Below are 144,179 nucleotides of genomic sequence, written 5' to 3' on the forward strand. Positions count from 1 at the left end.
TTTTTAGAAGACATTTGTGACCAGATTTGACTTGAGAGAGACCATCGCGCAAATTCCAGCTTTTCACCAGAGGAGAAAAACGTATTTTTTTATTCTATTTTCCAAAATGAGTTTAAAGGGACACTTCACCCTTTTTGCAAAAAAAATATATGTTAATGACGTTTAGAAGCTTTAGAACACTTCCCTGGGGGTCTTTATGTGTGTAATATGTGGTTTTAGATATTTTAGATTGTAGCAGTGAGCCTATAGTGTCTCTGATGTCATGGACACTGGTCTCACTACCTTCCTGGACTACAATTCCCATAATTAAGCTGTCTTACTGAGACAAAATGTAGTCCAGGAAGGAAGTGACCCCAGTGTCCATGACATCAGAGACACTGGGCTCACTGCTACAATCTAAAATATCTAAAACCACATATTACACACATAGGCCCTCATTTATCAATCGAGTGTAAAATCTGCCACGGATTCGAGTGCAGGTTTCGTAGTACACCCACGTCGCCACGGCATTTATAAAGTGATCGCAAACAGCTGATCCTTCCTTAATTTCGTCCTGACGTTAATAAATGTGACGGCTGAAATCTATCTGGCACGCCCTATGAAATCAAGCCTCGCCCTCGTTTTTGCGACATGAACAATCACAATACGACGGCTGGTAAGTTTGGTAACCAGGGTTACAGGAAAAAATAAGTTTCTCCCGTGCCTTGCTGCCCACACCCCCCTCTCGACACACACACACACACACACACACACACACACACACACACACACACACACACACACAAACAGACGCACACGCAACTTGCAACTTGTTGTATCTTAAATAAATAAACCTGCATGAATTAAATAAAGCTGTAGGTCTGTTTCTCCTCTCGCTTCGCTTCCCCCTTGCTGCCCGCCTCACCCCCCCCCCGCCCGCACGCTGACGCACATATCGCAATTTGCAAGCAACTGTCACTGTGTGTTGTTAGTTGTACAGTTATATTAAATTATTAAAGTATTTTTAATTTAATATACAACAAGATCTATTAGTGAACGAAAACCTGAACCTGTGAACCATGAATTAAATAACAAATAGGCGCGCGCGCGCGCGCACACACACACACTGACACACACACACACACACACACGCTGCTGTTTTGCATAGGTGCTGCTCCTCGATCCTGATCCTGTCCTGTCTGCCTGTCTGTCTGTCTGTCCGTGACACCGTGATCAACTGACCATGCACGTTCGACAGTCTATTTAGATTGCCTCACAGTCGCTAGTCGCTGCAGTGGATAGGCTGTCAACTCAACTCAACTGTCAATATATGAATGTGCAGCTAAAACCGTAGCCCATGTGGCTGGCACTGGAGGAGTGGTGGTGGTGGGCTGGCTGGGTAGCCTACATCTCCGATGCGGTTCCCACTTGCGCTGGCGGTACATTTGGCATTCGAGCGACGCGTCGGGTTTATTAAACGAGGAGGAGATTGCACATGTAACTCCAGAAAGACATCGGCCTACTGTATATTAGGCTACAGTATATAGGCTACCCATGCATGTTGGGACTCTCCGCAGCTGCAGGCAGCACTGCACTATAGGCTATACTTTCCAACGTCATGGAAATATTCCAGCACAGACAGCCCAAATCCTCGCATGTATGCGCTCATGCAAAACACTGTTTAAATGGCTTAAATCAAGTGCGATTTTAATTGTAAAGTTGGAAAGCTCCTATAAATTTAATATGACACAAAGACACATCTTGTAGGTCCATTCCTTTTTCTTTTTCTTTTTTACATGTAGCCCATATACATACAGTTTTATATTAACATTTTAGGAGTGAATACATATGTTTCGATGCCTTTGGCAGCCTCTCAGCTGGTCAAACAATGCTGCTCCGCCGTTCTGCGACAGAAAAACATGCGTACGCCAGCTGAGGAGCAAACGTGGAAATTGAACGTTGTCACGTTCAATTTCAAGCTTTGGCGGAAATGGTAAATGTCAAAAATGTCGGTAATTTCGGCGTGCACCCATATTTTGGCGTACGCACGGTTGATAAATGAGGGCCATAAAGACCCCCAGGAAAGTGTTCTAAAGCTCCTAAACGTCATTAACATATATTGTTTTGCAAAAAGGGTGAAGTGTCCCTTTAATAGCACAGGCAGACTCTTCACATACTAGAACTGGAGCATGTCTGAAATAAGTGTCAGAGCTGACATCGACATGTAAATATGAAATAAATGCTTAAACATGTAGCCATAGGTGTAACGTTGCAGACCACGGAAGTGAACCTTTCAAGCACGTTTTCTCAACTCGATGTTTTCCGCAAGACATTATACTCTATACAAGCCACATCTCCAAAACTGGTGGGTCAAACTGAACAACCAATATGTCAATTTGAAGCTATATGTTTCCCTGATTCCCTGAAAATTCTAAAGAATCCAATGGCAGTCCCTCAGTCACATTTATAGTCACATTTGTAAAATGTTGTCAGGTTGTCAGGTGAAAAGAAGCAGCTTGGACTCCTCATGCATAGAAGGAGGCATGAGGTCAGTCCGCTGCCCCCCCCCCAAAAATACACAAAAGCCCGGATTCATGGACAATACCATATGAAATTCCACCCGGGAGACCAATTGTGTCGGACTGTGGCAGCGAGACGTATCAGACAGCAGAGTTTATTGAATATTTCCTGAACCCACTGTCGATAAAACACCCCAGTTTTATAAAAGACACTTACGATTTTGTGGACAAAATTAAAGCTATTAAAGTAGGAAAGGAGGCCCTTCTATTTTCAATAGATATAGACAGCCTCTACACAAACATTGAAACAGAATCAGGACTCCAAGCAGTCAGGGAAGTCTTTAGTAAATACCCAGACACAAGTCGACCAGAGGAGGAAATACTCCAATTACTAGACTTAAATCTAACCCAGAATGATTTTTCCTTTAACAACAAATTCTATTTACAAATCAAAGGCACGGCCATGGGAAAGAGATTTGCACCATCTTATGCAAACATTTACATGAGCATATGGGAACAGACCGCACTAGAAAAATGCAGACTTAAACCGACACATTACTATAGATTTCTAGATGATATATTTGGAATATGGGAACATAGCCAAGAAGAATTCCAGGAATTTATTGATGTTTTAAATAGCCATCATAGATCCATAACGATAAAATATGTGACACACACAGAAAGGATTGACTTTCTTGATGTAACAATCTTCAAGGGCCCAAACTTTAACACAAATGGGAAACTAGACTTAAAAGTATTCTTTAAAGAAACAGACACTCACGCCCTATTACACAAAACGTCATTCCACCCGACACACTCCTACACAGGAATAGTCAAATCACAACTACTAAGATTCCATAGGATTTGCACGCAAAGAAGTGATTTCAAAATAGCTTGTAAAACTCTATTTAATGCCCTCAGACTAAGAGGATACACTAGGACCTTCCTCCGGAAAGCCCAAAAAACCTTCTTAGAAATAAAAGTGCGAGATACAGGCCCCAAATTGGCCCTGATAACCAGTTATTCAACACAGAGCACACTAGCCAACAACAGAATAAAAAGGAATTTTGAGAACCGAACAGACGATCTTCTAAAAGATTATAAAATTATATCGGCCTACAGAAAAAATAAAAACCTTAAAGATTATCTAGTACACAGCAAGCTAAAAGAAATCAACACACCAGCACGCCAGGGACCAGAATACTTCAAACCCAAACAATTAGTAAAAAATAGAACCACAAAACGCGTCTTGGAGATTAAACAACAAATAACAGCCAGAACCAGCAACTGCATTTATTTAATCACATGTGAAAAATGTGGTTTACAATATGTCGGAGAGACAGGTAAAACAATAGGTACTAGGCTGGGACGACACAGATACAATATTAACAATGCCAAAAAGACAACCACAAGATTGGTGCAACATTTTATGGCGCACGGCATTGGAGCTCTAAAATGCGCTGGACTTCAACACAATCCTAACTGGACAGTAGGACAAAGACGTTTTAATGAAAAACAGTGGATTAAGAACCTCAACACGGATTTTCCTCGAGGCTTAAACATGCCTAAAATTAGATCTTGAACACTAAAAAACTTAAACTCAGGATTAAACTGGAGAAATCTAAAAGTGATTGGATCAGACTTCCTTCGGATACATGGCGAATGCATTTATTCCTTGCATTGTGCCTACACATGTCGCGACCTGCGGTCGCGACATGTGTAGGCACAGTGCACTGAAATCTTTTAATTCCCCCCCCCAGGTTGGCAGAGGAAGTGTATAGCGCCCAGGATTACTTAGATAATTGGCACTGGGTGAAAAGAAAAACTGGGTTACAAAATCATGGGATATTTTTTTTTTTTTAATAAAAAGATCACAGCACGCCTGTATATCGTACCTGTAAATGGGCCCCAGCGTGTTGAAGTGTATCATAATCTACCCAGTGTACCTGTAAATGGGCCCCAGCATGTTGAAGTGTATCATAATCTACCCAGTGTACCTGTAAATGGGCCCCAGCATGTTGAAGTGTATCATAATCTACCCAGTGTACCTGTAAATGGGCCCCAGCATGTTGAAGTGTATCATATTCTACCCAGTGTACCTGTAAATGGGCCCCAGTGTGTTGAAGGTCCTCTCCATGTGCTTGTGGAGCGTGCGGAAGCGTCCCTCTCTCCAGAACCTCAGCAGGTTGACCCAGCCGCTCCTCCCCGTGTGGGGGATGTCCTCGAACCTCCGCACGCCGCCTCCCCCCCCTGCAGCATGCATGCACACAGACACAGACAGACATGAGTGCATGTGGGATTTTCCTCGTCTGACACGTTGACCCATTCTTCTGACCCGAGATCAGATTCATACGAGGTTTCCAACTGGGACACACACTGGTCTTGATTATAACGCGTTCTGACCTGAGATCAGATTCTAAAAAAAAATGTCAGTCGTTGTTTGATTTTTCAAAAAATAGCAGACCTATACAAGCTCGTAGCGTGCCACTCGGTGGCGCGCTATGAGCTTGTAGATCTGCTATTTTTCAATAGCTAAAGCATATCGTGATGCCAACATCAAAATGGGTTCCCGTTCAGAATGGGTTAATATTTCGACTGACTGTGAACCAGCGGGACCACCACCCTGACTTATATAATCAACCCTGGGGACCACTATTGGGTTGGGTGGGGATATGGGCTATAAGATTAGTGCTTTTGTAAGTTAAAGGACCACTTCACCACTTTTCAACCTATCTTCATATAATAGGTCCTCACTAATAATGATGATAAAATGGCACGATTTTTTTCTACTCAGTCCGTGTCTCATAGGAGGGCTGTGGGCAGTTTAGAAACCGTCTTCCAGTGACATCATCATTAGGCAGATTTTTTTAAAACAAGATTTTTTTTTTACAAAAATGTTTAGATTTTATCGTGAGAACGATGGCTTCCATTTTCGCGTTGCAACTTTTCAGGACTAGAAAGCCTGCAGTTTCTATTAGCTTGTATTCCCCATCGATGATGTCACTGGAAGACGGTTTCTGAACTGCCCACAGCCCTTCCTATGAGACACAGACCGAGTAGAAGAAAATGTGCGCAATTTTTTCATGATTATTTGTGAGGACCTATACTATATGGAGATAGGTTGAAAAGTGGTGAAGTGGTCCTTTAACACTTTCCATGTGTATACATATCCCATTGACTACTACTGGTAAAATGTCCTAATAATAATAATGACTCAACCAGACAATCCGGTGCACTTCCCCCTTTCTTGAGATTCTAACTCCCTTTTTCTGTTGAATTTCTTGAACTCTAACTTGTCAGTAAATGACTACATGGATGGACAGTCATCATAAGGTCACCAGGTCATTCAGTTCACGGTTTCTCAACTAGTGGACAGAACATTTAAAACAAATCAACAAATCCTACATTACTAAATCCATACATGGTCAGGGACCACATGCAATACCGCCACGGACCACCAGTGGTCCACGGACCACCTGTTGAAAACCCATGGTCTAATTAATACTATATATTTATGACAAAAAAAATGGTGGCTGGATGGTAACCGCAAGGTTGCCAGTTCGAACCCGGGCTCGCCCTGCAGAGTTAGTGTCGAAGTGCCCTTGAGCAAGACACTGAACGCCTCATTGATCCTGATGTGCTGGTTGGTGCCTTGCATGGTTTCCGGCCGCCATCGGTGTGTGAATGTGTGTGTGAATGGGTGAATGTAATGCACAATCTATGTAAAGGTGTGTGTATGGGTGAATGTAATGCACAATCTATGTAAAGGTGTGTGAATGGGTGAAGGTAATGCACAATCTATGTAAAGGTGTGTGAATGGGTGAATGTAATGCACAATGTAAAGGTGTGTGAATGGGTGAATGTAATGCACAATGTAAAGGTGTGTGAATGGGTGAATGTAATGCACAATCTATATGTAAAGGTGTGTGAATGGGCGAATGTAATGCACAATCTATGTAAAGGTGTGAATGGGTGAATGTAATGCACAATCTATGTAAAGGTGTGTGAATGGGTGAATGTAATCTATGTAAAGCACCTTGGATAAAGGCGCTATATAAATGCACCATTTACCATTTAAATGAAAAATAAGCTATGATGACTAAAACTATAAGATATAAATAATATATTGACAATGTTGTGAACAAATCAAAAACTAAAAAACTAGACTAAAATGTTAGGAAGGGACTAAAGTGGTTGTCCATCTGCTATTTTCAGCTAGTGTAAAATCAGCCATTATACGACTGCATCAAGGCCCCACCGAAATACATTTTAGTCGACTAAATCTGAAGTTGATTTAGTCTTACGATATTTAGCACGCAAATAAAACTAGACCCTAACACTTAAAAAAAACATTCCAGGTGACTAAAATAAAATGTGACCTAAACCTAAATGAAAACTATTCAAAAAGACTATATGAACTATACAAAGTCTATATATACAACTAAAGATTTGCTGTCAAAATCAACCACTGCCCTTGCATCATCATCACCTCCTCCTCTGCCCTGCTTCCTCTTCGTCGTCTTCCCCTCCTCCTCCTCCTCGGACTCCTTCTTCTTCTCCCCCGTGATTATCCTCTGGCGGTCGTCTCTCGTCGCGCCGACGACCACCGGCGTCTCTGCCACGCCGCCGCCACCACCACCACCACCACCACCACCGCCGCCGCACATGAGCCTCCGTGTAAAAGACGCCGTCCTCCTACCTCCTCCTCCTCCTGTCCCCCGCGGCAGAGAACACACACGGGACCGGCTCCACATGGCGCCTCCGAATGAATGAAACACACAGACAGACAGACAGACAGACGGGACGAGACGGACTAGTGTCTCTGTCCTCTCCACTCTGCAGGTTCCTACTGCCTCAGTCGGCCCCTCTCTCTCTCTCTCTCTCTCTCTCTCTCTCTTCGTCCTCCAGGCATCCAACATGATGCTGATAGTGGTTGAGTTATGGACGGAGGGCAAGAGTTCAAGAAAAAGACAACCAACACTGTCCAACGCACGCACGCACACAGAAACGCACACAAACGCAAACGCAAACACACACACACACACACACATGCACACGCCTGCTCAGGCGCAGACTTACTTTGAAGCCACAAATTGTACTACAAGGAATCAAATATAGCAGGAATGGATAATAATTCATGAACACCTAAAGTACAAATAGCACCTTCTCCCACGCACGCACGCCACACACACACACACACACACACACACACACACCAAGGCTCCCCGTGACAACTGAAATGTAGCAGGATTTGGCCCCGAGCGTGTGTATCGTGTGCGACTGTGTGCAGCTAATCTGGTCAAACCGCTGGAGCGTTATAGGTGTTCCACTTTGGACAATACCATATGAAATTCCACCCGGGGGACCAATTGTACATGTGTCTGACTGTGGCAGTGAGACTTATCAGACAGCAGAGTATATTGAATACTGTCAATAAGAAACCCCAGTTAAAGCTATTACAGTAAGAAAGGAGGCCTCTACACAAACATTGAGACAGAAGCAGCACTACAAGCAGTAAAAGAAGTGTTTAGTACTAAATACCCAGACACAAATCGACCATAGAGGAGGAATTACTCCAATTACTAGACTTAAATCTAACCCAGAATGATTTTTCCTTTAACAACAAGTTCTATTTACAAATCAAATGGGAAATTTGCACCATCTTATGCGAACATTTACATGAGCATATGGGAACAGACAGCGCTAGAAAAATGCAGACTAAAACCAACACATTATTATAGGTTCCTGGATGATATATTTGGGATATGGGAACATAGCAAAGAAGAATTCCAGGAATTCATTGATGTGTTAAATAGCCATCATAGATCCATAACGATAAAAGATGTGACACACACAGAAAGGATTGACTTTCTTGATGTAACAATCTTCAAGGGCCCAAACTCTAACACAAACGGGAAACTAGATTTAAACGTTTTCTTTAAAGAAACAGACACGCACGCCTTACTACACAAAACGTCATTCCACCCGGCACATTCCTACACAGGAATAGTCAAATCACAACTACTAAGATTCCATAGGATTTGCACGCAAAGAAGTGATTTCAAAATAGCTTGTAAAACGCTATTTAATGCCCTCAGACTAAGAGGATACACGAGGACATTCCTCCGGAAAGCTCACAATACCTTTTTAGAAGTAAGAGTGCAGGATCCAGGCCCCAAATTAGCCCTGATAACCAGTTATTCCACACAGAGCAGACTAGCCAACAACAGAATAAAAAGGAATTTTGAGAACCGAACGGATGATCTTCTAAAAGATTATAAAATTACATCGGCCTACAGAAAAAACAAAAATCTTAAAGACTATCTAGTACACAGCAAGCTAAAATAAATCAACACACCGGCACGCCAGGGACCAGAATACTTCAAACCCAAACAATTAGTCAAAAATAGAACTACAAAACGCGTGTTGGAGATTAAACAACATATAACAGCCAGAACCAGCAACTGCATTTATTTAATCACATGTGAAAAATGTGGTTTACAATTATGTCGGAGAAACGGGTAAAACAATAGCTACAAGGCTGGGACAACACAGATACAATATTAACAATGCAAAAAAGACAACCACAAGGTTGGTTCAACATTTCATGGCTCACGGCATTGAAGCCCTAAAAGGCGCTGGACTTTCAACACAATCCCAACTGGACAGTAGGACAAAGACGTTTTAATGAAAAACAGTGAACCTCAACACGGATTTTCCTGGAGGCTTAAACATGCCTAAAATCAGATCTTGAACACAACAGAACTTAAACTCAGGATTAAACTGGAGTAAATCTAAAAGTGATTGGATCAGACTTCCTTCGGATACATGGCGAATGCATTCATTCCTTGCATTGTGCCTACAACATGTGTAGGCACAATGCACTGAAGTCTTTCTGTGCCTGTGCCTGACATGCGTGGTCAAACAAGTGTTTTATTATACTATAAAATGTCGTCAGTCAGTCTGACATCATCAGAATAAACAACACTAATAATGGCAACGCAGCATGTACAGGACTAACACTACAGAGAGAAGTCTATACAGTATACAGCTACAGAGAGTGTTGTCCCTCCATTGCACAAATACAGTAGATAAGATATACGCTTTAATCTTTAATAATAGGACAGTTGATTCTCAGAGTGATAAACTAAAAACTGAGTCATGAGTCCTTGACAGCCCCTATACGTCGACGTCGTTGTACGACAAGTAAACGAAACAATCGTGTGTGTGTGTGTGTGTGTGTGTGTATGTATGTGTGTGTGTGCGCGCGTGCGTGCGTGCGTGTGTGTACGTCATGACTCAAGCATCCGTTGTCATTTCATAAACTGCAAAAGTATAGCTGTTTGCTTTGTAGTTTTAGCTCTTGTGCTGCTGCTCACGACCTGAGAGGAATTACAGTACATGGATGGAGAACGCTATATACATATAGATCTAAAAACCAGAGAGACTCCTCATTGGCCGCTGCGGTTCGTTGGAGCGACCTGGATCGCACGGGAGAGCAGAATGCACCGGAAGTGTGGAACACGGGAGGGCAGAATGCGCCGGAAGTGTGGAACATGGGGAGGGCAGAATGCGCCGGAAGTGTGGAACACGGGAGGGCAGAATGCACCGGAAGTGTGGAACACGGGAGGGCAGAATGCGCCGGAAGTGTGGAACACGGGAGGGCAGAATGCGCCGGAAGTGTGGAACACGGGGGGGCAGAATGCACCGGAAGTGTGGAACACGGGAGGGCAGAATGCACCGGAAGTGTGGAACACGGGGGGGCAGAATGCGCCGGAAGTGTGGAACACGGGAGGGCAGAATGCGCCGGAAGTGTGGAACACGGGAGGGCAGAATGCACCGGAAGTGTGGAAGCAGCCGAGCCTTTTAAGTTAACGCATTTGTGCATGTCCTCTCCGCCTCTGAATGGCCTATACCGGAATGTCTGCTCTGTTGTCACACACGCGGAAGCTTGCAAAAGAAAAGAAAAAGTCTGCACGCCGCTTTGAAAGCGCCCCAAAAAACGTTATTTATACCAAGACAAAAAAAACACAAAAAAAACCCAACGTTTCAGCCTCTGTGCAGGCCTTCGGTAGACCTATACGACGAGGAAGCTTGCCCTCCCTGTGAGATACAGACGCCCCCAGAGCCCGAAGGAGGCGTCTATACCATTCTAAAGCCAAATTCCAATACCCCAAAATCTCGGCCACTCCGCTCACTCACACTCAGTCAGCATGGCAAAACGATGGTACCGTCTTGTGGACTTCATACAACTTACATAGAGATTACATGAATTACTGAATACCGATCTGCTAATGAACAAAACCGCAAATGATTTACATTCGGCCACTGACATTATTATGTGATTGTCTACATACACGATTGTCACACATTTCAGCAGGTCACCAATGTCACTGTAACACCACCATGCTGGAGTGAGCTTGTGAGAGCGAGCGAGTGGCCGGGGATTTTGGGGTATTGGAATTTTGGCTTAAAATGTCTATGGAGAAACGGAGTGAGTGCTATAGTGTTTGTGTCACATGACTTTACAGGGGCCCACGGGGACGTGGGTGGTGGTGGGGGACGGGGCGGTGGGTGTCTTTTTGGCCGGGCCCGCCGCGCCATTAAAGCCGAGGTTCTGGAAGGCACTCAGCAGGCTGAAGGAGGCCTGGTCGTCCTTAGGCTGGGATTTGGGACGCACCAGTTTGGACAGCTCCGCGGGGAGGGACACCTTCGACTTCCCCCCCGCCGAACGCACGTGTTTCGCGTCCTTCCGGTTCTGAGAGGGACGGAGGGACGGAGAGAGAGAGAGAGTGACAGAGAGAGAGAGAGAGAGAGAGAGAGAGAGAGAGAGAGAGAGAGAGAGAGAAAGAGAGAGAAAGACAGGTGGGGAGAATTAAATAATTAAAGGACCACTTCACCGCTTTTCAACTTATCTAGGTCCTCACTAATGATATCATGATCGTGATAAAATGGCACAATGTTTTTTCTACTCAGTCTGTGTCTCATAGCAGGGCTGTGGGCAGTTCAGACAAACGCCCACCAGTGACATCATCGATGGGGGATCCAAGCTAATATAAACTGCAGGATTTCTAGTCCTGAAAAGTTGCAATGCGAAAATGGAAGCCATCGTTAATCTCACGCTAATAAAAATAAGAATAAATATTGTTAAAAATAAATCTGCCTAACGATGATGTCACTGGTGGACGGGTTTTTGAACTGCCCACAGCCCTCCTTGAGACACCGACTGAGTAGAAAAGAATGGTGCCATTTTATCATGATTATTAGTGACGACCTATTATATGAAGATTGAAAAGTTGAAAAGTGGTGAAGTGGTCCTTTAAGTAAATAAAATAAATAACTATATTACTATAATATATCCCATTCTGGGCAGGAACCCCTTTTGGTGTTATAACCCTTCTGGAAGGGAACCTCTCTTGGGGTTCTGTACAGTACATGTACAGTATTCAAAGAAATAAAATAAAACATTTGATGCTGGTATATAAATAGTTTTTCAGAAAACGTATAGGTCAGGATTTTCAAGGCATTTCTAGAATTGGCCCTCAGTCCAAAAATGGGCTATATTAAAGCAATAAGCCACGAGAAGGTGTGAGGTCACCGTGTATTTTAGAACGGCCGAGAGGCGTTGGGCGAGCCACCCCCCCCTCTCAGTCAGACAAAAAGGGGCATTACACAATCGCTGACACGGGTCACATTTAGCACATGCAGTGTTTTACTATACCCAGAGTGGTTTATATAGTGCAGCAGAATATGATCTGATTCTAGATCAGTGACCGGTATAGTATAAGGAGGAGTATGCAAGCATCAGATACTATACGCAGATGAGAGGAGGAGGAATAGGAGGAGGAAGAAGAGGAGGAGGAAGAGGTTGTGTCACACCTTGCCCAGCCGGTATTTGCTCCTGAAGTGACCTCTCATGGTGGCTCGCTCTGCGTTCCTTCTCGTGGTCGCGTCTCCTTCTTCTCCTCCCGACGTCCTGCTATCACAACAACAACAACAACAACGCGTCACAGTTATAGTTCATAATTATGGCGTGATGACGACGCACACACACACTGATCCATTTGGGCAAAGAAGAGGTATAGTGAATTTGATTGGTTTTTTTTATCTCCTTCCCATTTAACCCATTCTGACCCGAGATCAGATTCTATAACGCACATACGAATGGTGCGGTTCTTTAATGCATTTTGACCCGAGATCAGATTTAAAAAAAAAATGTCTTAAATCCTGACAGTTTAAAAAGAAATAGCAGATCTACAAGCTCATAGACGATCAGACTGAGTCAGTGACGGAGAGATGTCACATAGTACTCTTCTTCATAATATAATTCTCATTCATATAATCTTGACGTATTTGTACACCTCACTATAATGTTCATGATGCAATACCACCATTTCTTTCTACTCAGTCTGTATAATGTCTCATCATAGGAGGGCTCTGGGGCAGTTCAGAAACCCATCCACCACCAGTGACAGCATTGTTAGGCAGATTTTTTCATATAATTTACATATTTAGATGTATATTATCATGAGAACGATGCCTTCCGATTTTCACACTGCGACTTTTCAGGGAATAGAAAGCCTGCCGTTTGTTTCCATTAGGTTTGGATTCCCCCCCGTCGATGACGTCGTCGTCACCAGGCGGACGGGTTTCTGAACTATATATGAGACACAGACCGAGTAGGAAAAGAAATCTCCCTATGTTGCCCCCGTGACCCGACCACGGATAAGCGGTTGAAGATGAGGAAAATAAATGGTGGCATCTCATCATGAACATCAGTGAGGACGGACGAAATTATATGAAGATAGGTTGAAAAAAGTGTTCCTTGTGAATGATAGTGAATCAATGAATTGTTGTTCATAAGAGCGTTATCTATTCACGTCCACTTGCCTCTCCTTCCCCTGCAGGTCAGCCTGACGGGAATAGGACGCCCGGTAGGAAAAGGAACATGACGTGACTACAGGTTCTTTGCGGCGGTTAGACGGCCTCCTCCGAGCTGGACGGTCACGTCTGCTGGCTCCTCGCCTTTCACCTCCTCCTCCTCCTCCTCGACTCCTCCTGGCCCTAGTCCGTCTGACCAGCAGCTGTCCTCTCTCCTTCGCTCCGGCCACACAGCGGCCCAGCTTGCGCAGGATGGGAGCCCTCAAAGTTCTCTTCACGTACACGGAGTCCATGATGATGATGATGATGATGATCAAAACACATGCAGACTATAGCTCACTGTGCGGTCCGCTCCGCTCCGTTCCGGTCCGGTGGGCTGCATGCGCTGCCAAGGACAAGGACATTAACCCATTCTGACCTGAGATCAGATTCATATACGAGGTTTCCACTGGACACACATACTGGTCTGATTATAACCCATTCTGACCTGAGATCAGATTCTATAAAAATGTCAGTCGTTCATCGATTTTTCAAAAATAGCAGACCTATATACAAGCTCGTAGCGTGCCACTCGGTGGCGCGCTACGAGCTTGTAGATCTGCTGTTTTTTAATAGCTAAAGCATATAGCGTGATGCCAACACCAAAATGGGTTCCCGTTCAGAATGGGTTAAAACAGCCAGACACCCCCAGCCAGACAGAACGAGACAAGTCAAGGTTTCATAATGAAGTTTTTATAAGCTTCACACATGAAGAAAAGACATTAATTACCGACAAGATACAGTGGAGACAGAAGGGGGGGAAGAGAGAGAGAAGGAGAGAGAAAACAGAGAGTGAAGTCAAAAACAAATGTAAAGCCTGACATTCTAACCCATATATGTCAAACTCAACTGCGGGATGATATTTAATTAGTATTAGAACAGGCCCCTCTGGTGTACATTGCACGGACCGCCATAATACTACAAGTCCCACAATGCACTGCGAGTGCATTGTCACGTATATCGAGGGCCCGCAAGCGCAAGCATGTGCGTCTTCTCTTCACTATTGATCAGCGGTGAAAGTATATATCACTTGTCATGGTCAACTTTCAGCTATACCCCTCTCCCCCCCCCAAAAAATGTGTTGAAACATACAGTCCGGCCCCTCGACTTGTACCAATTTTTCTTTCTTTTTTGCCCATTGTGTATTTGAGTTTGACATCCCTGTATCTAACCCATGTCTCCCGCGTAGAATACAGAATCTTGACGGCCAGCTGCAGGTCTAGAAGTGCCCCAGCCAGGGGAGATATTATAGGCTTTTGGTAACCCATATTATGTCGCCCATGTGGGAAAGCCAACATCTTAAAGGACCACTTCACCACTTTTCAACCTATCTTCATATAATGAGTCCTCGCTAATAATCATGAAAAAAATGGCGCAATTTTTTTCTACTCTGTCTGTGTCTCATATTAGGGCTGTGGGCAGTTCAGAAACCGTCTTCCAGTGACATCATCGATGGGAAATACACGCTAATAAAAACTGCTGGCTTTCTAGTCCTGAAAAGTTGCAATGTGAAAATGGAAGCCATCGTTCTCACGATAATGAAAATCTAAACATTTTTGTAAAAACAATCTTGTTAAAAAAATAATCTGCCTAATGATGATGTCACTGGAAGACGGTTTCTGAACTGCCCACAGCCTTCCTATGAGACACAGACTGAGTAGAAAAAAATCGTGCCATTTTATCATGATTATTAGTGAGGACCTATTATATGAAGATAGGTTGAAAAGTGGTGAAGTGGTCCTTTAACACTATTCGAGAGGGGAATTGTTTTGTATGGAGAGCATTACTGGTATAGGTTGCTCAGGAAGGAGATAATGGTGTTCAGGCATACAATATAACCTCAGACTGAAGAGGTCTTTTGTCCCATCAGTCAACTTCGAGGCTTAACCCATTTTTTACTGAGATCAGATTCTAAAAATGTCTTCTATACAATCCTGACAGTTTTCCGAAAAAGCTATACGTTTCTATACGTCAGCGGTTCTTTGATTTTTCAAAAAAATAGCAGACCTATACAAGCTCGTAGTGCGCCACTCGGTGGCGCGCTACGAGCTTGTAGATCTGCTATTTTTCAATAGCTAAGCTAAAGCATAGCATATAATGCTAACACCGAAAGGGGTTCGCGCCCAGGCGGGCATGCAGGGCTATAGAGACTGAGCTGTGTGGACATTGCTGCACTTGCCTATACCTGTATATTATGTTTCCATGTATGTAATTGTATATTTTCTTTTCGGTTTTGTGTTATGTAAAATGTGTATATGTGTTGCATATTATACAAGGCCACTCGGTCGCAAGACGAATTTCAACTTGTCAATAAAGTACATCATAATTATATCTTTGGGGGTTATATACAAGACTCTTGTTACAAGAAGTTATCAGACAGAGAGGCTCTGTATAGCCATTACTGCATCCATCCTATATAGCCATTTATCATTCCATCTTACCAGGTGATGTCAATCAGTCAGATGAGGTTCGGCATGTATCTGTAGATCTAGTATTTATTCGATCAGTTGTGTGGAGTCTCTCTCTCTCTCTGTCTCGGCGTGTGTTGTGTTGCACGTCTGTCTGCGGTCATGGTGTGTTCCAACAGATTACCGCTTAACGAGCTTAATGAGGGACAATCTTGTTAGCGGTGGGTGATGGCAGGGAATGCGCTCGGCGCTGACTCACATGTGTGTGTGTGTGGAGGACTTAAAAGCACACATATATGTGCCGCCACGGTCCCAGTCGAGTGACTCACAGACACACAGACGCACGCGCATGCACGCACAGACAAGACTTGGTGTGTAAAAAGGAGGGGAACAAGTACAGACCCCGAACAATAAAGTACATACTTTAGGGCAGGGGTCATGGGCAACTTTGACAATGGAGGAGGCCACTCCAGAGGGCCACGTTGCAATTATAGCCTATATTATTATCGTAGCGAAAAATAGCCGATTTTGAGCTTGTAGATCGGCTATTTTTACTATATTCGAATTGGAATCCTGGAAATGTACATTTTTATGTCATTTCAAATGCCTTTAATTATACGTGTGTTGAGCATAGAGCTATACTAATTTAGACTGAAGTAATCAAAGCAGGTCATGTTTGCGTGTCGTAGAATTGTAAACAGCTGAAACCAATATTATAATCCGTATTCTGATATTAACCTGAGGGCCGCATTAAGTGAAGGTTGGGGCCGCATGTGGCCACCCCTGCTATAGTATGTATAGAAATACGTAATTAAAGCAGGGTCATGTTTGCATGTTTTGGAATTGCAACAGCTGAAATCAATAAGACGTCAGTATTACGATATTAACCTGTGGGCCGCATTAAAGGACAACTTTAGTTTTTTTCAACCAAGGTTCATGTTTTAGGTTGTTATTAGAGAAACTAAAAGATGAGTGTTCTTTTTTTTTCATTTGCTGCTTTCTTTCGTTTTAGGGATTTTAGCTGTTTTTGACAGGGGGGTGGGGGCATTCGAGCATGGGACTAAATATGTATTTCTTTACAACATTTTATAGCGATTTATTTTTTAATTATTTACTACTATAGTCCTAATAAACCCCTGGAAATTTCATCTGGCCACAAAACATCACGAGATCTACTGAATGTGTCAAACTGACATATTGAGCCTATGACACACAGTGTGGCTTCCCCCCAGTATTCACCTTCACATTCAGTAGATCCTGTGATTTATTTGTGGCCAGATGTAATTTCCTGGGTTTATTAGGGCTATAGTAAATAATAAAAAAAACAAATCTCCATAATATTTTGTAAAAAAACACATATTTAGCACCATGATCGAATGCCCCCGCCCCCCTGTACAAAACAGCTAAAATCCCTAAAACGAAAGAAAGCAGCACATGGAAAAAAAAGAACACTCATCTTTTACTTTCTCTAATAACAACCTAAAACATGAACCTTGGTTGAAAAAAACTAAAGTTGTCCTTTAAGTGAAGGTGGGGGGGGGCGCATTTGATGCCAATGTATGCTGAAGTGTACGTTGATTTCATAATGGATATACTGGCCTTTATAGACTGCAGGAGGAATGAAATATAATATTACGCACGCACGCACGCACACACACACACACACACACGCACGCGCACGGCTGGCAGACGATAAAGCGTTCAACCTTTACGTGCAGAGAGAACAACAAACAGAGGCGCAGCTGTTTGGTGAGAAGTGGATTAAATGCTAAGATTTGCTCTCGGCATTCAAATGCCATTTTTTATGCATCTCTTGCCAGAGATAACGTTGTGTAGCCACTGTACATTTTTAAACGTATATACCAACAAAACAAAACAAAAAATCACACATCAATAATGTTTCCAAATGGAGACCATGCGACTCGATCCTATAGTTTTCGGTGAGAAGTGAGTGGATTTAAATGAAGGGTTTTTTTACCCATTTAGACCTGACCGAAATTTAAAAAAATGTCTTCTAAATCATGACAGTTTTCTTCACCATGTTTCTGTGTCAGTCGTTCTCAAACATTTTCATGTCAAGGACCCCCAAAAATATGATGTAATTGGCCGCCGACCCCCCAATATGTTGTTCCAGGGACCCCCCCAGAAGCAGAGATTTGAGTTAAAAACGTTCAGCTCTGAAAGAATATTAATATTCAAAGATTTGCGCCACATTTTCACGATTTTTGAAAAATAGCAGACCTATAAAGCTCGTAGCGCGGCACTCGGTGCCACGCTATGAGCTTGTAGATCTATTTTTCCAATAGCTAAAGTACAACATAATGCTTAAAAACACCAAAAGGGGTTCCCGTACAGAATGGGTTAAATCGCAGATCCTAGATTTCAGAGTAAAGTGTGGTTTGGAATTGCATCATATCAGACTGAGAACACACTTTCTGTGTGCCAGCAGGGACGTGCGCGCACAGACAACCAAGGGTGCGTCAGCCCCTGTCCCTTTTACGCCGTCTGTAAAACAACTGCCCTCTCCAGACCACAGATGCAGCATTTACTGTACTACAGTAAAATAAATGCAACCACTCCTTTCAGTCCCGTGCAGCCATAATACCGGAAGGCAGCATTCAGGAGAATTCCTTTTTTCCCCTGATGTATATAATATACCATACAGAGGAGAAATGTGCACGCAGCAGACGAAGAGAAGTTCCAAGGTGTTTATTCAAACGGAGTACAGCATACAGCAACAACATTGCTTGCTGTAACATTGCATTGCAGCCACCTTTTAAACACTCCACATTTGGTCAAGGGGATCGACATGGTGCATATAATTAGTAGCAAAGTCCTTTGATCAACTCAGGCCAACACAGACCCCTAATTAACATACAACGGAATTAGGCTCCTAGCTACTCCTAAGGAGACCGACACCCCTCTGTAGCAGCTGCTCACCAAGAGGTCTACTGTATGTAAATTTACACAATTGACATAGGCCTTGCAACACTGTATAATTATGAGATCCAATATTCTTCATATTCCCCCCTTGATCATCACAGATGATCATCTAAAAATATGGAACCATAATTATCTTACACCCCCCTTGACCCTTAGCTTAGACAATACATTCAAGAAACCAAAAAATAACCGCATTACAGTACAGAATTCCCCCAACATGGTTTCAAACATCCATACGTATATGAATAATGGAAAAATGATTAGTACAGTTAACTGACATTAAACAATACATATGCCGCTTTCAGCTCCCTTTTACAAGAGCACTTTTTGATACGTAATAACCAACATGATTTACAAACTAAACTCTGCTGTCCAATGTTAAATACACAATGCCAGCTAAACCACTCTCGGATTTACGTCTGACCAACATCACACACTGGTGATCCAAGTAGATACACATTCCACGCCAGAGTCTAACAATAATAACACATATATCTCTTCATATCTTATAGGAAAATACCTCATTGACTCATAATTAGGCTATATGACTCAACTTATCTAATTATACGACAAACACATACCAACATGAGGCCTATTATAATTCATGCTGAAAACAAACTTGACGCACTATTTGTTAAACAGAGAGAAGAAAGTCCATCTTTTCTCTGTACGAACAAAGGAAACTTCTTCTCTGTATGCTGCTCATTCTAGTTTACCTCGAACTGTTCGCTTAGCTGCACGGACCAAAGTTCAAGAGTCTGCACTGCTGTTTTTTCGCTGTCCTCGTCATCATCATCCCTCTCCCCCCTCCCAACTCTGCCCACAACAGAGATGGGATGAAAAGAAAAGTAACACCGTCATCACAGACCCCTGTCTGTGAAGGCCCTCAGCTTGCAGGTCAGTCGGCCACTGCTGCTCCGCGCTGCGTCTCACCGATCCCCGCCCGCAATCGCTGTCCCCGCGCCGACGTGATGAAAGACCAAGGCCTCCGTGTGGCTGTCGCCGCTCCATCGACCTCACCGCAGCCCACCCGTGACACCCGTCCGGTGGCTCGTCATCGGTCCCCGTCGCACAACACTCCTCGCGGTGGTCGCCGTCATCATCCCCGCTGCGAATGGACAAGAGATCACGTCCGGGTCGGGTCCGCTGAAGCTTCTTCCGTCGCCGCTCACAAAAAACTCCCCTCCACCGAATTAGACGAAAAAAAAGCCGCTGGTACTGTTTCATCTGACGTGATAAACACACCAACACGACCGGTTTCTGGCACCATCTGATGTATATAATATACCATACAGAGGAGAAATGTGCACGCAGCAGACGAAGAGAAGTTCCAAGGTGTTTATTCAAACGGAGTACAGCATACAGCAACAACATAGACTCACGTCAGCCATGCAGAGTGCATGGCTCACGTCTCCCACAAGGCTCGCGCCTCGACTGACTGACTAAAATGATAGCATTGCAGCCACCTTTTAAACACTCCACATTTGGTCAAGGGGATCGACATGGTGCATATAATTAGTAGCAAAGTCCTTTGATCAACTCAGGCCAACACAGACCCCTAATTAACATACAACGGAATTAGGCTCCTAGCTACTCCTAAGGAGACCGACACCCCTCTGTAGCAGCTGCTCACCAAGAGGTCTACTGTATGTAAATTTACACAATTGACATAGGCCTTGCAACACTGTATAATTATGAGATCCAATATTCTTCACCCCCCCCCCAAAAGTCTCCTGAACTCGAACGCAGCATTTCGCGCTGAACAAATTTGTTTCTATAAATCCATCTCGTTATACACACCTGCATCTCCACTATAGCTAAAGAGTGCTGGGCTGAGCCGTGAAAATAGCAGATCTACAAGCTCTCAACCGACTCAACGTGTGACGCGACGAGCTTGTATAGATCTGCTATTTCCGCCTGTCAGCGCGTGCAACTTGAATGTTGCCCGAGATCGACATGCTTTGAAACGCTGAGATGAAACAGATCGGTGGTTTTTGCAGAAACAGATAATACAACGGCAATGGGGTTTTTTTTTTTACTTGTGTGGGGAGGGATAAAAAACATAATATACGAGCCTTGAAAAAAAAAAAAAAAAAAGTATTCTCTTCGATACAAGCCCAAAGTGCTTTTATTGGATGTGAATCATCTCTACGGTAGAAAACAAGTCATCACAAAGCATAATGAACACCGTCACAAGGTGTGTGTGTGTGTGTGTGTGTGTGTGTGTGTGTGTGTTATTTCACCACTTAAAGGATTCCAGCTGGATCAGTTTGTAGCACATGAAGGACGGACAATGACCCCCAACACACACACACACACACACACCCACTTGTGCACGAGCGCGCCCACACACACACAAACACACACACACACACACACACACACACTTTTGAGACCAGCCTGTGGTCTTCACAACATTGGAGGATTTAACTTAATTAGCATGACTCAGGACTACAGTTCACAGAGTTCAGACATGTGACCGCGCACACACGCACGCACGCAGTCACGCAGTCGCAGTCGCAGTCACACACACACACACACACACACACACACACGTGAATAATGAATTACCATTCATTTACATTATGAGACGCTGCATCTCAATGGGTTATACCCTCTGACCAAATTCTGACAGTCCAACACAGCTTGTACATTCAATGCTACACGTCAGACACACACACACACACACACACACACACACACACACACACACACACACACACACACACGAGCGGCCTTGTAACCAGGCTCAGCTGTACTCCATCAAATCAGACTCTCAAGGCAGCAATAATATTAGCTACGTTCTGTTAACCCATTCTGAACGGGAACCCATTTTGGTGCGGGCATCATGTTATGCTTTAGCTATTGAAAAATAGCAGATCTACAAGCTCATAGCGCGCCACCGAGTGGCGCGCTACGAGCTTGTAGGTCTGCTATTTTTGAAAAATCGACAACAACGACTGACATTTTTAGAATCTGATCTCAGGTCAGAATTGGTTAATCAGACCAGTGTGTGTCCCGTGGAAACCTCGTATGAATCTGATCTCAGGTCAGAATGGGTTAAGACAAGCAACTGCATACCATGCCGTACAGTACGTGTGTGCAGAGGTGGACGGAATACTCGAGCCCATGTACTCGAGTATACAGACACATACTCTCCTGGTCAAATATTATACTACACTACAAGTACAACTAAGTAATAGCTCAGACAAAAATCATACTCAAGTAAAATAGTAATAGCTTTTAAAATATACTTAAAGTATTCAAAAGTACACGCTTTTAGAGAAATACTTACAGAACAAGTATAAAAAGTACATTTCTTTCTTTCATTTTTATATCAAATTGCTGTAATGTTTCCACAATTAATGTATAGGACCTTGTAGCTCTTTGTTCCAGAGACGAAAATATATATAAGCAAAGATTTGAGTTAAAACCACACCCGTGTGAACTGAGTGGTGCAACTCCCCCCTCTCTCCTCTCCTCTCTCTCTCTCATTAGCAGGAAACAGTGCAGCTGTTCTCTCTCTCTCTCTCCCCGTTTCTGGCACAACAGCGCCCCCTACTGGGACTCGTAGTCATACTGGTGCTCATAGTCACACAGGTAGGTTAACGTCACATAGGTGAAACACGGACATTGCTGCTCCTTGGGAGTGGTTGCACCACTCAAAAACGTTCTCTCTGAAATAATATTATACGCGAAAGCTCACGCTATATGAGCTTGTAGATCTGCTATTTTTCCAATAGCTATAAAGTTTAAAATAATGGGTTAATAAAGACACCAGCCATCCAGCAAATATACCCCGTTCTCAACTATACTGCCTTCCAAAAAAATCGCTACCAGAGCATCAAATGTCGTACCACCACTACACCACCACCCGTCTCAGTAACAGTCTCTTCCCCCAGGCTGCTGAACAGCTGACCTTGAACTGTATATATTGCACTTTTTTTGTATTTTGTGTTATTTCCTTTTGCACTGATAGCTGTGTTTGTTTTTGTCCCGTTTACACTGGTGTGTAGAAGACAGAGAGTGCTCGAAGCTAAAAATAATTCCATTCCATTCATACCCGAACCTGCACTGAGGTGCTCGCTTAGTAGAACACTAAGAGGAAAACAAATAAATAAATAAAAAGTACTCCGTACTTCTCACAGCCTTCCTAGAAATGCACTCACAAGTACAAGTTAAATGATATGTACAGATCCTCAGAATTCCTCAAAGTACATTATTCGCTCCGTTACTGTCCACCACTGCGTGTGTGTGTGTGTGTACGTGCATGTGTTTGTGTGAGTGTGCGCGTGAGTGCGTTTGTGTGAGTGCGTGCATGCATGTGTTTGTGCGAGTGTGCGCCCGTGTGTTTGTGTGAGGGTGTTGCGTGTTTGTGTGAGTGTGCGTGCGTGCGTGTGTTTGTGTGCGTGCGTGCGTGTTTGTGTGAGTGTGTTGTGTGTCCGTGTTTGTGTGAGTGCGTGTGTTTGTGTGAGTGTGTGCGTGTTTGTGTAAGTGTGTGTGCGTGTGTTTGTGTGAGTGTGTGTGTTTGTGTGAGTGTGTGCGTGTTTGTGTAAGTGTGTGCGTGCGTGTGTTTGTGTGAGTGCGTGTGTGAGTGTGTGCGTGTTTGTGTGTTTGTGTGAGTGTGTGTGTGTGTGTGTGTTTGTGTGAGTGTGTGTGTGAGTGTGTGCGTGTTTGTGTGTGTGTGTGTGTGCGTGCGTGCGTGCGTGCGTGCGTGTGTGTGTGCGTGTTTGTGTGAGTGTGTGCGTGTGTTTGTGTGAGTGCGTGTGTGTTTGTGTGAGTGTGTGCGTGAGTGTGTGTGTTTGTGTTAGTGCGTGTGTGTTTGTGTGAGTGCGTGCGTGTGTTTGTGTGAGTGCACGTGTGCGTACAGACCATTCTCCGGATACTAGCCTAGCGTATAGCGTCTCATGTGGAATACATAGCCAGCCCCCCCCCCTTCTCCCCCCCATCAAGTCAATTATCAAAATGTCATCGGCCGGTCCTCCAGTCCTGATAGGCCGACGGGGAGGGACGGAGGAGGGGCAAGAAGAAGGGATGCTTGAGCGCGGAGGAGAGGGAGATGCGATTGGTGGGCTCGTACTGCAGCATGGCCTCCAGCAGGTCCAGGAACTGGACGTGTTCCGCTCCGCTGGCCAGCAGGTGGCTCTGACGCATGGAAACACACAGTGATTGGTTGGTTGGTTGGTTGATTGATTGAGTGATTGATTGAGTGAGTGATTGATTGATTGATTGCAGAAAAAGCCCTCCTATAATACAGGTTTAATGTTGACTACAGAGGACTTGGACAATGCACGTGTAGCTCCCCCTGGTGGAGCAACTGTGCACATCTAGAAAAGTGACTGACTTCACTAGACAGTATTTTGGGTACCATATTCTCTCTCTCTCTCTCTCTCTCTCGCTCTCTCTCTAATGACATGTCTCACCCTCAGAGGTTTACATTAATGACCTGTCTCACCCTCAGAGGTTTACATTAATGACATGTCTCACCCTCAGAGGTTTACATTAATGACCTGTCTCACCCTCAGATGTTTACATTAATGACATGTCTCACCCTCAGAGGTTTACATTAATGACCCGTCTCACCCTCAGAGGTTTACATTAATGACCCGTCTCACCCTCAGAGGTTTACATTAATGGCCCGTCTCACCCTCAGAGGTTTACATTAATGACCCGTCTCACCCTCAGAGGTTTACATTAATGACATGTCTCACCCTCAGAGGTTTACATTAATGACCCGTCTCACCCTCAGAGATTTACATTAATGACCTGTCTCCCCCTCAGAGGTTTACATTAATGAGCTGTCTCACCCTCAGAGGTTTACATTAATGACACGTCTCACCCTCAGAGGTTTACATTAACCCCCTTGCCTAATTTTGATATTAACACTTGCCGCCATTGCCGTAGCCCTTCGGCAATTGTTGTTTTATAGTGCATTTGATCGATCGAGCCATAATGCTACTTACGTTAGCCGGTTAGCTAGCTGTGTTGTTAGCACAGCATTGGATCGTTCATCTTAGATCGTCGTCACCATAAGAATCCATTCTATCCGTTTCTTTCAATCGCCTGTATCTCCTATTCCTTGTCCCAGATGGCATTTTTGGTCAAAACAGCGTTTCTTTGATGGCACGAGCCGACGTTGTGGAGGGCTAAAGTGTACCGGCATGATCCAATCATGTAAACAAAGGTTGTCATGGCAACGTAAAACTGGCAGGAATAAGCCAACTTCCTGTTGAGGCAAAATGTGGCTTTTCAAAATAAAAGCTCAAATTAAAAAAATGCTGGCGTGAATTAGGTCCTAATTTCTCAATAAATGGTGGCAGTATAAGAGTTAATGACCTGTCTCACCCTCAGAGGTTTACATTAATGACCCGTCTCACCCTCAGAGGTTTACATTAATGACCCGTCTCACCCTCAGAGGTTTACATTAATGACCCGTCTCACCACCAGAGGTTTACATTAATGACCTGTCTCACCCTCAGAGGTTTACATTAATGACCTGTTTTACCCTCAGAGGTTTACATTAATGACCTGTCTCACCCTCAGAGGTTTACATTAATGACATGTCTCACCCTCAGAGGTTTACATTAATGACCTGTCTCACCCTCAGAGGTTTACATTAATGGCCCGTCTCACCCTCAGAGGTTTACATGAATGTGTCTCACCCTCAGAGGTTTACATTAATGACATTTCTCACCCTCAGATGTTTACATTAATGACCTGTCTCACCCTCATATGTTTACATTAATGACCCGTCTCACCCTCCGATGTTTACATTAATGACCCGTCTCACCCGCAGAGGTTTACATTAATGACCTGTCTCACCCTCAGAGGTTTACATTAATGACCTGTCTCACCCTCAGAGGTTTACATTAATGACCCGTCTCACCCCCAGAGGTTTACATTAATGACCTGTCTCACCCTCAGAGGTTTACATTAATGACCCGTCTCACCCTCAGAGGTTTACATTAATGACCTGTCTCACCCTCAGAGGTTTACATTAATGACCCGTCTCACCCTCAGATGTTTACAATAATGACCTGTCTCACCCTCAGAGGTTTACATTATTGACCCGTCTCACCCTCAGAGGTTTACATTAATGACCTGTCTCACCCTCAGAGGTTTACATTAATGACCCGTCTCACCCTCAGAGGTTTACAATAATGACCTGTCTCACCCTCAGAGGTTTACATTAATGACCCATCTCACCCTCAGAGGTTTACATTAATGACCCGTCTCACCCTCAGAGGTTTACATTAATGACCTGTCTCACCCTCAGAGGTTTACATTAATGACCCGTCTCACCCTCAGAGGTTTACATCTGTCCATGCCGTTGCGTCCAGGTCTATAGTTGTCCCTCCAGTTCAGACCTCCATGACGGACGTAGCCCAGCTTCCTGGACGGACAGACAGACGGACAGACAAGCGTACAGGTCACATCATGTCTGCTTCCCTGTGTGTGTGTGTGTGTGTGTGTGTGTGACTGTGTTATCATAGTTATCGAAAACTAACAAAATAACGAAAACTAAAATTGAAAACATTTTAGTTAACTGGACTGAATCAAAAAACTAAAAAAGTAAAACGCTAAAATTGTGCTTACAAAAACAAAAACAAAATTATAGACAAAATGCCCTTCTTTTTAGTTTTTCTCGTTACCAAAAGAAAACTAAAACTACACTAAAACTAATAAAAACTAAATTAAATACAAATTAAAAACTAATACAAACTAGCAAACCCGCTCTAAAAACAAATTAAAACTCACTCAATTAGAAAAGAAGAAACTTTTCTTTTCTAATTGAATCCATATTGTAATCTTGGTGTTTGTGTGCGTGTACGCACACGCACACACACACACACACACACACACACACGTGTTATTACCTGCTGGTGTGTAGCATCTTGGGAGGTAGTGGACCTAGAATCTTCTCCATCATGCCCAGGTGTTCTCTGTTGTCATGAGTCTAAAAACACAGCATGGACCAATCAGTAATCAGATGCTCTCGGTTGTCATGAGTCTAAAAACACAGCAGGGACCAATCAGTAATCAGATGCTCTCGGTTGTCACGAGTCTAAAACACAGCATGAACCAATCAGCGCACACAGAGACGGTATGGACCAAACAACTGAACACACACAGGCAGGTATATATGGACCAATCAACACACAGCATGAACCAAACACACACAGAGGCAGTGCAGGCACACTTTAGCACCACGAAGATGCCGAAAGGTCGCGAGCGGCAGTCGTCTCTTCCTGGTTTTTTTAGACGGCTGGTGGTTGGAAAATTAAGCTCCACCCACACGGGGCAAGCTTTTCCAGGAATCTGGCCGACGCTGCATTCTGCCACATGGGTGGAGCTTCAATTTCCATCCACCAGCCGTCTAAAAAAAACCCCAGGAAAAGACGTCTGCCAGGAGGCTTTTTGCCGTGCCTTGACGCCCAAGTGTGCTTACACCCAAACTGCATCCACACACAGTCGCATCACAAAGATGCCAAATGCCGCTCGCGGCAGGAGTCTCTTCCTGGTTTTTAGACAGCTGGTGGATGGGAATGTGGCTGCAACTTGTTACCAGTTACCTGTTAAGAGTGTGTTTGTAGGCAGTATAAGAGCAGTTTATAAACAGTATAAGAACAGTTACCTGGTAGTGTGTTTATAAACAGTATAAGAACAGTTACCTGGTAGTGTTTATAAACAGTATAAGAACAGTTACCTGGTAGTGTGTTTATAAACAGTATAAGAACAGTTACCTGGTAGTGTTTATAAACAGTATAAGAACAGTTACCTGGTAGTGTTTATAAACAGTATAAGAACAGTTACCTGGTAGTGTTTATAAACAGTATAAGAACAGTTACCTGGTAGTGTTTATAAGCAGTATAAGAACAGTTACCTGGTAGTGTGTTTATAAACAGTATAAGAACAGTTACCTGGTAGTGTTTATAAACAGTATAAGAACAGTTACCTGGTAGTGTGTTTATAAACAGTATAAGAACAGTTACCTGGTAGAGTGTGTTTATAAACAGTATAAGAACAGTTACCTGGTAGAGTGTGTTTATAAACATTATAAGAACAGTTACCTGGTAGAGTGTGTTTATAAACAGTATTAGAACAGTTACCTGGTAGAGTGTGTTAATAAACAGTATAAGAACAGTTACCTGGTAGTGTTTATAAGCAGTATAAGAACAGTTACCTAGAGTGTTTATAAACAGTATAAGAACAGTTACCTGGTAGTGTTTATAAACAGTATAAGAACAGTTACCTAGAGTGTTTATAAACAGTATAAGAACAGTTACCTGGTAGTGTTTACTAGAACGAAGAACGACTGACATTTTTAGAATCTGATCTCAGGTCAGAATGGGTTAATAAGACCAGTGTGTGTCCAGTGGAAACCTCGTATGAATCTGATCTCAGGTCAGAATGGGATAAGAGCAGTTACCTGGTAGAGTGTGCATCCCTGGTAGTATTCAAACAGGACACAGCCTATACTCCAGACATCACACTGATGACTCCAACCCAGCTCTGTGCACACACACACACACACACACACACGCACACACACACACACACACACACACACACACACACAGAGGACTTCAACCCGGCTCTTGCACACGCAGAATACATTAACACACTGCATGTGTGTGGGTGTGCGTGCGTATACACACTGTTACAGCATTATACAACGGAGGTGTTTACACACAGATCACGCCCAGGACTCATTTTAGCTGCAGTACCCAGTATGACCTCTGGGGCGCGGTAGTGCCGCGTGGAGACCACGGCAGAGTGGTGCTCCTGGTCGAAGGTGGCGCTCCCGAAATCCACCAACTGCACCGTGCTGTCCCTCACCCTCCTCTCATGTCGCTTCTGATGGGAGGAGGGGGGAGGAGAGGAGAGGAGAGGAGAGGAGGGGAGGGGAGAGGAGAGGAGAGGAGAGGAGAGGAGAGGAGAGGAGAGGAGAGGAGAGGAGAGGAGAGGAGAGGAGGAGAGGAGAGCCATGGTTTGATTTGTGCAAAGGAAAGCAGTGGGGTACACATAGTCTTAAGAACTTAAAGCTGCTATAAGCAATAATGTGTCAACATTTTAATGACCTTTTCTGTTTTTTGGTACAATTTTTTTTTCTGCATTCAAAGATTTTCCTAGAAGCTTTGTCATTGGTCGATTTGCCCGTCTCCTTCCTGATTGGTTAGTCATTGCGACAAGGTTTTTTTTTTTCTTTTTTCGACCAATGACAAGGCTTCATAGGAACATCTTATTGAATGCAGATTGTGGCCCCTATAGATGTGTGTCACAGAGACACATTTATTTTGGGAGCGTTCTACCCAATGCTGGCTGTCTGAATACAAACAAAAAAAGTCCTTACAATTTTGACATATTATTGTTTATAGCAGCTTTAATGTACACTTCTGACAAGTGAAAATAGTTCACAAGCTCACAACATGCCCGCAGCTCAATCATAAATCATTTAAATCATCTATTCTAAATCACGGCTGATAATTCAGGGATCTGTATAACTTTAATTAAAGCAACAGCGGGGCTTTTTGCAAATGTCACTCGTAATGTATACAGATGTATAGAATGATACCTGTGAGAGGTTGTACACCGTGTCGTAGTCTGAGCTGACGAACAACACGTTCTCCGGCTTCAGGTCTGTGTGAGTCAACTTGTTATCGTGAAGAACTGGGGAGAGAGAGAGAGAGAGAGAGAGAGAGAGAGAGAGAACACATACTGTATATGAATATCGTAGCAGATCTTGTGAGCTTGTTAGATGTGCTACTTTCACTATACCTTTGTGCTACATTCTCGAGTCTTGTATGGTGGAGTAGTAGGGCATAGAGATGATTTTGTACTATAAATACAATAAACTGAAACCGGAGTGACCTCATTGGTCGCTGCAGGCCGATGGAGCGACCTCATTGGGTCGCTGCAGTCCGATGGAGCGACCATAGTCTCCAACGGGAGGCGGAAGTCAAGCGAGGTGCGGAAGGAACGCTGCCACTCAAGTGACTATACTGGCCAATCACAGCACGTCTTTTCCGGGACTAACCCGTTTTACATGAATTGCCTCTGATTGGCCTACCGAACGTCCCCCTCTGTTACCTATACCCTTTGCTTCTGCAAATAGCTTGTAGATCTGGTATTTTTCAATAGCTAAAGTATAACATAATGCTTAACCCATTTTGGGGCTGGAACCCTTTTTTGGTGTTTTAAGCATTCTGTTATGCTTTAGCTATTGAAAAACAGCAGAAGCTCGTAGCCGAGCTTGTAGGTCTGCTATTTTTGAAAAGTCGTGAAAATGTGGCGCAAATCATTTGAATATATTCTTTCAGAGCGAACGTTTTTTTAAGTCAAATCTTTGTTGATGGGCCAGTTACATATACTTTTTGGGGTCTTTGACATGAAATATTATAGCACCACTGATACACAGAAACATGAGGTATTTCAGAAAACTGTCAGGATTTAGAAGACATTTGTAGAACCGTTCTCAGGTCTAAATGGGATAAAACACCAAAAGGTGCGTCTGATGTGATGGAGTTAAAATTAACCCATTCTGAACGGGATCCCATTTTTGTGTTAGCATCACGTTATGCTTTAGCTATTGAAAAATAGCAGATCTAAAAGCTCATAGCGCACCACCGAGTGGCGCGCTACGAGCTTGCAGGTCTGCTATTTTTGAAAAATCGAAAGAAACGACTGACATTTTTTTAGAATCTGATCTCAGGTCAGAATGGGTTAAATAATCAGACCAGTGTGTGTCCCAGTGGGAACCTCGTATGAATCTGATCTCAGGTCAGAACGGGTTAATATACTCACAGCTGACGGCGTCACAGATCTGGTGGGCCATGTGTCTGATGTGATGGAGGGGGTACGGCACGAAGCCGTTGCTCTTCAGGAAGTCGAACGTGCTGAGGGAGAGCAGCTCGAATACGATGCACACGTGACCCGAGTAGTTGAACCAGCACAGCATCTGAACACAGTGACTGACGGGAGAGGAGAGGACTAGTTAAACCATCTGAACACAGTGACTGACGGGAGAGGAGAGGACTAGTTAAACCATCTGAACACAGTGACTGACGGGAGAGGAGACGACTAGTTAAACCATCTGAACACAGTGACTGACGGGAGAGGAGAGACTAGTTAAACCATCTGAACACAGTGACTGACGGGGGAGGAGAGACTAGTTAAACCATCTGAACACAGTGACTGACGGGAGAGGAGAGACTAGTTAAACCATCTGAACACAGTGACTGACGGGAGAGGAGAGACTAGTTAAACCATCTGAACACAGTGACTGACGGGGGAGGAGAGACTAGTTAAACCATCTGAACACAGTGACTGCCAGGGGAGAGGAGAGACTAGTTAAACATCTGAACACAGTGACTGACGGGAGAGGAGAGACTAGTTAAACCATCTGAACACAGTGACTGACGGGAGAGGAGAGGACTAGTTAAACCATCTGAACACAGTGACTGACGGGAGAGGAGAGGACTAGTTAAACCATCTGAACACAGTGACTAACGGGAGAGGAGAGGACTAGTTAAACCATCTGAACACAGTGACTAACGGGAGAGGAGAGGACTAGTTAAACCATCTGAACACAGTGACTGACGGGAGAGGAGAGGACTAGTTAAACCATCTGAACACAGTGACTGACGGGAGAGGAGAGACTAGTTAAACCATCTGAACACAGTGACTGACGGGAGAGGAGAGGACTAGTTAAACCATCTGAACACAGTGACTGACTGACAGACTGGAGATACTAGTTAAACCATCTGAACACAGTGACTGACGGGAGAGGAGAGGACTAGTTAAACCATCTGAACCAAGTGACTGACGGGAGAGGAGAGGACTAGTTAAACCATCTGAACACAGTGACTGACAGGAGAGGAGAGGACTAGTTAAACCATCTGAACACAGTGACTGACTGACAGACAGGAGATACTATAGTTAAACCATCTGAACACAGTGACTGACAGGAGAGGAGAGACTAGTTAAACCATCTGAACACAGTGACTGACGGGAGAGGAGAGGACTAGTTAAACCATCTGAACACAGTGACTGACAGGGGAGGAGAGACTAGTTAAACCATCTGAACACAGTGACTGACGGGAGAGGAGAGGACTAGTTAAACCATCTGAACACAGTGACTGACGGGAGAGGAGAGGACTAGTTAAACCATCTGAACACAGTGACTGACAGGGGAGGAGAGACTAGTTAAACCATCTGAACACAGTGACTGACTGACAGACAGGAGATACTAGTTAAACCATCTGAACACAGTGACTGACTGACTGACAGACAGGAGAGGACTAGTTAAACCATCTGAACACAGTGACTGACGGGAGAGGAGATACTAGTTAAACCATCTGAACACAGTGACTGACGGGAGAGGAGAGACTAGTTAAACCATCTGAACACAGTGACTGACGGGAGAGGAGAGACTAGTTAAACCATCTGAACACAGTGACTGACGGGAGAGGAGAGGACTAGTTAAACCATCTGAACACAGTGACTGACGGGAGAGGAGAGGACTAGTTAAACCATCTGAACACAGTGACTGACTGACTGACAGACAGGAGATACTAGTTAAACCATCTGAACACAGTGACTGACAGACAGGAGAGACTATAGTTAAACCATCTGAACACAGTGACTGACAGGGGAGGAGAGGACTAGTTAAACCATCTGAACACAGTGACTGACAGGGGAGGAGAGGACTAGTTAAACCATCTGAACACAGTGACTGACTGACTGACAGACAGGAGATACTAGTTAAACCATCTGAACACAGTGACTGACGGGAGAGGAGAGGACTAGTTAAACCATCTGAACACAGTGACTGACTGACTGACAGACAGGAGATACTAGTTAAACCATCTGAACACAGTGACTGACAGACAGGAGAGACTATAGTTAAACCATCTGAACACAGTGACTGACGGGAGAGGAGAGGACTAGTTAAACCATCTGAACACAGTGACTGACGGGAAAGGAGAGGACTAGTTAAACCATCTGAACACAGTGACTGACTGACTGACAGACAGGAGATACTAGTTAAACCATCTGAACACAGTGACTGACTGACAGACAGCAGATACTAGTTAAACCATCTGAACACAGTGACTGACAGGAGAGGAGAGACTAGTTAAACCATCTGAACACAGTGACTGACGGGAGAAGAGAGGACTAGTTAAACCATCTGAACACAGTGACTGACGGGAGAGGAGAGACTAGTTAAACCATCTGAACACAGTGACTGACGGGAGAGGAGAGGACTAGTTAAACCATCTGAACACAGTGACTGACGGGAGAGGAGAGACTAGTTAAACCATCTGAACACAGTGACTGACGGGAGAGGAGAGGACTGGTTAAACCATCTGAACACAGTGACTGACGGGAGAGGAGAGACTAGTTAAACCATCTGAACACAGTGACTGACAGGAGAGGAGAGACTAGTTAAACCATCTGAACACAGTGACTGACGGGAGAGGAGAGGACTAGTTAAACCATCTGAACACAGTGACTGACAGGAGAGGAGAGGACTAGTTAAACCATCTGAACACAGTGACTGACGGGAGAGGAGAGACTAGTTAAACCATCTGAACACAGTGACTGACAGGGGAGGAGAGACTAGTTAAACCATCTGAACACAGTGACTGACTGACAGACAGGAGATACTAGTTAAACCATCTGAACACAGTGACTGACAGGAGAGGAGAGGACTAGTTAAACCATCTGAACACAGTGACTGACAGGGGAGGAGAGGACTAGTTAAACCATCTGAACACAGTGACTGACAGGAGAGGAGAGGACTAGTTAAACCATCTGAACACAGTGACTGACGGGAGAGGAGAGGACTAGTTAAACCATCTGAACACAGTGACTGACGGGAGAGGAGAGACTAGTTAAACCATCTGAACACAGTGACTGACTGACAGACAGACAGACAGGAGATACTAGTTAAACCATCTGAACACAGTGACTGACAGGATAGGAGAGACTAGTTAAACCATCTGAACACAGTGACTGACGGGAGAGGAGAGACTAGTTAAACCATCTGAACACAGTGACTGACAGGATAGGAGAGGACTAGTTAAACCATCTGAACACATGGTGACTGACTGACAGACAGGAGATACTAGTTAAACCATTTGAACACAGTGACTGACGGGAGAGGAGAGGACTAGTTAAACCATCTGAACACAGTGACTGACGGGAGAGGAGAGGACTAGTTAAACCATCTGAACACAGTGACTGACGGGAGAGGAGAGACTAGTTAAACCATCTGAACACAGTGACTGACGGGAGAGGAGAGGACTAGTTAAACCATCTGAACACAGTGACTGACGGGAGAGGAGAGGACTAGTTAAACCATCTGAACACAGTGACTGACAGGGGAGGAGAGGACTAGTTAAACCATCTGAACACAGTGACTGACAGACAGGAGATACTAGTTAAACCATCTGAACACAGTGACTGACGGGGGAGGAGAGACTAGTTAAACCATCTGAACACAGTGACTGACGGGAGAGGAGAGGACTAGTTAAACCATCTGAACACAGTGAATGACGGGAGAGGAGAGGACTAGTTAAACCATCTGAACACAGTGACTGACGGGAGAGGAGAGACTAGTTAAACCATCTGAACACAGTGACTGACAGACAGGAGATACTAGTTAAACCATCTGAACACAGTGACTGACGGGGGAGGAGAGACTAGTTAAACCATCTGAACACAGTGACTGACGGGAGAGGAGAGACTAGTTAAACCATCTGAACACAGTGACTGACGGGGGAGGAGAGACTAGTTAAACCATCTGAACACAGTGACTGACAGGGGAGGAGAGACTAGTTAAACCATCTGAACACAGTGACTGACGGGAGAGGAGAGGACTAGTTACACCATCTGAACACAGTGACTGACGGGAGAGGAGAGACTAGTTAAACCATCTGAACACAGTGACTGACGGGAGAGGAGAGGACTAGTTAAACCATCTGAACACAGTGACTGACTGACAGACAGGAGATACTAGTTAAACCATCTGAACACAGTGACTGACGGGAGAGGAGAGACTAGTTAAACCATCTGAACACAGTGACTGACAGGAGAGGAGAGACTAGTTAAACCATCTGAACACAGTGACTGACTGACAGACAGGAGATACTAGTTAAACCATCTGAACACAGTGACTGACTGACAGACAGGAGATACTAGTTAAACCATCTGAACACAGTGACTGACGGGAGAGGAGAGGACTAGTTAAACCATCTGAACACAGTGACTGACTGACAGACAGGAGATACTAGTTAAACCATCTGAACACAGTGACTGACGGGAGAGGAGAGGACTAGTTAAACCATCTGAACACAGTGACTGACGGGAGAGGAGAGACTAGTTAAACCAACACAGTGACTGACAGGGGAGGAGAGACTAGTTAAACCATCTGGAGAGGACTATAGTTAAACCATCTGAACACAGTGACTGATAGGAGAGGACTACATAGTTACACCGTCTGAACACAGAGACAGACAGACAGACAGACAGACAGACAGACAGACAGACAGACAGACAGACAGACAGACAGACAGACAGACAGACAGACAGACAGACAGACAGACAGACAATTTAGGCATTTACAAGACAGTGACAGACAGACAGAAAGACAGACAGACGGGAGAGGACTAGTTGAACCATCTGAACACAGTGACTGAAAGACGGGAGAGGAGTAGTTAAACCATCACAACATCTGGTTATTAAAGTTTATTACAGTTAACTAAAACTGGGTTTACAAAACGAACTAAAACTAAACTATAGAAATTATAGACAAAATGCCCGTAGTTTTATGTAATTATATTAAGCTTAAACATGCTTACTGTTCCAAAAATATCAAAAGTTACAATAGGAGGCAGGGCGTTTAGGTCCCAGGCACCGCAGCTGTGGAACCTTCTCCCGGCTTCGGTCCGTGGGGCTGACACGCTCTGCACATTCAAGACTAGGTTGAAAACCTTTCTCTACGACAAAGCCTATGGCCAGACTTGTCTCCGGGTCTAGCTGGATACCATGGTCGTACATTGTTGTGTGGGTTTGTCTCCCAGCAGTACTTGTAATATACACTATATAGGCTCCAGTAAGGCCTGCCACTAATCCAGCATCCGGGGAATCTCTCCCCGGAGTCTCTTTTCGTCCTCCCCGTCGCAGTTCTGTGGACCTCTAATATTAACCCCCAACTGACCGCCGAGTGTGACCGTGGATCAGGCCTCTTCATGGAGCCCACCAGAAGTGTGACCTGGACCCGGCCTCACAGAGCTCGACCTGGACCAGATGTGGACCAGACCCCTCCACGGAGCCCACCTGTCTATTCTCTGTCTTTTCTCTCTGTCTATCTCTCTCTCTCTCCCTCTATCCCCCCCCCCCCCCCCCCCCCCAACACGGTCGAGGCGGATGGCCGCCCACCCTAGAGTCGGGTTCTGCCTGACGTTCCTTCCTAAAGGGGAGTTTTTCGTTACCATTGTCGCAATGTTGCTTGCTCTGGGTGGATCTTTGTTGGTTGTAAAGTGTCTTGAGACAACTTGTTGTGATTTGACACTATAATAAAATTGAATTGAATTGAAGCTTAATCTGTAACTGAATATATATATATATATATATTTTCTTTTAAATGCTATCTTTTCTTTTGTTTTTATTACACAATACTTATTTTGGCACCTTTCAGGTAAGTCAGGTGCAGGATTCAAAAGGGCCAAAAAAAAAAGAGACTCTCACTTTCCCTTAAAAACAATAGCTGATCTTACAAGGCTAATTGCACATTGTTTTAAATTATATACTACTTGTAAAGTAGCCTGGCTAATAAGACTAACATCACACAACACAGGCAGGCAAATTGTTTTTTGCCAACGGCTGATTCGGTCTGGCTTATTAGCCAGGCTATACTTGTAAGGGTAAAGAATATACCCTCACAAAAAACATGCAGTAATCCTGGTCTCTAAACTGCCTCCCCCCTGGCCAGCCCGGTGGCACCCGATGGAGGGGAAAAGGAACTGTTCCTTCCACCCGCTATACGTCCGGGCGGGGGAAACTCCCCCCCCCGTCACGTGAAAAGCAGCGTGGACTCCTCATGCATAGAAGGAAGCATGAGGTTGTCAGGGGAAGTGTAGGCGGCTAGACGCCCAGGATTACATTAGAAAATTGACACTGACTGGGTAAAAAAAAAAAAAAAGGAAATGCAAAATCCTGGGACAAAAATTATAGCAGATCTACAAGCTCTCCTGCCCCCGACAGACAGCGACTATAACATTCCGTGTGGGTTTTGTTAGGGGGAGAAACTCACTGCTGCTTCAGAGGGTCGCACTCTCTGATCTTCTCCAGGACTTTGATCTCCAGCTTGGCCGCTTCTCGGAACTTCTCCTGGCTCTTGATGACCTTCACCGCGGCCTGAGGTCCTCCTCTGCAAAGCACACAACAACCCCACTATAGCGTTAGAACTTAACCCATTCTGACCTGAGATCAGATTCTAAAAATGTCTTCTATACATCCTGACAAGTTTTCCATTCTGACCCGAGATCAGATTCTAAAAAATGTCTTCTATACATCCTGACAAGTTTTCCATTCTGACCCGAGATCAGATTCTAAAAATGTTTTCTACATCCTGACAAGTTTTCCATTCTGACCCGAGATCAGATTCTAAAAAAAAATGTCTTCTACGTCAAGTCGCTCTTCGATTTTTCGAAAAATAGCAGACCTACAAGCTCATAGCGCGCCACTCGGTGGCGCGCTATGAGCTTGTAGATCTGCTATTTTTTTCAATAGCTAAAGCATAACGTAATGCAAACACCCAAAATGGGTTCCCCGCACAAAATGGGTTAACAGTAGCCAATACTGTAACAGTAGTAATCACCACCAGGGACGTGCAGGGGCACACACACACACACACACACAGGGGCCTGAGAAAGGTGTTAAGTGTGCTTTAGGGAGATAACGGGGCGGCGGCGGCGGGGGGTCACATTTCATGGCGGTGATTAGTGAGGGCGATGCAGGTGGCGGTGTCGGGTGTTGGCCAACGGAAAGCCGGTTCAAAGATATTCCGCCCCACCATGTGGAGCCTCTTGTTGTGTTTGCATTGCCTTCATGGCTATAACCGACATTCCCAAATAATAGCACTTAGGAGGACAGAGGGGTGAAACGAGGGAGGGGTTATTATTGGCTAAATTATAGACCCCCTGGGAGACTGTGGACTGTGCGAGTATATTGGGTTTAAGTACGATATAAACGATATACGAGGTTAAAGTCCCAAACTAAATCTTGAACGGCGCTGAGTTTTATATAGCCATAACTCAATTTACGAGTAACGAGTTATACACGGCACTTGAAAGGACCTAGTGTGCAGAGAGACGAAATGTTTTTTATAAATCGTCACGGAGTCTGTATACGTCACTGCTATAGTGTGTGTCTGTGTCTTTGCCCTTGTGTGCGTGCGTGTGTGTGTGTGTGTGTGTGTGTGTGTGTGTGTACTGCAGGGGTGCCCCACCCTTTTCGGACTTGAGAACTATACTTTCAAAATGACCAGCTCCGCAAGATCTACCCACCACCATTGCTGAACATTTTAAATAGTTTAAATATGTACCTGAGGGTGCTTTAAGAAACAGCTGCGCTGGCATTACATATAAGACAAATTGGTATAGGGTTTATTTTGCTATACCGATGTTTGTGCACAGCAACACTCTTGAAAACAAAATATTGCATCGTGGATTTGAGCTCGACAAGCCCTTTTTTTATGTCAATCAATCAAGTCACGTTTAATTCAAGTGGCAGTTTTAAACATTGTGTTATAATTTAGCTATTGAAAAATAGCAGATCTACAAGCTCATGCTATATACAGTATATATATAATATATATATATACACACACACACACACACACACACACACACACACACAGGTATATAAAGCCAATGTCGCTATGCATTCAGCGACTAGACTGTCTGTCTGCCTTCCTTCCTCCCTCTTTTGGGGGGGTACTGGGTACCCCAAAATTACAGTGAAATTAGAACAAAATACGACAATTTATTTTTCGGCCGGCGCAGCAAAAATGCCCAGGGGGGGGCCCTGAAATGTTGTCTAGCCCAGGGGCCCTTAATGGGAGGATAAATCCGGCCCTGGGCGATACGATACGATACGATACGATTCAATGATTTAAAATCGATAAAATAAACTGTTTAGCAAATACATTAAATATGTGTGAAACTTGTGGGCAGTGCATGTGTTTTAAGGGAAAGATTTATTATGGATATAAATAAATTAAGCACAGTGATTCTCTGGCAAAAGGGATGGACATTGTACTTGAACACATTATGGACAAACCCACGCCTTGGCATGAACACAGAGAGAATACACACATTTTCCGATAGACCAATTGTATAGATATTGAATGGAAAAGTAATCAAACCCGTCTTTTTCCTTTTTCTTCTAAAAATTTGCTAAATACAATGCACAAGTAGTTTAATTATGATTCAAATTGATTATTTAGACATTGCAAACCGATTCGACACCGATCATTTCCATTGCAAAACGACACGACACAGAGTCAAGCGACACGATACTTGCGGTTTACATATCGATACACTCAGATTTTTAAGCGGTGCGACCACTTCCTTAAGTGACTATGTGTGTGTGTGGGTGTGTGGGTGGCTGGGTGGGTGTGTGGGTGGCTGGGTGGGTGGGTCTGAGCACGAAACCAGCATGGTTGTAACTCTGTCGTTTCTCAACCGTTTCGGACGCGGGGCGGCTCGCCGGAATCGGGCCGGGGCACCCTGGGTGCGTTCCTGTGGGTCTGGAACACCCCCCCCCCCCCGGGGGACCCCCACACGGGGTTCCACCACTTACTTCACACGGGTGTGATTTTGTGATTAAAATCGATATTTCGATACGGTTACCATTTCGTTACACCCCTAGTATAGTTAGTGTATGTGATAACCCATTCTGAACGGGAACCCCTTTTGGTGTCGGCATCATGTTATGCTTTAGCTATTGAAAAATAGCAGATCTACAAGCTCATAGCGCGCCACCGAGTGGCGCGCTACGAGCTTGTAGGTCTGCTATTTTTTTTAAATCGAAGAACGACTGACATTTTTAGAATCTGATCTCAGGTCAGAATGGGTTAATCAGACCAGTGTGTGTGTCCAGTGGAAACCTCGTACGAATCTGATCTCAGGTCAGAATGGGTTAAGAGTACAGTATGCATTCACCTGCCATGGTCCACACACTGCAGCACCTTCCCGAAGGTCCCCTCCCCCAACGTGTTGACCACCTCATCTGAAAACACAACGTCATCATCGTACAGACGTACACGCCACTATAATACACACTGGAAAACATTACATTAACACTCTACACGTCCCATGTTGGGGACATCAAATCCTTTCTGTGTTTTAAGCATCATGTTATGCTTTAGCTGTCGAAAAATTTGTAGATCTACAAGAACTTGTGGGTCTGCTATTTTAGAAAAAATCGTGAAGATCTTTGAATATATATATTCTTTCAGAGTGAACATTTTTAACTCAAATCTTTGCTTCTGGGAGGGGGGGGGGGTCCCTGGAACAACATATTTTCTGATGTGGGTCGGCGGCCAATTACATATATTTTGACATGTGACCTTTGACCTACATGTGTCCTGCAGGAGGTCTCCGGTCTTGTAGAGGAGGTGGCCGTCCTCGCTGTCTCTGCTCCGTCGTCCCCGCCTGTGGCTCCGCTGGGGTCAGAGGTCACAGTTAAAAAGGGTACATATGGGGGAGGGGGAAGAAAAAATACAAGTAAGTTAAATATACACATTACATTTAGTGTCCCTATTCTGGGGGGGGGCGTTTAGCGAAAATATGGGGCGGCTCAGGGGTAGAGTGACCGGATGGGGAACCGCAAGGTCGCCAGTTTGAACCATAGACTGTAAAAAAATATGGACAAAGCGTTCTCCGGGTCTAACATGAACGTAAAATGAAGCCTGTCAGTCCTTGTATTGTAAGTCGCCATCTTTCTAGATCCGTTTTGGCCCAGCTGGCCCATTGGCTGGCCCAGACAACGAGGCGGGACTTCCCCCCCCCCTTCTTCTCTGTTGGTTTTTATTTTGACTCGAGTGGGTGGGGGGATCCCGTTCATAGACTGTAACGGTAGCCACGCCCCTCAGAACATACGCGACTTCATGGTCATTTTTTTAAATAAATGGGACCATCATTTTCCAAAAATAATTTTATGACATTAGAAATGAGACTTTAAACTAGTGACTGGAAGCAGAAAGTATTCATGACCATGTTTATTAAGGTAATACAGTCTAGGTGAAGTTGGGCCCAAATACATGGACTTCTATGGGGCTATGGGTTTTTCTGGGTCCAATGACAGCGCCACAACAGGTCATTATATGAACTTTCAGGAAATCCCGATTTCCTCGGTGGCTTCACAAAATATCTGTCTGACTCCCCCCCCCTGGTTTGAACCCAGAGTTATAGTGTCGAAGTGTCCTCGAGCAAGACTCTGAACCCCGATTGCTCTCGATGTGCTGGTTGGTGGGTGCCTTGCATGGTTTCCTCATGCGGTAATCGGTGTATGAATGTGTTAGGTGTGAATGGGTGTGTGAATGGGTTGAATGTAATGCACAATCTCTGTAAAGAGCCAATTGGATAAATTTGGCGCTATATAAATGCACCATTTCTTATATTTATACATATATATTATATAACCGATCTTGTAGATCGGCTTTTTTTTCCAAAATTTGGCATAGCCGAGTCACGCGCTACCCGGGTGTGAGCGATCTCTTTCTGAATGAATAAAAGCAAACTAAAAGCAATCAGCAGGGAGAGCCATGGGGAGATAAGTCGTAAAAGTCATTATCGGCAGGAAATTGGTAAAGGATTTGTAATTAATTAATCGAACACTAGAAAAAGTGCCCTTCTGGGCACAGGTCTCCACCAGGAGGATAGGAGTGTGTGTGGTGTTTGGCAAAATGTTTAAGAGTAATATCATGTTGTGTGTGTGTGTGTGTGTGTGTGTGTGTGTGTACAGTATGTGTGTGTGTGTGTGTGAGAGAGACATCGCTTGGCCTGTTGTAGCGCCACCATGAGGCTGATTTGAAAACTGTCAAGTGGCATTTCTTCCTCAGCCTCGTGGGAATATGCATGCACAGTTTCACCGCAATCGGACGCTGCGTCGAGGAGTTGTGGCAATTTGTACAAAACGGGTACAAAGCGGGCTACTCCTGAAAGGTTTAGAAGCCAATCGTAGGCAATGAAGGTGGATTATGAGAAATCAAACAAACCCGTCTTGATCACATGACCATGTGTACCGATTTGCGTGAAATTGGGATAAAATCTGAAGGAGTAATAATAGCAAAATGTGTTTTACATATGTCGGCCTCCCGGTGGCGCTATAAAGAGCAAAAATGTCAGGCAAAATTTGACCTGGGAAGCAATTATTTTCATTTAAAATTTCTGTAAATAATGAATCAAAAATGTATATCCGTCAGAAATTCCCAGCAGTTTGGTGTGCATAGACAGACGGACGGACAGACGGGAGTTTCCAGACGTATACACAAACAGATGCCGACGATGAAACCACCCCGTTGTCTTCATATACAAAGAATGCAAAGAACAGAGTTATAGTGTGCCCTCTGGGCAGACTGTCCTTGTCAAGTACGTACGTAAGCCTTGCAGAGCTATGAGGCCCACAGGGCAGCTAGGAGACCATCACCCCCTACATACACACCCCTGGACATGTAAGCACACCCTGACCCTGCAGTGTTGTTTTTGGCATAGTTTGGAATAGTTTATTTAGTTTTCTCGACTAAATCTATACAGTCGATTTAGTCGAACACAATGTATGTTGGTGGGCTTTGATGCCGTGGTAATGACCGTCGTTTTTTTTTTCACTTTTCGCTGAAAAAGCCGATCTACAAGCCCGCGACGCGTTGTGAGCTTGTAGATCGTCTATATGTTCAGCATGCAGCCAATTGTAAAAATTACTTATACTGGATCTCTTGTCCACTATAGTCCCTTCATAACATTCTTGTCTATAGTTTTTATTTGTTGACGAAATTGTCAGTATATTTAGTCTTATAGTTTTAGTCATCATAGTTTGTTTTTATTTAGTTCATTTAGTTTTAATCAGTCAAAAAGGTAGTCGACGGACATTTCTCGTCGACGAAATCAACACTGGTATCCTGACGCTATATTATAGCATGTCTTGGGGGACTTCCCCGCAATCCAACCCTTGACGCCGAGTGCCGAGCGGTCCATTTCTCAGAGTCTTTGGTGTATACATGACCCCGCGGCCGCGGGGATCTAACCTCCCGACCTCCCCAGTCCCAGGGGCGGGGCGGGCGGACACTCTATATAACCACAAGGCCACTGAGCTGTGTTACTTGTCAAGTGCACCCCCCCCCCCCCCCACCCCCCCATTAACCCTGGCATCGTTGGGCTTGGAGGTTAAAGGTGAAAATGTTTACGTTCGAGAGAGACTCTCTAAAGTGAGTGGATCAAGTTCACAGACTCTGGTTGGGGCGGCGGGTAGCCTACTAGTAGAGAGACCTTTTGAAGTTGGAACGGGACTCGGATGGCCGCCGCTGGTGAACGTTTCACAAGTCGACGAGAACCTGTCTCTCATCGGCCCATACAGATCTACAGCTGTGTGTGTGTGCAGTGTGTGTGTGTGTGTGTGTGTGTGTGTGTGTGCGTGAGTGTGCGTGGCTGTGTCAGTCTGTTCCCATCAGCTGTCAGCCTGGTATTAATATCACACACCCAACAGTGCTGAACAAGCGACTTCTACATGTGAGGAGGTGTGTGTGTGTGTGTGTGTGTGTGAGAGTGTGTGTGTGCGCACGCGTGCATGCATGGTTGGAGAGAACACAGCACATTGGGAGCAGCATGAAGTAAGTCGAAACTAGAGCATCGTGCACACATACACACACACACACACACACACATACACACGCAGTGTGGGGTTGTTGTTGATACTTCAGGACAGAATGCAGGAATAATGCTAATATAATATAGTTTGTGTGTACATGAGAAGAGATTGATTGAGCTACAATTATGATTATGTATTGTGCATTATGCATTATCACTAGTGTTATTTTTTTGTATCATTACCGTTGTCGTAAGTTAGTGGAATTAGTATAGCTATTCCACTACCACTGTGAAAGGCATGACGTATATAACACACATTTCACATGCCATGGTGAATTATTTGGATCCATGTTTTACGCGGTCTAGTCCCATGAAAAAAAAAAAAACCACAATTCAGATTATTAAGAGGTCGTGGCTGGTTCCACTTAAGTTAATCATCATCGTACAACAAACGGTAACAGATATCTCCCATCTATACAAGCTCACAACGCCATGCATTGGAATGTCGTGTTTTTGCGATCAGTTTTATTTTTTGCGCTTTTTTTGTGTCGTTTCTCCAAAACATATGGGGTGTTTTCATTTACTGGCATATAATGACATGATGGACTATGCAATGCATACTGTTGGTTGTATTCATTGTGTATATATATATATATCACCCATTCTTGAGATAAGGGACAAAACTTTTTTCAAACTGGATTTTTTTTTTTTTTAAGATACATTCAAATCAAATAGATGTATTTGTAGACACAGGTCTCAACTACCAATCTTGAGAAGGAACAGGTTTTTCGCATAACATTTCTTTCTAAAATGGGACATTTATGCACTTAATACCTGATTCATGTCAACTCCGTCAGACACACTAAAATCCCTTTTAATTGAATTTTATCATTTCAACAATAATATAAAGTCCTCAGTTATCTTATAATGGCTTTCAGTAATCAAGTTAAGTAATACAAATCTTTTAATATTATTTTGTTCCAATATCACACTATTATGAAATATCCAATTTCTCAAAACCGTCATTTCAACCTTTATTTTCAATATTATAACATGAAAACCATGTAAAAAAAAAAAAAAAACATCATTACGTATCATTTCAGTTGGTGTTTCAATACATAAGCACAAAAGATTTGACAGCAAATTTTCTATTTCTTTGGAAATTAACAAAAACATCACGGGACGAACGTCTGACGGAGTTGACGAACATCTGACGGAGTTGACAAGTTTAACTGATTTAGGTTCTAGACCACCTAGGATCGTGATTCTGGTGACTAATCCCACATTTTCAAGGATGAGGACTATTTAGATTTGCCCTGTGAACACGGCAGCCATTTTTCAAAATGGCCGCCAACTTTCTGTTATTTCCCAATAACTCCAGTTCTACACCACCTAGGATCTTGATTCTGGTGACTAATCATACATTTTCAAGGATGTGGGATACATTGGTACTATTTAGATTTGTCCTGTGACCATGGTAGACATTTTTCAAAATGGCCGCCAACTTTCTGTTATTTCCCAATAACTCAAGTTCTACACCACCTAGGATCTTGATTCTGGTGACTAATCATACATTTTCAAGGGTGAGGAATACAGTTGTACTATTTAGATTTATCCTGTGACCATGGATGGTAGACATTTTCAAAAATGGTGGACCTGCTATTATTTTACCAATTTACTCAGGGAATATTATCAGAATAATAAAAAATCTGTGAATACATTTCTTACCAATAATTTTCTTCACCAATGTTTGTAAAGGTGTCTACTAACATATCCCACATTGGTTTCTATTTGACCACCCTAGGGGCATGTTTGACAGCTGCTGAAAGTTGGGTACCATCAACAACCAATATAAGGCTAAATGTTCTAAATTTCATTATGCTTTAACTAGCATGTGGCATGTCAAACTAGGGGCTTTTCATGATTCTGGATCCATTCCAAGCATTAGTTTTGCACAAAAAACACTACGTTGGCTAAAAACGGCCATAGCCATCATCACAGATGTGATGAGGTCAGCACATGTCGGCACATTTGGGCAAGTGGCTATGGCCAAACTAGGGGGTCTATGGCCAAACTAGGGGTCAAACTCCTTGGGCTAAATTTGGTGAGGTGAACAGTGAGCAGTGAACAGTGAGCGAAAGACTGAAGACAGAAGATTTGGCTTCAGGACCATCAGGCAGGATGTGCAGACACTGAAGGCATCAGTGTCTTTCTCTGTGTCCCCAGCATGTCAACCAAAGCAATGTTACCAAATCAAAGGAGCCTTCACCTCATGTCACCTGGGGCTGGGTGAGCAATCGTATTCTGTATCTAAACTCACAACTAAATACAGACACTTGGCCAGACTGCCGTTTGAAAGGGTCAAACCCCTCATCCTGATTGGGGAAGACCACCCCACCTAATCACACCAACCGAACAAGTGAGGTTGGGGCCTCCAGGTGGGCCAGCAGCCATCTGCACAAGACTGGGCTGGACCCTGCAGGAAAGCAATCTCCAGCCAAGACAATGTAAGTTGACTATAACAGAGCCCCAGAACACAGAGCTCAGGAGAAGGATGGAGAAACACTGGCAGGAGGCCACCAAGATACAATGCCCCAGAGACCCAGAGTGTGCCACCACTGGCAGTAAGGAGATCAACTGCTGCAGCAAAGATGTCATGAAAGGCAAGTCTCCACCAAAAAAAACCCTGAACCTAATCGGGGTGTCAAGAGACCAAAGTTTCTCCCCCACAGTTCCCTGCAGTGGCCAGTGAAGTCAAACTGTGCATCTGTACCTGAAAGGGGCAAGTCAAAGGCCAGAAAGCCCACCTCCTTTTAATGTCCTGTCAGTAGAAACTCAACCTGCACCTGAAATAAGCCCTTACCTCTCCCAGAGAAAGTTCATCCTTGAAAATGTAATGATTAGTCGCCAAAATCAAGATCCTAGGTGGTCTAAAACTTGAGTTATTGTAAAATAACAGCAGGTGGCGGCCATTTTGAAAAAAAAAAAGGCTGCTATGGTCACAGGACAAATCTAAATATTACCAATGTACCCCACATCCTTGAAAATGTATGATTAGTCACCAGAATCAAGATCCTAGGTGGTGTAGAACTTGAGTTATTGTAAAATAACAGCAGGTGGCGGCCATTTTGAAAAATGGCTGCCATGGTCACAGGGAAAGTCTAAATTGTACCACTGTATCCCTCATCCTTGAAAATGAGGTCTTAGTCACCAGAATCAAGATCCTAGGTGGTGTAGAACTTGAGTTATTGTAAAATAACATCAGGTGGCGGCTCTTTTGTAATATGGCTGCCATGGTCACCACGAGACAAATCTGTGATGGCCCCATAGCCAAAAATGTTCCTTAAGGCATGCTCTAACTGTGTGCCAAATTAGAATACTGCCCATTATTCAAAAACAATAATTTTATTGTTTTAGGAACACTTTTGTCAACTCCGTCAGATACACGTCAACTCCGTCAGACACAAAATCTGACGGAGTTGACGTCTGACGGAGTTGACAAAATGGCATTTGTTTTCATCTTAACCCTCTTTAGTACAATGTAGCCATTTTGTTTTTGCTTAATTTTGTTAGCTAAACCTAACCCCTAAACTAAAATAATAAACATTATTTTGGAATTCTTAACAAAGATCATAAAAATGTCCTGACGGAGTTGACATGTAAAAGCTGTGACCACATTGTTATCAACATTGTTTGTTTAAAATATCAAACAATTGAATGCTTGTCAGACCAGGTACTCCACTGTTGCAACAAATATAAATGGGACTTGGAAAAGGAGTCTTCAGGCTAAATCTGTCGACAATATTTTCTGATTAATTTAAGACTTTTAAAAAAACCTGACGGAGTTGACGGAGACGTGGGACGAACATTTGATATGAGATATTTAATAGAAAATATAAATTAAAATTAACTGTGTATATTATTTGCTATGTTGTTGACAATGTACTTTAATTTAGTATGTATATTTATGTGATTGTGACAGTATTAGACACTTTTTTGGCAGTTTGAAATTGTGGCCACTTGCTGGGGACAGGCTAAATACAGGCCTTTTTGGGTACAGGGCCTGCTTTTAACTAATTCAGATGGAATATGAAAACAATTATAATGAAATTAAGGGCATAATAATACACAACTGTATTACACTTAACTTTGCAAGTGCTTTTATTTTTATGAATTAATTTCTTTTTTACATAAAATAAGGCTCTTATGTGTGGGACATGTTTTTTCCACTTTTGTCCCTCATCTCAAGAATGAGTGATATATATATATATAAACCTTGAAGTAAAGTTGTGATACTGTGATAGTAGCAAGTAGTACGCAGCACTGTTAGTATCGGCATTAGGCATGTTGTTATTATTTGAAGATACTCACTGACAGGCAGAGGCACAGACCGTCCAGGAAACTCTTCAGCACCGAAGACAACTTCGTCTTCCCCATAACGGAGAGAGACAGACCGACGGAGAGGGACAGAGACGCACACAGGCAGACGGACAGCGACAAGAGAGAGACGCAGAGACAGGAGGAGGACTCGGGGATCGACAGACGGACGGACGGACGGACGGACGGGCACAGGGACAGTACAGAGACTATATAACCGAGATGTAGAGAGAGATGAGACAGACTCTGAGACAAGACAAGAGAGGAGACAGTCACACACAAAGAGAGACAGACACAGGAAGAGAGAGGGAGAGAGAGTCGGTGATGGAGAGAAGAGGTGGAATGTGTAGGAAGCGACAGCGGGTAGAAGAGGTGAAGAAAGGACACAGAGAGCTAGAGAGGACAGTTGTGAGAAAAACAGACAAACAAGACGGAGAGGCAGACAGACAGAAAGAGAGACGAGGGGGAAAGTATCAGAGACACAGAGGACAGAAATAAGAGGAGAGAGGAGTGGAGATGGAAGGAGAGGAGGTTACAGTAGGAGAGAGAGAGAGACGGTATTAAGACAGATACTATTAATAAGTTGTTGGTCAGGACCTCCGGGGACTGAGAGAGATAATGAAGGGAACAGGAGAGAAAGATGAAGAGAGGAGACGGTAAATACGTTATCTCCTGCCCCCTGCTGGTGGTGGTCTTTTTTTCCTGTAAGGCAAGCCATCTTCTCTCTCGAGTCTTCACACATTTATATTTATACATCACCTTTAAGGAGTACTTGGATTTCAAGAGGCCTGAAAGTAAAGACTATGCAGGATCTTGTTAGCTGTGGTGGTGCGGTGGCCGGTGGTGGTCTCTTAACCCATTTAGACCCCGAAAGAAAAATGGCTTCTAAAATCCTGACAGTTTTCTGAAAAACCCATGTTTCTAACAGTATGTCAGTACCCTCAAAAATATATGTAATTGGTCGCCGACCCCCCCCCCAATCTGAAAATATGTTGTTCCAGCAACTCCCCCCAGAAGCAAAAAGATCTGACTTAAAACGTTTGCTCGTGAAAAAGAATATTATATTCAAAAGATCTGCACCACATTTTCAAGACTTTTCAAAAAAAATAGCAGACCTATACAGCTTGTATAGGTCTGCCATTTCCCCCCCCCCAATAGCTAAAGTATAACATGACGCTACAATAAACACCAAAAGGGGGTTCCTCCCCCGTTCCGAATGGGTTAATTCCTCGTCTCTCCCTCCCTTCCCTCTGATCCGTCTCGGTGGTTATGTTTCGAAGGCCCGCCGTGCGATGCCAAGGACCTCTCCTCTGCTATGTTGGGGGAAAAAAAAAGTGTGCCAGTCGGTTAAGGTTTCATGACGAGTTGGAAGGGAAAGCGACGTCCCGTCCGATCACGTTGTCACAGACAAGACAGCCAGCCAGCACACCGGATCGGAAGATTGATCTGGGATTGCCGAGCCACACACACACACACACACACACACACACACACGTGTGGACACATTGGGGCACATATATACACTCAATCCTCTCTGGAATCTATGGAATTTTTTTTAGGGAGTTTTGTTTTGTCATGCAATACTGTAGTACTTTGTGTGACTGCACTGCATGCTGACCCTTTACTGGGTTGGGGGTGCCGACGTGTTCTCCGATGCACACAACCTTTTCCCTGCACTTGACAGTGAGGGATCTCAGCAGGAGAGAGTTAAGCAATATATTATACACGAGAGGGTGTGGCTTTAACGTGACTATATTGCCACGACAGGGATGCGTTCAGGAACGAAGTAGTTCCGCAAGCACTGAAGTGGCAATAATCACGTTGAAACACACCCTCAAGTGTAATGTTGCAATTCTACAACAGTTACCCTTAAAACTAACAGATGTAGTCACTACGACCACAAATGTCCCAATAAACTAGCTAGCCTAGCCAACGAGTTTGCTAGCGCTCTGGGAAAACAGAGAAGCTGAATTATTTGTTTTTGATCAGGCGGTGAACGGTGTTGGTTTGATCCACGGCTAGAAGCTGTTTCAACCAATCGGATTGCTTCCTCGAAACGACCCGTTGTATAGAATAACGCTTTCGGGGGGCGGAAGATGCTACTCCTCTACAATTCACAATTTAGGCATTTAGCAGACGCTCTTAATCCAGAGCGACTTACATTAAGCAAGAACAAAAAAAGCATGGGAATACATCACGTAAAAACATTTATCATGAAACATGCGTAAGCTAAGAAAGTAACAGTGGAATATCTATATAATGAAACTATACATATAAACTATACATATATAGTTCCGCACCCCGCTGAAAAGGCTAACCGTGTACGGCATTCTGCCTCTGCGGCCCTGACAGCTTCGAAATAAACTCCCATTATTGCAGCCTCTATGGATGGTGTTAAGGCACAGCTCCGGTTTGCCTTATTCACTGCTATTTGCGCTATTACTTTGATGTTTTATGCTTTTGCTTTAGGTTTGTGTTATTTATTACTATACTGTAGGCGTCGTTAATATACGACCCTCGTCACGCAACTGCAAACACGACCAATTGTGTTTGTCGGAACAAAAAAAAAACATATTGACGTCGTTTTGAAACTGGTCATACAATCTGGCCCAATTAAATATAGCGTTCAGCGGTAGAAGGTTTCGGGACATCCACTTTGTGGACATCATGAAGTCAATTCCCCAAAAAGATCATAGTTGGTTCAAGCTTAACTAATTAAACCCTATACTTTTGTTTTTAACTCCTTTTTTCCCCTCTCCCTCAACACCAAATCTCTTCACACTTGGTTGAGCTTGTAGATCTGCTATTCTTGGCGAATATCCCCCCCCCCCCCCCCCCCCCAGAATAGTGGCGCTAGGGTTCAAGTGGCTAAAATAATGTACCATCTGCAAGAAAGTGGTAACGTAATATTCCGTGTGCGTGTAAAGATAGGCTACCCTCCCCAATGGCAGAATATAGATGGAGGAATTCTAAAATAAGCAGATGTGCAGTTTTTCTTTACCTCAGCATTTAAAGGAGAATTCCATGCTAGAAGGCTTTCTTACGTTTATTTGTAGTCGGTTTGTTACGTCTCCACCAAAGAGGTCCAGGTGTGATTTTGTTCAAAAGTGGATTATTCGCTATTTCCCCCAATATAAGCCCTCAAATGGGGCGTTGGGTTTTTGTGCTAATTTGCTTATTTCCATCGAAATAAGTAGTACAGTGTGCCGCTAAGAAAAATATTTTTGAGCAAATAAGCAAATTAGCACAACACCCCAATGCCCCATTCAATTCATTGAGAGCTTATATTAGGGGAAATGGCCAATAATGCGCTTTTGCACAAAACAACACCTGGACCTCTTTGGTGGGGACGTAACGACTACAAATAAAAGAAAGTAAGAAAGCCTTCTAGCATGGAATTCTCCTTTAAGAGCTTCATCGAAATCTAGACCAGGACTTTTTCTACCAGGTGATCAGATTGGGCTAATGAGGTTGATCACAATCAATCATGCATTATTGATTAGTCAGAACTTATACCGTTATAATTCATATTCAATTATCGACTTTGCTATGCTTGTATCATTCGAAATTAGCAGCCTATAATAAGACAAAGATCACAGTCGTGTGAAGTCCGCGGATAAACAGGCTAAATTAATCAACTGCACTGTAAATTGAGCATGCAGAAGTGTCATTTCAGAAAGAAATAATAAACTTATAGCCATAGCAGCTCCTCCATTTCTAAAAAATAGCGAGAAGATATATAGTGGATCTACAAGCTCTCTTGTAGAAACCATTTTGTTTAGGTGGGCGAAAAGAGAAATGTTTGCGGATTGAAGCACAAGTCACGAGCGTGTAGATCTGCCGTTTTTTCGGCTGATGTTCCCAGAAAACATGGATGCTGGGGGGGGGGGGGGGGGGGGGGGGGTTCAAGTGGTTATTGAGGATCATGGGGAGGAAGGTAGCCTCGGAAACCCAGACGTTTTTATTTCCAGGGAGAGAGAAAAAAAGTCTCTCCACTTCAATTCGGCATAGAGTAGCGCAAACGTCGATCACACTCTGCTGATTTCTGATCGTCTGCACCTTTGTTAAATTGACGCACACTCTCGCTCTCTCTGTCGATCCAACTAATTAGTCTCATGTCGCACAGCTGCGTTTAGATTCTCCCGGCGGATCCTGCCATAGAAAGCATAGGTGGACCCCAGGCTAGGAGGAAGGAGACAGTGTGCCAGGCGTAGGGCTGGTCTTTTGGCTAAATAAATACCAAGAAAACGGAGTCAACCCGGCTACAAGTATAACAGCTCCCGGTCCATCCACCACTAAATGACACGCAACAGGAGACGTCGACGAAAGAAAGAAAGACAATGACATACAGATACCTGGGCTTATGCGGTCAACTCCCCCAAAGCGTTAAAAAGGACATTAAAGTGAGGTAAAGCTATATGCAAGTGTGTGGAAGATGCAGCTGCAGGCCAGATTTATATGGAAGGGTTTCGGAGAGGACTGGGTCCAAGGACGACCCTAGTATACGGAGAGCGTAACGTAACATGAATTACATCAGTTTAAAGGTCCGCTGCGCTTTCGGACAGGGATATCGGAACGAATTTCGGAATTTTTCGAAAAACGCACCAGTCTGCAAAGGACCTAAATCTGAAAAAATGCAGTAGTGTGCAAACTCCTTTAGCGATATTTTGTGTGAGACGGTTAAAGCTCAATAATGATAGTAATCATCGTTATCGTGTTTGATTCAGGGAGGAAAACACGGGCGTAGTAGTAAAATTACATTTTTAATAACAATAAATGAACAAACAAAAAGGAATTGAGGCAGAACAACACATAACAAAGTTCCTTTGAAATTAGACTATAACCGAAGAAAAGAAGAAAAAAAAAAAGGCCTTAGTATGTTTTTTTTTACTAACAGAGTTAGTATCAAAGCATAGACACGCTGGGATAACATCTTGGTGAACAGAACGGTGGCCCGTTAACGGGAGGACATACTGTATAGGCTCAAATTGGACTGACTGGAGAGAAGATGAACAGTACGTTTTTTAACTACTACGGGCGACAGTCAGACAAATTTTTCGGAAGTGCATTATTTGTCAATTTGGTCGATAGCAGGCGATGAGTCGGAAAAGTGGGCGGGGGAACGTCGGCCGAAAAGATAAACATAATTAATCTTTTGGGGGCGATTAAGCGACACTTCGCCGTGGGTCTCTAAGGTCTCGATCTGTTAAAACATAGGGTGAGACTCTCAGCCATACCTGTGGCCCTCAACTACCACGGGGGCCCCCCCAGGGGGAACATGTGGCCCTCAACTACCTGCTTTCCTTCCTTTAACCCATTCTGACCCGAGATCAGATTCATACGAGGTTTCCACTGGACACACACACACTGGTCTGATTATAACCCATTCTGACCTGAGATCAGATTCTAAAAAAATGTCAAGTCGTTCTTCGATTTTTCAAAAAAATAGCAGATCTACAAGCTCGTAGCGCGACCACTCGGTGGCGCGCTACGACCTTGTAGATCTGCTATTTTTCAATAGCTAAGGCATAACATGATGCCAACACCAAAAATGGGTTCCCGTTCAGAATGGGTTAACATTTTGATACATCATAATATGTTTCCTACCCTAAATAGAAAGTTTCATATATACACATACAAATACAAAATAAACTAAAAAAAGATACCAGATAGACAAAGACGGCATTGAGAGACATAAAACAAAACAAAAAAAACTTCACAAATATCCAATTGCGCAGAACCTCTCGACAGTGAAGTGGTTAAATTCATGGTCCCAGTGGGTCAAGAAATATTTCATATTCCAAACCTCCCTAACGGACCACTGCCTCGTACGGACCACAGTAACAATGCTGAGAGAGAGGGAGGGGAGAGAGAGAGAGAGATTTCCTTGCTTCGGTTATATAGCCAGCTGATAACCTTCCCACGTTTCCTCTACCACCACGTGCGGGTCATTGTCTACAGTCCGATTAGCGACGTGGCGCGACTATAATATTTCAGCCTCCATAACTAGCCATCTGCATGTGTTGTGAATGCAGATAAATGGTCAGAGAGGAGCTAGACAAGAGGAGAGAGAGAGAGAGAGAGAGAGAGAGTCTAGTAGTGCCTTTGGTTACAGAAGTCGTCCTCTACATTCCGTGGATCCACAGCAGCAGAGAAGCTCTTTGCCCTCCACGCTGCCAACCTCGTAGTTATAATCCCACGTCAGCTCTGTGCCTGCTCGGATTCGCCTGGAGACGCACGCGCGCACACGCACGCACACACACACACACACACACACACACACACACACACACACACACACACACACACACACACACACACACACACACACACACACACACACACACACACACAGAGTTAAATGCACGTAAAAACACTGAGATCAATGGATTGTATTAATACTAAAATTTAATCACACGCATTATCTTTTCCTGTCGACATAGTTTAGTTTTTGTCGACGGGCATTTTTTCGTCATAGTTTTAATTGACGAAATCAACACTGGTGCACTGGTTTCCCAAACCTTTTCATGTCAAGGACCCCCGAATTGACACTAATTAGCTGATGCAAGGGACCCCCATTAATAAGAGAACTTTTTTACGCCTCTAGCAGTGATTCTCAACCCGTTTTATCGTCAAGGAGCCCCCCAGTTTGACATGCATTAGTCTACGGAACCCCATTTAATGACATTTCTATCTGCCCATAAGGCTCCATTTGGTTCCAAACTATCATTTAGCTGGGGACCCCCTGGAACTGCCTCAATGACCCCTGGGGGGGGGGTCCCACAGTGTAGCAGTGTGAGGACAGACTGACAAGAGGGCACCGTTTCGACCGGAACCCTGCCCCCGATATGATTCAACAGCATGTTACCCCGTTAGCTGTAATTCAATTATTGTCACGGATAACGAACGGTGAGAACAGCTGGGGGGGAAGTTAATCAGTGGAAGATGATGTAACTCACTTGCTGGCGAAGAACGCGACCCAGGGGAAACGCAGGTCATGGGTGTCCACGAACACGTTCTGGACAAACAGGTTGGGACTGCAGCTATGCTGCAATGAGAGAGCGAGAGAGACAAGATGGAGGCACGGACAGGACAGAGATGAAGAGGAGAGACGGAGAGATAGAGAGAAGAGAGGTGGGAGGAAGAGGAGATTTGGAGAGAGAGAGAGAGACCGTGATGAATATAAAAGTTAACGTCTCCAAATGTGATGAAATGGCAACCGGCGTTGAGCTGAATATGAAAATCATCTCTTTCAAGTGGAAACCTCATAGGTCCAGAGAAGTGAAGTGGCCCTTTGACCCATTTTGGACTGCGGTCGATTAAAAAGGTTCTGAAAAACCTATGTTTCTATGTCAGTGGTGCTTAACCTTTAACCAAATACCTTAACCTGTATTTGGGCCGAGGACCCGCCATCTGAAAATGTGTTGTTCCAGGGACCCCCCCCCAGAAGCAAAGATTTGAGCTAAAAATGCTCTGAAATAATATATATTCAAAGATTTGCGCCACATTTTCACGATTTTTCAAAAAAAGATAGCAGACCTACAAGCTCGTAGCACGGCCCCGAATGCTTGTAGATCTGCAACATTTCCAACAGCTAAAGCATAACATAATGCTTAAAACACCAAAAGGGGGGCTGGGCCGTGGCTCAGCGGTCCTAGGCACCTTGGCTGCTATTAATCCAGTCTGGCAGTGTGCCGCGGGTTCGACTCCCGATCCCGACGGCCTTTACTGCATGTCACCCCCCCCCCTCCTCCCCATCTCTCTCCCCATTTTCCATTTTCCTAGTGTCTATCCCTCCATAAAAAATATGAAATAAAGGTGAAAGCCTTTATTTTATAAAACATAAAAAAATTATAATGTAATAATATAATTATAAAACATTTAATTTTAAAACATCAAAAAAACACCAAAAGGGGTTCTCACCCCAAAATGGGTTAAATTCACAAAGAAACACAAAAAGATAAAAAAATATGGAGATAAGAGGTTTCCGCCAGACAGGCAGCTGTGGCGACAGTATATATAACCCTTTTTGGTGGGCGGAAACCTCTTAACTCCATATTTTTTTTTAATATATATATATTATATATATAAAGTTGAACCAACGTTGAGGTATCGGCCCAGGTTGCCCTCCAGCTTGGCGTCGATGATGTAACAGGACTCCTCGCCGTCGAAGAACTGCCGGGTGTTCCTGGGGCCGTCGGGGCCCCCTCCTCCGGTCTGACCCTGAGCTGCGGCGGCGGCCTTGGCGGCCGCAGAGCCCCCGGGGACCCCCCCGGGGACCCCGGACTTCACCAGCACGCCGTGGCTCTTCAGGGCGAAGCCTCGCGTGGACTTGACCGCCACCTGCTTCTTGTTGGCCACTGATTGGGGGAGAGAGAGAGAGAGAGAGAGGGAGGGAAGGTTAGAATTGTTTTTTTTATGGCAGCACATTTTAGTTTTTAAGTCATTTTGCGTGTCTTAAGTACCAGGTCTTATTACTTAACTTAAGACCTGGAGGCGTGGGTCAATGCTCTTTGGCCACTCGGAATAGTCAAATGGCATTGATCGCACCTCCAGGTCTTAACCCATTTTGGGGCGGGGAACCCCTTTTGGTGTTAGCATTAGGTCATGCTTTAGCTATTGAAAAATAGCAGATCTACAAGCTCATAGCGCGCCACCGAGTGGCGCGCTACGAGCTTGTAGGTCTGCTATTTTTGAAAAATCGATGAACTGTCATTTTCAAAAAGACATTTTTTTAGAATCTGATCTCAGGTCAGAATGGGTTAAGTTAAGTAATAAGACCTGGTACTTAAGACACGCAAAATACAGCCCCCATAGTCTCTTGAATGGCTTTAATTTAGTTTTTGTCACGTTTTAGTCACCTGGAATGTCCTGGTGTTATAGTCTAGTTTTAGTCGACAAAAATATCATTAGATTTTAGTCGACTAAATCTACAGATGATTTAGTCGACTAAAATTTATTTCTTGTCAGGCCTCGATGCCGTCGCAATGGCTGATTTTACACTTGCTGAAAATAGCAGATCTACAAGCTAGGTCGGCTAGGTCGACTATGCAACCCTTGTGTGAAATGACTCGTACTGGATTTCTTGTCCCTTCCTAACATTTTAGTCTAGTTTTTATTCGCAGACTTCACCGCTATACCTGCTTCTTATTGGTCACTGATGGGGAGGGAGGGAAGGTTAGAATAGTTTATTTTGAATATAATATATTTTTCTAATTCAGTTTTAATTCGTCTTTAGAAGGGATTTGCTAGTTTTTATTAGTTTATATTTTTTTTGGTGAAAATGCTAATGTCAAGTGCAGGATTGAGTAGTACTAAAAACGTAACAAAAGATCACATTTAAAAACGTATTCAGTGACATATGAACCACCAACCATCCACAAACAATTGTAAAAAATAAAAAGTTAGTTTTGTAAACCCACTATATAGTTATTGTTTTATTATAACCAAAGGTTAAATAAATAGTTTAATATAGCAATATAAAAAAGCTGGTCGTCATCAAATGTGACTCTTCTTGATACAGAGACAGTCGTGGCGACAAGACTAACTGTTATTTATATATATTTTTTTATCCAAAATGAGTAAACAGACTCTTCACATACTAACTAGAGCATGTATAAAATAGGTGTCAGAGCTGAAATCGCCATGTAAATATAAAATAAATGCTTAAACATGTAGCTAGGTGTAACGTTAAGAGTCCACAGAAGTGAACCTTTCAAGTCCCGTTTTCTCAACTCGCCGTTTCTCTGCAAGACATTATACTCTATAAGCCATATCTCCCAAACTGGTGGGTCAAACTGAACAACCAATATGTCAATTTGAAGCTATGATTCCCTGTTTCACATTCAGACATTTAAAAACAATCGGGAGCGATTCTCGGGCATAAATTATCGCCTAGTGTGAGTGTATAAAAGATCCAATCGTAATCCCTCCCATCTGCTCGGGGGGCCGCTCACAGCGCGATCGGCCCGATTATTCTGTAGTGTGTGGTGCTATCAGATTTCAGATTGAAAAAAAAAAAGAAATCGGCTTGTGTGTGTAAGGGCACCTTTAGTTAGCCTCAGTCAGAAACGGTCACATATATGCAGCCCCCCAGACCCTTCCTCACCGTGGGAGGGCTTGTTGTGTTTAGGAGGAAGAGGAACGTCTGATCCAGAGCTGATGGTCTGAACATCATCGCTGTCCGATAGCGTCATCACTTCCTGTTTCTTCACCAACTCACTGCTGCACACGCACACACACACACACACACACACACACAGTTCATTACCCACATTAAAGCTTCAATCTGTAACTTTTATATCCTAAGCGGCATTCGAACGCAGCGTTCCGCCAGCATCTCGACATGTTTGAGCAAAGGATAAATTATTGAGCTTTGACTTTGGTGCAGTAGCACTTGTCAACCAGTAGGTGTCCCCCTAGACCAGGGGATAAACGTAAAACCACTGCATGTGTGCTGTATTAGTAACATACTTGAACTCTGGCATCCCTAGTTTGTTTGGGAAGATCTTCAAATTATTATTATTATTATTATTGCATTTTCTTTACATATTAAAAAATAGCGGCGTGCTCAACAAACTCATAACATTCCTTTAAAAGAAGCCCATATGTTGTTCCAGGGATCCCCCCCCCCCCCCAGAAGCAAAGTGAGTTAAAAACGTTCACTCTGAAAGAATATATATTCAAAGATTTGCGACACATTTTCACGATTAAAAAAAAATAGCTATTTTTCAATAGCTAAAGTATAAGATAATACTTAAAACACCAAAAGGGGTTCCCGCCCAAAATGGGCACAATAAAGTGATTTGGAATCTAGATTCAGTCTGAAATATGCGTTACGTTCTTCTTGTGGACGGCAACAATCAAATAAATCAATAGATTGAAGGGAATACAGTACACATCACATTATTTATAACATGAGTCAAACATACCTCTTGTCTTCTCCACCCTCCTGGAACGCATAAAAGAAGAGGATCAATTATTATTTTATTATTCATAGTCTTTTGAATAAAATGTCATTTGTTTTCAGTAATTTGTTCGTCATCTGAAATGTGTTAAGTGTTGGTCTAGTTTTAGTCAACTAAATGTCATGAGATATTGTCGAGAAAAAAATACATTTTAGAGGGACTTGATGGCCGGGTCGCAACGGTTGATTTTACACTTTGTTGCATGCTGAAAATAGCAGATCTACAAGCTAGATCTGACCTACATAATGTCAGTGTCTGTTTGTTTATGAGCAGACTTCAACTGAGTAGGCCACATAAATCTCAATGCATATCGCCCCAGGCAGATTAAGTCTGGCCCCTCTCAGTGCATATCGCCCCAGGCAGATTAAGTCTGTTCCCCAATCAATGCATATCGCCCCAGGCAGATTAAGTCTGTTCCCCAATCAATGCATATCGCCCCAGGCAGATTGAGTCTGGCCCCTCTCAATTGTGGGGGGACTTCACGGCCGAAGTGGTGACGAGACAACGAGATCTCGTCTTGAACAAGACTACAACCAACCCAGTATGCAAACATGGGGCGGGAGAAAAAAAAAAAAATTGCTGAGAGGGACCGGACTAATATCGCACGCAGTGATATCAGTATCGCTAAGCGAGGCCAAGTGTGCATTGGAATTTGGGCTGAAGACAAACGGGAAGGACTGAGAGAGAGTCGTCACCTTCTTCAGACCCTGGCTGGTCAGCCATGAGGCCACTTTGCTCTTCCCAGTCTCCTCTGGCACCACGGGGGGCTTCCGGTCGTCGGGACCCCCTGTCGACGGCGGTCCCTCTTTACTGTCCTGGCTGCCTGTTGAGGACCGACCGACAGAGACACCGTCACCATCACCGGCTTTTTTTTCTCTCCATCAAACGATTCTTTTTTTTTTTTTTCTCATGGAAACACTGGACTGGAATGTACAAATTATTCTACATTCCAGGGTAAATGCTGCATTTTTTTTAAATATATATAGAGCTTTTAACCAAGGTGCTTTATTGTCTTAGAGTATATATACAATAGAGAAGACACCCACGTTCTCCTCCCGTCCACTTGCATTGAGTTGCTCAGAAGCGCATGAGGCGAATCCACTCCTCCTTCCGGTTTAGGAACAGTGTGCATTCTGGATGGATTGTCCTCAAACACATGAACGCGCGACGACCGGCAGAGTGGACGGAGCCTAGTGCGCGTTCATGTGTTTGAGGACCAGACCTTACCAAACTGCAATACCTTCTTCGGCCACTATGTCCATTGCGCTTCAGGATTTCCTCTGGGTGTCTTCTCTATTGTATAATAACTCTATGTTTATTGTGCATTACATTCACCCATTTGGACACACCGATGGCGGAGGAAACCATGCAAGGCACCGACCTGCACATCGGGAGCAATTAGGGCAATGGTTCCCAAAGTGGGGTCCGGGGACCCCCAGGGGGTCCTTGGGGGAGTTCCAGGGGGTACCCAGCTAAATGACAGTTAGGAACCAAATCGACCCTTGTTGGCCTGTGACTCTGAGAGCGCACAAATGTACACTCTCAGAGTTAAATTAACATTGATTTTACAATCGAGCGCGATTTTACAATCAAGCTCATAGCGAGCGCGCCACTCGGTGGCGTGCTATGGGCTTGTAGGTCTGCTACTTTTCAAAGTATAACGTAACGATTAAAACACCAAATGGGTACATTTCTTCTTCTTCTGACTATCACAGTGTTAACCTTTTGTGCTCCCGTTTGTGTCCGCAGACGTTATTTGAGAGCATTTATTATTTGATAATCCTTCAAAAACACAGCGTCGGGCAATGGAGGCCGTGTCTTATCACCGATGTATCTGCCACATAAAATCGGTTATCGGCCGATATCGCCGATTCGGAAACATTCATTTCTTGTATTGGAAACGTATTTGTTTCTCTGGCACAAAAGGGGGGTAATACAAACAACAACAAAAAACTAAATAAACCATGTCATTGTAGGAGCCAAAACTGACCGTAAGCACATTTTGAGTGATTTACAATATTACTGCATTTTTGTTTATTATTATTGTGTTTTATCAAGGTGATAGTGTTAATATTATTATTATCAGTAGTTGCATTTTGGTATTGTGGTTGTTTACTAATATTAGGTATAGTTTATTGCAATACTTTATTGTACATTTCTAAATATACTGTGTTATTTTGAGCGATATAACAGGTACTGCGCATGTGAGATTGTCCAGTGACGTCAGATAAAAGAGAAAGTAAGTTCAGAGTTGAGCTGATACAACAGTGGAACGACACAGTTTTTTTACCGTGAACTTTGTAACCGTAAATTAAGTAAACTTTGCAACCGTAAACTAGCAAAGGAATCGTGTTTTTATAATTTTTCTTTGATGTTCTTAAAGGAGAATTCCATGCTAGAATGCTTTCTTATCTTTCTTTGTACTTGTTACGTCCCCATTAAAGAGGTCCAGGTGTTTTTTTGTGCAAAAACTCCTTATTGGCTATTTTCCCTACCATAAGCCCTCAATGAATTGCATTGCATTGAAGAATTGAATGGGGATATGGGGTGTTATGCTAGTTCGCTTATTTCCATTGAAAGAAGTAGTAAAGTGTGCCGCTTGGGATATTATTTACATTATGAAGAGAGGATATATACAAAGAAATTATAATTTTGAGCGATGGAAATAAGCGAATTAGCACAACACCCCATAGCCCCATTCAATTCAATGCAATTAATTTAGGGCTTATGGTAGGGGAAATAGCCAATAAGGAGCTTTTTCTCAAAATAACACCTGGACCTCTTTGGTGGGGACGTAACAACTACAAAGAAAGGTAAGAAAGCCTTTTAGTATGGAATTCTCCTTTAAGCCAGTTCATTATTTTCAAGTGGACCCTTTTTGAGAGAAGCTCAGGAGGGATCCCGTTTGTGGATGGAAATAAATAAGCACACGAGGACGGCGATCTCCGGCCATTCATTGGATCTCGTGAGGTTTCATAACAATAAGAAGTGGAGAATTAAGTCAATGTTATACGAGTCAATACAAAAAGGTTCTGCTGGATATTACTGTGACTTAGTGAAAAATGGCCATTGTAGTCATTTATACCCTTTGCCTGTCTGCGCGTGGTGTAACTCCTCCACACGGAGCTGGAGTTGAAGTAGTTGTCCTTGTTCAGGCCGAAGGTGTGGTCCGAGCCGTCGCTCTCCTCGTCGCTCTTGGAGTCCTTGTCGTCCTCGTCGTTGCTGTCCTTCGAAGAGTCGCCTGGAGGACAGACAGACGAGAGGACAGACGGACGAGAGGACGGGAGGGACAGACACACCAGAGGACAGGAGGGAGGGACACACACAGATTAGACACACCAAAGGACCGACATGCCGGAAACCAACGGTCACACATGCGCTGCTCTCCCGTGCTTGCGGGTTAACCGATTCTGACCTGAGATCAAGATTCTAAAAAAAAATGTCTTCCACTATGTCAGTCGTTCTTCGATTTAAAAAAAAATAGCAGACCTACAAGCTCGTAGCGCGCCGCTATGAGCTTGTATATCTGCTATTTTTCAATAGCTAAAGCATGACATAATGCTGACACCAAAATGGGTTAAAGGACAACTTTAGTTTTTTTTTTTCAACCACGGTTCATGTTTTAGGTTGTTATTAGAGAAAGTAAAAGATGAGTTAATTTTTTTTTTCATTTGCTGCTTTCTTTCGTTTTAGGGATTTTAGCTGTTTTTGACAGGGGGGGCTATTTACTATAGTCCTACTAGACCCCAAGAAATTACATCTGGCCACAAAAGTTCACAGGATCTACTGAATATGAAGGTATAGCCTATACAGGGGGGGAAGCCACACTGTAACAGGCTCAATATGTCAGTTTGACACATTCAGTAGATCTTGTGATCTTTTGTGGCCAGATGTAATTTCCTGGGATCTAGTAGGACTATAGTAAATAATAAAAAAATAAAATCACTTTTTGTAACACTTTTGTAACATTTTGTAAAGAAATACATATTCAGCCCCATGCTCGAATGCCCCCCTGTCAAAAACAGCTAAAATCCCTAAAACAAAAGAAAGCAGCACATGAAAAAAAATCTTTTACTTTCTCTAATAACAACCTAAAACATGAACCGTGGTTGAAAAAAAACTAAAGTTGTCCTTTTAACCCATTTTAGGTCGGGAACCCCCTTTTGGTGTTAGCATTACATTATGCTTTAGCCATTGAAAAATAGCAGATCTACAAGCTCTCGGTGGCGCGCTACGAGCTTGTAGGTCTGCTATTTTTTTGAAAAATCGAAGAACGACTGACATAGAAACATAGCTTTTTCAGACAACTGTCAGGAAGTAGAAGACTTTTTTTGGAATCTGATCTCGGGTCAGAATGGAAAACTGTCAGGATGTAGAAGACATTTTTAGAATCTGATCTCAGGTCAGAATGGGTTACGGTCAGGTAGGTTGTCGGTGTAACGACGGTCGGCCCAATAGTATGTCCTAAACCACGGGGTTTTCAACTGATTGTGAACCAGGGACCACCACCCTGACTTCGAATCAACCTGGGGACCACTATTGTGTTGGGTGGGGAACTGGGGATATGGGCTAAGATCAGTGCTTTTGTAAGTGAACACTTGCTATGCATGCCATGTGTATACATATCCCACTGTTTCTCAACCGTTGACTACTACTGGTAAAATGTCCTAATAATAATAATGACTCAACCAGACAATCCGGTGCACTTCCCCCTTCTTGAGATTCTAACTCCCTTTTTCTGTTGAATTCCTTGAACTTGGAACTTCGCAGTGAATGACTACCGTACATGGATGGACTCATCACAGGTCACTAGTTGACGGTTTCTCAACTAGTGGAAAGAACATTTAAAACAAATCCTATACATTACTAAATGCATGGTCAGGGACCACATGCAATACCTCCATGGACCACCAGTGGTCCACAACGGACCACCTGTTGAAAACCCATGTCCTAAACTAAAGCCTGTGCCGCCGCCGCTCCCTCACCTTTGCCCTTGCCGTCCCTCTTCCCTTGCGGCCGCGCGCCGGCGTTGTTGCCGCCGCCGCCGGACGGCTGGATCTTCATGCGGGACATGTCCACGCCGCTGCCCTCGCTGTCGGAGCAGTGCGCCTCGCTCTCGTAGCCCTCCTTGAAGTTCTCCACGCTCTCGATGTGGTCCAGGTTGGCAAAGTACTCGTCGCCCATCTCCAGGCCCTCCTTGTCGGCGAAGTCGTCCGTCAGGATCTTGCCTGGAGAGAGAGAGAGAGAGAGGGAGGGAGGGAGGGAGGGAGGGAGGGAGGGAGGGGGGAGAGAGACAGAGAGAGAGAGAGAACGGAAGGGAGAGAGAGGGAGAATTTAGATCACTGGTTCCCAATTTTTGGGAGAGGAGATTTGGCACCCCTTGCACAAACATGCGAGTCACCGTTTGACTGTTCTTGTACAGTAAACAGTCAAAAAAGGAAATCACGTGGTCACTGAAAAAACAGCTCCCATCGCAGAGGATCTTTTCATCATGCGATTATCTCCGCATGATTACACCTGCCTAACCTGGTACAGCAGCTTATCTAAAAAATACCAAAAACTAAACTAATGAGGGTATAGTCCTTTATCTCTCCCCAAGAACCCACATTGGCACTTAACCATTTTAGAGAATTAAATTGGCTCCCAGTGGAAGGCAGAATACAACGGAGACTCATTATGGTCTATAACATTTTAAAAGAACAATGCCCAAAATATTATATATAAAAAGGTTACTGATTGTGTTAACCAGTTCCATAGTTTGAACACAAGGGCTATAGTGTAGCTGATCTTAAACCACCAAACCTGAGACATAGGGTAGGTAGAAGCTCATTTAAATATACAGGGGTGGAGGGTGAAGGGACATTCAATTTGCCCAGTCAGAAAAAGTGGCTGATGGGCAAGTTAGTATAGTGCTGTATTTATCCATTTATATCAATTTATTGTCTTTTGTTTATTGATCTATGATGGCCGGTTGTAAATGTCATTAGCATTGTAATGTTAGTACACATGTTCTTCTTATCACATGCTGTACTGTAACTATTTATTTGGATCACAATGGAAATGAGTCCTCAGACTTTTTTGTGCAATCCTGAATATTCTGTACTGCTCTCCTATGAATTGTAAATCAAAATCAAAAATCCCGCTCCGTATAATGAATTACTCTTCTTGGTCTGCCATTATGGCAGCGTGTGTGCAGTGTGTGTCCGTAGTACCGGCGTAGATGCAGATGTAGGAGCCCTTGGCGGCGTCGTCCAGACAGCGGATGCCCCAGCCCTTGTTCTGGGTCTTGAACAGCTGCAGGCGCACCTGCAGGCCGTGCTGAACGAGGCGGTTGGTGCACATGGCCGCGCAGCACTTGCACCGCTTGTTGCACTCGTAGATGCTGGTTGGGGGGGGAGGGAGGGGGGGGGAGAGAGAGATAGAGGGAGAGAGGGAGAGAGAGGGAGAGACATAATTGATTTAAAGCTTTTGTTATTAGCCTTTATACTGAACCCATTCTGACCTGAGATCAGATTCTACATCCTGACAGTTTTCTGAAAAAAGCTATGTTTCTATGTCAGTCAAAAATAGCAGACCTACAAGCTCGTATAGCGCGCCACTCGGTGGCATAACGTAGTGCTAACACCAAAAGGGGTTCCCTCCCAAAATGGCTTTTGTTATTAGCCTTTATATTTAATGACCTTTTTTTCTCCATTTTTTGGTATTCAGACAGCCAGCAATGGGTATAACGCTCCCAAAGGCTCTGTGACACATCTATAGGGGCCACAATCTGCATTCAAAGATGTTCCTAGAAGCTTTGTCATTGGTATAAAAAAAAAGAAAAAACCTGGTCGCAATGACTAACCAATCAGGAAGCAGACGGGCAAATCAACCAACGACAAAAGCTTCTAGGAACATCTTTGAATGCAGATTGCGGCGCCCTATATGGTGTCACAGAGACTATACATTTTGTTGGGAGCGTTCGACCCATTGCTGGCTGTCTGAATACCAAAGAAAATAAAATAAAAAGGTAATTAAAATGTTATAACATATTATTGCCTATAGCAGCTTTAAATCGCTCAATGGTCAAGCAGCTCCATCAACCCTGTGTCGTTTAAACTTTACTGTAATGTTTCACCTCTAGTAACCCCACTGAGGAACCGTGTGTGTGTGTGTGTGTGTGTGTGTGTGTGTGCGCATCTCACCCAGTAGGAAGACACTCCTCCAGCCATTTGTGTGTGTGTGTGAGTGTGTGAGAGAGAGAGAGAGAGAGTGTGCGCGTCTCACCCAGTAGGAAGACACTCCTCCAGCCTTTTTTGTGTGTGTGTGTGTGTGTGTGTGTGTGTGTGTGTGTGAGAGAGAGAGAGAGAGAGAGAGTGTGTGTGTGCGTCTCACCCAGTAGGAAGACACTCCTCCAGCCTTTTTTGTGTGTGTGTGTGTGAGTGTGTGAGAGAGAGAGAGAGAGAGTGTGTGTGTGTGTCTCACCCAGTAGGAAGACACTCCTCCAGCCTTTTTTGTGTGTGTGTGTGTGTGTGTGTGTGTGTGTGTGTGTGTGAGAGAGAGAGAGAGAGGCTGTGTGTGCGTCTCACCCAGTAGGAAGACACTCCTCCAGCCATTTGTGTGAGTGTGTGTGAGTGTGTGAGAGAGAGAGAGAGAGAGGCTGTGTGTGCGTCTCACCCAGTAGGAAGACACTCCTCCAGCCTTTTTTGTGTGTAACCTGCGCTGTAGTTGGTCTGAGCGCCCGGGGTGCACGCCGTCGCCTGCAGCGTCAGCTGGTGACACAAACACTTGGTCCTGCACACACACACACACACACACACACACACACACACACACACACACACAATGCACGAGCATGACTAAATGATAAAGAAAGAAAAGGCAGGTGCGCTTCCTCTGGAATCTGCCCTTTGGTTGAGGCAGTGGGTGCTCAGCTTTGAAAATAACTTAAAGGAGGACTCCATGCTAGAAGGCTTTCTTTACCTTTATTTGTAGTCGTTACGTTCCCACCAAAGAGGTCCAGGTGTTGTTTTGTGCAAAAGTGCATTATTGGCTATTTCCCCTAATATAAGCTCTCAATGGGGGTTGGGTTTTTGTGCTAATTCGCTTATTTCCATCGAAATAAGTAGTAAAGTGCCCCGCTTGGGATACTATTTACACTATTACACTATTTGAGCGTTGAGCAATGGAAATTAGCAAATTAGCACAACACCCGTGACCCCATAGCCCCCATTCAATTCAATGCAATTAATTGAGGGCTTATGGTAAGGGAGCCAATAATGCGCTTTTGCACAAAATAACACCTGGACCTCATTGGTGGGAACGTAACGACTACAAATAAAGGTAAGAAAGCCGTCTAGCATGAAATGCTCCTTTAAACTCATAAACCAACTACCGGTAAATAGAAAAAAAGTCCAAAAATAAAAGATGCAAGACTGGCTCAGAATGCAATGCCTCATGTTCATTTGAGAACGCCGAGGCGTTTCGGCAGAGCCTTCTTCAGAGCACACAGAGAAATTGCGTCTGAGTCAGCATTGCATCTTTTATTTTGGAGTGCCGCTTTTTGCATTTAGTTGGTTCATCAGAACTAAATGATGTCACATATTAAACTAAAAAGAATACATTCCATGGATGCACCTGGGACGTGTCATCGGGGTTTCGGGTCTACAAACATCATACCCCTCACTCAGTCGACCCAGCCGGGGTTGATCAAGTCCCGACTTACGTCCCAGTAGCTACCCTCAATCAGTGGAAAAACCAGGGCCACACAATATGTTGGAACTACTCCAGAACTACTCTGCCGGGGCTGGGAGGTACGCTTCTGGCGCATGGAAGGACTATAGGCTCTGTGGGTTGACTCCTGTCCGGGCCCCTCCTACGTCTCACCAGGTCCACTCCTGCTCTCACCAGGCCCAGGGCCTGTGCGTTGCACCAGAGTCCCCAGCACCAGACACTTCATTCAGGAGTGGTGGGCATATGGGTTCCGCAGACTCCACCCGAGCGAGAAGGTGGTGCTCCGCTTGCTGCTCGAATGGCCCTCCTGAAGGCCTCACCGAGGGCTGTTGGGCTTCCTCCTCACGGAGGACACAGGCTGGGGCGCCGCCAAACCCATACTGCTCACCCGGGTGCCGTCTACATTCCCGGCTGTCACCCGTCTCTCCGGTGGTCACCAGACTATACCCGGTTGTCTATTCCTATGAGTCACTATAAAACGAAGAACTAAAAAAGAAAAAAAAGACAGTGAACCGAGGCAGACTTACTTGTCTATGCAGCCGTCGGTACAGTCACATCCAACCAGGAAGTCTGCACTGGTGTTTATATGCACTCCTTTCTCTGGAATACGCTCCTTACCTGGAGGAGGAGGAGGAGACCAAGAGTACAAGGTTACGGATCATTCATTGATGCATGTGTGTGTGTGTGTGTGTGTGTGTGTGTGTGTGTGTGTGTGTGTGTGTGTGTGTGTGTTTTCCTCGTGTTTGTGTGTGTGCGTTTTAGGGCTTTAAGCAACTAGTCGACTAGTTAAATAGTCGACTAGTAAATACACTAGTCGACCTTTAACGTTGGTACTAGTTGATAAGAAAGAAAATTATCATTTTTATTTTATTTTGTAGGCCTCAAGATCAGGTAGATTATAGTCAGGGCTGCACACAACTTTTTTTGGTCTAGTACTCAGAGGAGCACCTGGAGGAGTTTTCTTGGTGCTCCTAAAATGCGGCGACCCGTCTCGCCGGATGGATAAAAGAGGGATGAATGACTTATAGCAAAACGATATTTATTGGATGAGTGGGGAGTCAATGGAGGGTATTGATGAGTGGGGAGTCAATGGAGGGTATTGATGAGTGGGGAGTCAATGGAGGGTATTGATGAGTGGGGAGTCAATGGAGGGTATTGATGAGTGGGGAGTCAATGGAGGGTATTGATGAGTGGGGAGTCAATGGAGGGTATTGATGAGTGGGGAGTCAATGGAGGGTATTGATGAGTGGGGAGTCAATGGAGGGTATTGCAACGCTAGATTTAGCCCTAGAATGGCTCTTGTTGTACAGTACGTGCAAGACATGCTGCGATTGGCCAGTAGCCACTTTGAGTGGCAGTCGGGTTGAAAATGCTTTCGCCCAACAGAATTTACTAGTATTCTGGTCATAATAATCATTCTAGGCGGCCCCCAGCTGTTGGTACGCAGAAGCGCTTCCCCGGCGCTTGGTTGACAGCGCATTTTGAATTTTGACGACGCATGCGCGCTGGCGCACGGCTTATGTGCAGCCCTGGTTATAGTTATAGTCACCAATGTACACACAGTTTTTATTATTTTTTTTTTTTACATAATAGGTAGTTAAACAACTGGTCAACGAGTAAAAAATGACTAGAAGTGAATGCCCTAGTGTGTGTGTGTGTGTGTGTGTCTCACTGTAGACGACGCTGGGCGGCGGCGTCTGGTCGATCTCGTTGACACAGCTGAGGGGGATGTCCTCGTTGCCCTCGGTGATGTCGGAGATGTAGTAGAAGGGCCGCTGGGGCTGGAAGGGCCGGTCCACCAGCACGTAGGGGTCCAGGCAGAACATCTCCAGGAAGAGGAAGTCGCAGCGCGACTGGAACAGGTACTTCTGGATCTCCGACATGTTCCGCAGGCAGAGGCCGCACGGGGCCTTGTAGATGACGTGGAACGACATCTTCCAGAGAGAGAGAGAGGGAGGGCGAGAGAGAGAGAGAGAGACGTTCAGTTGGGTTCAAGCCCGTGGGTCGGACGGAGAAAAAAAAGTACTTGACCCATTTAGAACTGTGAGGACGATTCTACAAATCCGGAGAATTCCTAAAAAAAAAAAAACCTATGTCTGTGGTTCTTCATGTACAGCTCGTATAGCGTGGCATCTAGCAGATATACAATCTCACAACATCTGCTATTTTCAGCATTCAACCAAAGTGTAAAATATGTCATTACAACGACACCAAGGCCTGTCAGAACACATTTTAGCCGACTAAATCAACCGTAGATTTAGTCGACTAAAAATCGTATGACATTTAGTCGACTAAAACTAGACTAAACACTAGAACATTCCAGGTGACTAAAACCAATTGAAAACTATTCAAGAGACTATGACTAAAACTAAAATGGCGGTCCTCCTACCTTGCGGTTGACCTTGCGCCGGCCCGTCATGCGCCTGAAGTCGTACAGCAGGGGCTTCAGCAGCGGGTTGCAGCCCCGGTGGGCGTCGGCGCGCGCCGGCCGCACGCGGTTCAGGCAGCCCGCGTTGCAGCCGTGCGCCATGTAGAAGATGCGGTCGGTGGGCGCGCGGTACGTCTTGTGCTGGGGCATGATGGCCTGGGGCACGGCGGCGGGGGGAGGAGGAGGAGGAGGGGGGGCGAGGAGCACCATGGGAGTGGGGGGAGGAGGGGGCGGCGGGGGCGGGAGGAGCTGGGGCGGAGGCGCCACCACGATGTATCTCGTGGTGGTGGTGGCGGTGGCGGAGGAGAGGCCGATGGAGGGCGACGGAGAACCCAGCGAAGACACGGCGGAACTCGGAGGTCTACGGAGAGGGTTGAGAGAGAGAGAGAGAGAGAGAGAGAGAGAGAAAGGGTTTCATTTAGTTCCGTTTGGTTCCGGGCAGAGAGCAGGTTGACCCGACTGAATCGTATTGCTTAGTTATATATATAACCAGTAAGACGCGCAAACGCGGGAAGCGAACGCAGCTCGTACATATTTGTTTTTTTTTTAAGATTTATATAAGGAGTCCCCAAAGCAGCTCCATAAATGGGCACAAGTTGGACCACGCCGTCACACTCATGTCACCATGACTCAGCCATAACCATATAAGGAGTCCCCAGAGCAGCTCCATATATGGGCACAAAAGCGTGACACACAGACACACGGACGGACACACAGACATGATCTGCTAGGTCTCATAGTAAGTGCTCACTGCGTTCGCAACAAAAACCACACTCGTGTGAAGTGAGGGGCGCTTTTGCTTTTGTGAGGCTCAGAGTGCGTCCACTAAGGAAAGTAGGCTTTCTAATGACACGACCCGCCTTTGTTTTGGTGAGTAGAAAAACATTATTTTTATTTAAGAGGAGAGGCTGGTCTGATTCCGATTTGAGATTTAAAACGAAAGTCCCATAGCCTTATACTGAAGCAGTAGAAGGCTATGGACCAGAGCTAGTGCTTTGCATGGTTTCCGCTGCCATCCGTGTATGAATGTGTGTGTGTGTGTGTGTGTGTGCGTGTGTGTGAATGGGTGAATGTAATGCACAATCTATGTAAAGCGCCTTGGATAAATGCAAGCGCTATATAAATGCACCATTTACTTCCGTGGCGCGATGGCGCGTTGCACAAAATATATGGTGCTCATCGGTCCAGCGGACCGCACGATTAGATGGTGAATTACACAAAGAAAGACATGCGTACTCTAGCCTGGGCACCATTCCATTTAGGGTATATGATCCTGTCGGGGAGCGGATGACATCGTCACGTCATGTCGTAGTATCGTTTTGTAGTCGACAGGCAGGAACAACGGGGCGGCAACTTCCTTTTCCCCTCAAAGCGATTTTTCTCAATAAAAGCTACGAGAGCTTTTATTGAGAAAAATTGCCTGTCGACTACACAAAACGACACTACAACATGAAAAATAGCAGATCTACAAGCTCGTAGCGCGCCACCGAGAGGCGCGCTACGAGCTTGTAGGTCTGCGATTTTTGAAAAATCGAATAACGACTGACATTTTTAGAATCTGATCTCAGGTCAGAATGGGTTAATCAGACCAGTGTGTGTCCAGTGGAAACCTCGTATGAATCTGATCTCAGGTCAGAATGGGTTTACAATACAAAACGACAACGACGGTCAAATGAACAGAAATAATGACCTGCTGATCGTGGGACTGGTGCTCATCTGCAGCATTTTGGACGCGTGAGTTCCTCCGATCCCCGGAATGAACGGAGACGTGCTCTTCTTCGCCATCTGGTGTTTGTTGCTGTAACTTGAAACACAGACACACACACACACACGCGTTATATGGTTTTCTTGTTTGTAAACGTTTCATCTTAAACGTTCCCCTGGTGTCCTTGAGCAAGTACACTGAAGTATACGAGTGTAGGATTGGGAACCGAAGGAATTGGAGGAACAAGGTTCCACCATTGAAGAAACGAGGAAGTGATTCCATCACATCCTTAAATGAACTGCTGAGACAATTACAATAGCAGTGGTTTGGGCTAAATCGGACAAATCACTAGCTAAGAGTCTTTAGAAGCGTTCATATTTTAGATGCGTAGGTCATGGGGAAGAGCTATTGAGCCTCTAAACACAGTCGCTTTATTTATGCAGCGCGGTTTGAAATGGAAAACTCTTTTAAACCCATTTTGGGGGCGGAATCTCCTTTTGGTGTTAGCATTTATGCTATGCTTTAGCTATTGAAAAATAGCAGATCTACAAGCTCATAGCGCGCCACCGAGTGGCGCGCTACGAGCTTGTAGGTCTGCTGTTTTTTTTTTAAATCGAAGAACGACTGACATGGAAACATGGCTTTTTCAGAAAGCTGTCAGGATGTGTAGAAGACATTTTTTTGAATCTGATCTCAGGTCAGAATGGGTTAACACTTACTCAAATCGTGGGGGTGCCAGGGCGGTTGGGTATGGGGGTGGCAGGGCGAGGGAGGGCGGGGTGGCGAGGAGGGAGGGCGGCGATGCGACGGGCGTCAGTTGAGGACCTTTGGAGGGCGACGCTAGTACGGGACCCTCGCTGGTGTACTGGACCACGGGACCTTTACTCCTCATACCTCCTACAGAGAGAGAGAGAGAGAGAGAGAGAGAGAGAGAGAGAGGGGCAATGAGGAATGTAAAATAAAAAGTGGGTTCAAATCATGTGTCGTTTTTGGCAGACCATTTAGATTTTTAGTTTTAGTCACCCGGAATGTTTTAGTGCGAGTCCAGTTTCAGTGGACTAAATATCATAAGATTTTACTCGACTAAATCTACAGTCGATTTAGTCGACTAAAAGGTATTTTGCCCGGGCCTTGATGATGCCCGACTGATTTTATACACTTGCAGAAAATAGCCGATCTACAAGCTCACTCACAACGCTCACAAAGCTCATCGGGGTCCATTTCAGACCCGGTTTCCGACATTGCGGATCCGGAGCCGGTTCCATCGTTTTTCTTTTTTTAATTAACGGTTCCCCCCCCCCCCAAACGGTTCTCATCGGTCGTCATTTAGCTCCGCTGTGTCTGTGCATGCAAAGCGAGCAGAGCCTGGGGTGACGTCACACCCCACCTACATGGGTGAGTGGGGGGGTCCACTGTTCTGTGCATTCAGCGACCGCCGCGGAGCGAGAGGGACTGGGACAGTATTGTCGAAAGCTAGCTTTGATGTCGCTAGAAAGATGTATTTTTTTGGCGCTGCTCTGCGGCGACATGAGCATAAGGGCTGTTAATGGTGTTAATTTAGAACGCCAATGACTCGACGTCTTTCTCTATGATATTTGTCAGATATATTAATCACGTTAACTATAGAGCCAAATCAATTTGTCTGCACTTATTTTTTTTACAACTTATACGCAACTCAACTGCTTTTGATGTGGCTCTAAATTAATCGCGTGGCTGTTGCGTTTAGGTGCATATATAGCTCCATAGATTGATTACTTTAGAAACAGTTTGCAGAAAAAAAGCACAGGAACGTAGCCTACAGTTCAATACAAGGTCTGCTAAGAGGATTTTATATGGCTCGTTTCCATTAGGGTAAGGGGTCCTTCATATTAAATTAATCTGAACATTAAAGACAACATATACATATGTCAGAAAAAAACAATATTAGGATCCGTTAAGGGTACCGTTGGGAACCGTAACCGTTAAAGAGGGATCCGGAACCGTTAAAATCGTAACGAAGGTAGTCGAAGGTAGTCCCACACGTTTAGTGATTTTCAGTGCATGTGAATGACTGCTTAGTCATTGTGTAAATTGCAACATTGTTTGCCAGGTGAAACATTGTGGAACTGTATATTTTGCCACTGAATGCCGCATTTCCAATATTACTGAAACATTACTTAACCCATTTAGACCCGAGGACGATTCTACAAATGTCTTCTAAAGTTTGTAGAAGTTTTCTGAAAAACCCTATGTTTCTATGTCAGTGGTTCTCAAACCATTTCATGTCAAGGACCCCCAAAATTATATGTATTTGGCCGCCGACCCCCCCCCCCCTGTCTCAACATATGTAGTTCCAGGGACCCCCCCAGAAGCAAAGAGTTGAGTTAAAAACGTCCACTCTGAAAGAATATAGATTCAAAGATTTGCACCACATTTTCACGATAAAAAGATAATAAATCGCACCCGTGTGAACTGAGTGGTGCAGCTCTTTTTTTCCCACCCAAGCGTAACCGAACATAAAATGCCTTGGAAATCTTTTTCACTAGTCGCTCCCTAATATTTTAGTCTAGTTTATATTTGTTTGACGAAATTGTCAATATATTTAGTCTTAGTCATCAAAGTTTTGTTTTTATTTCGTTTTCGGCAGTGAAAAAAGGTAGTTGACGGACAGTTTTGGTCATAGTTTTAACCCATTCTGGGCAGGAACCCCTTTTGGTGTTTTAAGCATTGTGTAATACTTTAGCTATTGAAAAATAGCAGATCTACTAGCTATTGAAAAATAGCAGATCTACAAGCTCATAGCGCAGCACTCGACGTCTGCCATTTTTGAAAAATCGTGAAAATGTGCCTCAAATCTTTGAATATACAGTATATTCTTTCAGAGCGAACATCCATCTTCAACCGCTTATCCGTAGTCGGGTCGCGGGGGCAACAGCTCCACCAGAGAGCTCCAGACTTCCCCTCTCCAGAGCAACATTAATAACTTCCTCCTGGGGGATTCCGAGACGTTCCAAGGCATCGTTCCCTCCAACTGCACCTTGGTCTGCCCCGGGGGTCTCCTCCCAGTGGGACGTGCATCGAGGACCTCATAGGGAAACGCTCGAGAGGCATCCTAACCAGATGCCCCGAACCAACCTAAGCTGGCTCCTTTCCAGGCGAAGGAGCAGCGGCTCTACTCCGAGTCTCTCCCGCGTGACTGAACTTCACACCCTTCTCACCCAGAGCGAACATCTTTTTTTACTCAAATCTTTGCTTCTGGGAGGTCCCTGGAACATCATATTTTCAGATGGGGGGGTCAGCGGCCTAATACATATATAATTTGTGGGGGTCCTTGACATGAAATATTGAGAACCACCGATATAGAAAACACGAGGTTTTTCCAGAAAATGTTTCATGATTTAGAAGACATCTTCTTAATGGGTTAACCCATTTTGGGGGCGGGAACCCGTTTTGGTGTTAGCATTACGTTATGCTTTAGCTATTGAAAAATAGCAGATCTACAAGCTCATAGCGCGCCACCAAGTGGCGCGCTACGAGCTTATAGGTCTGCTATTTTTGAAAAATGGAAAACGTCTGACATAGAAACATAGCTTTTTCAGAAAACTGTCAGGATGTAGAAGACATTCTTAGAATCTGATCTCGGGTCGGAATGGGTTAATCGACAAAATCAGCACTGGTGTGTGTGTGCGTGCGTGCGTGCGTGCGTAATTGCGGTATATTACCCATGGTATTTGGCCTGGTTCTCATCAGCGCCCCGGCGAGTTTCTTCTCCTGCGTGCTGGCCGAGTTGGTCTTCAGGTTGTACATGGGCTCCAGTCTGGTGGAGCCTCGGTAGATCCACTCGCTCCTCTTGTCGTCCTATAAGAGTAACAAAGAAAACAGGAAGAAGCCGCTCCGTTTTAGCGTCGGAGCATTGTGACGTTCCCTGTGTGCCCAACGAACGAGCATGAGCAGCCTGATGTAGCAAAATCTGAGCTGAAGGTCTTGCATTTTTTATCTTTTTTGGGGGGAATTTCCGCAGTAGCGAGCGGTGGAGAAAGTAATCATTATTGTGACCAGATTTGACTCAGAGCCTGCCATCGCGCAAATTCCAGATTTTCACCAGAGGAGATTTTTTTTTCTCTTTTTCTCAAAATTAGTCACTTACTAGAGCACGGCTGAAATAAGTGTCAGAGCTGAAATCGATGTAAATATGAAATAAGTGCTTAAACATGTAGCTAGGTGTAATGTTAGAGTCCACAGAAGTGAACCTCGTTTCTCTGCAAGACATTACTCTATAGAGCGTCGCAGTCCCGCCCCCTTGAGAGACCCGGAAAATAAATCCCCGTTCATTTTCCTCAGACTTTTCAGAAAGTATTTCTTTAAAGGGATTGTGACATTTAAAACACATTTTTGTAGATATCTTGTGTTCTTTGGCTTTTCTTGACATCAATTTCACCAAAAAAAAACCAAATTTGAACATTCAGTGTATTCTCCGCTGTCTGGACTTTTGTGAATAATTATGCAAATATGACTCGTGGCTTGGACGGCGGAGGCCTACGTAATGTAACGCTAAACCCCGCCCCCTCTCCTCTGCTCCCTGTCTACCAATTCTACTACCCGCCCCCCTCCTCCTCATCCCCGCCCCTCTCCTCCACCTGCTCTCCTCTCTTCTTCCTCATTCTGTCCGCGACTTTGTTTCAGTATAATAATAATAATAATGGCTTCTAGAGAAAAAGCAATCTGCTCCGTTGTCGGCTGTGTCAATCAACACAAGTCCTTGCACTTTCCACCAACTGGCCTAGATGAAGATTCATGCTCTAGGTGGATGCATTTTATTTTTGACGGTAACGTTCCAACCAAGTTGTCAAAGAAGGGACTCTTGGTGTGCGCACATCATTTCACCCCAGAAAGTTTTTCAAATCTCGGACAAGTTCAGAGTGGATTTGCAACCAAACTTTTTATGAACCCAGGAGCAATACCAAGCATTCGTGTCCCAATCCCAAATATAAGTATTTATACTGCAATGATTTGTGTTAAATTGTTGTGCAGTACTATTTGAGTGGACTCACAATAAAAAATCAATCGCCTGCAGCACTCCGAAATGCTTCATGGTAGCCTACTTTTAATTTATAGTCAATCACTGCCACTACCCGCATTAGCTGTGTGTTTGACTATTATTAATCTTTGATTCGTGGCGTGCACCAGCTGTTGTAGATTGCATGTGCTCATTATTGTTCTTGTAATGCAATACAGTGGAATAGCAACGCGCAGCCAACGCTCGTGTGATATAATCCACGTTAAAAGTATGGCGAATAATGATAGGCTATAGTCATTGAGTATGATATCGATGACGATGACATTACACAAGTTTATGTCGACGTGGTCGTGGGGTGAGATATTGCAGGAGTTTCATAGGCGCGTTCGGAAATAGCGCACTAAGCCCACTGGCACTGTGCAATGCAAACTAATAGGCGAGTGCGCTCCGGTGCGGTATTTCCAAACGTGCCTTATTTGTTTACCAACTGTTGCTCGTACGATGACGTTGAATAGAGAATACATGTTACAAAGGGAGTCTACCAACGCGCCTCAAGCCTAAAACGGCTGATCCGGTGCTTCACAGGTGCAGGGACATCAAAGTTGCAAAAGGAGAGGAGACTGGAGCAACACGGACATTTAGAGCCTTTTACGTTTCGACCTTGCGGACGGTCTTCATCAGAGTGGACTCTGATGAAGACCGCAAGGTCGAAACGTTAGTCGTTTTGTATACTCAGCACCTTAATAAAAGGCTCTAAATGTCCGTGTTGCTCCAGTCTCCTCTCCTTTTGCAGCAGAGAATACATGTTGTTGTCCATCCCCTCAGTACATACATGCAGTGATAGTCTTATTATAAATAACATTTTATATAAACTATAAACAAATAGTTATAAAAGGAGAAGAAGTTGCGTGCGTTGGCACTGGCAGCGTTGCTATGGCTGAGATGCTGTGAACTTGTAAAGGAAAAAAAAAAGAACAGTCCCTTTCTCTGAGGGGGGCGGAGAGGTATGGAGGGCTTGAGGGGTGGGGGGGGGGGCGGAGCTGGGTAGTGATTGACAGGAAAGGGGGAATTACCGACATCTACAGGCTAAAATAATGTATTTTTCTATGCCTTCTCAGGATGCATATTACATACACACAAAAACTCCTGGCAAGAAATACTGGAGTGTTCAAAAAAAGTTCAAACTTTTTAGACACGTTTGAAGGACCATAGCCAAGACTTTTAATGTTGTTAAAATTATGTTAAAAATAATGTCATAATACCTTTAAAGACGTTTACGCCGCGAACAAAGCCAACTCGGATCGTGACGAATCATGACAATAAACACAATGTTTTGGGCCAAACAAATAATTAGAAAGTAGGAAAAAAAACGGCAGGTTACAACACTTTTTTTGTGGTTTTTCTTCTTATAAATTATTTGATTGGCCCAAAACATTGTGTTCATTGTCATGATTTGTCACGATCCGAGTTGGCTTTGTCCGCGGCGTAACAGTCTTTAAATAAATACTTTAGGAAAAGCCTGTGGAGAAAATGAATGGAGAATCATTTCCTGGGCCACTCGTTGTTCTGAAAGGGGGAGGGACTGCGACGCTCTATAGAGCATTGCAGTCCCGCCCCCTTGAGAGACCCGGAAAATAAATCCCTGTCCATTTTCCTCAGACTTTTCAGAAAGTATTTCTTTAAAGACGTTTACGCCGCGGACAAAGCCAACTCTTGTCGTGACAAATCATGACAATAAACACTAGGCATGTAACGATATATCGTATATCGATATATATCAATATTAATCCTGACGATATGAATCGATTCATTGAAATAAAAAAAAATCGAGGGGGGCTAGTGTGTTCTCTCTTTTGGAGAGAAATGATAGTCACTTTCAGCAGTAGAGCACTGTAGAGGGGAGCTGTGCGTGTCTGCGAATGTAGTTAAATAAAGAATCTCAGGGGGGGAAGATAAATTATATAAAATAAAATGTAAATTTTCTTTTAAATATATATCTTTTTTAATATCGTGAAAAATCATATCGTGAACCTCACATCGTGATACAAATCGTATCGTGAGTGAATCGTTACATGTCTAATAAACACAAGAAGAATTAGAAAGTAGAAGTAGAAGAAAGTACTCATTATGCAACAATGTCTCGCTTCACAAGTTTTCAAATGGATACAAATCTTTTGAAATAGCAGATCTACAATAAAGCTTCAAATGAATAGTATGGTAGTTTAGTATTAATAATCAAACATATAACAACAAAGTAACTAGTACTAAAGGTTTTCAAAATTATTCTAACTTGGAAGTACAATATTATAGAAGTAAAAGTATTGAAAATACTATAATAAATCTTCTAAATCCTGACAGTTCTCTGAAAAAAGCTATGTTTCTGTGTCAGTGGTTCTTCGATTTTTCAAAAAATAGCAGACCTACAAGCTCGTAGCGCGCCACTCAGTGGCACACTATGAGCTTGTAGATCTGCTATTTTTCAATAGCTAAAGCATAACATAATGCCAACACCAAAAGGGGTTCCCACCCAAAATGGCTTAAGTGCAGTACTTGTGTACATGCACTTAGTTATTTGACACTACTGTAAGTAAGCAAGCTTCGGAAGCAGTGGTTCCCCAGCCCAGACACCAGACAGAGGATCATATTATCTCCTCGTGTGGTAACATGAGGTAGATTGATGTACTGTACACCATGTACAACCCCTGTTGGACATGACGTTGGTGCGTTGGGGGGAACCCAATCTGACCAGAGATCAGATTCATACAAGGTTTCATACTGGTGACACACACTGGTCTGATTAACCCATTCTGACCCGAGATCAGATTCTAAAAAAATGTCACGTCGTTCTTCGATTTTTCAAAAATAGCAGACCTACAAGCTCGTAGCGCGCCACTCGGTGGCGCGCTATGAGCTTGTAGATCTGCTATTTTTCAATAGCTAAAGTCAAGACTATAGTATTAGACACAGTAGTCCTTGATGGTGGCGGTGACTTCACCGTTATGCCGATTTTTACCGAAAAGAGCGAATCTGGCGATGCCATTTCCGGTTAAAACGGATCACGACATCCGGCTATAGCTTTCTGCACTGTGTCACACAGTGATCTGTCCCCGATGATATGTGATCATCGTTTATTTTAATATAATCCAAGTCAAATTAAGCTCTAGTCAAGCCCCCTGAATATCGCATATTATGCAGCTATAGCACATAAAGACTGCGCACGCGTGCCTTGCGTGCGAGAGCGTGCGAGGATTTCGGACGGTTTTAGGTAGATTACGTCGGCCGTTAGCCAAACTAGCCAAAAGTTGCTACATTAATGTGGGACGTCCTCGCGACCGGTGCCCATGTGTTGGTTCCCACAATACTAACTTGCTGGTTGGAAGCTCCTGGATGTCTTTGGCAGTGTCTCATTCTCCTGGATGCCATTTTCTGGCTCACCCTGGGCATTTATCATCATACAGATTGCAAATTGGAATAATTGATTAAATCGATTTATTGTTGTTAATATGGATTTATAGTACTAATCGATTTTCATTTTTGGACACTTTTAACACATCCCTATAATACTTGGTTACTTTCCACCACTGGTTTTTAGTTGCAAAGAATTAACCCATTCTGACCCGAGATCAGATTCATACGAGGTTTCCACTGGACACACACTGGGTCTGATTAACCCATTCTGACCTGAGATCAGATTCTAAAAATGTCAGTCACTCTTCGATTTTTCAAAAATAGCAGACCTACAAGCTCGTAGCGCGCCACTCGGTGGCGCGCTATGAGCTTGTAGATCTGCTATTTTTTCAATAGCTAAAGCATAACATGATGCTAACACCAAAAGGGGTTCCCGGCCTAAATGGGTTAAGCAAGAAAAATAATCTCAAGACTGAGAATGTAATGATGTTTTTAGGGCCGACCAGCTGAAGAAAACATGACATTTCTGAGACCTGTCATGTTTCAGGAAGATGCTCAAAAACGTGTATTCTATTGCTAGTTTTATCGCTTTAAATTCCGTTTCATCTTAAAATAAGTAATGACCGCTTCACCCTTTTTTTCCCCCCGAAAAATCCATGTTTCTATGTCAGTCGTTCCTCAAACTATTTCAAGTCAAGGACCCCCCAAAATGTATGTATTTGGCCGCCCACCACATTCTGAAAATATCTTGTCCCCCCCTCCCCCCCCCAGAAGCAAAGATTTGAGTTAAAAACGTTCGCTTTGAAAGAATATATATATATATATTCAAAGATTTGAGTTAAAAACGTTCGCTTTGAAAGAATATATATATATATATTCAAAGATTTGAGTTAAAAACGTTCGCTTTGAAAGAATATATATATATATATTCAAAGATTTGAGTTAAAAACGTTCGCTTTGAAAGAATATATATATATATATATATATATTCAAAGATTTGAGTTAAAAACGTTCGCTTCAAAAGAATATATATTCAAAGATTTGCGGCACACTTTCACGATTTTTTCAAAAAAGTAGCAGACCTACAAGCTCGTAGCGTAGCGTGGCACTACGAGCTTGTAGATCTGCTCTTTTTTCAATAGCTAAAGCATAACATAATGCTTATATATGAACACCAAAAAAGGGGTTCCCGCGACAAAAGAAAAATGGAGAAGATGGCCCAGGAGGACCGTGATGTCTGGAGAGCTCTTTTTTTTGTAATATATTTTTTATCCCACGATTTTGTAACCCATTTTTCACCCCTGTGCCAATCATCTACTGTGATCCTGGGCTCTACACACCCTCCGCCAACCTGGGGAGAGCAACGGACTTAACTCATGCTCCCTTCATGCCTGAGTGTCCAAGTTGCTCCTTTACACCTGACAAGAGAGAGCTCTTGATCATGGCCTATATGCCCAAAGTTGAGCTATAAGTGTAAGTAAGTAAGTAAGCCCCAAAAAGTGGTTATAAATCCATGTAGTGGAGGGAGAAAAGAAAAACCCGGCCAGGCCAGGGCCTACCCCGTACCAGGAATAGGATCTTGACCAGGCTGCCGTCCACCTCCTCCACCTTGCTCCGCCACCAGGTGCCCTCCCACTCCGTCTTGATGATCTGGCCCACTTTGAGCAGCACCATGGGGCGGCTGGGGTACGCCGTGATGTACTCCTGGATGAAGTCCCTGCACGGGGCGTCCTCGATGTCCTCCCACGTCTTCTTCACTGGGGGGGAGACACACACACACACAGACGGAGGGAGGGGGGGGGGACAGAGAGAGAGAGAGAGAGAGAGAGAGAGAGAGAGAGAGGGGATGGAGGCAGAGGGAGATGGAGAGGCAGAGAGAGACAGAGAGAGAGAGAGAGAGAGAGAGAGAGAGAGGATGGAGGCAGAGGGAGATGAAGAGGCAGAGAGTGGGAGGCAGAGAGAGAGATGGAGGGAGAGAGAGAGAGAAGAGAGGACAGAGAGAGAGAGAGAGAGAGAGAGAGAGAGAGAGAGGATGGAGGCAGAGGGAGATGGAGAGGCAGAGAGTGGGAGGCAGAGCGAGAGAGACAGAGAGAGATGGAGGAGGGAGAGAGAGAGAGAGAGAGAGAGAGAGAGAGGATGGAGGCAGAGGGAGATGGAGAGGCAGAGAGTGGGAGGCAGAGAGAGAGAGAGAGAGAGAGAGAGGGGGGGGGGGGCAGATGGTATGGGGAGACAGAGAAAACATTCAGAGATAAGGTTTATTTTCCCCCAATAGATTAAGCCATTTAGGCCTGACCTCGAAATTAAAAAGAAAAATCTTCTAAAATCCTCCAGTTTTCTGAAATAAATATTTTCACGATTTTTCAAAAACAGCAGACCTACAAGCTATATGAGCTTGTAGATCTGCTATTTTTCAATAGCTAAATTATAACAATGTTTAAAACACCAAAAGGGGTTCCCGCCCCCAACTCCTCTTTCCGTTGTTCAGATTGACATGGAATTTAATCAATATTTTTTTAATCGCTCGATCAACTCCTGGACAACGACCTCTCCGATGAGACGCTCAACGCCCCGGGGCCATCAGACGTGATCAAAAACAGGAAGAATGTGTTATAAACGTATATATAGGCTACGGTGGTGGCCTCCTTTTTTGCTCGATCCGATCGGCTGTCTGGCAACGTCGGCGAGCAACGTGACATTTGAACCTTCGGCGCGTAGAAGTGCCTGGAGCGTGTCATGGAGAAAGGAGTGCATGGTCGAAAAACATTGGCTTTGCGTGTGTGCGCGTGTATGTGTGTGTGTGCGCGTGCACCGTGCACACTTACATGGTTTGCAGACTGGGTAGAGTTCGGGGAGAGTCACGTAGGATGCATAACCATCGTCAAAGAAGATCAGGAACCTGAAACACACACGTTGAGTCTGTGAATTCAGTTGCGCTTCATATATATATATATACAGTATATACATGTTTATATAATGGTATATTGTATACGTTAAAGTAATATCAAGAAACAGAACTTGTAATCCTGGGCTCTAACACTCCCTCCGCCAACCTCATGCTTCCTTCAATGAATGAGCGTCCAAAGCCGCTTCTTTTCACCCGACAGAGGGGAGCGTTTCCCCGGTTGGACGTAGCGCGTATAAGAAGGGAAACGTTATCCCAACCAGTTCCTTTTCCCCTTCCATCAGGCGCCCCAGTGCTGGCCAGGCAGTTTAGAGACCAGGATTACTGCATGTTTTTTTACGTACCCTCTGGGACACGGGGAGAACATGCAAACTCCACACAACAGAAATGCCCCTTTCGCCAACCCCGCCTTAAAAAAAAAAAAAGGTATGGGCACTGATGACCAGTGTTGTTTTTGGCAGCAAATTTCTATTTTGGTTTAGTCAGTCTTTGGACTGAAACTTTAGTTTTTGTCATATTTTAGTCACCTGGAATGTCTTAGTGTTAATCTACCGGTAGTTTTAGTCGACTAAACGTCATAACGTCATAGAAGATAGTCGGCTAAATCTACAGTTGATTTAGTCGACTAAAATGTATTTTGCGGGCCTTGATGCCGTCGTAATTAGTGTTTTTTACACTTGCTGAAAATAGCCGATCTACAAGCTCACAACGCTTCGCGCTGCAGGCTTGTAGATCGGCTATTTTCAACCAAAGTGTAAAATGACTTATACTGGAACTCTTGTCCACTAGTTCCTTCCTAAACATTTTAGTCTAGTTTTTATTCGTCGACGAAATTGTCGGCATATTTAGTCTTAGTTGTAGTCATCGTAGCTTCATTTTCATTTAGTTGCCATTCGTTTTCGTCAGTGGAAAAAAGGTAGTCGACAAAACATTTTTCGTCTTAAGTTTTAGTCGACGAAAACAACAACACTGCTGATGACGCAAGGAGGAGAGAACGCCCCCCCCCCCCCCCCCCCCGGGCGGGGAATCGAACCACAGGAACCTCCTAGCTGTGTGAGGTCGACAGCGTCAACAGCCGTACACAGCTCGACTCCTCCTTCCTCTCACCTCATGCGGTTCTTGTTGTTGGGTATCTCGGCCACTATGCCGGCATAGAGCCACACCTGCACCCCGTCCTTGTACTTGGCCACCACCCGGGCGCCCACGTACAGGCTCTCCAGGGTGGGGTGGTAGTCGTACGCCACGTGGTTGCCCGACAGCAGGCTCTTCCCCTTGTTGTCGAACTTCACCTTGTACTTGTCGATGCCGCCGCCTGGAAGGACAGGCAAGTGGAATTGGACCTTGTACTTAAAGATCCCCCCTCCTATACAGAAGAGGCAATAAGGGGGATTTTGTTGCGTGACTCGTTCCAACAACAACAACAACAACGGCAAATTTAAGGTACCTTGAACAACAAAAAACATGAATCATTTTGAGTAACCATTTAAGCCCCGGATATGATTTTTTTTTTTTGCCATGGCGCTAAAAATAGACGAATATCTACGAGCTCACAGTGTGTCACTTGTTCGCACGTGTCACTTCTTAGCAGCGCTGTGAGCTTGTAGATCTGCCATTTTGTTCTTGTTTTTTTAAATCTTGAAAATGTGTGCAGATTTTGAGAATATGTACTGTATATATAAATATGCCAAATATACAATACAAATTTAGGGGTGCTTGACGTGAAAAAGTTTGAGCAAGACATTTCTTTAAAAAAAAATCGGCCTCAGGTCTTTAAAGGGACACTTCACCCTTTTTATATATGTTATATGTATGACGTTTAGAAGCTTTAGATCACTTTCCTGGGGGTATTTATGTGTGTAATATGTGGTTTTAGATATTTTAGATCGTAGCAGTGAGCCTGTTGTCTCTGATGTCATGGACATTGGTCTCTTTACCTTCCTGGACTACAATTCCCATAATTCTTTGGTGCACTGCGCTCCTCCTTGTGGATAGGGGGGAGAGCTGTCTTACTGAGACAACATGTAGTCCAGGAAGGAAGTGAGCCCAGTGTCCATGACATCAGAGACAACAGGCTCACTGCTACAATCTAAAATATCTAAAACCACATATTACACACATAAAGACCCCCAGGAAAGTGTTCTAAAGCTTCTAAACGTCATTAACATATATATATCTTTTTGCAAAAAGGGTGAAGTGTCCCTTTAATTCATAAAGATTTTTTTTAAGAAGTTTGCCGAAACCAAAATGTTATCTTTTGGGTTGTCTCGGGGCTGAAAAGGCTTGGGGGGGAGGGGGGGGGGACCGGTGGTGGCCCCCCCTTCCGATCTTTGCTTCTGCGTACCGTGAGGGTGAATGGAGACCACCGTTCCTCTGTGCCACGTCTTGGTCCGCTTTTTGCCCAGGATGGTCATGTTCACCGTCATCTCGTCCTCCCTGGGGGCGCTGGTGGGCTGCAGGGGGGAGGGCACCGTGGGCTGGGTCTGAAACACCGCCGGGCCGGAGGAGAGCCCTGCGAGACACACACACACACACACACCAGTGGTGTTTTTGGCAGCGAGATTTTGATTTTGTTTTTAAGTCATAGGTAGGCATGTGATGATAAATCGTATATAGATATATATATATATATATATCGATATTAAAGGTAGAGTAAGTGATTTCACTCAAAAAACCTTAGGTTTCGTTTTTTGGCTGTGGGACCTAAGCCTTCGTCCAATCAGGATAGAGAGTCAAAAACGAAACCTAAGGTTTTTTGACCCCCAGGGGTTAACTGGGTACAGGGAGGAACTCCTTATATGCTCAGCACACTCTATAGTAGAGAGGATTATCACAACAAAACAAAAAAATAAGTGATATTTGAATTAAGTGAAATCACTTACTCTACCTTTAATCCCGACGATATGAATAAATTCATTGAAAGGGGGGGCTAGTGTGTGATGTGAAATGTGAGCTTTAGTCATATTCCATCATATTCAAGTGCTTTTAGAGAGAAATGATAGTGACTTTCAGTAGTAGAGCACTGTAGAAGGGGAGCTGTGTGTGTGTGTCTGTGACTGTGCCCAGGTGATGATGATGGTCGTTGATGCTCATCAAGGAAGGCAATTATGTTTCTGCACTGTCAAAAGTAATGCTATACTTCTTTTGCAATGTAGTTAAAAATAAAATCTCAGGGGGGGGGGGGGTTGCTGGTGTTTCTTTAGACGAGAATGGTGTTATCAGGAGGTGAAACCACCTCCCCAGAGTGGAAATCTTTGAGAACGCCGTTTTATCCCTTCTCCGTGTAAACAGGCAAAACTGTGAATCCGCAAAACCTATGACATCATGGCTCACGTTGGCTCACAGCGCATATGTTTATTTCATAATTAGTAGCTTAATGATTAAAAATGTTATCGTCTTTTTTATGTCCAATGTATAGTTCATGAATAAAGTTAACATAACTATAATTAAAAAGGCATCTGCAAAGCATATGGAATGAAATAGAAATGGTACTTTTCAGGATTCCAATTAAAAATAGCAAAACAATTCAGGATTTCAATTCAAATATAGCTAAATTAGCCGATCTACAAGCTCAAAACGCGCCGCAGATCGGCTAATTTCGCTACGACAGTAATACGCAACGTGGCCCTCTCCATCGTCAAAGTTGCCCACCCCCGTTTTACTTTTAACCCATTAAAATTTAAAAACGCGAAAGCATCCGTGTCATTTTCGATTTTAGATATATATATATTTAAATAAAATGTGTGCGTGGTTGGCTATTCAAAAAAAGCAGACTCTGAAGCCCTCCCGATGTACAGGTTGGTGCCTCCACCATCGTGTGAATGTTATGCACGATCCATGCAAAAATCGCCTTGGATAAAAAGGCGCTATATAAATGTACCATTACCATACAACTCTTAGAATATATATATTTTTAAAGCAAATATTTGTAATTCAAATCTTTGCTTCTGGGGGTCCTTGGTAAAAAAAAGAAGAATCTGTTGATATGCAGGTCTGCGGCCAAATGCATATAATGTCTTTGACATGAAAAGGTTTGAGCACGACTGATTTTACATTACTTTTTTCAGAAAGAAATATTGAGAAGACATTTTCAGAGTCTTAATGTGTAGGTGTTATGTGTATGTGTATGTGTATGACTGTATGTGTATGTTTATGTGTATGCGAGTGCGTGCGTGCGTGCGTGCTAACCTGCGTTTGGGTGTGTGGCCGATCTGATCATCATGGAAGCAGGAGGACACATGTTGGACATCTGGACCAACTTCTGGACCTGCTCTGACGTCTTCTGAAGAGCTGAAGACGCCTCCTTAAACTGATCACACATACAGAAATAAACAAACAACACAGTTGGCGTTAATGTAATCCTATATATCAACCGTTTTAATGCTGTGTGATTAAACAATCGTGTTCCAGATCTCCACGCCTCGTTTTCGCTAACCTTTGAAGAGCCACTGCTCCGTCATGAAAATCTGCTTTAAAAACGGTGTAATCGCTTGTCATAGTGTTGAACAATAGTGGCGATCACGACAACAGAGCGGAGAAGGAACACGCGTGCCAGTGTTGTTTTTGGCAGCAACATTTGATTTTAGTTTTCTTTAGTCTTTTGAATACTTTTCATTTATTGACTAAATGTAGAAAAATCGTGAAAATGTGGCCCAAATGTTTGAATATATTCTTTCAGAGCAAACGTTTTTAACTCACATTTTTTGCTTCTGGGGGGGGTCCCTGGAACAACATATTTTCAGATGGGGGTCGGCGGCCAAATACATATAATTCTAGGGGTCCTTGACATGAAATATTGAGCACCACTGATACAGAAACATAGGTATTTCTGAAAATTGTCAGGATTTAGTATATCGTATGTCGATATATATCATACTAAAATTCAGCGAATGTCTGAATGTCTGAATGAATGTCCCTATGTCTGAATGAATGTCCCTGACAGCGCTTTATCTCAACATTGGCTGGCCCAATCACTCCCACTTTTCACACAGGCATGGACCATAATTATATGGAGGTCTTAATGGAGCCCTTTTTCCAATTTTACACATTAATGATTTATAATGAATTTATTAGTGGATTAAAAAATGCAAAAATGGGTATTGTACTGTCAATATCACATGAATATGAATGCAAAGTAGCGGTCCATGTGTGGACAGGCTCCCTGTCGCCGTTGTGCATGGTGAGATGTGTGCAAACCGTGTAGTTTATCAGGAGAAGAATACCAAAGGATGCAACATTTATCAGTGAATTAAAAACACACCGGGCACAGTACCCCCCCACGGCCACAAGAGGGGGGCAAATATCTCACAACGGGTAAGGGCTAGTATAGTAAATCGATCAGTTGTTCATATATTATGCTGATTAATGAGAATGGGTGTGGCCTTATGATTAAAGATTGTCAGCAAGCCGGAGCTAAATTTCCCTAATCTTGAGTGCATTTCTATGCGTGAGTTAGCTTGACACTTTGAGAGCTGCGCCATCTAGTGGTCTAATGATACCTCTGCGCCATGCTTATATCAACATCAAGCCTGCCGGTGGATTTTAATATAAAACGATTACCCGCGGCACGGGGGGTTTGACTATCAAAAGGGTAATTTGGCCTTGGCGACAAGGGTGTTAAAAGGACACTTTTTGCAAAAAGAAGATATATGTTAAATACGTTTAGGAGATTTAGAACACTTTCCTGGGGGTCCTTATGTGTGTAATATGTGCTTTTAGATATTTTAGATGTTAGCAGTGAGCCCAGTGTCTCTGATGTCATGGACACTGGGGCTCACTTCCTTCCTGCACTGCAATTCCCATAATGCTTTGGTGCACTGCTCCTGCTTGTGGATAGTAGGGCTGTCAGAACGAATTTCATAATATGAAAGAAATTCGAATATTAAAAAATATATATATATTCGAAAGCTAAAATTGCCATTCGAATGGAGCTTTTATAATTTATTAATTCTATTTCATATTTTTATTTTGTTTTATGTTATTTTATCCGCTCACTAAATGTATTGAGTAACGCATCTACCGCTGTGAAATCTCCCCAGCCGCTTCCACTGCATGTGAAAAGGTGCACGCCGGTCACGTCGCAGAAGAGGTCATTGATTGGCTAAAGTAGGGCCAGATTTCAGGGTAAGCCAATCAGAGACAGTCTACAGGGTGGGCGGGCTTACTGGCAGTAGCACATTTAATCACAGACACACAAACCCTTGTAACACATACATAGATACTAGTATACTACGCAGACAGAAATCGCCGGTAGAACGAAAATCATAATACAGTCTCACGACGCAACTTTATTGCACATCTGTGCTTGCCTTTCATCCACGCTTCTATAGCCTTTTAAATCTCATTTCCCATCCACGGGCACAAGCAAAGTGATATCAGCATCTTCCACCCGATCTGTGGTATTGTTTCTGACGAGGGTAGCAACTAGTTAGCATGGGAGCTATCGTTAGAAGCCAAGGAGTCGTCCTTAATAACACACTCGATGCTGCGTTTACACGGGCAGACACAGACGAATGCTAATATCATTTGGAGCAGGCCGAGCAGCTACTGTACACGTCTGTTTGCATCAACATGTTGCTGGCTTCACAATGAATGATAGATTTTATCGTTGCCTCTGCCCGTGTTTAATGGTCAGGATTTCACTGTCCACAGCATGCAGGCCTGTCAAAACTATGCACTTCCCAAAACTCACAAGACATGCCAGCCACGTGTATTATTATAGGCTAAATATGAGCTAAAATAAACAATGTAAATATTCGAATATTTTCGAAAATTACAAATAATTAAGCAATGAAATTCGAATTGGATTATAGAGGTGAACTGACAGCCCTAGTGGATAGGGGGAGGGCTGTCTTACTGAGACAACATGTAGTCCAGGAAGTCTGAAGTGCCGACCCATGAGCACCAGAAATACATTTTCACCGCGCGACAATGCCTGGAAATAGACCAGCGGCGCATCGGAGTGCCGGGGCGAGGCGTGAACAGGCGTGTGTGTGTGTGTGTGTGTGTGTGTGTGTGTCAACTGTACATTCTCACCACTGAGTCTTCCACAGGGCCAGAGTCCTTAGGGGGGACAACTGAAAGACAGACAGGAGGATGGACACGTTAAAGAGCTGACCTGAGATCAGATTCATACGAGGTTTCCACTGGGACACACACAGGTCTGATCAACCCATTCTGACCTGTAATCAGATTCTAAAAAGTCGTTCTTCGATTTTTCAAAAAATAGCAGACCTACAAGCTCGTATCGCGCCACTCGGTGGCGCGATATGAGCTTGTAGATCTGCTATTTTTCAATAGCTAAAGCATAACATGATGCCAACACCAAAATGGGTGCCCGGTCAGAATGGGTTAAAGAGCTGACAAAACCACCGAAAAACAAAGAGCAGAAGAAAACGGCAACAATCCACGGTTCGCGGGAATGACCAACTGCCAGGGAAGTAAGCGGGGATTATGTTAAGTCTAGTTTTAGTCGGCTAAATATCATAAGACTTTAGTCGACTAAAATGTATTTTGGCGGGCCTTGATGCTGTCGTGATGACCGATTTGATTTTACACTTGCTGAAAATTGTCAATATATTATATTTAGTCTTAGTTTTAGTCACCATAGATTAGTTTTAACCCATTTAGACCCGTGGACGAGTCTACAAAATTGTCTTCTAAATCCTGACAGTCTTCTGAAAAACGTCATGTTTCTATGTCAGTCGTTCTCAAACATTTTCATGTCAAGGACCTCAAAAAATATATGCAATAGGACGTCGACCCCCATCTGAAAATATGTTATTCCAGGGACCCCCTAGAAGCAAAGATTTGAGTTGAAAACACTCGATCTGAAAGAATATATATATTCAAAGATTTGCACTACATTTTCACTATTTCTCAATAGCTAAAGTATAACATAATGCTTAAAAAAAAACACCAAAAGGTTACTCGACGAAATGAACACTGGGTCCTGCGGACCTCTGTAAAAGAAGACCGAGGCTACGCCCAGGGACAAATTAGCCATTGGGCCAGTGGGGCGGTAGCCCAGGGGCCCTTCGAGAAGTACTAGGTTTGACGCCCTGAAAAGGGCTCCTGGGGTCCTTCATTGGCCAAAGATTTAGTTAAATTTAGGTCAAAAACATGATAAAAACACGAAAATGTTGCGCTCACGCTCGCTATGGGGGGCCCTGTAAATATTACCGGCCCAGGGGCCCTTGTGGGGGTTAATCCGTCCCTGGCTATGCCTAGCCAGGAGGGTGTCTACAGGTAAGTGATCCAGACCACGGCTACGCCTAGCCAGGAGGGTGTCTGTGACTGTGATCCGGGGTTACTCTGGCCTCCCAACACACCGGCACAACTCAAAACTCACCACAGATGACATCGTCGTCGTCCTCGTCGTCGTCCTCGTCATCGATCTCGATGACGTCAGACACCGGAGCGCAGCCCACCCCCTCCTCGTCGGAGCTCTCGATGTAGTCCAGGCCGCTGCGTCGGTACGTCGCCTTCACCAGGTTCTCACACTCGTGTATGGACCTGCGGGGGGGGTGGGGGGGGGAGACACAAACTGCAGTCAACACCTCCATGGCCCAGGACGAAGTTCTTTGTCCTTTCTATTAGTAACGTCCCGACGCCCAAGACGAAGTTTGATCCAAGAGATGACGTTTATTGATGTGAAAACGGATCGCATCGCTCCACAGCCTGGGAGTGCCTGTTCTGTGCAATCCTCGATGTTGCGCAACAGTGAGACGTCATCAAAAAATGTCCTTCCCCCCGTTTAGTCGACGACAACGAAAATCTTAAAACGTTAATAACTTGCGTTCTAAATCATCCCGTCTAATTATTAAAAAACATCCTGTGTTAGACGGTCCAGTCGCTAGTCCCGATAGATTATTGTTAGCTACTACACACACATTCAAAACAACATCCGGTCCGTCGGTAAAAGTGGTCCGCGTTTATAAATCGACTGGGCGCTATAATGTAATGGATTAAATAACCCCGGGCAGAAATTTGCAGAAAATAACCAATCTATGAGCTCACAGAGTCACAACAGTGACAACACATCACATTGCACTGCGTCGTAAGCATGTAGAAGTGCCATTCTTTTCGCCCAATGTTTTGCGGCAACCAGACAGCCAGATTACATAATTGTGACCTTGACCCTTCCTCCACGCAAGAGTGAATCAGTCTTCCCTACAATTCACATTTCGTGAACATCGGCCCATCGATTCTGAAGTGATTTTGCCGAAAAGTAACACAGACCAGAGCGATGACAAAAGCCTGACATGCATGGCTGTGGAATGAGTGATAATTTGTTGAGTGAGTGAGTGAGTGAGTGAGTGATTGAGTATATAAGCACCTTTATCCAAGGCGCTTTACATAGATTGTGTATTACAGTCACACACACACACACACACACACACACACAGATGGTGGAGGAAACCATGCAAGGCACCAACCTGCACATGATCGGGAGCAATCTTGCTCAAGGACACTTTGACACTAACTCGGGATCGAACTGGGAATCTCCGTTATACCGCCCAGCCACTCTACCGGCCACTCGACCCCCCCTGAGACCCCGCCGCCACACGAACGACTCAGTGAATTCATGAATTATAGGATGAACGAATGACCGAATGAACTCAGTGAATTCATGAATTATAGGATGAACGAATGACCTCAGTGAATTCATGAATTAGGATGACCGAATGAACTCAGTGAATTCATGAATTAGGATGAACGAATGACCTCAGTGAATTCATGAATTATAGGATGAACGAATGACCTCAGTGAATTCATGAATTAGGATGAACGAATGAACTCAGTGAATTCATGAATTAGGATGAACGAATGAACTCAGTGAATTCATGAATTAGGATGAACGAATGAACTCAGTGAATTCATGAATTAGGATGAACGAATGAACTCAGTGAATTAATGAATTAGGATGAACGAATGACCTCAGTGAATTAATGAATTAGGATGAACGAATGACCGAATGAACTCAGTGAATTCATGAATTAGGATGAACGAATGAACTCAGTGAATTCATGAATTATAGGATGAACGAATGACCGAATGAACTCGAGTGAATCGAGGCACGAACGAATGAAAGAAAGGAAAAGGAGTTCATTCTCACTGCTGCGTGACGTCCAGCAGCTTCTCGGCCTTGGCGTGCTCCTCCTCCTTCTCCTCCACCCAGTGGCGGAGGTCGTCCAGCTGCTTCTTCTTCTTCTGCACCACCTCGCTCTTCTCCACCGCCTCCTCGATCAGCTGCCGCAGCTCGTCCAGGGACACGCCCAGGTCCTCCTCCAGGTCCGAGTCCCAGCCCTCCACCTCCATCCTGAGAGAGAGAGAGAGAGAGAGACAGACCTGAGACCAGTAAGACGCGCAAACGCGGGAAGCGAACGCAGCTCGTACATATTTGGGTTCTTTTAAGATTTATTTTTAAGTTATTCTTTTTTTAAGTCTCATGTCACCATGACTCAGCCATAACCATATAAGGAGTCCCCAAAGCAGCTATACGTCCAAATATGGAGTGTGTTGCATCAATCACAAACAAATCACTCAGCTCCATATATGGGCACAAAGGGGGGACACACGCACGCACGCACAGACAGACATGATCTGCTAGGTCTCATAGTAAGTGCTCACTGCGTTCGCAATCAGATTCTAACGCACAGACGAATGGTGGTTCTTGAACACATTCTGACCTGAGATCAGATTCTAAAAATGTCTTCTACATCCTGACAGTTTTCCATTCTGACCTGAGATCAGATTCTAAAAATGTTGCTCTCCCCAGGTTGGCGGAGGGTGTGTAGAGCCCAGGATCACAGTAGATGATTGGCACAGGGGTGAAAAATGGGTTACAAAATCGTGGGATAAAAAATATATTAAAAAAAAGAAAAAATCTAAAAATGTCTTAAATCCTGACAGTTTAACCTACAAGCTCATAGCGCGCCACTCGGTGGCGCGCTATGAGCTTGTAGAACTGCTATTTTTCAAAAGCTAAAGCATAGCATAATGCTAACACCAAAAGGGCTTCCCGCCCCAAAATGGGTTATATAAGATTATAGATCATAAGGTCATAGATTATATAAATGGTGCATTCATGCAAGCACTTTCATCCGAAGGCGGAGGAAACCATGCAAGACACCAACCTGCACATTGGAAGCAATTAGGCCAATTTAGCACATTAGATTTTGAAGTTGATTATCTTTGAGCCCATGAAGCTTTCAGAAGGTTCCCCTTCAATGACCATCATCATGACCATATCATCACCATCTCAGACATTTTTGACACCTGAAACATTTTCTAAATATGAATTTAAGCACATGCTACTTCTGTCTCATTTTACTTCAGAGTCTTGCTCAAGGACACTTTGACACTAACTGGGGATCGATGGGGGAAGCTCATGGTTTTCCCATACGGCCATTCTACCAGCAACTCTACCCCTGAGCCACTGCTGCCGAATGTTGTATGGGTGGGTCGTTCAATTAATCGATAATGGCAATAATCGAATCGTAGTCCTTGTCAATAATCGCATCGTACCATATGATTCTGCCCTGCAGGGCAGAATCATAGAAGCATTAGAGCTATGGACCAGAGCTTCCAGATTACCAGACTATATAGATAGATTAAATAAAACATCCATTCATATAGTATACAATATTGATTATACATAAATGCCTTGGATGTTTGGTTTACACAAACATCCATTTGACATGACATCCATTCAAAAGAACTATCAACACATCCACACAGACATATCTCTCTCACACTGTCACACACACACACACACACCAACCTGTTTCATCTATTTAGACAGATGCAGCTACTGTCGGGGTTTTTTTGTTCACACCACACAGACGGAGAGCGTTTAAAATGAAAACATCATGTGCATGAGTGAAATAATAATAATAATAATAATAATAATAATAATAATAATAATAATAATAAAACCAAACCATGGCTGCAAACTCACAACGTTATAGCTTGCCTCCATGCCTCGGCGGCTAAAATAATCTAACCTCACTGTATAGTTTCTGTTGTCTAATACGTGTAGTTTAAACATTAACAACCTTCCGCCTTAACCATGGCTATAAAGACTGACACGAATATTAGCCAACATGCGAACAATAGCCTACATGCTAACTAGCCTCACAGCTCTTTCCTGCTGCTCGGTTACGGGTTAATAATGAATGCTTCCCGTGTTGTTTTCCTTTCTTTTTCTACGTTTATCTATATTTATAAATGCAAACAAAACACATAATAAGAAAGTGATAAGAGGAAGACTCACGTTACTTCTGTGCTCTCCATCATGTGTGTGTGTAAACACTAGCTATACATGTACATTGTGCTTGTGTAGAAGCTCAATTGCCAGGTTTGGCGATAAACAAGCAAAGAGGGTGGTCTATATTACAGTGGTTCTCAAAAGGATAGGAACCAAATTGGACCCTTATGGGCCTGTAACGTGTACAAATGGACTCTCAGAGTTAAATTGACATTGATTTTACAATACCAGTAAGACGCGCAAACGCGGGAAGCGAACGCAGCTCGTACATATTTGGGTTCTTTTAAGATTTATTTTTAAGTCTCATGTCACCATGACTCAGCCATAACCATATAAGGAGTCCCCAAAGCAGCTATACGTCCAAATATGTGGATAATATAATGTGTGTTGCATCAATCACAAACAAATCACTCAGCTCCATGGCACAAAGGGGGGGGACACGCACGCACAGACATGATCTGCTAGGTCATAGTAAGTGCTCACTGCTTTTGCAATAAATCAAGGGTCCCAGAGATAGAAATGCCATTAAATGGGGGGTCCGTACCGTAGACATTGGGTCCCGACTCCCAATGGGTCTGTATCCTAAATATGGGTCATTGAAATTAAATTAAACATATTCTCTTATGGGGGTCCATGGCATGTTTAATTTAATTTACACAGACCATAATATGGTCTAATTAATGAGTGTCAATTTGGGGGTCCTTAGCCTCGGCCCTCGGAGACTGCAGGCGTTTTGGGTGGTCCTTGACATGAAAAGGTTTGAGAACCACATGGTCTACAAAAACAACAACATGCTACAAATAGCGACAAAAACTGTATATCCAATCCAAATAATTTTCTAGAAAAATAAATAAATAAATAATTGACACATTTGTAATATTTCTTTGGAGACACAATTAAGCTGACAATATTTACTCGGGCGACTTTACAGGAAAAACAAACCAAATGTCGCTTGCAATAAGCAGACATGGCAACGCTGAATGTTCGTTATATCCTGCAGGGACGCCCGGGCGGGGCTTAACAGGCGCTCCGTTGGCCCATCTTTTACAACCGGCCAGCCTGGTGGAGAACGGCCGTAATGCAACACAAAACATTCGCTCCCATCATGTGTAGTGTGTTCAACCCTGCCATGTTTTGTTTGTAGTAGGCATAAACGGTAATACGGCTCTCGTAAATCTCCATAAATGAACACAATAACGACACAAAGTGTTTAATCCTAAAGCCACAGATAGCCGTTCACACGGGTTGGTTGTGTTCTCTTACGTAAGTAGATGTAGTAGTATGTCCTAGAAATTCATTGTTTTTAAGTAAACAGCATTTATTATAAAGCATTTTTGCAGGGGTCCAGTTAACGCACACAAACGGCAACTTTAAACCAGGAAAGCATTTTAGATTAGGTTTTAGAACAGTGGTTAGAACCGTTAGACCGGATGTGACGTGGGCATTAGGTACAAATAGCTCTAGGTGTGAGTGCAGTGCAGCTGCTTTGGTTGGACAGTGGACACAACATAAATCGAATTGTTTTTCTTTTGTTTTGCAGGTTTATGTTGAACACAAGTGAGCCACTTGTAAGTAAGTACATTTTATTTATAGGCTATAGCACAGTGACAGCTAGACTCCACACCATATGGTAAATAGTGTTTTAATTATAGAATTACAACATTCTGTTTGTTTTTAACCAGCAATTCAACACAAATACTTAAAGGATTTGTTTTAAGACAACTGAAATACAACCATGACAATATTGTTTGTTTGTTTATTAGTTCTGTGTTTAAAAATTAGGGATAGTTCAGATTTTTTAAAGTTAAGCTGTATGAAATACTTACCACCAGTAAGACGCGGGAAGCGAACGCAGCTCGTACATATTTAAGTTATGTTTAAGTTAAGTTCCATATATATGGGCACAAGTTGGACCAGTATAAAAAGGTAGGTGGCTAGCGCACATCCAGTTCCTGTCTGGTGCTGCATGGACTAAGGTACATACAGTGAAGAGAAGAGAGTCCGCACACAGGTCTGCTCCAAGGTGTTTTCTTTTTATTCAAAACACCATAAATATGTGGTGGTCACAAGTTGGACCACGCCATCACACTCATGTCACCATGACTCAGCCATAACCATATAAGGAGTCCCCAAAGCAGCTCCATATATGGGCACAAAAGCGTGACACACAGACACACGGACGGACACACAGACATGATCTGCTAGGTCTCATTGCGAACGCAGTGAGCACTTACTATAGTGGTTGCAAACTTGCAACTGTATTAATTGATTGCCCGAGTCCCGTGGTGGAAGTTCTGCTCTGGTTTTGGTCAATATTAAGTAGTTCCGGTCATTTTGTGTGGGGCACTGGGGGCCATGCATTAAAAGTAAATTCATTGACCTATTTCTAAAATATTAGTGCAACTTTCGTTCATTTTTGACCCCTCTATCACACGGAACTATGTTCCGTGTGTCCATATCACTACGCTCAAAAAAATAGTTCCATGTGATAGAGGGGTCAAAGTTGAACGAAAGTTGCGCTAATATTTTAGAAATGGGTCAACAATACAAATGACTTTTAGTTTTGTGAATTCATTTACTTTTAATGCGTGGCCCCCAGTGCCCCACACAAAATGACCGGAACTACTTAATATTGACCAAAACCAGAGCAGAACTCTGCACCACGGGACTCGGGCAATCAATTAATACAGTTGCAACCACTATATTAATGGAAAGCATTTCATACAGCTTAAGTTAAAAATCTGAACTATCCCTTCAAGGCCACTCTCTTACTATATTACTCTGCTAGCCCCCCCCCCCCCCCCCCCCCGTCATTATATTGGCCGAGCCTGGTCACTTCAGTTTTCATATATGAATATCTGCAAAGCCTGAATAAATATTTGTAACACGTCAATACTGTCTGGCCCATGCTCTAATAGGCATGCTGGTGTAGAGGTGCACATCAGCGACGGCTCCAGAACATTGACTGGTGGTGCTATGGGGGGGGGGGACCTCCTAGACGCCCCCTGGCCTCACACATGGGACCTCCTAGACCCCCTCTGGCCTCCCACTTGGGATCTCCTATAGCTCCAGTGCTGCTGCTTCCTCTCACCAGGAGAGCCCCAGCGGCTCAAAGCGGCAGTCGCCGTGCCCCCAGCTTTCTCCCGAGGTAACATTGCCTTCATATTCATTTAATGATTATTTAATGGACAGAGTCCTGTGAATTACAAAAAAAAGGTGAAACTTTCATATACCTATTCTAGAATATATATTATTTTGCACAAAGTGCAATATGGGTAAATATTAGTTTTTTTTCAGAAAACGAAAAGGTTAGGATTTAGAAGGCCTTTTTAGAACCGCACCCATTTTGAACCTGTCGACCTATAATTGGTATACCCGTCTCCTTCTACTTGCCTGTCTCAAAAGGCAGGGCTGTGGATTACTCGGAAACTGGCATTATCGAGAGACTAAAACTTGTTCTATTGTTTAAACTCAAGAACAGTGGCTTCTATTTCAGCACGCTAACTTTCCAAATATAAAACATTTGAATTATGCTTCAAGTAGCATGTGACGTGTCATATTAGTGGTTCTATTCTATATGTAGCCTACCTGTACCCCACTGTCGGGGCGCTAGGAGGTCCCATGTGGGAGGCCAGGGGGTCCTGCGGCTGGCCTGGCATCAGGGTCACCCCAGGCTGTGGTTCTATTAGGTACCTGTACCCCACTGTAAAAAATGACCCTCTTCCTCCCCAGGCTGTGGTTCTATTCTATATGTACCCCACTGTAAAAATGACCCTCTTCCTCCCCAGGCTCTGCAAGTGTCTCTTGAGCAGCACGGCCCAGAAGTCATCGCCCTCGACGGTGAGCTGGAGCAGGAGATGAGATGGTGGCCTGCAGCAAACCTTCGACAACCATCTCAGCAACGGTGCAGTATTTGGAGAATGTCTCGATTATCGAGGATAAGCCATGTTGAGGACTTGATACAACCCGTGCAGCATTACACCATTGTTTATTATTATTTTATTTTACGGTTTTACCTGAAGGTTCAAAATAAAGAATCGAATCAAATCCATCTCAATAATCTGAGAGTATAGGAGAGAGAATAAGGAGAGTCTGACCCACGGGTGTCACTGTGGAATGGTCTCACTGGAGGTATAACAACAGTTTAATAATAATGTGTATAGAAAGAGGTTAAATTACTATGGTATTAATTAATTGTAATCTATAGGATAATTAGATAGTATGTTGAATAATTCTACAATATTATCCTGTATAATACTAGTGGTATGATCTATATAGTACTCTAATAATATCACATTTTATAATACTAGTGGTATAATCTAAGTACACATTTTGATATATTTGATACTGTACAAAGGTACATTGATATTATACATGATCAATAGTTTCAGTCCCAGAATTGATCCCAAGTGGCTACTGGCCAATCGCAGCCTTGCACAACCCGAGTAGGTTTTCGTAGGTTTTAGTTTGTGCCTCACCGTGTTTGGAGTCTCCTTATCTGACCTTATCTTTTAAAAGCTGTCTCAGCTGGTTCACACACACACACACACACACACACACACACACACTTGCTTGCTTGCTTGTGGTTGTCCATCGTGTCCGATGATGACCATCTTCTCCTATTTGTGAGTCCTCTGGTGGCTGTATAGTCCGATCCTGGATCCGCAGTCACGGTTGCAGACCAGGCATATGAAAGCGGTACTGGAAGCGGTACTGGGGGGAACAGGGGTGGCTTTGCGGGCATGCCTCTTTGCACGCTTTGCTGCACGGTGTTGTGTGCGCTGGCTTTCTATATGCTGCACTCCCTGTGCGGAGCGAGAACGCCAGAGGTCGCGACAGGAAGCGAGTTCCTCCAGTGAAGAGGGGTTGATCTGGCCTCTCTTCAGTGTGGTCTTAATTTGGTCTTTGAACCGCTTCTTCTGCCCACCGGCACTGCGTTGACCAAGATGTGGTGAGTGCACTGCAGGGGAATGTGCGGTGAGTGAGATCAGTGATAGTGTATGTTGTGTCTTGGTGCAGTGTTTGTGTGAGGACAACAGCGGCGTTCAATTCAACCAACCACTTCCGTGTTTGACTCTGAACCTACATTCCTTTTAATAAGGTGCTCCCAATCAAGTAGCGAGCAGCCATCTTGCTGCTGCATTCTGGGAGATGTCGTTTCTGAGGTCTGAGTTGTCATGCTGACCAGATTTGTGGTCCATTTCTGAGTTTTGACTCAACATTGCTTATATGTCCGATTGTCCGTTTGGTGATTTGTGTTTGAAGAGTGGTTCTGAGGTATATTGCATGAGAGTTCTGTTGTTGATCTGAATGTTGCATTGGTTTGTATCTGTAAGACGAGTATTAAATGCACACATTTCTTTATTATGGTAGTATTTGATAGTTATTTTACAGGCATATAAAATAGCAAATGTTAGAAGATAATTAAACTTACATTTGTTGGTAGCCTTTTGGATATTTTTTAATGTGGTTGGTGATTTCTGTAGTTCGCATTTTTGAATGGTGGGATGAGGAAAATGATAGTCCATGTATTCATCGGGTCCGGTTTGTAGTATGAAGTTGAAATATTTGATGTTTTTCTTGCTTTTGATTTCTGTGGTGTATCTATATAATACCACATTAATATATTGTATAACATAACACTAGTGGTATAATCTATATAATACTACATTCATATATTGTATAAAACTAGTGGTATGCTCTATATAATACTACATTAATATCATAATATAATTCCTTTCTTAGTCATTACTTAATGTAATAAGTAGGCCTATAGGCATTAATAGGGGTTGAGAGAGAGAGTGAGACCCCAAAGCAGTAACACACACACACACACACACACACACACACACACACACACACACACACACACACACACACATATATATATACACATACACACATCCTCTGTCTCTCAGAATCAGAAGCTGTTACATCAGTTTTACAAGTAAAAAAAAGGAAGGAGATCAAGGCAGGAAATAGAGTGAGTGCAATGTAAACGTACGTTTTCTCATGCCGATAAAGCTCCTTTGAATTTAATTTAGATTTTCTGTCTCATTTCAAGTTTTCAAATATATAAAAATATTTTGAAAATAGCAGATCCACAAGCTCACACGCTATTTTAAAATGGCCAAATAGAGCGCCGCAGTCCCCGCCCCCTTTCAGAAAAGCGAGTGGCCCAGGAAGTGGAAGCCCCATGCATTCTCCCATCGGCACTTTTAATATAATTTATTTAAAGACGGTTACGCCGCGGACAAAGCCAATTCGGATCGTGACGAATCATGACAATGAACACAATATTTTGGGACGATCAAATCATTAGAAAGAAGAAAAGAAAGTCAGGAGTCAACACTATTTGTTTTATTTTTCGTCTTATAAATTATTTGATCGGCCCAAAATATTGTGTTCATTGTCATGATTCGTCACGATCCGAATTGGCTTTGTCCGCGGCGTAACCGGCTTTAAATAAATTATATTAAAAGTGCCGATGGGAGAATGCATGGGGCTTCCACTTCCTGGGCCACTCGCTTTTCTAAAAGGGGGGCGCCGACTGCGGCGCTCTATTGTGTATAGTTGTTAATGTGTATTTTATTTACTTCTACTCCATTACATCTCAGAGGCAAATATTGTATTTGTACGCCACTACATTTATTTGCAAACTTTAGTTAATGTACAGTTAATGTACAGTCCTCAGAACAGGGGGTATGATGTAACTAAATATATAATTATATAAAAAAGTGGGCAGAAGCGTGTTTACCAAAAGTACAAAAAGTGTTTAATTGCAAACATTTCATCAACAATCATCAAGACAATATTCAGATTAAAGAGACACGCCAGGGACCCCCCACCCGAAGAGACACGACAGGGACCCCCACCCGAAGAGACACGCCAGGGACCCCCCCTCCATAGACTAATGGCTATAGCTGTAAAAACCTTCTCTTATGGGGGTCCCTGGCATATCCTCTCAAATGGGGGTCCCTGGCACATCCCCCCAAATAGGGGTCCCCGGCACATCCCCCCCAAACGGGGGTCCCTGGCACATCCCTTCAAATTTTCATTAAATTTGCAAGCTGTATAGTTGGGTGGGGGGGTGTTAAGGATTCAAATTAAAAAAGGGCTAAAGTAGCAGATCTACAAGCTCAAAAGAATCAATAATCATCAAGACAATATTCAGATTAAAGAGATATGCCAGGGACCCCCACCCGAAGAGACACGCCAGGGACCCCCCACCCGAAGAGACACGCCAGGGACCCCCACCCGAAGAGACACGCCAGGGACCCCCCCTCCATACTCCATAGATAGACTAACGCATATGTCAAACTGGGGGTCCTTGAAATTAAACTGGTTGAGAGTCACTGCTATAGCTGTAAATACCTTCTCTTATGGGGTCCCTGGCATATCCTCTCAAATGGGGGTCCCCGGCACATCCCCCCAAACGGGGGTCCCTGGCATATCCTCTCAAATGGGGGTCCCCGGCACATCCCCCCAAACGGGGGTCCCTGGCATATCCTCTCAAATGGGGGTCCCCGGCACATCCCCCCCAAACGTGGGTCCCCGGCACATCCCCCCCAAATGGGGGTCCCCGGCACATCTCCCCAAACGGGGGTCCCCGGCACATCCCCCCAAACGGGGGTCCCCGGCACATCCCCCCCAAATGGGGGTCCCCGGCACATCTCCCCAAACGGGGGTCCCCGGCACATCCCCCCAAACGGGGGTCCCCGGCACACCCCCCCAAATGGGGGTCCCCGGCACATCCCCCAAAATGGGGGGTCCCTGGCACATCCCTTCAAATTTTCATTAAATTTGCAAGCTGTATACTGCACTGGCCTCTGTCCTACTGCCCTACTGCCACCTACTGTCTGTTTATTATATTACACAGTGGGTGAAAAGAAAACACCCCTTAAGACTAAACCACACCCATCAGAGGTGTGACTTCCATAGGTACCCAGGTACTTTTAAATACCTAGAGGTAACTATGGGTACTGGGCCGGCGAAAAGGAAAGGAACCCCACTGTAGCTTCCACCTATACCTTTTCGATCAAATGAGTTTAATACATGATTCTTCTTGTAATGTTCCAATGGCATGAGATCGAAATAAACCATTCATAATAATTGTGGTATAATCTATTATAATACTACAATAATATCATATTCTATAATAAGAGTGGTATAATCTATATACTACAATAATACTACCATATAATACTAGCGGTATGATCAATATTATCTATATTATAGAAACCCTATGTTCCCATTATCGCTTCTCTTCTCTCCTACTCGGTTTCGCATGGAGCACACGCATATCTGAGGTCATGCATGGATGGTGGTCAACTGTTTCAGATCTCCAATCTCCTGGTCCAGCTCCTTTTGAACCTGGCTGAATTCAGTGTGTTCAGTCTGCACCATTTGGTCCCTGACGTCAGAGGGCACAGAGCCTGTAGTGGCAGCAGAGCACCAGTTTAGCCTGGCTGTTGCACCAGGGCCACCACCATTATCATAAAGGACCTTAGCCTCTGTTCCAGCTCTTGTTTGGACTGAGACTCCAGGCTGCCGGGGGGTACATTCAATAGAGAATCTGTGGTATAGTGCAGTTATCAACCATGGTGTGGTCGACCAGCTTCACAGGACTGGTGCCCACACACATACGTACTGTGGCCGACCTGCTTCACAGTTCACACCGTTCTTACTTGAACGCAACTGCCATTTTTCTAGTTTCCATTCTCCTTTGCAGGGGAAGCACCCTATATGATCCGAAGGACCATTGCTCCGAAGGAGCATTGGTCCGAGGTGCGCTGGGGGTCGGGAGAGGGTTGGGGTTAGGTTTAGGTGTCTGCCCCGGGGGAGGTTCTAGGGTTAGGGTGAGGGTTTGATGTAGGTTGTCGATCGGACCAATATGGACCGTCGGCATATTGACGCGGTTACCCCTTTGCAGTTACTTCACAGGTATGGGAGTGACCCTACGCAGTATACACACACAGAATATTGCAATAGACGGATGTCCAGTCTTTGATCCAGTTTGAGTGTTATTTATTTATTTATTTATCAGAATTGAAAGTGAGCATGAACATGAACATACCAGTGATGTTATTAGTAGATAGTTAGTTTACAAGTTCTGTCTCTGTTCTGCTGCTGCTGTGCTGCTGCTACTGGTAAGAAGTTAAGAACGGTTTGCTCCCTGGTTCCCTGTGTCTAGTGATCTGAATCACTGCAACCTGAGTGCCCTCTAAATACACACCCAGTGCTGCCAAATCCAAAGCCCGCCACCAAGTGTTCAAAAATAATACGCCAACCCAACCAATAATCCAGCACCATCATAATGTCTCCTATACACTAGTGGTATAATCTATATCATTATTTTAGATGAGATCTACATCCTCAACCAGCTCGCTCCACAGTGACACTCTGCAAGAAAAACACACATTAATTTGAGGGTAGTTCAGACCAGCGACTGCCCAAAGTCCATGTACATTGGATGGAAGTAATTTATATTTTCCTCTGCTCATGGATTTGGGCTGTTTTGAATTCGACTAGATATGGGAACTTTAGGGTGCGAGAATATTATAGAAGAGAATGTTTTGTGTGTTCAGGTTATCCCGTATTGTCTGACTCGTACGTCTCTTTTTTTTTTGTAGGATGGAAAGTGAGTGAATTGCTGTCATGTATGCATTTCCCCATACTTCTTACACAATAGGAGAGGTATGGTAATATCATGGTGCAGTACAGGATATGTAGTGATTTGGGATTGAGGATGTGGTTTTTTTGCCTTGTTAATAACAGAAATGCTCTTTGCTATCTTGACTCCCACAGTGGTTCGACAACAATAAATCTTTGAACTTAACAAAAACAAAGAACTCAAGCTTAAGATCGACAACGGAGCGCGTTTACGAAAAAATGTGGTGTTGTCTTGGACCACAAAATCTGCACTGATCTTAAGCTTGAGTTCTTCGTTTTTGTTAAGTTTAAAGATGTATTGTTGTCGAACCACTGTTTATATTAACTTAATGCTTTTGTGGTTGCTAGATGTCCTCTCTGGTACAGAAGATGTTTGTCATCCGCAAAAAGTGCACATTTTGTTATATTTGTTACTGTACACAGGTCATTGATGTGCATGATCAATAGTTTCGGTCCCAGAATTGATCCCTGCGGTACCCCACCCACACGTGATGTTTTGAAGATTTCAGTTTGTATTTTTTTGATGAAATAATCCAGACTGACAAAGTATTTTTTGAGAGTTTGTGGTAGCAGAGAAATTGGTCTGTAGATGGTGAAATGCTGTTGAATTGCCGGATTTGAAAATCGGGGTACTTTTTGCCACTTTCATAGCATCAGGGAAGGTGCCAAGTTGCATAATGCGAGTGAACGGTTTAATAATGTTGTCCATTATTTCATTTGGTATCGATTTATTTTTTAATTTGGCCACTATTTCAAGGACGTCCTGCTCCTCCACATCTCAAGTTTATTGAACATGGATTAGTAAAGCCTATAGTCATGTTTTTTGTGTATTTTGTTGGCATGTTCAGTTCCTATATTTACAAAAGAAAAATGTTGAAACCGTTTTGTCTATTTCTGTCTATTTTTCGTTCTTGGTCAATGAATTTCTTTGGAAATACTTATTGGGTATTATTTTTCCTTACGATCCCATTTAATATTGTCCTTTGGTATTATTTTCTATATGTTATAATAATTCTATTTACTGGCTCTCATAATAGTTAACTTTATTTTCTATCTAATTTCAGTATCTATAAATTCAGTATAAAAAAATCCAGGGTTTAGTTTCAGGCTTATCTTTATATTTTCTAATTGGGCAATTACAATACTGAGTATATTTAAGAACGTGTTCTATACTTTATGTCCCTTTCATTCAGTACACCGCTCCAATTCTGCCTAGCGAGATCCCTTCTGAGGGCTTCCATGGGGTTTTCAGCGATTTCAGCATTTGAATATGTATGTTTTTTTTCTGTCATTTATTAATAAGCCTCTCAATTTTGCCTTGAGAAAGCTTGTAAGGTTTTTTTATGGGAATCAACATGTTCAAATAATGTCGAGAATTTAGTTGGGGAAAAAAAAATCATATTTGACACCGCAATGATGAAAACATAATTCTGTTCCTCCCGGTGGGGAGAAAGTGGCTATACAACCACAGCCGCCTACAGTTGAACAATGGATTGAGAACTCATGATATTTACAAAATGGAAAAAATAACTGTCTTACTCACTTGGAACTCAGGAAGAAAAGATCTTCTGGATTTTGACTAAATGGACTGAATATGCTTATTTAAAAAAAAGAGGGAAATAAACTGTTGCTATTACTTTCTCCAAGTTTCTTTCTACCCCTTATCTTTTATTTTATTTTATTTTTGGTGTCTTGCTCATTGTTGACCTTGTATCTGTTTTCAAACAAGTGTAATTATGTGAAAGCGTCTCCTCACTCTTTCTTTACCCAAAAGCTGTCTTTCTTTTATTTATTTATTTTATAAATTCACACCTGTTAGACTTAAGAACAATAATAACATGTAATGTACCATATGATGCAAAATGTTTAAATGCACTGGACAATGACCAAAATAAAAACATAATTTAAAAGAAATGTCAATTAAGGTCGCTGTGGTTCTTGTTGTTCTACTAGGTTTGGATGTTAAAGGGAATAAATTAATACTGTACATTCTATTATAATGAAGTAATCTGTTGATTTGTTAGTGTGGTTTCAAAAGAAGTCTCCACAAATAAATATCATCATATACTACTAAATAGAGTTTCCCTGGTAGAGTAGAAATCCAGCTTGCAGCATGCTACAGCTACATACTGTAATCTCTCACACTCATAATGGAAAAATGATTACCAGGTGAAAAGAAGAGTTGGCTGCTTTATAGCAGACAGTTTGAGAGTGGGAGAGGTGGTGGAGTTAGCTGCTTTATAGCAGACAGTTTGAGAGTTGGTGGAGTTGGCTGCTTTAGCAGACAGTTTGAGGGTCAAATGGAGTTAAGAGGTTTTGTCCGAAGTGCTTTCTACTACATTCTATTGGCCTAATATTTTTGTAACCAACACACAGACGTAAAGGGTGTTCAATAGCTCTAATTCATGCAAACAACGATCAAAAACCTCCCAAATGGAGTTAAGTAGTTTCCTCTCGACAGCAATACTGTAATTATATACAAAAACACGTCATGACTGTCTTCTAGAGTGTTTATTATTGACATGTATAAATACTCTCTCTTTAATGTAACGTTACCACAGACGGTGTTACATAGAATGTACTGGTACCAGTAGTAACGGTTAATGTAATGGTACAGTGACAGTGTTAATGGTACAGTAACAGTGTTAATGTAATGGTACAGTGACAGTGTTAATGGTACAGTAACGGTGTTAATGTAATGGTGCAGTAACGGTGTTAATGTAATGGTACAGTGACAGTGTTAATGTAATGGTACAGTGACGGTGTTAATGTAATGGTACAGTGACAGTGTTAATGTAATGGTACAGTAACGGTGTTAATGTAATGTTACAGTAACGGTGTTAATGTACTGGTACAGTAACGGTGTTAATGTAATGGTACAGTAACAGTGTTAATGTAATGGCACAGTAACAGTGTTAATGTAATGGCACAGTAACAGTGTTAATGTAATGGTAGTAACAGAGTTACATAGCATAGAGCAGAAAACCACTGAACACATTGTGGTTGTCAGAGTTATCATAGAGCTTCTGCCCATTAGGTAAACGCATGTAAACTGTGTCTCCCTGCTCCAGCTCTACGATCATTCCATTAGACACATATGCCCAATTACCATGATTATATGCAAGGTTCTGAAAGAGTTGCTGATCATTTTTATACATCATAATAAACACATGCTGTGATGACCAGATGCCAGCTGCAGTGACTCTGAACTGATAAACACCTTTCACATCTGATGTAAAGATACCTGAGAGAGTGAACACACAAACGCAGATTAAAACGGTGTGAATGAACCCTCCCACCGTATTGTATAATTAATTAATTGACTGTTAGAAATAGCAGATCTACAAGCTCACAACCAATGACATGATTAAACGTCACTCCTCTCATCCTGTCTATTGGTTTAAATAGTAAACTATAATGTACTCTATGAAGTGAATTAACATAAATGAATCCTAGCCAACCTGTAGATGGATTGTAGGCGTTGCCCACGTTGGTGATGACTCTCTTGTAGATCAGAGTGGTGGTAGAACTATACGGTCCAACTGTTCCCTCGCCGAGCCCAGCGGCTGAGAACGCCACCTTCGGTGGGTCTGTCGACACAGAGACGTTAGGGACTTTAACCCATTCTGACCGGGAACCCATTTTGGTGTTAGCATTATGTTATGCTTTAGCTATTGAAAAATAGCAGATCTACAAGCTCATAGCGCGCCACCGAGTGGCGCGCTACGAGCTTGTAGGTCTGCTATTTTTGAAGAATCGAAGAACGACTGACATTTTTAGAATCTGATCTCAGGTCAGAATGGGTTCATCAGACCAGTGTGTGTCCAGTGGAAACCTCAGTGGAAACCTTCAGCAACTCCAGCAGCGCCAACGACGCCTTTATCGTCTTTTTCAGACGTGTATAACATTGGACCAAAAAAAATAAATAAAAAAAAATAAAATTAAAATTAAATAAAAAAATGTATAGAGACTGGCGCTTAGGGACTTTTTGGCACTTCTTAATAGCGATGGATGAGTTAATATGACATATGGTATAGGCTAGTGTTATTTCTTCATTCAGAGCATGCCAACACATTACACAGCATAAGAGAGGTGATGGTGCAATGGGTGTAAATGTATGGCAGCTATCATTTCAATGAACATGGTTATGACATGGCGTTGTAGACACTATACAGTATACGTTGTGGGGTCTCGAGAGCGACACCCCGCGATGGTAAGTGCGTTGCCAGGGCAACCAGACACGCTGTCAGACAGAAGAAGCCTCGGGCCGTTAGGAACGCCCTCGGCCGTGTGATAGGGAATATATACGTCCCGAATCTCCTCCTCCGCCAGCTGGAGCTGATGGATCGACCGCACCCAAATCAGCAAGCGGCCACACCCGTCATATAAAAAGGAAGACTCAGTCTACGTCTGACAGCGGCTGGTTCACACACACATGCTCACGGAGGCACGCACGGCACACCGTCGGGGGGTAAGACGACACACACACCTCCACCGAACACACATTCATGTGAATAGCTCTGCATGTCTTAACTGTCATTCTCCTCTCATCACAGGCTTTTAGGAACGGTCCAGGGAATGTCCGAGGGACAGAGACACTCGGACTGTATGAGTAAAATATAGAGACGGGAGTTCCAAGTCCGCATATCGCGCGGCGGGAGGGTGGCAGCCCCGCCACAGTGACAGCGACAAGGACACTACCCAAAATAAGGTCGGAAAGAAACCTATAATTCTTGAGTCTACTATTGAGGCCTGTCTAGCGAACAGGCGCTCATTATATACGCCAGGGTGGCAAAACGGCTAGTGCTCTCTTGGAGCTGGAACCCGCTAGGGGAGAAGACCCGCTACAGTTAAAGATAAAGACCGATGACGTCACGAAGCAAGGCAGCGCCGTCACCTCTTATCGTTATTAAAACCACAGCCCTCCAGTGAGGAGCGAGCTATCAGAGACTGTACAAACCTGAGTTGAAATCTAATCTTCTGTTCTCATCCTCTCCAGGCTGGCGACGACGCCTGTGAAACTTAAATTGTATGGAATATAATTTATGCTGAACCTACGTGGGGTTTCTCCTGCATGCATTCTGTATACTTTGCTGCTAAACAAATAAAGAGCCGTTTGAAACTGCTGCAATCCCCTGTTCCGCCTGCTCCTTGACCACTGAGACTCCACAAGTCGTGGAGACTGTGGGTACATCAGGTCCTAACCACCGCCTACCATGGAAGCAGCAGCAGCCTTAAACGCCCTGGTGAAGAGCAGCACGGACCTCCAGACGTGCATGCGGGAGGTACTGCGCAGACTGGACAGAGACGCACCGGCCACCAGAACACCGGCAGCGGTGCTCACCAAGCAAACACCCGACGACGACATCGAGGCTTTCCTAGAAGTATTCGAACGCTCCGCCACCCGGGAGAGATGGCCACTGGCCGACTGGGGCGGCATTGTAGCGCCCTACCTGTTTGGACCGGCACAACAAGCATGCCGAGACCTCACCGCCAGAGACGCGCTCGACTACGGAAAGCTAAAAGCCGCCATCCTGTCCAGCCTGGGGTACAGCCTTCCCGCCAGAGCACACAGGTTCCACCAGTGGGAGTTCCGCATGGCGCAGCCGGCGCGCACCCAGTTCGCCGACCTGTGCAGACTCACACAGAACTGGCTCACCACAGGAGAAGACGTCCCACTCCTCGATCGAATAGTGGTCGACCGCGGCATGAGAGCCTTGCCCCCCGACGCAAAGAAAATAGCGGTACACGCCTGCCCCACAACCGTTGAAGAGCTAGTCACCCTGGTAGAGAACTATCAGGTGGGCACCCAGATGTTGCAAACATCTAAAAGTGAACCAGCCAAGGCCGACAACCGACCAGGGAGGGACCGCCGCCGTCAGACCCAGGCGGCCCCCACGCCCAAACCCCGTACGAACCCGCCTTCAGAACGGGGCCAGTCCAGGAGGTGCTATGTCTGTGGGCAGGAAGACCACCTATCCTGGGCGTGCCCAGACCGGGCACGGGACCCAGATGTCTCCATGGCCTCAGCCGCCAGTCTGGTAAGCTCCAGACCGTGCCTACATTCGGGGAGCTCGACCCAGTGCCAAGCAGCCCTGCCGGTCCGGGTGGATGGGACCGACACACATGCCCTGGTGGATTCCGGCAGTGTGGTGACTCTGGTGAGAGGAGACCTGGTAACCAGCGGTGGACCCGAGACGATGCCGGTCAGCTGTGTGCACGGCGACCTACGCCGCTACCCCGTGGCCCATATACACATACAGACCCCCCGAGGCAGCGTGACTGTCCCCGCCGGAGTAGTGCCGGACCTCCCCGTCCCCCTCCTGATCGGCACAGACTGCCCACTCTTCGACAAATACTGGGCACCGGGCCTCCGTCCCCCACAGCAGAAGAAAGGGAGAAGACGCCGTCCCAGACCAGAGACAAAAGGACACCGCGCTTGCCCCGCCCTCGGGGAACCCGCAGCAGAGCCTGCATCACCGGCGACGACCGCCGCCTCCGACGAGACCGGCCCAGGCAAACCCCACACCTCGGAGGAAGAGACCCCACCACTGGACGAGGACCCCTTCGTCAACTTCCCCCAGGTGGAGGGACCGCCCACACGGCTACAAGGAGAGTTTGCCACAGCCCAGTGGACGGACCCGAATCTCGCCGGCGCACGGCAAAACCTCACCAGTGTAGAAGGGAAGCAGTGCGATGGGGTGAGTGAAACAAACTTTCCTCATTTTCTAGTACGAAATGGCCTACTTTATCGTGCCGTCAAAGATAAAGTGGGCGCTGTAATTGAGCAATTACTCATACCTAAATCTCATGTATTACGCGTGTTGTATTTGGCACACTCACACCAGCTAGGCGCTCATTTAGCTGTACAAAAGACATATGATCGCATATTGGCTCGGTTCTACTGGCCGGGAATAAAAAGAGGCGTGGAGGAATTCTGCAAGTCATGCGAGGAATGCCAACTCACGGCCCCACGGGGGGTCGTGCACAGCCCACTCATTCCCATGCCTATTATCGGTGTCCCGTTCTCGCGCATAGCCATGGATATAGTGGGACCCCTACCCAAGTCGGCGCGCGGGCACCGATATATCCTAGTTATCCTCGATTATGCCACACGATATCCCGAGGCTATACCCCTACGGGTGGCCAATGCAAAAACAGTCTCTCACGAGCTCATGATGCTCTTTAGTAGAGTAGGCTTAGTGGATGAAATTCTGACTGACCAGGGCACATGCTTCGTCTCGCGCATTATCAAAGCACTGTATAGCTGGCTGAAAGTGAAACAAATACGCACCTCGGCCTACCACCCCCAGACAGACGGGTTGGTAGAACGATTTAATCACACGCTGAAGAAAATGTTAAAACGGGTGGCTGAAGAGGACGGACGAGACTGGGACCGCCTCATCCCATATGTCCTGTTTGCCATACGAGAAGTACCTCAGGCATCCACAGGCTTCTCCCCATTTGAGCTCCTGTATGGGAGACAGCCGCGCAGATTATTAGATATCGCCAAGGAGACGTGGGAGAGCCAACCCTCCCCTCTGCGAAGCATCATCGAACATGTAGAAATACTACAGGCGCGCGCCAAGCGCATCTGGCCACTCGTAAGACAGCATATGGCAGACGCACAGGCCGCCCAAAGTAGAGTGTATAACAAAGGCGCACAAGTGCGAGAATTCAAGCCAGGGGACCAGGTCCTCGTTCTTGTGCCCACCACAGAATGTAAATTCCTAGCCCGCTGGAAGGGGCCCTATGAGATTGTGAAGAAACTCAGCCCGGTCAACTACCGAGTGGCCCAACCAGGGAGGAGGCGGGGCCATCAGGTATACCATATAAACATTCTGAAAAAGTGGTTTCCGGCGATAACCGTCCCATTACCTGCGCTGTTAACCCGCCTCCCTCCCCAGACCCCGCCAGCTGCTGTAGGAGAGGGTTTGGCCCCTCAGCAGCAACAGGATATCCGAGAGCTCCTAGACCGGAACCGAGATGTCTTCTCCGAACTACCCGGACGCACCGCGGTAGTACAGCACGACATCGATACGACCCCTGGTAAGGTAGTCAGGTTACGGCCGTATAGGATCCCGGAAGCACGTAGGCGGGCCATACAAGAGGAAGTGAAGAAAATGCTCGAACTGGACGTCATAGAAGAGTCACACAGCCCCTGGTCGAGCCCCATAGTTATCGTGCCAAAACCAGATGGAAGCTTACGCTTCTGTAATGATTTTAGGAAACTAAACGAGATATCACAGTTTGACGCTTACCCCATGGCGCGCGTAGACGAACTAATAGAACGGCTAGGCCCCGCTAGACATATCAGTACCTTAGATCTGACTAAAGGATATTGGCAAGTTGGCCTCACAGAGCGAGCCAAACCAAAAACAGCATTTACCACCCCAGACGGGCTGTTCCAATATAAAGTCATGCCCTTCGGGGTACACGGAGCCCCGGCCACCTTTCAACGGTTAATGGACAAGGTCCTTAGACCCCATAGTGCTTATGCGGCAGCATATTTGGACGATGTTATCATCCATAGCGCCACCTGGCGGCAACACCTGGAAAGGTTAGATGCGGTACTGAACGCCCTGCGCCAGGCGGGCCTCGCTGTTAACGCCAAGAAGAGCCGAATCGCCTGGAGCGAAACAGACTATCTAGGCTACACCATTGGACGAGGCTGCATCAAGCCACAAGAGAAAAAAGTAGAGAGAATACAAAACTGGCCCCGACCCGCCACAAAAAAACAAGTGAAGTCTTTTCTCGGCCTGGTAGCATATTACCAAAAATTCGTAAAAGATTTCGCCACCATAGCAAGCCCGTTGCACGATCTCACAAAAAAAAGTCTACCCCACCACGTAAGATGGACCGAGGAAACAGAGAGCGCATTTCAAGCGTTGAAAGACGCTCTCTGTGGAAGCCCAGTGCTGATAACGCCTAACTTTAACACCCCTTTCGTCCTCCACACAGACGCATCAAACACAGGAGTGGGCGCTGTCCTGGCCCAGACGCTAGAGGGAGACGAACACCCAGTCACGTTCATAAGTAGAAAGTTGCTCAAACACGAGAGAAACTACTCCACAGTGGAGAAAGAGTGCCTCGCAGTAAAGTGGGCAATCCACCACCTACGTTACTATCTGTGGGGGCGGAGGTTCACCTTGGTAACAGACCACGCGCCACTCAAGTGGATGTCCACAAACAAAGATCGGAACGAGCGGGTCACCCGGTGGTTCCTAGAACTACAGAACTACACATTCACGGTAGAACACCGACCCGGTAAGGACATGCGCCACGCGGATGCGATGTCCCGAATGTATGAAGAAGAGGAGGAAAATAAAGACCCTCGCCGAAGCAAGGATCTTAGGGGGGGAGTGTGTGGGGTCTCGAGAGCGACACCCCGCGATGGTAAGTGCGTTGCCAGGGCAACCAGACACGCTGTCAGACAGAAGAAGCCTCGGGCCGTTAGGAACGCCCTCGGCCGTGTGATAGGGAATATATACGTCCCGAATCTCCTCCTCCGCCAGCTGGAGCTGATGGATCGACCGCACCCAAATCAGCAAGCGGCCACACCCGTCATATAAAAAGGAAGACTCAGTCTACGTCTGACAGCGGCTGGTTCACACACACATGCTCACGGAGGCACGCACGGCACACCGTCGGGGGGTAAGACGACACACACACCTCCACCGAACACACATTCATGTGAATAGCTCTGCATGTCTTAACTGTCATTCTCCTCTCATCACAGGCTTTTAGGAACGGTCCAGGGAATGTCCGAGGGACAGAGACACTCGGACTGTATGAGTAAAATATAGAGACGGGAGTTCCAAGTCCGCATATCGCGCGGCGGGAGGGTGGCAGCCCCGCCACAGTGACAGCGACAAGGACACTACCCAAAATAAGGTCGGAAAGAAACCTATAATTCTTGAGTCTACTATTGAGGCCTGTCTAGCGAACAGGCGCTCATTATATACGCCAGGGTGGCAAAACGGCTAGTGCTCTCTTGGAGCTGGAACCCGCTAGGGGAGAAGACCCGCTACAGTTAAAGATAAAGACCGATGACGTCACGAAGCAAGGCAGCGCCGTCACCTCTTATCGTTATTAAAACCACAGCCCTCCAGTGAGGAGCGAGCTATCAGAGACTGTACAAACCTGAGTTGAAATCTAATCTTCTGTTCTCATCCTCTCCAGGCTGGCGACGACGCCTGTGAAACTTAAATTGTATGGAATATAATTTATGCTGAACCTACGTGGGGTTTCTCCTGCATGCATTCTGTATACTTTGCTGCTAAACAAATAAAGAGCCGTTTGAAACTGCTGCAATCCCCTGTTCCGCCTGCTCCTTGACCACTGAGACTCCACAACGTGTAAGTGTAGGTTCTGCCGTATAGTAGAAAGGGCTGCGACGGAGAGCAGGTTTATGTATCGAGCACTGATCCATTTCCGGTTGCCGTATAGCCGACTGCCGTAGCCGCCGTTGCTTAAAGTCGCTTCGCATCACATTACAAACCTTACTATTAATAAAAGCATATATTATAGGTTTACTATTATTATTTCAATAATGCACCAATCAAATGTATTAAATGTATTGTCCTGTAGTACAGTATCTGTAGTATTTTACAGTACTTCAGAGTACATTCTGGTATATAGTATTCTACACTAGTCTACAGCACTTCAGAGTATATTCTAGTATCAATATAGTATCCTGCAGTACTTCAGAGTACATTCTAGTATCTATAGTGGTATTCTATAGTACTTAATCATTCTACAGTAGGCTACTTCAGAGTAGTCTAGTATCTGTAGTAGAATGTACTCTGAGGTACATTTGAGGTGCATTTTGCCAACCAACATTTGGTTGGAGAAATCTTCCGCCGTAGTCTGAAAATCCACCTCTTCAGACTGCATCTTAGCCCGTAGCACTTGCCCTAGCCTCGTTGACCTTACAGGTGTATGCAAAGGATCAACTTATGTAACTTAGATAGCATTTTATGTAGACATAGCACTATATGTATAATGCACATGGTTTCATTATATAGATATTCCACTATTAGGTTCTTAGCTTACTTATATCCTTGTCCTAGATGACTATTTCTATATATTTGATGTATTTATCATGTGTTCTTGTTTACTGTAAATCACTCTGGATTAAGAGTGTCTACATTGTAAATTGTAAGTTTATTACTCGGATCATTATAGCATAATGTTTAATAAATCTACTCACTCCTCAGATCCTGTACTTGGTTGTCAGTAGCGGTTAGGTGTGTTTCTACGGCGGACAGCTGAGCAGCATGAGCTGAAATCAACACAAGAGTACCATTAAATCATTTATAATAGTCATTACATAATCACAATCATTACATGTATTCTAATGTGCTCTCTCATGTGTGGATTGTATGATGAATACAGTAAATTACCTTAAATTACCACACTGTCTATTCTCTGAGCTCAAATTAATTAATGAACGCTCAGAGGACACTCAGACAAGCCCTCCATCGTCGCTTCATTCACACATTCACACATCGATGGAGGAGGAAACCATGCAAGGCACCAACCTTCACATCGGGAGAAATGTCTTGCTCAAGGACGCTTCGACACTAACTCTGGGGGAGCCCACAGGGATCGAACCGGTAACCTCTCGGTTCCCATCCCATCTATTCTACCAGCCACTCTACCACTGAACCACTGCTGCCGCCAAATAAAGTACCTTCACTTTCTTTCTCCATGTCTGCAACCTGGACGTCTGTAGCCTCCAGCCTGGTCTCTGTAGCATCTAGTCTGGTCCCTGAAGCATCTAGTCTGGTCTCTGTAGCATTCAGCCTTGTCTGGAGGTCTGCAAGCTGGGACTCACTCTCACTCACTTTGGCAGCCATTACTGTAAACAAAATCACAGAGAAATAAATGTATGTTAAATTCACCCGAAACATACCGAAACATTTTGTAAGCGTGAAACATCAAGACTTTCGTTCTGGGCCGGGGGACGTTGCTGATTTGGTTGCCCAACTTGCCCCACGAATAATGTTTGTGCTGCCACCCTCGGCGTGTTGCCCTACACATAGTTTGTCTTGTGCGTATATGCGTAGCGACGGCGCTGTATGGGCCATGAATAAAGCTTGCTTTGGAGGAATGAATGCAGACGACAAGATGACTTTAACTTTAACATTTAGCTACTGGAGGAATGAATGCAGACGACAAGATGACTTTAACTTTAACATTTAGCTGCTGGAGGAAGGAATGCAGACGACAAGTTGAATTTAACTTCCGCTAATTTCCTGCATGTTTACTCGGTCGCCTAGCAACCGAGGTTTGAAACAAATTACGTCTTTATTGGTCAGTGGCACAGAATGAGTTAAACACTAAGATTACGATTATGATTTTACACAGCCACCTTTTTTAGTATTATTTATTTTAGCTCATTTTTTTGATGGAGGAGGAAACCATGCAAGGCTCCAACCTGCACATCGATGGAGGAGGAAACCATGCAAGGCTCCAACCTGCACATCGATGGAGGAGGAAACCATGCAAGGCTCCAACCTGCACATCGATGGAGGAGGAAACCATGCAAGGCTCCAACCTGCACATCGATGGAGGAGGAAACCATGCAAGGCTCCAACCTGCACATCGATGGAGGAGGAAACCATGCAAGGCTCCAACCTGCACATCGATGGAGGAGGAAACCATGCAAGGCTCCAACCTGCGCTTCGACACTAACTCTGGGGGAGCCCACAGGGATCGAACCAGTAACCTCTCGGTTCCCATCCCATCTATTCTACCGGCCACTCTACCACTGAACCACTGCTGCCCCCAAATAATGTACCTTCACTTTCTTTCTCCATGTCTGCAACCTGGACGTCTGTAGCCTCCAGCCTGGTCTCTGTAGCATCTAGACTGGTCTCTGTAGCATCCAGCCTGGTCTCTGTAGCATCCAGCCTGGTCTCTGTAGCATTCAGCCTTGTCTGGAGGTCTGCAACCTGGGACTCACTCTCTCTCACTTTGGCAGCCATTACTGTAAACAAAATCACAGAGAAATAAATGTATGTTAAAAGTCTGGCAGCTGTATTCTGCACCAACTGGAGGCGATGTATTGAAGAGCGACTGAGTGTAGTGAATAATGAGTTGCAATAGTCCAGCCGGGAAGAAATAAAAGCATGAATAAGTTGTTCCAGATCTCGAGGGGTTAAAAGCGACTTGATTTTGGAAATGTTTCTAAGCTGAAAGAAATGTAGATCGTTCTTACCTCTCACTAAGCTCCATGTAGACCGTCCTTACCTCGCACTAAGCTCCATGTAGACCAGGTCCTTACCTCTCTCTAAGCTCCATGTAGACCGTCCTTACCTCGCACTAAGCTCCATGTAGACCAGGTCCTTACCTCTCACTAAGCTCCATGTAGTCCTTACCTCGCACTAAGCTCCATGTAGACCAGGTCCTTACCTCTCACTAAGCTCCATGTAGACCGTCCTTACCTCGCACTAAGCTCCATGTAGACCAGGTCCTTACCTCTCACTAAGCTCCATGTAGACCGTCCTTACCTCGCACTAAGCTCCATGTAGACCAGGTCCTTACCTCTCTCTAAGCTCCATGTAGACCGTCCTTACCTCGCACTAAGCTCCATGTAGACCAGGTCCTTACCTCTCACTAAGCTCCATGTAGACCGTCCTTACCTCGCACTAAGCTCCATGTAGACCAGGTCCTTACCTCTCTCTAAGCTCCATGTAGACCGTCCTTACCTCGCACTAAGCTCCATGTAGACCAGGTCCTTACCTCTCACTAAGCTCCATGTAGACCGTCCTTACCTCGCACTAAGCTCCATGTAGACCAGATCCTTACCTCGCACTAAGCTCCATGTAGACCAGGTCCTTACCTCGCACTAAGCTCCATGTAGACCAGGTCCTTACCTCGCACTAAGCTCCATGTAGACCAGATCCTTACCTCGCACTAAGCTCCATGTAGACCGTCCTTACCTCTCTCTAAGCTCCATGTAGACCAGATCCTTACCTCGCACTAAGCTCCATGTAGACCAGATCCTTACCTCTCACTAAGCTCCATGTAGACCAGATCCTTACCTCTCACTAAGCTCCATGTAGACCGTCCTTACCTCTCACTAAGCTCCTTGTAGACCAGATCCTTACCTCTCACTAAGCTCCATGTAGACTGTCCTTACCTCTCACTAAGCTCCATGTAGACCGTCCTTACCTCTCACTAAGCTCCATGTAGACCGTCCTTACCTCTCACTAAGCTCCATGTAGACCGTCCTTACCTCTCACTAAGCTCCATGTAGACCAGATCCTTACCTCTCACTAAGCTCCATGTAGACCAGATCCTTACCTCTCACTAAGCTCCATGTAGACCAGATCCTTACCTCTCACTAAGCTCCATGTAGACCAGATCCTTACCTCGCACTAAGCTCCATGTAGACCAGATCCTTACCTCGCACTAAGCTCCATGTAGACCAGATCCTTACCTCGCACTAAGCTCCATGTAGACCAGATCCTTACCTCGCACTAAGCTCCATGTAGACCAGATCCTTACCTCGCACTAAGCTCCATGTAGACCAGATCCTTACCTCGCACTAAGCTCCTCTGCTCCTGGACTTCTGCCTCCATGTTGCTGAGATGAACCCGTTGTTCCACCACGGTGTCTCTGAGCTCCTTGGCTTCTTCCTCGCTGGCTGCCACCCTTTAGTTAGGGAAAGCAAAATAAAATGCTTTCTTCACAAATGAGTTCATAAAGGTGTCTTCGTCTTCAATGTTTGTGTTACGCAATGTTTGTGGTTACACAAACACAAAAAAGTTAACATTAATTTAATAATTTTCAATGGCATTCAATGTTTGTGTTTACACACATACACACGCGCACGCACACACACACACACACACACACACACACACACACACACACACACACACACTAGTGATCGACCGATATGTCCGATTACCGATTAGTGGAGAAAAAAGAATCCGTTTATTTTTTCACTATTTATCCAAATTGGTGATCTACAAGCCCACAGCACATTGCAGCATGACATGTGGAGAGCTTGTAGATCTGCTGCCCAAACTCCCCAAAGCCATGTGACCTTGTTGTTTTTACTCCACCACAGATAGCTGCGGCCCCACCATTGTAACCACTGGCCACTTTTTAATGCATGTAGAATTAGTTGTTTTACCATTTAATTTTAAAATAATACAAGACAATAGCCTATATCTCAAAACACTGACCTATACAGTTTAAATTATTGTCAACAAAATAAATATTAATTAGAAATTAAGAAAAATACTGACAATGCTATACTGATTGGTTCATTCTTTATTGGCTTGCAGTTAGTTATTGCACATCATAATAATAATAATAGGCTGGTCAGGATGGGGAAAACAAGTTGTCCTTTTTTTTTTAGAAAACATTCAGTTGGCTCGCTCGCTCGCACGCACGCACGCACACACACACACAGAAAAAGCTGGACATAGGAGATATGTATCACCATATCACCCTGCAGGTCAGATATGTGCAGTCACCATACCTCCCATCCCTATGATATTCTGCCCAGGCAGTTTCAACAGCGACCAACAGTGAGCCCACCCAGCCTGGAGTCCAACGAACAATCAGTCAACAACAACAACAACAACAACAACAACAATTAGAATATCTAGTGGACAAAAATACAGCTGTAATCATGCACAAGGCACGTAATAATATACTTCCACCCTGCATCCAGGAGCTGTTCGAGGCTATAGGCAATCCCAGTATGCACTCAGGGGTACGTGTATATTTAAAACAAGAAGTGCTAGAACCAACGCAAAAGGCAGGTGTATGTATATCGGTAAAAGGGGTGAACTTATGGAATAACTTAGATGTGTATAAGTGTGTAAGCATGATATGGGTGTAAGTGCTGAGATGAGTATGTATGTGTATGTAAATCTGTGTGTGAAGCCAGAACTTTATTCTGTGACCTACTAGTCACAGAGTATGGCATGGGGAAGCACCGGGGTGTAGAAATGGACCCATATTCTGTGGTTAAAAAGCCACACAGTATATGGTCTCTCCCGCTTGGTGTTGGTCAATGGGGAACCAGAATCAAATTGTACTTTTTTTGTGCCTGGAAAGTCCTTCCGAATTATGCCTTTTTTAAATAATGTTTGAAAATTATGTTCATTTTTGTTTTGAAACTTGTTCATTTTGGAACTTTTGTTACTCTTCAAATTAGAGTATGTAAACATTGTCTTTTGCTTAGATTTGTCTTAGTTTTGTTAAAACCTATGTTTGCCTAGATTTCTTTGCTTTTTTCCCCCCAATTTATCTGATGAATTTAGCTTAGTCATACCAATGTGTTACTACTTTCTATTTCATCTTTGAAACCAAAGTTATTTTTATTTTTTTCACATCGAGACATGCCATCCTCTCCCACGGAGAAATAAGGCAGATAAACCAGCTGTAATATAATATAATATATAACATATTAATCTGCTTCACTAATGGGAAGAATAAGAATGCACTGCTCAGACATTATCAATCTGATCCAAGACAACTCCCTTGGGAAACTTTGTGACAGCTGCTGAAAGTTGCCGTACGTACCATTGATTTAACAACCATCATACACTGCACAGGCAAAATGTACACAACTTCACCCTGCTTCAAGTGGCATGTTAAACTATAGGGGGTTTATACATGATTCTGAATCCATTGCCGTCATTGAGGTCATCACATTTGGAAAAGTGTTACGGCCGTTTTTAGCCCCAAGGAGTGTTTTTGAGTGCCAAACAAGTGCTTTGCAATGGATTTTGGATTCGAATCTTGGAAACCCGAAACCCCCTTTAGTTTGATAGATTGCCACATGTTACTTGTTAGGATGACATTTCGATATATTAACCTAATTATATATATATTTTTTTAAATCCCTAATTACCTGGCCTCCGTGTAGCTGAGCTTCTCTCTCTGCTGGACCACGGTGGCTCCCAGACGGCGCACCTCCTCTCTGAGATCCTCGCTGGCGGACACCCTGGCCTCCATGAGGCCGAGCTGGACACGTTGTTCCACCACGGTGCCTCTGAGGTCCTTGGAGTCTTCCTCCATGTGGCTGAGCTGGACTCTCTGCTCCACCACAGTGGCTCTGAGATCCTTGGAGTCTTCTTCGCTGGCTGACAGCCTGGCCTCGGTGTTCTTCAGCTGGACTCTCTGCTCCACCACCATGTCCCTGAGGTGTCTTAGCTCGGCCCAGAGAAGGTCATGGCCTGCAGGTTGCTCTACGAGGGTACCAGCTGGTCCAGTCTGAGCCTCATGGTCGGCCTCAGACAGACAGAAGAGTAGCAGCAGAACGGCCACGGAGCATGAGCGCTTCATTCTGGAACACAGTGACTGCAGTGTCGGCGTCTCACAGCCTCCTTTTAATGCCCCCAAAAAGACACAAACCCGACGAACCAGCGTCGGCCGCGCACAGTGGCGTGCACAGATAGACACTAGGGGGTGCCCTTTTGAAGAAAAGGAGAAAAAAAAGTATACAGTGTACAGTATGTGGACCATGGTGACATTCACTTGAGCACCTGCCCCTCTAAATGTCTGTGCACGCCACTGGGCGCGCGGTCGCGCTCAGTGGAAAGTTAATGTGCAACCGCAAGCCGTCGTGTCGTAATAACCGTATACCGGCGCTGGAAAGATCGTCTGAGAAAATGTCTGGTGTAATCAGCTGCTGTTGTTCAGATACAGTACATGCAGTACAGGGTTGTTTTTTCTGCTGAGCTGACCATGCACGCCGTCACCCCCAAAGCAACACCAAAAGGTCGTGTCGGGACAAGACGTTTTTTTTTTTTTTGGACTTTGACTTAAAAGGGTTTTGTCCCAATAAGCAGTCTCTACCGGTGTGGCTTGGGCTTTAGGGGCTCCATCTTGCGCAACCCTTATCCCTAAACTTATTTGCTATTTTTTTTTTTACTATTTAAAAAAACCTTAAAAAATAGTTCAAATAGCCAATCTACAAGCTCACAACGTGTAGATGTAGATCGGCTAGTTGAACTATTATTTTCAAAATAATAAAAAATGGCAAATAAGTTTAGGGATAAGGAATAAGGGTGGCGCCAGGGCTCCAGTGCATATGTGATCTTTTCACTAGCGGGTGGAAGTTGTCATTGTGGGGTGTTTAGTAACACCCCCGGTGTTATAGTGATATCTTTGTATGGATCTTAATTAATATCTTACCTACAGCAAGATGCATCCACCCCATGGTTCCATCCACCGTCCACAGGCTGTTGAGAGCCTGCACTGTTTCATGTACAGTATTAATTTGCGACCGTTTCCTTAATCTATACATATATTAACTTTTGGCTATGTTGTCATATGAAAATTGTACAGTAACATCTCCTTGTGCTGCAGGGAGCCCTGAGCCTGAGCGCCCCTCACTTCACGCAAGTGTGATTTTTATAGGACTAGATCAGTAAAGGAGAGTCCTATTGGTTGCTGTTTGTGAGGGCCGCTATACCCCCATGAGAGGAGACTTTTACGGCTCTAGCAGTGATTCTGTCCCGTTTAATTTGAAGGACCCCCAGTTTGACATGCATGGACACACGCACACATGCACGCACGCATGCACGCACACACACACACACGCACACACACACACACACACACACACACACACACACACACACACACACACACACACACACACACACACACACACACACACACACACACATCCTGTAGCCCACTATACCAAACCCAGTAACAAATCAAAGTTGTCAAAATGTAGCTTTAGAATGCATTTGGTGAATTGTATTGTTTTATTGTCTGGTGGCAAATAGTGAAACAGTAAAACGTGATTTTTTGGGGGGTTTTGTTTCTCACCTTTTGAATGGTCACAGCACCATGTTAATCAGGTCTTAATTAGGCCTACATTTGAAAATAAATTGCAGTCTTGTTTCTTGTGTAGCTACTTTTCTTGGTGTTCTGCGTTACCATAGCGACAGATTTCTCAAAAACAAAGGGCGCAGAAAGTACTTCACTTGAGTAAAAGAACGTAATAGGCATGCAAATGTGTGCGTGTGTGCTACCTTCATGTGATTAGTTAAATATTACATTATATGCACATTCCTTAAACAAATTGATAATCAGGTGTACCACACATTTCTTTGTGTCTGGGTTTCATTCAGGTATAGTTGCACTAAATAATCTTATAAATTGTGTGAAATGTAGTGATGGATCCTGTGTACATCAGCTGCTGTTTGGACGCCATCTAGTGTCCATCAGCAGACACTACATGTGTCTGAAGATGATGGATTCTATCATATTGGTTTTGGATTGAATACTTTAAGAGTTTCCAAAGACAAGCAAAAGTACAGTTCAATGCAATGTCTGCTATTAAACATACATTGTGTCCATACTGGTTTTAAAATAGACAATGTATTCAAATCACATTGCTGAATGATGAATGTCCAAAACATTAGCATTATTAATGAATTACCCAAGCAAAATGTTTATATCATCACAAAAATATATCATCACAAAAAAACGTAACTTTTATTGTATGTATTATAATGTAATTAAATATAAAAAGTTTCACCACTAGCCATCTAATTTCTAGGCTTCGCACAGGAGTATAGCCTGTATATCAGTCTTGATTGAAAAACAAAGTGTGGGATCAATTCACTCAGTGTAGAGTAGAGTAGTTGGATGTGTTAATCTCAGGTGGTTGGATGTGTTAATCTCAGACGGTTGGATGTGTGTTTAACATGGTTGGATGTGCGTTTCATTCCAGGTGGTTGGATGTGTTAATCTCAGACGGTTGGATGTGTGTTTCATTCCAGGTGGTTGGATGTGTTAATCTCAGGTGGTTGGATGTTTAACATGGTTGGATGTGTTAATCTCAGGTGGTTGGATGTGTTCATCTCAGGTGGTTGGATGTGTTCATCTCAGGTGGTTGGATGTGTTAATCTCAGGTGGTTGGATGTGTTAATCTCAGGTGGTTGGATGTGTTAATCTCAGGTGGTTTGGTGTGTTAATCTCAGGTGGTTGGATGTGTTAATCTCAGACGGTTGGATGTGTGTTTAACATGGTTGGATGTGCGTTTCATTCCAGGTGGTTGGATGTGTTAATCTCAGACGGTTGGATGTGTGTTTCATTCCAGGTGGTTGGATGTGTTAATCTCAGGTGGTTGGATGTTTAACATGGTTGGATGTGTTAATCTCAGGTGGTTGGATGTGTTAATCTCAGGTGGTTGGATGTGTTAATCTCAGGTGGTTGGATGTGTTAATCTCAGGTGGTTGGATGTGTTAATATCAGGTGGTTGGATGTGTTAATCTCAGGTGGTTGGATGTGTTAATCTCAGGTGGTTGGATGTGTTAATCTCAGGTGGTTGGATGTGTTAATCTCAGGTGGTTTGGTGTGTTAATCTCAGGTGGTTGGATGTGTTAATCTCAGGTGGTTGGGTGTGTTAATCTCAGGTGGTTGGATGTGTTAATCTCAGGTGGTTGGATGTGTTAATCTCAGGTGGTTTGTTGTGTTAATCTCAGGTGGTTGGATGTGTTAATCTCAGGTGGTTGGATGTGTTAATTCGAGATTGGATGTGTTAATCTCAGACGGTTGGATGTGTGTTTAACATGGTTGGATGTGCGTTTAATTCCAGGTGGTTGGATGTGGTGGCGGTCCGTCGTCAGTTAAAGAAACTATAAAACATTTAAAAGTAAAAAAGTTCCAGCATGTTTCTCCACAGTAAACTGAATAATAAAAAGTGTGAATGGAGTTTCTAGGTGAAAGTGATTTTTGACGTGCCAATGTCTGCCATTGAGCCCCATTGTAAATTTGAAAGCACTATATTTCTAAAACTATGAAACATTTCAAAGATTCCTTTTCAGGCGAACATGTCCACCGTAAGATGAACCTAAGTAGGCTAGAATGGGGTTGCTAGGTGTAAGTATGTAGGACTAGTAGGGTAATTCTCACGAAACCAATGAAATACCATGTTTCTCATCCTCCGCAACACCCATTCTCATACACCGCTATACTTTTAAGTATGTTGCTGTAGAGAGAATGTCTGTTTCGGTAATGATGATTTAATAATGTCAGACTATATTTTTAAATAAATCATGTTTATATTTAAATCAACTATTAATTTAAATATTATTCATTAACTAGATATTTTCTTTATTTCCTGTTTCATAAAAATAAAGCTTTAGAGCAAAGACTAGGCTGTCAAAACGCTTTCTATGAAGCCCATGCCTATAATACATTAATAAAACTATAATGCACTATAATCTATTCATAATATGGCATAATTGTATGACATGTCAAGTAACATTATACAGTACTTCATTGTTGAATTGAAATTTTTATCCTCGTTTTTCATCATTTTGGAGCATGGGCTATAGCCCATATCGTACGGCATACTATAGCACGCCGTTTTTCATCATTTTTGAATATTTTAAAAAATTAAAGAAACGATGGGTACTTATAGCCCATCGTTTTTTGAATTTTTGAAAAAAAGAATTATCCTCGTTTTTCATCATTTTGGACCATGGGTTATAGCCCATCGTTTTTTTGAGTTTTTGATTTTTTTTAATCCTCGTTTTTCATCATTTTTGACCATCCCACTGAGCAATAGCCGGCTATTAGACGTGCGTCTAAAAATGGGAGTCTAAAAAAGACGTTTATAAACAGAACATTCAGGGTTCTAGTCTCCTGAAGAACTTTTTCACTGTCCATCTAAATTTTAAAAGGCTGGTTAAATATAAGTTCCCGATTGAAACCTTACATGCCAGTGTGGCACAGGAGATAAACCTTGGGTTTATAAACAGAACATTCAGGGTTCAAGTCTCCTGAAGAACATTTTCACTGTCCATCTAAATTCTAAACGGATGGTTAAATAAAAGTTCCCGATTGTACCTTACATGCCAGTGTGGCTCAAAAGATAAATCTGAGGTTCGTAATCCAAAGGTTACTGGTTCAAAACTAATACTCAACCAATGCTGCAGTAATTTGAATTTTTCAAGGCTAGAATAAAAAATAAAAACTCAAAAGCACCAGGAGACATCTGCTGAATGCCCCAAGGTGCCTTGGCTCAATGGTGTGGTGTGCTTGATCGGTTGCCTCTGCTACAGACAGTTGGCAGGTTCAAGTCCCATGTCATCAAGGTGCTGGGAAGGACCATCGGGAGACGGTGCTCTCTCCCCCCCTGTTTCCTGAAAAGTAACAGTTGTGGGTTATGTTTGAAAGAACCCTGTCCACCTAAAATTTTACAGATAAGAATTAGGTCAAACGTTTAAAAATAAAATAGCAATGCATTTTGGCCCATCATCTCACAGAATAGTCTGTGTATTTGCATACTGGGGCCCGATTATAATCCTGGACAATGGCAATGTCATTTTCTTGACTTTTGACAATGAAAAAACTACACATTATAGTATATTTGTTTAATAATCGTCGCAAAAACCATGAACTATAGTTATAGAAACTATAGAAACTATAGAAACCCTCACAGACTTGGACTACGCTGATGACATCTGCCTGCTATCTGACAACGTAAGGCAGGCACAGGCTCTCCTGACCAGTGTGGAGTTGGAGTGCGCCAAAGTTGGCCTCAGGCTAAATGCAAAGAAGACTGAGGTCATAATCTATAACATCCCCCAAGAGCATCTGCCCCTAACGACAATAGAGGGTACTGTTCTAAAGGAGGTCAGTAACTTCAAATACCTGGGCGCATGGGTCGACTCCACAGAGAAGGACCTTAAAGTGAGGAAGGCACTTGCCTGGCGAGCTCTTAACGGTATGACCAGTGTGTGGAAATCCAACCTCCCCCGACACATCAAGATCAGTTTATTCTCTGCTACCGTGGAGTCTGTCCTCCTCTACGGCTGTGAATGCTGGACACTTAAACAAGCCCTACAGAAATCCCTGGACGGGTGCTACACCAGAATGTTACGTGTGGTACTGAACATCAACCAGGATGAGCACCAACAAGCGTCTGTACGGGGCATTACCAAGTGTAACGGAGAAGATAGCAGTAAGGAGGATGAGACTAGCTGGCCACTGCCACCGACATCATGAACTCCCGACCAAAAAGCTTGTACTGTGGGAACCAACACACGGGCATCGTTCGAGAGGACGTCCCACACCTACCTACGTGGACGTACTAAAGAAAGATACTGGTGCGGAAAGCACAAAGGAGCTGGCCAGATGTATGGAGAACCGAGATGACTGGAGACGACGATGGAGGGCTCGTCTGAGGACGACGTAGAGAGATAGTTCATGGTTTTCGCAACGATTTCAAAAACCAATATGAAAATGATGAAAAAACGACATACTATAGTTCATGGTTTTGGCCCATCATCTGACAGAATAGGTTAATGTGTATTTGCATACTGGGCCCTGATTGGTGGCCCAAAACTTGGTTGGAAAGTCCCTCTTTTATGTCTGGCTTCCAGGCCAGTTGGAAAAGTGCAAACTGAGAGGTGGTAAGAGTATGTTACATTTTCATGGTAAAAGGTTAGCTGGACAGGGTTCTTTCAGACATAAGCCCCAACCGTTACATCTCAGGAAACAGGGGGAGAGAGCACCGTAAATGGTAAATGGTAAATGGTGCATTTATATAGCGCCTTTATCCAAGGCGCTTTACATAGATTGTGCATTACATTCACCCATTCATACACCGATGGCAGCGGAAACCATGCAAGGCACCAACTAGCACATCGGGAGCAATTAGGGGTTCAGTGTCTTGCTCAAGGACACTTCGACAGTAACTCTGGGGGAGCCCGGGTTTGAACTGGCAACCTTGCGGTTCCCATCCAGGCACTCTACCCCTGAGCCACCGCCGCACCGTCTCCCGATGGTCCTCCAGCACCTTGATGTCATGACATGGGACTTGAACCTGCCAACTGTCTGTAGCAGAGGCAACCAGTCAAGCACTCCACACCATTGAGCCAAGGCACCTTTGGGCATTCAGCAGATGTCTCCTGGTGCTTTTGAGTTTTTATTTTTTATTCAAGCCTTGAAAAGTTCAAATTACTGCAGCATTGAGCTGTAGGAGGAACAGGCCTTGAACATGGAATGTCTGTACTGAAAGCCTGATGATTAGACCACTGCACCATCAGTCAGACACTCTCAGGCAAAGTCTCCTGGTAATTTTGAAGTGATCGTTTGTTCGTTAGCCTTCAGTTAGTAAAGTTTAAATAACAAAGCATCATATTAATCAGATGTTTCTTAGCGCTGTTGAGGCCTTCTTTTGTATGATAGTGTAACAGCCGGGAATCGAACCCTGGTCTCCCACGTGGAAAGCCAACATCTTAACCACTACAACAATTAGAGTTTTCAGGTAGTCAGGCTGAGGCTGTGAGCCACTGCTAGGATAGCAGTAAATTAAGCTCAATAACTAGCATTAAACTTTAGGAAGAGTGGGATTTGAACATGAACTCTCTGTGCTGAATAACCCCTACTACACCATCACTCAGTAACATCTGCCTCTTAGTACTGTTGAAGCGATCTTTTGTATGTTAGCCTTCAGATAGTAAAGTTGAAAGAATCAAGAGTTGAACATAGAATCACGTTCATCAGAGTGTAACACCCAGGAATCGAACAAAGGTCCCCTGCACTGAAGGCCAACATCTTAACCACAAAGCCAAAGAAACTGCCTATGGCTCAGGGGAGATATGATACTTTTGAGGTCATCAGGCTGATGCTGTGAGCCACTGCTATACAACAGCCTTCAGTAAATACACCTCTACATGTTCAAATCCCTGTTCTCCTATAGCTTAAGTTAAATAACTCAGAAACTATAAAACATTTCAAAGTAAAAAGTTCCAGCATGTGTCGATCTCCACAGTAAGCTGAATAATAAATAATAATAAAAAGCTTAATGCACAGTACGATTTGAACTTACTTCACTTTCCATTTTTGTTACTTCTCTACACTATATACAATTACAGCATTTACAATTAGAGTAATTGTTACTTTGCAGCTTGTAGATCTGCTATTTTCTATACATTTGCGTGTACTCAAAGTATATATTTGATGCTACAATGTTTGTACACGTCAAGCTCCAAAACGGGTGTTCCCAATCTGATCAACCACTGGCACTGACCCACACACAACACCGCACACTGACCCACACACAACACCACACACTGACCCACACACAACACCACACACTGACCCACACACAACATCACACACTGACCCAAACACAACACCACACACTGACCCACACACAACACCACACACTGACCCACACACAACACCACACACTGACCCACACACAACACCACACACTGACCCACACACAACACCACACACTGACCCACACACAACACCATACACTGACCCACACACAACACCATACACTGACCCACACACACAACACCGCACACTGACCCACACACAACACCACACACTGACCCACACACAACATCACACACTGACCCACACACAACATCACACACTGACCCACACACAACACCACACACTGACCCACACACAACACCACACACTGACCCACACAGACACAACACCACACACTGACCCACACACACAACACCACACACTGACCCACACACAACACCACACACTGACCCACACACACAACACCACACACTGACCCACACACAACACCACACACTGACCCACACACAACACCACACACTGACCCACACAGACACAACACCACACACTGACCCACACACACAACACCACACACTGACCCACACACAACACCACACACTGACCCACACACAACACCGCACATTGACCCACACACAACACCGCAGACTGACCCACACACAACACCACACACTGACCCACACACAACACCACACACTGACCCACACACAACACCACACACTGACCCACACACAACACCATACACTGACCCACACACAACACCACACACTGACCCACACACAACACCACACACTGACCCACACACACAACACTGCACACTGACCCACAAACAAAACACCACACACTGACCCACACACACAACACCACACACTGACCCACACACAACACTGCACACTGACCCACACACACAACACCACACACTGACCCACACACAACACCACACACTGACCCACACACAACACCACACACTGACCCACACACAACACTGCACACTGACCCACACACACAACACCACACACTGACCCACACACAACACCACACACAACACTACACACTGACCCACACACACAACACCACACACTGACCCACACACACAACACCACACACTGACCCACACACAACACTGCACACTGACCCACACACTCAACACCACACACTGACCCACACACAACACCACACACTGACCCACACACAACACCACACACACAACACCACACAGAGATGCCACACGTCAAACCCAATTTATACTTTTTATACTGCCATTTTTTGTCTTGAAGCGAGCCCACATTGTTTCTTTAGGAGCAATATTGTCTCTTTAAGTATAATGGATAGTCCGGCTCAAGTAGCCTACTCAATTAAAATGTAAAAGTGGTGCTGTCAAATTTAGTACTGGAGGAGTCCTTGCTTTTAAAGAGTTAAATCAGATACATATTTTATTTCAACGTATTGCAGTATTGAATTTAGACATGTTCAACAACACAAATCAATAATAGTGAAAATAGCATGCGATGCACTGTGAGCTTGTAGACGCGCTATCCCCCCTAGATTTGAAATGGATCAAATGGAAATATCCATCTCAGAGTTCAACCAGGACGTTGTAACCTTTTTTGTTGTCTCTGCCAGGCCGGAGGCGTGGCCTAGTTTTACCCCCTAATTAACTTTTAAGACCATACTAGTTTAACTCAAGAACGAATCGAAGTAAATAAATAAAATAAAATAACACATTCTGACACCAGCACTGGATCTCTGAATTAATGAGTTATTATGTTATAACATTTTAATAGACAGTACTACAGTATAAGTGAATTATATTAATGAAGATCTATTGCCAATGAGTATACAGTTAACAGTATACATACAGATTGGTGAATGTGGAATGCATGCAGTGTCTGTCAACAGTGACTGTATGGATGAATATATGTTCAGTCTATCAACAATCTTTTTTTCTGCAACTAACGATTATTTTCATAATCGATTCATCCGCCGATTATTTGAACGATTAATCGGATTATGACACTTATTTAGCTATCACCTTAAAAATATATTTTAGGTTATTTTAGACTAACTAACTTTTAGTTCTAACTATCAAAAAATATATAATTAATTAAAAATGTCATTTGACTAGCTAGCTGCTGATTAGGCTGCTATTCAAATAAAAAGACAAACTAAATTAAAATTAATTAAAGCAACTCATGGTGTCTTTAGGCTTATTCTGACTGCATACATTGATAAAGAATAGCTACACATGTGTCAGTCTAGAAGGAACAGTACTCTTCTGAACTCAAATACAGTAGGTCATTTAAAAATAAATATTGTTCTTGTTCTCGATATTATAATCGTTTTATGTGTCATATTTTGCTTTGCAGTCGCTACTGTGCAACTATCACCCAGATTGTATAAGGGAAGAGAGCTGGCTCACTTTTCGTTTACTTCACTTACACTTAACACTGGAAAAGCGATGGTTAAAAACTATGGTCAAGTGCATGGAAATCACCTATGATAAATTGCAAAAAAAACTAGTGATTAGTCGCCGATTCGATTAATAGATCACTAAATTAGTTGACGACTAATTGAATAATCGATTCGATTACGATTAATCGATGAATCGTTGGAGCCCTACTCCCCACACACATTTCCATTTTGTATTCTACTGACTCGCCTATATAACTGTACCAGCGAGGAGGCTGTAGGAGTATAGTACATCCTTCACTCCTCCCACCCTTATTAACACTCCCAGCTGACAGACAAACCACGGCAAAGCAGAGGACGTTGGCTATACTACAGCAGCCTGCAGTCCGCAAGCTGTTCTTCCTGGGAAGACGTGTGACCCATATAGTTATTCAAGTTCATTGTAGAATTTAACTTTCATATTGAATTATAGCAATGCATGATATTACACCCTCTGTAGAAACTTTCAACATGCGCTATTATTCATATTAATATTTTATGTAATAAATAAATAAATAAAAATGTCACGCTTACTTTTACGAGTAATAGTTGTAAATAGGTTACTATACTGTTGTTATTCAGTCAATCAAGCCTCACCAACCTGAGCTGAATTACTTGGCAATAATACAATTAAATCAACAACAGTATTCGATTGTCCGTCACTGTGTACTGGTTCTGAACCAGTGGGTTTGAAATGTTTTGGACCAAAGGCACACCAAAGGGCAAGTCAAAATATCAAGGCACTCCTGTATTCATATCCGTGCAAATGTCCTCTAAAATATAATCTTATCACTCTGTAAACATTAAATTGTCTTAACTAAAGTTACTCAAATGTAAACTACTGGTCTAGTCTACTATATATATATATATTATAGTATATAGTTAGGGTGTATAATTTGCCTCTCTATTGGGAAAGAACACAAAGTACTTCTATAGTAAATTAGAAAACCTTTTGTGTACTGTAGTTGCAATAGTTCCATATTGCAATAATTTGTGGTTGTCAAAAAAAGGCCAAGGCACACATGGACTTTTCGCACGCAGTGTGGGAACCACCAAGAATACTCCCTATAATATCTGTTCAACATTATAATGTTATCAATGTGAGCACTTGTAAGTCCATTAACTTTCTCAGTACTCTTTTATTATTTGTTAAATATGACAATAATCGGTTGCACTACTGTGGCATTAATAGCACAGTTCAATAGGCTTATATGCACATAATGCCATTTCGGAAAGAACTCTTCCTATACTTCTGGGCCTCTTCCGACTTCCTTCAAAAGGTGTTACCGATGATACTAATGATTAATTAGCATTCATCGGTAACACCATTGGCCTTAAGGGTCTCTTCCATTCTGGTCAAACGGAGTCAGGGTGCTGCAACTGTGCATGTTGGCTCACTGGAAACACTCTGCTACACACCAGTGGGTCTCAAAGTGTCCTTGAGTGGGTTCCTAATGGCCCGTACGGACCGAGTGTGTGACTCTGAGAGTGCAAATGGAACCAAATGGGTCCATTTGGCTCCATGTGTCACTCTCAGAGTTATGGGGGCCCTTGAAATTAAAAGGTCTGTGAAGTACCACCAAATGGAACAGAGCCTCAATTAGTGTCATCTGTAACATCTGTGAAGGAAGTCGGAAGAGGCCCGGAAGTATAATAGGAAGTTATTACCAAAATGGCGTTTTATGTGAATAGACCGAGCTATTCTTTCTGGAGACCTGCGTTGCTCTTTGCTCCTCTCTGCCCCTGGCTCACTTGTCAGTCTCTCTTCTTCACCGTCCGTGTGAAAATAAATGCAGACATTCTTCGATCGCTATATAAAGGACAATTTGCCGCGTCGCCACCATGGCACCGCACATAAATCCCAATCGGGACCGTATGGCTGTTCCAACCGGTATACCAAAGAAGTTCTGGTGAAGAAAAGACAACGCAAAAGGGAAAGTAGACTCTCATACATGATGAAAAAAAAAATAAGCCTATGCATTATAATAAAAAAATATATAGTATACAAAAGCGAAAACGTCCTTGTTGACTTAGTTTTTGTTAGTTTTTTGGGGAAAAAAAATACCTTTAAAAAGGTAACAAATCAACAGCTGTATCGTATAGTGGACAAGACGTTCTGAGCAGGAGGAGACAGTTTTTCCCACGAAAACAGAAAAAAAAGAACAACGTCGTGTATAGAATCTGTTACACGCGGCGGGTCCGGTCAGTCAGTCGACCGTCCGTCCCGCTAGTCCGCCGTCTGATCCTCGTCCTGGTACATGCTGACGGAGATGGCGCTGTACGGGTCCAGCACCAGCTGGGCGCAGCGGACGATCATGACCAGCAGGAACAGGCACATCACCAAGACGAAGAACAGAGTGATGCCCAGGTCCGCGTCCACCTCGAACTTGGGGGGGATGACGCCGACGGCAGCTGGAGGGTCCATTTTTGGAACAAACAACAACAACCTCAGATCAAGCCTCTCGCTGTCTCGCGCGCTCACAACACATCTTCAAGGTACGGTGAACGGGTCACTCCACAAACACACGCCGGTGTGACAAGACTATATACCAGTTGGAGCGGAACCAATTGGAACCTGTGTGGAACAGGCGAACAGAGAGAGATAGAGCTCAGATCACATGGCAGTGTTTGATAACAGCGGTGCGCTGTAGTGGCGGCAGCCAGTACAGTATAGTATAGTAAGAGTTGTATAGAAGAATGTACTTGTGGTATACTTTCGTGGAATAGATAGGCCTCTCTCCCGTTCATATAACGTCTCCCTCTCTCTTCTTCCCTTAATTCACCAGCCGTCTCCCGATCTCTTCTTCCAATTCACTCCGTCGGGGGAAGGAAGAATACCGCAGAGACTATTAGAATGACCTGCCAACAACACCACCCCCCAAAAAAAAAAAAAAAAACTAGAACTCCCACAGGAAGGACGGCGAGGAGGAGGACAGACGCTCGTCTTCTTCGGTTTGCCGGTTTCCAGTCACCAAACCGGTCGGGCCAGTGGCGGTGGCACCACCACCAGCAGCAGCAGCAGCAGCGTGGAGACACATGGGTCCTCGGTGTGGCCTCATGGTGGAAGGACGGACGGAGGAGGAGTGGAACTCTCCTGCTCCTCGCCGTGTTCACTCACTCTCACCACACAGGAGATTCATTACTGTTGCAAGAGCTGCTGGCACTTCCTCCGAAACCTCCCTCACCCTCACCCCCCCCCCCCCCCCCCCCCTGGCTATAGCTTCCTCCACTCTGTCCTGTGGACGTCAGTTCTGACACCCACACACACACACACACACACACACACACACACACACACACAGACACACATACACACGCACACACACAGGTAGCCTAAGGCCAAATGTAGTCACCACATTTGGCACCTGTGTCCGGCATTAATACTTAACGAGGAGTTTGGTAGCAATCCTGAGATTACAACACCCAGCACGCGTGCATGTACGCGCGCGCGCACACACACACACACACACACACACACACACACACACACACACACACACACACACACAAAGGACATGTTGATGAATTAGTTCAGGCTTTTTCTAGCTGGACTTTTTTTGATTGATTGATTGAAATATTTACTAACAGTTTGCAGAATCACAGTACATTTCAAGCACAAACTCAATACAAAGACTGTTAACTGTGAGTGGACGGCCCAATTAAGCATTACAATTGTTTACAACAGGGTCCACCATGTTCAATTCATCAAAGTCAGTTAAAATTCGTTTAGATGTTATGTTTATCAATGAACTATATGATTCTATTACTCTAGTTTGTACATATAGTACCAGCCATCTCTGCATTCCTCTGCAGGACAAAGGCAATTTACACACGTGTCCGCAAATGCGCCCGCACGCACGACACACACGCACAGATACACACGTCCGCTGTCTTCAACCGAACACCGACAGGTAGCGTGGTCGCGCGCAAGTCCAATTTTAGACAACTGCAAATGTAACTAAGAACACAGCTGAGAGAGAGAGAGAGAGAGAGAGAGAGAGATATTGAGCAGATGAAAGGAGAGTCGAGGGCAGTTGGAAAAGGGGAAGGAAAAGGTTGGAGGAGAGAAAGAGGATCTGCCGTACGTTCTTCAACCTGAGAGGACAGGAAACCGATCCTCACCAAAAAACATGCAGATTACATGATGCCTCTGTTCGGAGTAAAGTGACCCCAATTGCAAATAAGACAGGATGCTGCAGGATCTGGTCGAAAACCCAGAGAAAGATGGAAACAAACAAGACTAGGCAAGCCAGGCCTGAAATATATACGTTTTCGCACGCGCCCGCGTGTGTGTGTGTGTGTGTGTGTGTGTGTGTGTGTGTGTGTGTGTGTGTGTGTGTGTGTGTGTGTGAATAAAACATTGTTTTGACCAATCCGTATGGTAGATGTTCGCCACTTGAACCCGCTGACCGGAGTCGGCCAGATCTGATATATAAAATGGGAGGTGATCGAGCTTGTAGGTCGATATGTTGTTACTGAATGTTTACCCTGGCTTTAACGCCTATACTTTTATTCCAGAATGATACCCTGGCTAGGCCTCATTCACATCTATACCAAAAATGTTTGGTCAAACCATGTGACTTCCATTGGAAATGCATTGGGACACGGACAAGACACAAGACACGGAAAGACAGGTGTCTTTTAGTTAGTGAACGAGGCCTAAACCAGGGTGTTATTCTACACCATAGCCGATCAACAAGCTCACAATGTGTGAACTGTCATTTTCGGCCGAATGTTGGCCTCAGAATGGGGACGCTGGGATTGAAGTGGGTAATACAATATGTGACTAAATTTGACTGAGGGACTGCCATTGGAATTTTTTAGAATTCTCGTTATGAAAGCAGGGAATCATAGCTTCAAGTTGACATATTGGTTGTTCAGTTTGACGCACCAGTTTGGGAGATATATGGCTTACAGAGTAATGTCTTGCCGAAAACAGCGAGTTGAGAAAACAGGCTTGACAGTTTCACTTCTGTGGACTCTTAACATTACACCTATAGCTACATGTTTAAGCATTTATTTCATATTTAGGCTATACATTTCAGCTCGAATATTAATATTATTTCAAACATGCTCTAGTATGTGAAGAGTGAAGTTCTGGAGGTTGCACGATGGAAGGCTCTCAGTCAAATCAAAGTCAAAGTCAAAGTCATACGATTTTGTCACACACGTTACCGCAGTGAAATTTGTTCTCTGCATTTGACCCATCTCTTGGAGCGGTGAGCTGCAGCCAAGGAGCGGTGAGCTGCAGCGTGCGCCGCGCTCGGGAATTATTTGATTAGTAGATTTGAACCCCCTCAATCCAACCCTTTGATGCTGAGTGTCAAGCAGGGAGGCATTGGGTCCCATTTTTACAGTCTTTGGTATAATGACCCGGCCGGAGATCGAACCCCAACCTCCCAGTTTCATTGGCGGACACTCTAACCACAAGGCCACTGAGCTGGACTCATGGTCACATATGACATCAGTCACTTATGAAGTCACTGGTGACTCACCAGTGACTTCATAAGTAGCCTGGAACTCACCTATGCTTTCTATGGCATAGGCAGCTCCCGGCAGGATCCGCCGGAAGAAACTGTGCGCAGCTGCTGGACATGAGACTAATTAATTAGAGCGACAGAGAGAGAGGAGTGTGTGTGTGTGTGTGTGTGTGTGTGTGTGTGTGTGTGTGTGTGTGTGTGTGAGTGTATACGGGTGTGCGCGTGTGCGTCAATTTAACAAAGGTGCAGACGATTAGAAATCAGCAGAGAGTGATCGACGTTTGCGCTACTCTATGCCGAATTGAAGTGGACTCTGACCCAGACTTTTTTTTCTCTCCCTGGAAATAAAAACGTCTGGGTTTCCGAGGCTATACTTCATCATAAGTGACGTCACAATTGTTTTCAATGAGTCTATACTGTGACATGGTTAAAATGGAGTTAGAATGTGGGCCTCTATAGTGTATAGGAGGGTCCTGATAAAACACACATAAAAATGGCCTATCTTAAATATCGAATCCAGCAGCTTAAAACTTGTCCGGTGGACGTGGGTTATTGTAGATGGTGCTGCCGTGTATACAATGACTTAGTTTTTGCTTTGCCGTTTTCAACAGGGCACACACACACACACACACACACACACACACACACACACACATATCTCATTTTACAGATAACAGTACGTTTCTGATTTGATTAGGTTTGACCTTGAGCTTTGCGGATCACATTTGCATATAGCTGAGGTCTATATAGTCATGTTTATGCAAATGTAAATAAGCCGGTTGGTCTGTCAGCGGTACGGTGTCGGTATACCGTATGTATCCAATCATGCGCCACGTGGCCTGTCTCAGTGTATCTGCACTGTCAGCAACATGGGATTCCTATATTGGCCAGCCGTCGGTTCTGTTAAAACTACACAAATAATAATATCCCACATAGCAAGAAGCTGCAGATATGGTAAATATCTTTGAATTCAGAGGGAAAAACAACATATGGTACGAGCTATTATTCCTGCCTGAGAGACGACGGGGAGAGGAGATAAGAGGAGGAGTGGAGTGGAGTGGCGTAACCGATCCTCGGAGAGGACCGTGAGTTATGTCACCGTGACTTGCCTAATAACACAGTAGCCTACCTTGCGGACAGGTTGAAGGAGTGCATTTGGAAAGTGGATATACAAGTCAATCAAAGCTCCTTGGATGGAGAGACGGCCCATCATTTATGTGCCTCTCTGACAAGTGAACAACTATGTGGTCAGAAAGCGGAGACAAGTCCGTCGAGGCAGAGCTGGGATCAGTTTCTGTATCGGGGGGGGGGGCAAATGAGGTCAGGGCCAGGAAAAGGGACATCGATGAATGGACCTAATGGCCATTAGAGAGTATAGGGCTGTATTTTGCGTGTCTTTATAAGTACCAGGTCTTATTACTTAACTTAAGACCTGGAGGCGGCGTGATCAATGCTCTTTGGCCACTCGGAATATATAGCCAAATGGCATTGATCACGCCTCCAAGGTCTTAAGTTAAGTAATAAGACCTGGTACTTATAAGACACGCAAAATACAGCCCAATATCTCTTGCTGTCGTGATGAACCTCATAACTCCAAAATGTATAGGGGGAGAGGTGGTGGAGTTAGTTGCTTTAGCAGACATTTTGAGGGTCCAATGGAGTTCAGAGGTTTTGTCCCAAAGCACCTTTTACTACACTTTCCATTGGTTCAATATTTTCGAAAAGGGTGTTCAATTGCACTGATTTATGCCAAAAATGGAGTTATGAGGTTTCCTCCCAACAGCAACGATATATATGCACACATGCATCACTTTTCCATAGAGACACACACCCCTTCATCTCTAGATATCGTTGGCGTTTGGACTCACTTGTTGTAAAATCACTGCACTCAATGGCCCTGCATACCATCTGCTACTAAATTGCACATAATGCAGGAGAGGCAGCAGGACGTTGCGCTATTGAAAAAGCACTATAGCGGTAGTAGTAGCGGAGCATCAAATCACACACCGCCCGTCTCAGTGACACACTGTGACTTTCCACAGGATGTCGGCTTGCTGAGGCCTCATCCACACGTAGGTACCAAACAAGCAATCAAGCAAATGTTTGGTCGTTTTTTTGGGGCCACCACAATCATGCTTTTCCCAATGGGAGTCACATGGTTTGACCAGACATTTTTGTTTGATGAGGGGGGGAGGGGCAGAACACCATGACCAGCAATCAGCAATCAAACACAAATGTTTGATCAAACCATGTGACTCCCATTGGAAAAGCATTGTGGTGACCCCCCCCAAAAAGAAACACGACCAAACATTTGCTTGATTGGTGTTTGGTACGTGTGAATGAGGCCTGACAAAACAAAAAGTCATTACTTGCGCAAGCAGAGCGCGCAAGTAATCATTTCGCTTGGTCTCTTCAAAGTGAAGCCAAGTTTTTTTCAACCGTAAGTCTGTGCCTGGTTTGCTGGGACCAGTTACAACATTACGTCATCGCTGAGAACTGGGACCGTATGTAACTGGTCCCAGTTCTCAGCGATGACGTAATGTTGTAACTGGTCCCAGCAAACCAGGCACAGACTTACGGTTGAAACAAACTTGGCTTCACTTTTTGGAACCAAGTAACCACAGTATACTGCTAATCAAATTACAACTACATACTCTGTATGTAGTTGTAATGTGATTTGTAATTTGTAAATCTGTGCCTGGTCTGCTGGGACCAGACTACACAGATGACCATATCTCTTACGTCATCACTGAGAGCTAGTCATACATATACACACCGTGTACTCTGGTCCCAGCTCTCAACGATGACGTAATGTGGTATCTGGTGGGACCAGATTACACAGCTGACCATTTCTCTTACGTCATCACTGAGATACAAATCCAACTACAGATTTCGGAAGTATTTTAGATCATGTATATTTCAACAAATTTGAAAGTATTATTACAGAAATTGAAGTTAGAGACACATATTACTCGGATCATGATTTAGTATTAATATCACTATAGTACAAAATGAAATACATTTAAAACAATTGACAATTTACAATAAGTAATAAAATAATTATACTGTATAATATATTTTAATTCAGTTTATATACCTTTTCTTTTTCATCACATATCAATGATTCATTTTTCTGTAAAAAAGTAGTTAGGTAGCAAATAGTTACACGTAATGATTATACATTTCAAACGTTCCTTCACAGAGATACTGAGATGTGATAGTTTCCAGCGGTCGAAAGTACTTGCGCGCTCTGCTTGCGCACTAGTAGGCCATTTATGACCTACTAGTGTGCAACAAGCAAGTATGCACTCGGCAGAGTGCAGTTCTAGTTATGCTCTAGTATGGCACATTGTTCTTGTGGACGCGTACTGTATTGACTCACTGTCTGTAAGTGTAACTTTTACATGTCAAGGACGGGTTAGGGTCCTTTCCCCCCCCCCATTGGTATACTGTCAGGAGTTGCAGACTTGTAAGAGTTTAGAATCCCCTCAAAGGAACCCTCATGGTAGCCACAGACTGGAACCCACTTTGAGAGTGTAAGACAGTTATCTCAATGGACGTGTGCTCTCAAGCGTATTAACTAATGTCACCTGCACTGCAGTATGTTGTAATTATGTGTGGCGTCAAATGTGTGCTTTTGACCACAACCTCAGTCTTTCAGACTGAGACTGAACTGCCTGCTTCTACTGTGGAGCATAAGGTGCATTTTTAAATAGCAATAGTGAATAGCAATACAAATCTCTAATATTAATATAAATATATCATATCATATTAAAAATATAATAAATATAACATTATATAACATCAGAACAACTGTACAGTGCAAATGCATATCACATCAATAAAACAGCAGCTGACACACACGTCCGTTTCTCCATCAATCCGATAAGAATGCATTGAAGTGAGTCTCCTATAAAGACTAATTTTTATAGGATGGCTTTTTGTTAGAGCCTTTGGCTATATATAATGCTTGTGCTCATTTGATTGCTTTTGTTTTAAAATTGAAAAATGATGTCTTAAGAATTATGAAATACTTTAGCTATTGAAAAATAGCAGATCTACAAGCTCGTAGTGTGGCACTCGGTGCCGTGCTACGTAGATCTGCTACTTTTTATTTTTAAATGTGAAAATGTGGCGCAAATCTTTGCTCTTACAGAGCCATCGTTTTTTAACTCATATCTTTGCTTCTTTGCTTCCCTGGAACAACATATTTTCAGATGGGGGTCGGCGGCCAATTACATATAATTTTGGGGGGTCCTTGACATGAAAATGTTTGAGAACGACTGATATAGAAACGTGAGGTTTTTCAGGAAACTGTCAGGATTGATTTGGAAGGCCTTTGTAGAATCGTCCGCAGGTCTAAATGGGTTAACCAAAAGGTCGGTGTGTGTGTATACTGTCAGACTTGGCAACGACTATAGGACCCAGACCGCCGCTGCAGGGGTCAAACGGATCCAGCTCTCGTTCTCAGAGAGAAAGTCACCGCAAGGATATGATGTCGACTTCATATGAAGATGCTCAAAAGACTTTCACCTCGCTGTCACGGTGCGTGTCAGGTTGAGGACCCAGAAGCAGAACACGGCAGGCAGGCAGACCAAGTCCAGTATTTATTTACAGGTATACAAGCAGGAACACAACGTAATAATAACTTATAATCTTACAAGGGGACACTGAACACATGGGAGGTTTATATAGACTATAGACACAGGTGTAACAGACCTACAATCAACACTGGGATCGGCTGGGAGACTGAAGGCCTATTCATAGTCTGGATTTTCGGTGGTGAGGTGACCTGCACCGCTCCGGTGGTGAGATGACCACCCGGAGCTGAAATAACGTTGAGCGGTGGTGAGTAAAAACAGAGAGAAGGGCTGGAGCGGTGGCGGTGGTTTGCTCTTCACCGCGGCTCGTGACGTCATGTCGTAGTTCGGTGGTCACCCCACCACCGTAAATTCAGACTATGTATGAGCCTTAACAGGACACAGGTGGAGAAACGTAGTAATCACAGGGGAGGTGAGACAACACAGGAAACAGTAACTATGGGGAAAACAGGAAACACTAGGACAAGACTACAAAATACAAGTATACAACAGACAGATATCGTGACACTCACCTGACATAATTAAAACTAATAATGGCGTGGCATCCCTGTTCAGTCAGTAGACTATACTTGTAGGTCGGTCTGGATCACTGTGGGACGAACCCACTCAGGGGGAATCCACAGTGGTGGAAAAAAAGCACTTTTTATACTGTAGAAATACTCTGTTACAAGTAAAAGTCCAGAAGTACAAAATAAAAACGTACTTAATATGCTAAAAGTAAAAAGGAGTCATTATGCCGAATGTCCCACTTCAAGTTTTCAAATGTAAAACAAAAAAAAAGAGAAAATAAAACTTAAAAAATAAATAATAATAATCAATACGTACAAAGTACCGGTAACAAAAGTTTTCAAATAATTGTACAGGAGTAAAATAACTTTTATTTTTCAAAATAGATTACAATGTAATGTTCAACAAATTAGAAATACAATGTTCTACCAGATACAAAGCAAACTGGTGTAGGGACCCATGGTACAAACCTAAGTTGCGAACCTACTGCCTTATAAAGGTCATATACACTGTAAAACCTTATGTGAAGTATAATTTAAACAAAAGACAACGATCTCCTTGTGCTCAAGTAAGGCTCAGGAACATTACCATTATAGCACTGCCATGGAGACTGGCAGGTTTAATGAGATGAGAGATATTGTCTGTTCTGTGATCTAGCCATTGAAAACGAAGTTCACTTTTTGTTTTACTGCACTAAATACGATGACTTAAGGGATATTTTGGTTAATAAGATGTCTTCTATATATGTGGGGATTTCCTCGATTTAAATGACTGTGTAAAAACGGAGATATGTTTTGCCAAAGGGACTTTCGTTGCAGCAGATTTTATCTGTCAAGCTTGGGAAAGAAGACAGAGCACTCCGTATACATCCGAGGTGTAATATAATGAAAGATCTAACGTAAACACGCTGTAAAAGGCATAAATTATGTAATGTAAAACATGCTGTAATTGCAAAATGTGAAATGGTGTCTTATAAACCCATGAGGGTTA

At 44.0% G+C, this 144,179-nt stretch overlaps 4 protein-coding genes across 7 annotated transcripts in view; all 4 read right to left on the reverse strand.

The window, feature by feature from the left end:
- cyp11c1 (cytochrome P450, family 11, subfamily C, polypeptide 1) overlaps positions 1-7,252 on the reverse strand; it is a gene marked incomplete at its 5' end in the record, with an annotated part of 16,495 nt that extends 9,243 nt beyond the window's left edge. The window contains 2 exons of the mRNA XM_080768371.1: positions 4,598-4,748; positions 6,988-7,252. Of these exons, the coding sequence (XP_080624497.1) occupies positions 4,598-4,748; positions 6,988-7,252 (416 nt within the window). The remainder of the gene's footprint in view (positions 1-4,597; positions 4,749-6,987) is intronic.
- A 13,512-nt stretch (positions 7,253-20,764) lies between these two features.
- Positions 20,765-48,722, reverse strand: LOC308318482 (dual specificity protein kinase CLK2-like). Its single transcript, XM_080768053.1, has 12 exons — positions 48,016-48,722; positions 40,421-40,505; positions 40,003-40,069; positions 37,089-37,205; positions 30,575-30,741; positions 29,346-29,440; positions 28,498-28,627; positions 28,200-28,282; positions 26,647-26,726; positions 26,072-26,162; positions 21,844-23,914; positions 20,765-21,586 (listed from the first exon to the last, which is right to left on the reverse strand). The coding sequence occupies exons 1-11, from the start codon at positions 48,079-48,081 to the stop codon at positions 23,738-23,740; spliced, it is 1,158 nt and encodes a 385-aa protein (XP_080624179.1). The 5' UTR covers positions 48,082-48,722; the 3' UTR covers positions 20,765-21,586; positions 21,844-23,737.
- Positions 48,723-52,763: 4,041 nt separating this feature from the next.
- On the reverse strand, positions 52,764-95,492 carry LOC308318481 (histone-lysine N-methyltransferase SETDB1-B-like). 4 transcript variants are annotated; one of them, XR_013964365.1, is made up of 26 exons: positions 95,414-95,492; positions 93,254-93,457; positions 91,487-91,650; positions 90,172-90,212; positions 87,325-87,445; positions 85,481-85,648; positions 84,247-84,502; positions 83,060-83,133; positions 81,804-81,994; positions 75,535-75,670; positions 72,553-72,730; positions 71,819-71,932; positions 70,090-70,489; positions 69,373-69,634; positions 68,228-68,318; positions 66,645-66,761; positions 65,201-65,370; positions 63,974-64,216; positions 62,074-62,229; positions 59,684-59,811; positions 58,953-58,972; positions 58,130-58,245; positions 56,125-56,381; positions 54,981-55,069; positions 53,555-54,248; positions 52,764-53,482 (listed from the first exon to the last, which is right to left on the reverse strand). XR_013964365.1 is itself a non-coding variant. In XM_080768051.1 (25 exons), exons 1-25 carry the CDS (start codon positions 95,434-95,436, stop codon positions 54,131-54,133), a joined length of 3,834 nt encoding a protein of 1,277 aa, XP_080624177.1. In that variant the 5' UTR covers positions 95,437-95,492; the 3' UTR covers positions 52,764-54,130. The 4 variants fall into 4 exon arrangements, 3 of the variants coding, with proteins under 3 accessions (XP_080624177.1, XP_080624178.1, XP_080624176.1); XM_080768051.1 differs by having other exon boundaries at positions 52,764-54,248; positions 91,490-91,650; XM_080768052.1 differs by having other exon boundaries at positions 52,764-54,248; positions 84,247-84,451.
- Positions 95,493-134,828: 39,336 nt separating this feature from the next.
- The window catches only part of LOC308318746 (dual specificity protein kinase CLK2-like), a gene marked incomplete at its 3' end in the record, with an annotated part of 43,996 nt that continues 34,645 nt past the window's right edge, over positions 134,829-144,179 (reverse strand). Inside the window, exons 9-11 of the mRNA XM_080768372.1 lie at positions 136,390-136,408; positions 135,512-135,695; positions 134,829-135,090 (exon numbers count right to left, since the gene is read on the reverse strand). Of these exons, the coding sequence (XP_080624498.1) occupies positions 134,829-135,090; positions 135,512-135,695; positions 136,390-136,408 (465 nt within the window). The remainder of the gene's footprint in view (positions 135,091-135,511; positions 135,696-136,389; positions 136,409-144,179) is intronic.

This window comes from Protomyctophum bolini (genome assembly GCF_963924005.1).
Source record: "Protomyctophum bolini genome assembly, chromosome: 7".
NCBI lineage: Eukaryota > Metazoa > Chordata > Actinopteri > Myctophiformes > Myctophidae > Protomyctophum > Protomyctophum bolini.

What these genes read in the sequence shown, in the direction of transcription:
- LOC308318482 (XM_080768053.1), bottom strand. Translation starts at nt 48,081, where the DNA reads ATGGGGAAGACGAAGTTGTCTTCGGTGCTGAAGAGTTTCCTGGACGGT. An exon ending in GTCTGTGCCTCTGCCTGTCA is followed by an intron (nt 40,506 to 48,015) that starts GTGAGTATCTTC and finishes CTCTGACCCCAG; the next exon opens with CGGAGCCACAGGCGGGGACG. An exon ending in AAGATGCTACACACCAGCAG is followed by an intron (nt 26,163 to 26,646) that starts GTAATAACACGT and finishes CTGTCCGTCCAG; the next exon opens with GAAGCTGGGCTACGTCCGTC.
- LOC308318481 (XM_080768050.1), bottom strand. Translation starts at nt 95,436, where the DNA reads ATGATGGAGAGCACAGAAGTAAC. An exon ending in GCCGCCCAGCGTCGTCTACA is followed by an intron (nt 68,319 to 69,372) that starts GTGAGACACACA and finishes CTCCTCCTCCAG; the next exon opens with GTAAGGAGCGTATTCCAGAG. An exon ending in ACCTGGGCCGATACCTCAAC is followed by an intron (nt 55,070 to 56,124) that starts GTTGGTTCAACT and finishes CTCTCATTGCAG; the next exon opens with CATAGCTGCAGTCCCAACCT.